General features: G+C 40.8%; 1 protein-coding gene across 7 annotated transcripts; it reads left to right on the top strand.

Moving 5' to 3' along the window:
- Window positions 1-25689: 25689 nt before the first annotated feature.
- ARNT2 (aryl hydrocarbon receptor nuclear translocator 2) lies at window positions 25690-122643 on the top strand. 7 transcript variants are annotated; one of them, XM_088172581.1, is made up of 20 exons: window positions 25690-25835; window positions 50458-50569; window positions 56274-56321; window positions 59320-59364; window positions 61886-62099; window positions 63981-64194; window positions 81250-81352; window positions 83340-83405; window positions 83802-83887; window positions 90777-90853; window positions 92809-92943; window positions 93729-93803; window positions 97797-97948; window positions 103760-103832; window positions 103990-104113; window positions 108060-108156; window positions 110708-110846; window positions 113259-113424; window positions 115660-115796; window positions 118138-122643. In XM_088172581.1, exons 1-20 carry the CDS (start codon window positions 25805-25807, stop codon window positions 118234-118236), a joined length of 2193 nt encoding a protein of 730 aa, XP_088028707.1. In that variant the 5' UTR covers window positions 25690-25804; the 3' UTR covers window positions 118237-122643. The 7 variants fall into 7 exon arrangements, with proteins under 7 accessions (XP_088028707.1, XP_088028706.1, XP_014741810.1 ...); XM_088172580.1 differs by having other exon boundaries at window positions 108057-108156; XM_088172583.1 differs by lacking the exon at window positions 25690-25835 and adding an exon at window positions 44269-44286 and having other exon boundaries at window positions 108057-108156.
- Window positions 122644-127549: the final 4906 nt, after the last annotated feature.

The following is a 127549-nucleotide window of genomic DNA, read 5'->3' as shown; positions in this document are numbered from 1 at the left end:
CCCAAATTTTTTCACTGTACTGAGATGTTCGACTCAGTGCCTTTGGGAAGCCGTGGAGGAATTGCTCTGGCTCTCCCCATAGCCAGCTGCAGGCAGGTGTACGGATTTGGGAATCTGAACCAGCCCCTGCTCCAACCCTGACCTTCAAAGGGGCTCTCAGGAGAAAAACCCCATTTTGGGGCCGTGCTTACCTGTTACCCAGGCCTCCTGCAAATGCTAATTGTGCCTAACCATGTGTGGCAAGTCCATGAAAACAAATACATTGCAGTCCTGCGGGCAAAAGTGGGGATATTTTTTCCACATAGGCACCCCCAATAGATAACAGAGCAATCATTAATAAACATTTCCTGAGAACAGGTGCTGTGTAAGGTGTTGATTCATTCATCCCCCAGGGCTCTTGGGCAGGGGAGATTTTCTCTGCCACTGAAGGGGGCATTAAGATATCACAAGAAGAGCAGCAGCTTTTTGTTGGTGAGGGAAGGTTTTGACCCTCTTAGCAAAGGCTTTGAGCATCCCCAGGGGCTGATTATCCTTTCAGATAGCACAGGGAAATCCCAGCCACCAAAACAGTGTGGCTAATAAATTTTTCAGGATTATTAATTGGATTCTTTAGAAAAAAGGGCAGTCAAGGACAGGCATCTAGAAAGAGCTCACTTTCCTTTTGAAAAGTGTTTTATTAGCTGGACTTATCTTACTTCTGGAATTTCTATATAAATGCAGCTTTCTATGATACCTGTCAGCATCATTGGTCCTGTACCTATTGTTTTCTGTGCTATAATTTCTGCCTTGAAAATGCCAAAAATACTCACTCTTCCTGGCTGACAGATGTTGCTGGGAAGGTGCTGCTTTGCACTTCCACAAAAATAACACCTCAGAGGAGAGGGGAAACCAGCACATAACAGTGTCAGTGCCAGTGGGTTCCTATGAAATGAGAAGACAGTTCTATAGTAGCAAAACTGACCTTTATTTCTCACTCTTGTGCTCACAACTGTGTTTAGCACCTCAAGGTAACAAATTTGTTGAGTCATAGAAAGCAAAAACCAACAAAGCTGCCTTGAATTTTAAGTTTGCTTTGTATAGTAATTATGTATTATGTGTGCATCTTGACTTTTAAAATGCAGACAAGGCACAGTCCCTGTCCCAGGGAGTATCCAGTCAAGTCAGACAAAATGATGCAGATGAAACAATCAGGATTGCCAGCTGACAGCCTTCTTGCAAGCAAAGCAGGAAAACCTGGGTGGATGTGGGAGCTGCAGTATTGGTAGCAGAAACAATTAACTCACACTGAAGGTTCTCAGCCTTTATAGGACCCTGTAGAAAGGTGCTCTGATTTTCTTCTTTATTTCTGCCTCACCCTCTTGGAGAATATTGATCCTTCGAGTGAGTCCATTTACTTTCCTTGGTTGGGGGATAAGCTCTAATGGATTTCTTTAAAGTATGAGTTGGACAAAAATAATCAAGTCAGCACCGTAATTAGGTGTGGACCTTCTCAACATTCCAGGAAACACCAGCCCTGGCCACGGGCAGATAAGCAGTTATTCTAACAAGCATAATAATCTCGTGTTCTGGAGCTGTGGTGAGGGGAATAGTACAGATTTCAGTGGATCGTTTTCCTTTGGTTTTCTGGGCTCCTTGCCTCAGTTCAATAGCACAGGAACTCTGCTATGCTAACACATCACTTCACTTTCTGTTGGTAACAGTACTTTAAACCCTGAAAACAAAGAACCAGGCACCTGATTTACTGGGGAGAGGCACAAAGGATGACAGCATGGACTCTAGGAGACATTGAAAACCTAAAAGCACCGTTGTGCCCTCACCCAAAAACCCCCTCAAAACAAAAAGAAACACATAACTGTATTTGCAGCCATTTCAATAAAAAGCAAATATGTTATAAAATGACTCTCTCATTTAAGGACAGACCAACAAATAGCCTGGAAGTGTGAGGCTGTCAGATTGTTGATGTGTAGGGAGGTACCAGTGACTAAGAGGCAGTGTTGCACACGATGATTTAACTGAGGAGCTTTTCCAAGCCAGCTGGAGAGTATATTGTATTTGCAAACTGCAATAAAGGAGAATTGAATTTTAACCTTCCTGCTAGAGAAAAATAAAGGGTTTATAATTGACTCTGGACGTTTAATATTGAAGAGAGACATATAGTGCAGAGTGCTTGTCCGTGAGAAAAATAAAGTAGTTCAGGTATGGATTTATGTTTGTTGTAAATTTATTTATTTATTTGTCATAAATATATAAATATTTATATAGTAGCAGTATAGCTGTGCCAAGAACAGGCTCTGAACGCTTAAAAAATTTTTGGGAGCATTCTGAATTAGGGTTACAGGTTAATTGTGGCTGCATGGAATAGCCCTAGGAATATGCTGGAATAACTTGTGGTAGTTACTGTACAGAGGGGTGAAGAGCATGGCCTGCACAGGGGAAGCTGAGCTGCAGACCAATGTCTGCAGGGTGATCACCTTGCCACTCCTCTTTCAGCTGGGCAAGAGAAAAATGGGGAGAAAGACACTGAGCAAAGGCTGCAAAAGCCACCTGAGCCTTCAGAGGACTCAGAGAGCACAACTTCAGTTACAAAGCCAAGGTGTTCTGTGCCTCCTTCCAAAGTTAGGCAAAAGATCATCCTTTTTCCTTAGATATTTAAATAAACTGTGTCATTCAAATTTGAGTTACTCTCTTGCTTTGTGATCTTTCAGCTGGCTCCGTGGTCAGCTGCTCACTGCAACCCAGAGAAATCAAGGACTAGAATCAGGACTTCCTTACTGCACATCTTGTGACAGTAATTGGAGGAAAATATACCTGATATTGTGTCCTAGAAGAAAAGTAGTTATAAAAACCAGACATTTGTACATTAAGGGTTAGGACAATATTAGTTTCTTTTATGTGTGAGACCAGATTTGCATCCACATTGAATTAACCTGTGAGAGTTAAATTGTGTTTAATGTGTGAGAGGGACACCGTTTCCTACCTTTAGTGCTGATGGTCTGTATTTTATTATTCCAGAATAATTTAACCTGAGATGAATGACAAACACCTTAATTTTCAATATAAGCTACAAACTAATAATTTAGGAATCTGCTTATTTCAGATTAATTTTCCTGAATATGTCTACATAGTCAGACCCTGTAAAAGTGAATGCATGGGAATTATGCTTGTCTCCTCTAGCAGGACATTCCCAAATCTTTCTTAAACTGATTTCATTGTATTCCATTTGAGACATTACAGTTCTTGAAAATGAGAAGAAAAAGGAACTGAGTATTCAGCCAGCAAAGCATCTCATTTGAATTAGAGACGTGCTTTCTAATTTAATGGGACATTTAACTGTGGGCATCAATATCTTAATTAGCTTATATTTTTCTCTTAAATTAGCAGATTCCATACTCTTCTATAACCTGTTTTAGCTTTTCTTCTTTAGTTTCTCTGGGTGCTCTTACTGTTACTGTGCAAATAAAACCCATTATTTAATTCACAACTTTTCATCCATAATGTTTTTCTGTTAAACCCATGAGTTCACCTTTATTCTCCTTACACTTTCTATACAGTTGTTCTCTCGCAGGGCAAGAATTAGGAGAAATCCTGTCACACAGTAAAAATCCTGTCCCCAGTAAAACTGAAGGTGGGATAATGGAATTTGAACCCGATCTAATGGAATATTTAAGATTAATTTACATAAAATATAGTCTCTGTGTCCAAAAATGCATAAGATCCTTCACAGTTGATGAGAGGGCAGGCCCAGCCCTAAAAAATCCTTCAGTTTGGTGAAGACATGTACTCTGAGAGGAGTGCTCTGGGAGCCATGGGAAGCTGTGGTTTTGTATTTCAGGACGAGAGGGAAAAGAGCAGAATGTTAGTGGGGACAGCAGATGATGTGACCAGAGAGCTATGCAGACAGCCCTGATGGTCCATGAGATCAGAGAATGTCTTTTCTCCAAACACAGCCTGCATTTGGGTCTTGCCACTGGAATTTTCAGGGAACTGACTCTGCAGGCTCATGTGCTCCTTTTGGAGGTGGTTTTGACTGGAAAAGAGACATTCAGGCTGAAGGGTGGGTTATGTGTGCAGGTTTGATTCTGCCTCCGTGGGGAGGAGAACTTGAGGCAGTTGAGGCAAGAGACTGGAGCTACTGAGAGCCCTGAGCAGCAGCTGAGGAGGGCTGGGGGTGTGCAAGAGGGTGTTTTAGCCCCTGGACAGGCTGAGATAAAAAGGAAAGTCAGACCTGGAGTGTGGGAACAAACCCCAGCGATCCCAGACTATGCCAGGACAGCGGCTGGAAATTCACAACCCTGGTACAGGTCATGGGATGAAGCCAGGACAGTCCACTGGTCTCTTACTGCTCTTCTGTGATAATTATTCATTGCAGTGAGAGAAAATGAAGATTCTTTCCCATTTGAACAGTATTAATTCTACCTATCAAGCTGTTTCTGGTATTGAAAATTCAGAGGAATAGAACAAATTATTTTATGTAGCCAGACTCCAAAAGAATAAAAATTGAATGGGATCTTCTGAGATTTTTTTTCCCTTTCTTCTGTGTCTTTGGGGAAATGCATGATCTGATGAGCTCCTTATCTGTGCATCTTTATTCTTATTCTCCTCAGAGCTGAAGTCAAACATTCAAAAGCCTGGGTCAAAAGAATTGCAATAGCAGAGAAAGCAATCTGTCTGAAAATGAAGGCATTAGCACAGTGGGTTTTTTATGCAGCTACTACAAAGAGAAAGGGGAGTGCAGAGCCTGTGCTGCCCCATTAATGTTCTCCTGACTTAATTTAGTCAGGAGCTGGGATGAGAGGGAAGTTCAGTCTGGGGGTCCATAATGCTCTCTGAAGATGTCTAACATGGCTGATGGTTGCCTTGTGCCATTAATGCTTTGAAGAATCTACTAAGAAATATTTTTATATCTATAATTACAATATTGCATTATATTTATTTTATATATAAATGTAATATGTGAGCTACATTCATGGCCCAGTGCTGTTCCAGGGCAGAACTGGACTGCTCCTGTCTTTACAGTCTGTGTGTGGTGGGGCTGGGAGTGCTGAGTAGAGAGTTAATGAGCTCTCATGAAAGCAGAGAGCTCCTGCTGCTTTGCAAAAAATGTGCTCAGTCTTTCAGTGGAACAGTCAGAATGAGTGTGGTTCCTCCTCTGGGAGGTTGGTGACCTGGGACTTACTTGATGTTACAGTGATGGGAAAGGACTCATCTCTCATCTCAGATGGCATCTGTGGGCAGACACTGACTATTAGAATTTGTTTCAACATGAATTTTAGATTATTAACTAATGTCTGAATAAATCAAGTAGTTAATAGTTGGGTGTGAATCTGTTTTTAATGCTTTGTATTAAGCAACAACTTAAAACTTGTGAATTAAGATGTCTAGGGAGCAAAACTAAATCAAAAAAATATTTACAGCAAGTTAGACCTTCTTAAGAGATGGGAAGAATCTCAAACCAAAAATAGGTTATTAAAGGATGGATCATAAGAGTGTGGGTAATAGGGTCATACATTACACCAGGCTCCCTTCAAGTGTTTGCCATTGTCCAAGGCATGTATGCCTTGGAACAGCATGCAGGTAAAAAATGCATCATATCAGGAATGTGTAAGTCATAGATGAGGAATAACAGCTATGAACGAGCTCATTCAGCTGGGCATAATTTTCAGATTATGTTGTTATTACTCAGCATCACAAGACATTTATGACTGGGAGAACCAAAATGAAAATATGGACTTGGAACACAGAACAGTTCATCATGCCAAATGCAAGTTGTTTGTTTTCTGGATTTTTTTTCTAGAGAGCAAATCATGCATTCCTGCCATGGATGCTTTGGGGTTTCTGTGCAGGAAGCAGGCATCTTGATGCAGTTCAGAGAACTGCAGGGAAAAAATCTTCAAACAGAAACCTTCCAGTATGTCCTATTGTCAAAAGGAATATCTGAAAACCTAGGATCCAAACGGAGAAACCATAAACCCCAAAGTGACTGGTTGGTTTGGAATGCCCTTCAGTGGATGGGATGCTCCTCTGGAAGTGGAATGAAACCAAGAACTGGTCTTGAGTTAGTGAGCTGAGAGGTGATGGGCTTTGGGTGGGACATAGCTCTGTTTTGCTGTTTCTTCTGCAGAGCATTTTTTTGTCCTCTAAAAGGCAGCACTCAATGCTCCCAGCTTTTTTCATTAGACAAAATAATTTTCCAGGCTCATCCTCTGTGATTTCCAAGGAGTGCAGTAAAACAGTATGCCAAGCCCAATTTAGATAAGAACTATTATCTCTGAGGTTTTCTAGCTGATGTGCTTGGTAAGATCCTTAAATTGCACCTGTGGGCTTATTATCCAGCCACACCACAAACCTCACTGTGGGCCTGAGATGAAGCTGCATAAATAGGATTTTTATTTCACTCTTATACCCATTATGTATCAGTCTGTCCTATAAGTCAGTGCTCGATTTGGCACAAATGATCAGCTCTGATTAGAGCTGCAGATGTAGAAGGAGGAGCAAAGTTACCTCTGTATCCTGATTTACCTACTACCTGTATCTCCTTTTAAAACATTGCCTTTAAAACTACCAGGCAGTGTAGGGAAAAGCTGCATTAAGATAACAAGGAGTTATCTCATTTCTGAGAAATGCAACTCATTTTTTAGGACTTCATTCATGGCACTGTCATAGCAAAAGATACAAGAAAACTTTCAGTTATTAGTTCAAGTAAAATCAGCTCAGCTTGGGAACAAAATAAATCAACCTCAGGCCTCGGGCATACAACAAACAACAGTTCCAGTTGAGACCTCCATTTCTTTCCGATGAGACTGTCAAACATTATTAAAAAATCATGAACACAATTTTTTTCTGTAAACAAAGAACACTTCATTATAATATCTGCCAGCTGATCTTCTATGCCAGCATATATCAGCAATGAAAATTAAATGCCTTTCCTTGAAAAATCAAACAGAAAATAAAATTAACTGAATGTAGGTTTTTCTACATACTTAGAAAGTCCTGGTTATATTGCCTGTATATTTATTCTGTTGCAACCATCTTTTTAAATCAAAATAAATCTCCATCTCTGTTTTCTGTTTTAGAAAAAATCTCTACTCCAGTAAGACTGAGCTCAATTACAACAGTTCATTACAGCAAACAAAAAGCTCAGATCCCCAGAGAAAAATAACATTAAGGATGACGAGTTGGTTGCTGTTTTATGACCAAGTGTCTGTGAATGGCTCAGTACTGAACAAATGTCTTTTAATTTTTGCTCATATTGGAATTATCTGTCTTTTACTAAAATAGCTGTTAGATCTCTGCCACAAGTTGAAAGACCAGAAAACAAACCTAGATCTCAGCCTTGTTAATGTAATACAATGTCCTTTAGGCTTTTGAACTTCTAGTTTTTTAGTGACCTGCAGCTTTTTTCCACATTTGAAAATATAATGGTAGTTGTTATCTATTTAGTGCTGCTAAATATTTCAGCATAATGAAAATGCAGAGTCCAGAAAATCTCAGTCCTATCTCAGTTAGTGTGAGCCTGTCTGCACCACAGTAGCCATTCCCATGTGACTGATGGAAATCTTCATGGGAATTCCTTCACAGACTTTCCCATTCACCATTCAGCTAAAAAGGGAATCAGAGCTTGTTCTGACCTCTCTAGAGGAGCCTTTCCCATTGATAATAACAACTTTTCTTTCTGCTACTCATTCCACACTGATGGATTTTTTTCATCTTCTGCCAGGGAAAAGAGAATGAATTTCTCTCAATGAGTCCTATTGTCTAGGATAATCTGAAGGATTAATAGGACAGATTTAAGGGCATCCCAAAATCTGTTTCCACATCCTATCCCAAATGTTTCTCAAGAGAAAGCCTTCAAAGGCTGGAAGAGGACTTTGCCCTGCCATAGCATCAGTGCACAGAAATGCTCCTGAAACTCTGTAAGTCTGCAGTTCTCATCCATCTGCTCTGTACCAAACAGCTGTACCAGTGCCAGGGCTTCAGTGCTGCACCTCCTGAGGGCCAGAGGGTGAGCAAGCCCTGGCTGTGTGCAAGCCAGACTTCATTCCTGCTCCAACAGGAGAGCCAGGCTCCATCCCTCCAAACACTGCTGTGCTCACACCTCCACACCATGCCTCAAACTCACCCACTGCCTCTCCAGTGGATTAACACTGACATTCCTCTTGGAAACAACGTGTTCTCCAGAAGCTCATGACTGGGATGTGTGCCTGTTTACAAATACCAGCATGCTGAATGCTTTTCCTGCATTGCAAAGGGACATTTCCTAACCCTGCAATGGGATATTGCATTTCATCTAGCAGTTGGATGCTTTGTCTGGGTGGATTTTGTAGTGGCTCCCTTGCAAAGTGCCACAAAATTCCTGCTGTTGCAATTCCACCTCAGTACTAAATGTGGAGAAAAATGTTACCCTTGCACCAAGTGTGAAGAGAGCTCCAGACATTAGTGGAAGTTGACTCCAGATGGATCCAGGCTATTTAAGGAAGAATTTCTCTCAGTGTCACCCTGTTAGCAGGGGCTGGGGACACAGGCATAATCAAGGTTTCCAAAGACACAAAATATTTTAACACAGTGTTGTGTGGACCTGGACAGGGTGGAACCAATACCAGTTGGTGCAGCCTTATCTCCTCTTTCATTTTCACTGCACATTTTTGTAGTATCATATCAGAGGTGTTCACCTAGCTGATCAATGACAGCTGATTAATATGATAAACATATTTATTGAAGCTAATTTTTTCCAGAAAAATATAAATAGATTTGTAAGTTGTTTTTCTTCTTGCAGGCATTTATGCTCATTTCCTTAAGTTTTAAATATATGCTGTCTTAATTGTAACTAGCAGAAGTGGGGATGCAGTATTTTCTGTTTTCAGTGCATTGCACAGTGTATTTTTAGGAAGTCTTGAAAAATATTTTCCATTTTCTCCTAGGAGTTCCCACCACTTTTTAAAAGGAATACAAACAAATTAAGAAACCTCAGGCTATATTGCAAAAAAATTCTTTGCATAAAATGGTTCATAAGAAGTGGTATGAAAATATGAGTTGGAGGGGAGGAGAAAAGAAAGATAAGGAAACAGAAGTGTTGGAAAACTAGAAAATATTAAACAAAGGGACAATTTTAGCAAGTGAATGTACAAAGCATGAAAGACCTGGCTGCTAGGAATTTTTGGAAGGGAAATACTTGTTCATACAACACCTGAGGTGGTGATTCACCTACTCCTTCACCTCCCTATCCATGTGAATAGCTGAGAAAACCTACAAAGGAGAGCAAATCCAGCACTCTGCAGCACAGAAGCCTTTTCCACTGCTGACCTAACCTAAAAATCTGGGATTTGTTAGTAAAACGTTCTAGATAGCTAATCCTAACTCCTGTGGTTTGGAGAACCAGGGGAATTAAGTGTACTGCTTTCATGAAGAGTTTATGTGCTTCAGCCTGTGCATGTGAAGATTATTTATAGAGTTAAATCCAAGAAAACTGTTTAGTCTGGGAGAAGATGGAAAGCAATGGGCAGCAAAACAGCGATCGAGACATGATACCTGGGGTAAACAACTTTAGGGGAGTTAAAATGACAATAATTCAATAATCAGTTGGGAAAATGCTGCTTTCCATGCCCCAGGCAGTTACACAGCTGGCTTGCCAAGTCTGAGAGCCTGGAGATCAAAAAGAATATGGATCTTAAAAGGATTGTGTTGGAACAAAAAAAGGGAGGAGTGAGTTGTGAGCAGCTGCCTGGGGATGAGAGGAAGAGTCTGAAAAAGGAAGGGAATGCAGCTGAGCCCAAAGATGCAGATAACTGAACAGAAAGGGAAAATGTGGGCTGAAACCTTGCTCTTGCAGAGAATTTATCTCAGCAGCAGGTGGAAATAAGTCCTAGCACACCTTGGGAGCACAGTAACCAGAAATACCTGATTACCACAGGGATTTGCACTGATAACCAGGGGTTTGATGGAGTTTAGTTTCCAGAGGAAAAGGGAAAACTAAAACTGGACTTTGGAGTGGAAATTCCCTTGTAGTTTGGAATTCACCTTTTTGTGCTAATATTTCACTGAACTAGCAAGACTGTTCTTTCCACATGGTGGAGAAATTTCATTCTACTGAAAAGAATCTCTAGAGAGCTAATATCTTTATTCATCGAGGAGTTTTCATCAACCACCCTGTGTTGGCTGAGGTGCAGTAATAACTGGCGTTTCTATCCATTACTGGAAAAACAAAAGTCTTCAAGATACACTAAAATTAAGTAAAATAATATATTTCATTGAAACTGTCTAGGAAGAGAATGCCTTTAAGTTGAACTTCTCTGGATAACACATTTTGTTTGAACATGATTGTGACACACTTTGCTTTCCCTTCCCTTTTTCCTCTTTTTCCTCTTTTTCCTCTTTTTCCTCTTTTTCCTCTTTTTCCTCTTTTTCCTTTTCTCCTTCTCTTTTTCCTCTTTTTCCTCTTTTTCCTCTTTTTCCTCTTTTTCCTTTTCTCCTTCCTCTAACACTGCCCCTATGCCAAGACAGGCCACACTCAGCCCTTTGGTAAATTGTGACCATCCACAGGCAGCACTTCCCTGCAGTCAGTGTCATGTCTCCAGGCTGATCTCCAGGCAATTATATTCAGAAACAATAAGGTTTTCTACTGAAAACAAAAGCTTGTTGAGACAACAGAATGTAAGTACAAGCACTGTCTGTGTGGGATGAGAGTTTATGTTTGGAATGACTCTTTTATCTTTGAAGACTTGAAAACCTTAATAAATATTTTGGAAGCTGTTTCCCTGACTGGGGTTTGTTTGGGATTTTTTTGAAATCCCATCGTGCCTGCCTCCCACCCCATCCCACAGATTTGTGTTGTCTGTCTGCTATGGCTTGTCAGCCAAGCTTCAGGCTCCATGGATTGTCATTATCTTCATGTTTCAATGAGCTGGCCACTACATGCTACAAAAATATTTGCTATAAAACAGTAATAACAGCTCATCCAAGTGGTATTCAATTAAGTATTGAGTTATTGCTTTTGAATTTGGAATTTCTTGTTTAGATCTTCAGGAAAATATTACGTTTTCTGAGAGGAAATTCCTCTGCAGTAAACAGCCACAGCACAACAGGAGCTACTAGGTAGTGACTTCCACGTTATGCTGCTAAACTGTGTCAAACAATCAGCATTTTATATTGAATATTTGATGAATATTGGAATAAACATTGTATTTTTATGGGTGCTTAAAATTCTGCTAGTGGACCTTTTGTGAGTAGCCCAGTTTGCTGTGTAGCTGAGTCCATTCCCCCTCCTCTCCATGAAATGGGCATTGTGTTAGAGCCAAACACCTGCCCCACTTGTGCCAGCGTGGTTTCCATGTCTAGGTCCACCCATGGATTAATGCTAGCATGGAATATTGAGCAGTGCAGGAGCTTGGGATTTTCCATCTCTGTAGAGAGCTAGCTTAAATGTTTCCACTGGAGATAAAACCATGAAGCTCGTGCAGCAGGGGATTATAAAGTCTACTAGAAATCCTGTGCCACTGAGTTTTCAGAACAATGCATCACCCTTGTTCATCTTCCTCCTCAGAATTAACATCCACCTGAGCAACTCTCTGCATCTTGGCCAAGGGCCAAGCATGTTCTCAGCCCAAGGCAGGGAAAAGGAGGGCTCAAAGTCTGCTCCCAAGAAACTGCCATCACAGTGCAGGCATTGACAGCCTCCTGAAGCCCATGGGAAGGCCAGGACTTAAATCATCACAGATTTACACCTTTGATTTGTTACTCAGCAGGATCCTGGCTGGAAGAAACGTGGACGTGGAAAAAACGAGCCTTGAAGCGTGGCTGACAAAAAGAGATGGAATTAATGGTTGTGGCTCTGCACAGTACCCAGAGAGAGCCTTCTCTGACCCCTGCCAGGGTGTGCAGGGATGGGTGGGGCTGTGGGGTCACCTGTGACTTTGGTACTTCCATACTGATGCCCTGAAGCAGCCGTGGGGCTCAGGGACCTTTGCCCATGGAGACAGATGTTTGTGCAGGGGCTGCAAACGTGGGAATGTCCCTGCAGCACCACTGGGTGCCACTCCAAGAGTGTGGGAACTGGGAGCAGCACATCTGCTTTCAGGGCAGCTCACTGTGCTCTATCAATAGTGATTTTCAGGATTTCTGCTGCAATTTTGCTTTGGCTCCAGCTCTTGACCCTTTCCCACGAATTCTCTTGCTTTTTTCCTGCTCTTATTCTGCACACCAGGACCAAGCATTGTGTTTCATTTTCAAATGCAATGATTGTTCAAACTAACCACCTTCTTCCTTGGGAAAAAAGGAATTGCAAATAAATAATAAGACATTCCTAATCATCAAAAATGCTCAGAATCCTCTGACTGATGTCATTAGGAATCTTCCCATTGATACTGGTATCATTTATAGCTGCATAAAGGACAGGAAGTTATGCATTATGGTTAAATATACATTTTTAAAAATCTGTGCCTTGTTGAAAAGTGACATAGAACATGGGAGACCAAGATAAAGGTTAAATAATTATATGAATAGATAAAATAATGGTAATATGCTTAAATAGGTAGAATGAGTTATCAGGAACTTCAAAACAGCTTGTGGAAGATATTTAAGAGACTCAATCCACTTTAAAATTTAATTTTAGATTTTGGCAAGAAGAACAATATCTTTTCCAGGAGACAGCACGTGATCAGGACAGTCTACTTTTATGTTTCTTCACCTCACTAAACATAGCATCTTGATATTTTTGAAACAAAAATGTCTTCATTTTGATTTCTAATTTTACTGCAGAACAGAGGGAAGACTGTCCTATGGAAACCTGCTCTCATAAAATTCTGAAATATCTTTTCACACAGTTATCTAATAATACACAGTCACTGAATATCAAGGTAAAATTGTATTTTCTCTGCCTCCTGACAGTCATTCTCAAAGAAGGTACTCACAGAAAGAAATTGCTTTCATCCACTTACACTATTTGACAATCTGGCTTTCTGTTTTATCCCCAAATTGTTTTAACATGATCCACAGGATAGAAACACAATGTCTCTGTATCTGTCCCTGCCTTTTCTTCTCCCAGCACATATTTCAGTAATCTTGTGTGGTAAATAAATAAATCCAACTATGTATATTATTACTTCTTGCTATTCTGTGTCTGCTATCCAACATTACTTCATACCCCACTGAGTTTATTAGGGGATTTTTAGAAGGCATTTCTGGAAATGATGGTCAGATGTAATTCCATCAGACTGAAAAAAATATTTTTTGTCTTTGTGCAGTTGTGTGTCAAAGCCAAATTCACGTCTGGGCAGACATTATTTCTTTCTTTTTCCAGATAAGACAGTGATACAACAATACCACTGTCTGTACATTCCTCATATTTAGAGATCACTGGTTCAGCAAGCTCTTACTAACAGGCTGATATTTGTCTCCAAGAAGCATATGAGAGGTGACATAACCAATGCCAGATTTTACTTTTTAACTCTTTTAAATTACAAATATGAATTAGTGATCAGTGAGAAATCTTTGCACTGGGACTATATTTACCTTTGCATCTTAGTTCTTTTATTTGCCTTATATTCATCCTTTGTACAAAGGTTACAAAAATTGATGTAATATTATCTTTGGGTAATTTCGTTTTCTCAGAACTCCTGGAGGTCCAAAGGAACTGATCCTGCAGTATCTTTATTCACATCACTGAGGGACTTGGAGCCTGTGCTCCTATGAACTCCAGTTCCATCCTGCTGCTGCCCACAGGTGAGTGTGAACTTTGGGAGAGCCACACCCCAGCCTGTCATGGTACAGTTGGCATTTCATCCTTACATTTTACTTTTAATGAAAGCATTACATGGCATGGGATCCTGCAAGCACTCTTGCTAACCTGCTTTAAAACTGGTCTAGGAAGTCTTCTTAGTTAGCTCTTTAAAATGACAAATCTATGCAATTTTCTGGGACCTGATTCTTCCACTTAAGCATTTATACCTTGTATTCAGAGTAACACCTCCATTCCAGTGCTCAGCTGATGGACTAATAAACAATCTAACCTGCAGTACCTGGGCATTCATTTACATCTGTATGACACTTATATAATTTAAATAACTTCCTATGACCCTTGTGTGAATGCTAGTGTTCATGTAAATACCAACAAAAATTATCTTGCCCATAAACCGAGTGAACTGTGTATAAATCCTTGATGTCAGGGATAGGATTCTGAAATGTAAGTTATATATAGAAGGAATATAACATGCAAAAGAAATTACTCTTGCCAGAAAAAAAGATTGATTCACTGAGTTCTATTTAGCTTTTAATTTAGAACAAACTTACCTAATCTCAGTTTCTTTAGCTTCTGATAAAATATTAAATAACATTATTATATCAAATACATCCCCTGTGACATTAAAGGAAATGGAAAGCTTAGGCACACATTAATTGCATTCCAAAATGTAGCATAGACCTTAATAAACCTAATTTAAAGAACCTGAGAACAATGACATTTATGCTTTAATTAGAGCAAATAAAAGCTGTGCTGCACACTTTTACATAAACAATTTTTCTTGTGGGACTTGGCCTTTCTGGCAAGGTGCACATTCTTCTGCAGTGTGCCACGTGTCAGTCTTCTTCCAGAGGCAAAACTTGCTTCTATGCTGGAGATGGACACTGCCAACCCAAAACACAGCAATAACGAGCATTATGAGAACCAAGCACAGTATAGGCAGCCTTGAAGCAAAGCTTTCTCAAAACTAGACTGGACTATCCCAGGAAAATAAAATTATTTCCCTTTAATGAGAACACATTAAAATGGCCAGATATGCACCAAACCCAAAAATAACAGTTTAAGATGATGCTTTTTTAATGATCCCTATCACTCTGATATTCTAATCACAGCACATACGTTTAAAATGGAAAACATCCAAATCTGCAAAAAACCAATTTGACATGAGATTTAAAAAACATCCAAAATCACATAGATTAATAGATCTAATTTACTTTAGAGGTACTCACAAACTGTTACAAAAAACAGATTGGTCATAAGACTCCAAGTAGTTACCATATGCATCTCACAGGTTCTGTGTTATGCTCCTTATGCTGGCAAACTGAGTAATGAGTTCAGGACTGTTCCCCAGACAAGAACATGACAATTTGTGTGCTGTGCATTAAAGCACTTTGTGCTCTGCAGCAGAATGAAACATAAATTTTGTGGAAGAATTTAGATGTTCTTTCACAATCTGCTCTGGTAAAAAGGAAATTGTGCAGTAGCTTAATATATATTTAAAACCGAGAATCTCACTGAATGCAGATGAATGATGTAATACATATACTGCACTTGTAGTTACTTTCATTTTACTTTTTAAATCTTTTTACTGCTTTTGCCACAATCTCAGCATCTCGTTGTTCAGGTCTTCATATTGATTAATTTCTGTAGACCCTTTGTCTGTTGTCTCAGGAATGTCTGCTGATTATCTGCAATTAGACAGAGTTTGGAGGCACTTGGGGCCATTGGGCAAGCAGAGCAGCCAGGTAAACCTGTTGAAAATAACAGCAATTTAATTGTTTACTCTAAAACCTAATAGCACTAATTAAAAATGTCCATACTGTCAACAATTCAATAACACTGTCGATTCCAAATACAGGCACTTGGAAAGATAGCCAAAATATTATTTTCAAAAAGCTGATCATAAAATAAAATTGCAGTTCCTTAGGGCGTTGTAGCATCTCTAGGACTTTCCTCAGTATCAGTTTAAAACCCCTAACTTTTAGGTGAGGGACTAGTGGGGCAACAATGCATTCAAGTACAGAGAGCTGTCATGATTTGCTTCATTATATTGATGCTGACTTTTGAAATTAATGATTTTGATAGGACTGAAATAAAATTTGTGAGTAAAAAATGCTTCCACAGTTTTGCAAAAAACCTTTTTTTGGGAGAAAAAAAAAAGGCAGCGTGTTCCAAAGGAATACTTTGATGAAACTGCAGATTCTAGAAAAAGCTGTTGCATTGAAGAAATGTCATCAGCCTCTATCTTGGGGCTCATTCAGGCAATTTAATGAATACAAAAGCTAACACTTGCAATCAGGAAGGACTAGTGATACATTTTTTAAAGGGGAATTAATTTTGGAAAACACTAGAACTCCAACACTGTAGGACGTCTGTGGCATCACGCCAAGTACTTGATATTAGCTGTTAATTGGCACTCAAATTCTCATTCTTTACGTGAGCATGTATGCCTGAGGACTGATGAACCCAAGACAGCTCCGTGCAGGACTGGATGCTAAAGGAGCCCCTTAAAACCATTCCTATAAATGGTCACACCTCACTAGCAAGAGGCACATGTCTAACATCCAAATCCTGGTAGAACAGAAGCTCAGAGTTCATTAATCTTAGACTGTAACAGCCCCAAGCATTAGCAGAAAGCCCAGGTGGGTAGAGAACATGTTCCTGTGCTCCTTGGGATGAAAATGATGATGCTGATGAGCTATGCAATAGATGTCAGGTGATTTGGGAGCAAAGCTCCAACCCCATGTGATCCCATGGTGAGGGAAAGATACGAATTTTCTGAGTATTATTTCTGCTGCCTGGTAGTGAAGACAGGAATAAATGAGCAGTTACTGATGAGTTTTTCTCTATTTAAATCCTGTGACATGACCCACAGCATCACACATCAGAATTTTAAAACACTGAATCACGCCTTTGAATTGTGTGCACCTAAACTTTCATTTGACTGTGGCAGAGTTTTGTTTCTGAAGATACAATACAGAAAACCAGAAAATTTAAAGTTAATCTGCAGATAAAAATGTGAGGTACATACAGTGTGAGTGCCAGAAAAATCACTGGTATTTTAGGAAATTTTTTTTCATCCCTGTTACCTCCATGGTGTTGTAGCACAACTCAGCAGAGTTGGCTTTGCATATGCAACTTTGTGTTCCAAGTGATGCTTAGATGATTAGTAATACAACATGACCTTGAATTCCATCTCCCACAGACTGGTAATCACACAGTTTATTTCTATTTTGCTATTGCTTTGGGCAGGAGAAAATAGAAGGATTTGCCTTCTTACGAATACCTTAACAGCAGGGCTAATCTGATTCCATATGGTAATAATAGAGATTAATTTCTTTTTTTTTAAAGTATTTGAAAAATGTCTGAGAACAGCACTTGATATTAGTCATGATGGTATGAAAACACTGTGTCAATATTTTTTCCATGGGAAATACTGGAGGAAAAGATGCATTTTGCAGATTCTGGTCTTCAGGACACATCCCTCCTATTCAATCACCTGTGCTCAGGGGTAAAGTATTGAGAAGCACAACAAATATCTCAAACACATACTGAAGAATGTGTTCACTGGGAATGAGACACAGAGTATTCAATCCTATTTTTAATGGCTGTCTTTCATTTCAGGAGGAGATTCTCAAGGACCTGACTTGCTCAGGCCTTTTGAAGATTGTAAATTCTGTAAGGTGTCTGAGAGTCAATAGGGGGATGCAGAACTTACCCAATCCGCATTTTGGCATTGGAAAATGTCTAAACTTTCTCATTCCCAGACCTTGACTGTTCCAGAGGTGACTCTAGCCACGTGCCTCTGTAACATTCAGCAGCTTTGGGGCAGTCAGATAATGACTGGGAAGTCTTACTGTTCTCCATGGAAATAATCTGTTTCAGGCAACAGGAGCAGCAGAAGGAAACATTAGACTGATGCTGAGCGTGATTAAAGGCAAATTTAGACAAGGACCAGCACCATTGCAGCTGGAAGCACTGGGGGAAGTGATCCTATTCCTGTGATCCCATATTATTGCTTGTGCCCTAACCACATTTCCCTGCTCAGTGCTCTGCTGTCCCCATCGTGCACAGTCACTGCCATGGACTCCGCCCATGTAATTGTAACGTGGGGGGAAACCTGTGGCTCTGTACAGACAGACAGAGCTGCAGAGCCTTAACATCCTCCCTCCTGGGGTTGGGAATTAGAATAATCTCCATGGTCCTCTGTAGCTCCAATGCACCAAGGGCATTTCTGGACGATCCTGTTCTCTGATTTTGCCTTGCATCACCGTTCAATACTCTAATTGATAGATGGTAACTTTGAGGTGAAGCACAACGTGCTTAGAATGGGAAATCTCTGACAAAACCTATAAACGTCACATTACAAAAGGGTAGCTCAGGCTCTGAGGAATCAGGCCCCAACCAACCATTCTTCTGTTCTTTTTGGCTTTGTCTTTCTGCCTCACACAAATGGGCAGAATAAAATACACCATGAAAGAGGCAGTGTAAAAAAAACAGTGGCCTGCTTACCCCTTACCAACAAAGCTTTAAAGCTATGTCCTTTCCAACTTGGCTGTGAGCATGCAGCCCTGCAGTGAAATCAGTGCACTCAGGGAAAAATGTTGCTTTCAAATGGCAGTAAGTGGCTTTTCCAGAAGTGTGAATTGTCTCATGAGCCAAACAGGAGAAGCCCAACATAAATATCCCAGCCCTCATCACATTCCATTTTGAAATATGGAGACAATTGTAAAACAGCTTATTACTTTGTATTCTTTTTTTCTTAGACCAGGATGAGTGGGAAAAGAAGATGCTGATATTCCGGCTTCCAAACATCCAAAATTCATTTGCCTAATATTGTGTGAGAGCCTTATCCTCAAAACTCTGTGGCTGTGAACACTGACGTTGTGAATTCAGATGAGATGAACACAGTAAAAATCCATTTCAACCTCTGGGTACCCAGGATATCTAGTGACAATTTTTTTCACTATTTTTTCCCAGTTCAAAGCACACACCTCAGGCATTGCTATTCCATAGTCTTTTCTTTATAAGCATTCATCTCAGTTGCCTTGCAGTGCTATTTGCACTGTACTATTACTTCCTACCCCAAAAGATGCAGCTACCAAACAGGAATCTGTGTGCCAACTCTGTCACTCCACTGGTTAACATCCTGACACTCAGTCTCCTGTTTGAAGGGAATCAATACATGATCTGGCCTGGATGGATAGAAATTAATCGATGTGACATTTTACAATAAATTCAGAGCACTGGGCTAATGCTCAAAGTGGATTTATTTTGCAAATGAAACCTCCAACTGCACGAATTCTTGTAGCTGCAGTCTGCTGGAAGCTGCAAGAGTACAGCAGAGGGAAGTATAGCTCAGTATTTGCCTTGTCTCTGCATTCTTCCCTCAATTGTTGCAGAGTTAGTGGACATTGTCAGAAACAAAATGCTCAGCCAGCTGGATCTTTGGTCTGATTAGTTGTTATATGTTGGCAACTGTTTTTAATATAAGTATATACTGATACAATCTTATTTATATATATTAGCAGATATAGTAAAAGAATTTTATTATATTCAAGGTGATCTGGAAGAATAGAGAAGGAAGAAAAATTATCTATGGCTATATATCCAACTATTCAAGATGGTTGTTCCTTCTTGTTAATGCAACTGCAAAAACCATAAAGCATATGGTAAGGGATGCTCCATCACTTTTAAAGAACACTTCAGCTAATGCAGAAATTAATTATGCTGCATTCCATAATTCAGGGATTAGATTTTCAAACGCAATTAAGCATGTACTGCCTGGTCTTTGAGACACAGGTACATGTGTTCAGTTTGTCTGTTTCAGAAATAAAATCAAGTAGTGAGCTACCAAAAATATTTTGTGCAAGCTCTTTAAATAAAAGAGTCTGTTGAAAATTTGCATAATATCTTACTTGTGAAATGTAAAAACTGTCATAAATCTTAATTCAATTTATAAGACAATTAAATGCATGTGTTTCTGTTCTCTTTTATGGTCCTTGGAAATCATTATCTTGTGTAGCTGGAGGAAGAGGGGCTAAAGAAAGCAGAGAAGAATTGAAATAGAATTAGCATTAAAACAGAGGGCAAGTATCAGACAGTCACTTCCTTCACATATTTGTTTTTTCTAGCTGTCCTGAGCTCAACTGAAATAGCACAGCATGCTCCACATTCTTCAGAATTTCTTATTTGCCTTAGGACAGAGGTTGCTTTCTATGTCTCATGGGACTCAGATGGTTTTGCTGCAATTAACTGTGAGAGATTTTCTGCCATTTTCTTCCTGTGAGTGATTTTCTGCCATTGTAGTCTCTTTGCAGCTTATGATACTCATTAAATCTCTCTGATGACATAATGAAAACCCTGCAAAGAGGATAGAATGTTGCTTATAAAACTTACCAAAACACTCTTAATAAATTCTTATTTCAAACAAGGCAAAGGTGTCCCTTAAGTTAGCAGCAGTATTTTTCTAATGTACCATGTTCTTAAAGTATGTTTTTCAAGCTGCACTGCCATAAATGTAAACGTGTCCTGGTCCTCCCAGTGGTTTTATTGTAGTCATAACATATCAATCTTTTGTTGGTTACAAATTGGTCAAGGCTAGAAATATTTAAAAAATAGAAACCACAAGCCAAGAAATGAAATACTTTTTTCAAGATTTGTAGTGTGGATGTTGCATTACTTGAACCTTTAGATTTTACTACATTCACAGACTTTGCAATAGAGCAGATAGGGCAGCAGGAATCTGGGAAAATGGCAGTTTGGTCCCACACTGAGCAGTGAGAGAAAAAGGCACTTTTCCCTGCAAAATCCCAGCTCTGGTTTTACCACTCATTTTTACTAAACTGACTGATCTTTTACTCCAGCTACTATTATAGCACTAGTGAGTAAGGAGATGTCACACAGTGGCAATATTGTTGAAGAAAATGCCTTCACCTTATTGGAGCTACTAGAAATGTGCATGTTTTTGTTTCTGCAGAATTTAATTTCTTATTTCTGAAGTTCAGAAGAGATAAAGATATTCAAGACTCTCTACTGATGTGGAACTCCATTTCTCCAATCCAACAGGTCTCCATGCTTTAAATCATTATATCCCGATTAAAGTATACCAGCAACACCTCCCTTCAGAAGAAAAAGCTTTTAGTTCAACATGAGATATATGGCATTTGGGGAAAAAAAGCTTGACTTGCATAGTTCTGATCTCAGTTGCTGATTCAGTGCTGTTTCTGGGATAGATCTTTTTGCTCATGTCTTGGGTTTATGTAAGTAGACCGGCATTGTCTATAACATTTTGGTTTTTTACCCATTTGCTTTACAGAATGGTTTTAGGGATATAATTAGGTATGCAGAGTGAAAAGTGTATTCCCAGATGCTTTGTGGTCAGTTCTGCCTGAGGTAACCACCAACAGCCTCTCTCAGCTTAATGATGTCTACTGTTGGCAGTGCTTCTGCCAGAGAGTGAGGTTAATGTTAGGAAATAAAATAAAATCTGCTTAGTAAACACTGCAAAGGAAACAGGTTAGGTGTTAATGTGCTTGCACCAGCTATTCCTCTTGGACACTTTATTTTCAAGTTTCATTGCTTAAATTTTGGTTGTTCATATATGGTTACATTTTTACAAAATTTGAAGAAGCTCAAAATGGTAGAGATGAAATTGAGAGAAAAAAAATATCAGTCAAGTGTTGGTTCCTAGTTCATACTTCCACTAGCACAGGAACATTTGTCTGATCTCAGCTGAATTTTTTAGGTAAGAGACATTAGCCACACACATTTCACCTTTAGAAGTGTTTCTCTAATACTCAATGTCATTTTCCCTAAAGGAAAACCACTGCAGAATTTAACAGCAATAGCTGTAGAGAACATCATAGAAATTACATTTCTATACCTGCAGGACTGAATAGAGATTAATATAACTTACACATTTCTATTGAGGTGTTTTATTGCTTTTTATAGGAAGAATACAATTTTCTCTTAAATTATATGGGATAGTTTAAAGAACAAAGTTGTAATTTCCTTAACAAATGCTTTTAAGACCTTCCTATGATAGTTCATGTTTTAAATTTCATCATTGTCTCTATAGCTTATTTAGGCAAGTGTGGCCACCCATACGTGACAACACAAATTAAAAAGGGCACATAATGTTCCAGTTTTCAGTACTTGGGTGGATGGGGTTGCTTAATATACATATATCACACTCTTCCAAGCTATCAAAGACCTTTGGATGAATTGGGTGCAATATATTAACTCAATTACAATGGAAACACAGATCAAAGAATGTAGCTGGGAGGTCTTATTAAAGTATGAGACTTCATTAAAATGTCACAGGTTTTGATTATACTGGATTAAAGTGTCTGAAATTTCACTTAACTTCTTCATATCCCCAGAAAAGAAAATTCTGCCAGGTAAGTGTAAGTTCATGGTTTCAGACCTTGTCTCTCAGTGTTGCTATTTAAGTGGAATTTTCATAAATTGGTAAAAAAAAACAAAGATATTTTTTATTCATTTCTGACACTGAACATATAATCTCATTTGCTTCAATTTATTTCCTTTTTTGTTTGTGATTTTTGTTTCTGACTTTTACTCATTCACATCCCTCTTGGAAAGACTTCAGTTTTTCAAGTGAAATAATAATAAAAAACTTCAATTTTCATCTTTTTAAAAGAAATAAAATCACTTAGAAAATACTAGTTTATGTCATGGGATGAACACACAGAAAGGTATGAATTCCATTTTTTTCCCAATGGCAGAGCAGTGCTGAGCTTTCCAAGGAAAGGTGTTAATGGGGAGCAGTTTCTATGTGCTGCAGTGCTCAGCTGATCTATTTCTGCCTCTCCAGCCAAGAAACAGAATACACATGTATGCTGAGCACTGCTATCAGTGGTAATAGCCCTTTAAATTGGAAACAATCATTGTAAAGACACCTAACAGACATTCTCTGGTACCATAATAACAAGATTGAGATAAAAATCACTTTTCTTAATTCGCTTATTTTCCTGTTGATACACAGGATGTCAACACTCGTTTGTAATTTTATTAAAATGGTGACACACCCCCTGTTGTGATGCAGGAACAGCGAGAAGTTTGCATATTGCTATCTTGCATATCCATCATATTTTGTGCTTGATATTGATACAGCTCTGCTTAATTCCTCTGCAAGTGCCAGGACAGAGTCCAGCCCTGTCCCTGCTTTTGCTGTGAGGAGCCCCATTCCATAGGATTTAGACTTTCAAGGTACATAACTCAGCATGAACTTAACAAAACATGAATTCATTCAGTAATGAAATTGATTTCCTGCTTTGCTGTGTACGTTCCTTAAATTACAGTGAAAGTAAAACACAGAGCGTGCATTTCTACCATAACTAGAACACAGTTTTACCAGCAACAAGGGTTTCTCTCTCCAGTCACCAGTGTTATGGATCTCCTCACAGATCTGGAAAGGCTCAGGACAAGATAGCAAGGAAGTAGTGTATTACAGATATACAGAATAATTCCATTCATTTATGGATTGTTTCAGGGATTCTGAAAGACTCTGCTAATAAGATGTTAATATATTAAGATATTAATATAGAAGCTATTACATATTATATAGGTTAATATATAGGCTATTAAGATAGAGAAGATGGGGAGGAGAGAAAATCAATTCATTTCTCAATCTATTTAAGTGAACGAAGAATTGTGTGCAAAACTGAACAGAGCGTGTCAACAAAGCTCACACAACAGAAAAAGAAAAGCAGTTTTATTTTCCATAATTGTGTCTGAATCACAGAAGATTTGACAGAACCTGTTCCATTCTGAGTCCCAAGGTCTTATTTAGGCAGAGCACAACATCCCTGCAATGTGGTTTTTCTGGGCTAATCTAACATCTCATGGGGCATCATGCAAGGGGACAGCACAGGCAGTTGAGTGGTTTCATTGGTTTATATTCAGTCTTTGCAGGACTTATTCCATCTGTCTGTTGAGAGCTATGACAGTGTACTGTCAGATCTTTCCAGGTTTTTTAGGGTGGCTTCCTTATCTCTAAAATAGGAACGAAATAAGAAATATTAGTGCTTTTCTGGTAAGAGAGAGATAAGGTTTAACCTCTGAACACTTGTAAAAGTCTTCAGAGGACACTTTAGAAGTGCCTAATACTATAAATTCTGGCTTTATAAGGTATTTTACTCTCATTAGAGTATTATGAATTTGACCTTTTAACCTTTATGCCCGTATGTAACCTGGCATAACGGAGGCTCATGCAAAAGCTTTCATGACCAGCATTACCTGTGCAATCTGAATACCAGAAACTTAAAGGCATTGAGCTACAGCTCTGCAGCAGGGTAAGTCACTCTAAATTTTGCCTTCCTCATAAAAGGTAAGGGTCTAGAAAAACTGTGACCAAGATTCCCTCAAATCACAGTGTTTTATCTGAACAGAAATAAGTTGCATTTACAAAATTGCTGATATTAAAAGTCTAGTATTAGCAGGGTAAATGCCTTGAGATAAGAATTAAGGTTGCCTGCTGAGCATCCAAAACTCTACAGCATCAGCAGGCACTAAAGCAGTAAGAGGCTTGGAAAAACAGCTCCACATCTGATAAAGAAAAGCACAATAAATCAAAGATAAAGTAAACTTTCTAGATAACCAGGAGCATTTAGTGCCGTTCTGATTAAACTCCTCTACAGGAAATGAGTCAACACAGCCTCCATGCTTTCCCCATCTTTCTGCCAATTTACATCTTAATGGATAAACTGGTTCAGGTTACTCATTTGGCAAAGCAGGGGATTGATTTGCAGCTTTTCATTCTGACTTCTCCCATCAACTTCTGCAGGGCTGTTCAGGGCAACTGAGCACAGCCATGGGCAGGCATTTAAAGATTAACAGGCCTTTGCAGCATTCCAGGGGGATGACAAAGCCATCAAAATTCTTTTTTCTTTTTCCAGTATTTCACACGCATTACACGTGACTGCTGCCATTATTACACCAGTGGCTTTTCAGAAATCTTGCCGTTTAATTCTGGGATACTGGGGGTTTTTCCCTTGAAAATCCGAGTTATGAGATTATAAAAAGAATCTCCAATTTCATTGAAAGTTTATTTTTTGTCCTTGTGTTTGTAATGCAAAGCCTTGAAATGTGCGCTGACTTACAAAGGATCAGTTGATCAGTTGCACTGCTTAGCGTGAAAGCAAGTGCAGCATGAGCCAAACCAAGGCTTTTTGGGAAATATGATACCACTGATATAGTGCACCTGGAGGGGCACAGAATGTCTGAATTCCTGGATACTTTTGGACACTTGATGAGCGTGAACTCATGGGGCTCTGTCCCCCTTCCACCTTCCAGAGGACCTTGTCACTTTAGGGGAAAAGGGATGTCATTGTCTGGGGACAACAGGGATGGTGGTAACATCGTTCTGCAGCTCCCCTTGGGCATTCTCTCATGGGTGGTCATGGCCTGCACCTCAATCTTCCCCTTAAGCTTAGGAGGACATGAAGGGCATGGACAGCACCCCAGCCTTCCAGCTCAGTACTGGAGGTCACGGACAGCACCCCAACCTCTCTCCTTCATTTAAGGGTGATACGGAGCACCCCGACCCTCCCGCTCAGTGCCGGAGGTCACGGACAGCCCCCGCTCCCCCGCTGGTTTTGGGGCGCTGGGCCGCACCCACCCAGGGCCCCGCGGCCCCCCCCGCCCGCGGGCTCCGCCAGCTGCCCCTGGCTCAGGGAAGCTCGCGCCCTGGGGCCGCGGGTTCGAGCCCCGAGGGGGGCGGCCGCTCCGGGGCCGTGCCGGGGGCCGCTCTCGCCGGTTCTAGCGGGGGGTCCCGGCCGGGCAGCGGCGACCGCGGGCCCAGCGCACATGTGCGGCCGCCCGGCACATGCTCACTGAGCGCGGCGCATGAGCAGAGGCGGCGCGGGGCCATCGGACATCTTGGGCCGCCCCGCACGGAGCGGGCAGCGCCGCCGGTCCCGGGGCGGGAGCAGCCGCCGCCCCCGCGCCGCCCGGCCCGCCCGCCGGCTGCCTGCCCCTCCCGCGCCTCCCCCGGGCTGCTCTGAGCATCCCTCCGCCCCTCTTGCATTTGTCTTAATTCTTCTCAGAGACAAGATGGCAACGCCGGCGGCGGTAAACCCTCCCGGTGAGTAGCTGCCGTCTCGCCCCAAGTGGCCCCGCCGCACAACACGCCCCCGCCGCCGGCTCTCCCGGCCCGGCCCGGCCCGGCTCGGCCCGGCTCGGCTCGGCTCGGCTCGGGCCCCGCAGCCCCGGGGCGGTCCCGCCGCTCCTCCCGCCGCCCCTGCGGGGCCCCGGGCCGGGCAGAGCCGGGCCGGCGGAGCCGGGAGCCCGTGCGGGTTCCTGGGGACACGCCGCCGCTCTCGGGGCTCGGTGCAGCCCTGCAGGAATGAACAGTTGTGCATAAGCATTGGCGGGCGCAGGGCAGCCGAGCAGCGCGGACGGGCAGTGCGGCACCGTGCAGACCCGAGCCTGCCCTGCGCATCAGTGCAACATTGGCTTTCCCTGCCTCTGCCCTTGTCAGCTTCATTGTCGGCTCGTGGAGCCAAAACAGGGTGCTGAAACTGACCAGCGGCACCTCGGCATGTGCCCTGTGCTTGTTTTCTTTCCAAAGAATGCAGTAAATATTTGCTGTTAGCGCTAGAGTTATTGACAAAAGAAACTTACAAACATTTTTCCCGTTTAATTTTGTCGTGACGGTACATTCCCCGACGTTTTGTTATGTGTCTGTGAAATGTAACATCTGTTTTGTTCAGTGCGTGATGGAATAAAGTGAGTTTGGATGAAAGGACAGAGTAGTTTTTTGGGTCAATTTGGTGTGGACCAACAAGTATCTGACACTAAAAATAAGTGGGACAACGGATCTTGCACTGGGCTCAATACTAAGGAAGAACATCGCTATTAAAGGTCAATTCCAGTTTTATTTGTTTTAACATGTGCTTGCATTGTGTCATTTTTTGTAGAGTCAGGTTGAGTTCTGACAATTAAAGGCTTGCTTGAGTAAATGCCAACTAATGTTTAAAGCTTGTTCATTAGATTAAATCCTGCCGTAGTTGGTAGTGTAGTTGTCATGCTGAAAGTAAATATTATGATATAAACAATGAATTTGGATCAGTAAGCGCCAATACAGTAAGCAGAAACTGATATTTGTCAGTCAGATTAGGTTTTAATATCAGAATTCTCCATGTTAAATGAAAATCAATATTTAAAGGAAGGTTATTCAATTAATATAATTTCGTTTCCAGAGTAACATTTTGTGCATCATAACAGAGAGTTTCACTGTGTTCACTGACAGCTACAATCAGTTTTGCACAGAGGAGGATACTTCTTGGCTTGAGTTTGGTTTTCCATTCTCCAGGCTGCACCCTGAAGTAACAGCCCTGTATGCTTAGAGGTCAGTCTGAAACTGATGAGTTCTGGCAGAGCCCAGTTCCCCTTCCACACCAACCTTTCCTTTTCACACCAACCTTTTCCACTTTCTGTACCCACCTGCCTGTGGCTGAACCCACAAAAAGATGTGGTTGCAGGAGGTATGGCATGCATGGACTGCTCCTAACTCTGAGCAGGGCTTCACCTTTGTTCTGCTCTGACGAGAGTGTAATGTGATTGTGGAGGAAACATTAATAAAAAGGAAAGAAGAGCCAAGGATGTTGTCTGTGTGCATCTCTGTGCACATGGCACGGTAAAAGTTGACTTGCAGTGTTGTCCTCAAACTCTCTGAACGCAGATTGCCATTCTGTGGGAAGGATATGGAAATGTGTTGGTTTCCTGAAGTCAACCAAGATCACCTTGCACAAGGCTGAGGTTACAGAGCATCATTCCTCTCCTGTCTGGGCAGCTGGAGCAGATCTGAGCTCAGAGATAAACTCACTGCCTGTTAATGATCCTCACACGTTTTCTGTGTCTGAGCGTTACTGTCAGACACTGGGGCCAAGTTGAAGTGGGGAGCTGTGAGGAAAAGGAGACCCTTGATCTGTAGCATAGTGCTGCCTTTTCTCTACCATGGACAGCAGAAGATAGAGCTGTGTGAAATACCTGGACTTGTCCTGTGGCTTTTTAAAATCATAATTTGTCACTGTTCAATTTTTAATTTTTTTTTATGTGTAACTGCAAAACAATGCAGAGGAACAGTAAAAATCTATAACAAAATTATTTTAATCTCATTGTTTTCTCTTGGAGACAGATCCTCAGCTGGAGTAACATGAAAATAGCCCTATTAGTATTGCTGAAGCTGTGCCACCTTGCACCAGTTGACTTTCTGATCTGCAATGTTAGAAGAGCACAATAGAGGATTAACTTGTTAAGCATCTTTAATGATGATTAGAAATTACAATATGATTAAATTTTTATTAAGCAATTGTCTGGGGTTCTAATAACAGTTGGTAATTTAGGCAGGACATTAGCTTGCAGCTACCACAATACAAATACATGTGGTTTTACTCATATTCTAGATAGTGGAATGGGGATTAGGGAGAGAGAAAAGCTGGGTGTTCTCTAACTGTGGGAAGGTCTTTCAGTGTGGGATCTCCTGCTACAGAACCATGCACTGTTCTGTGGCAGCATCTTCTCTCTTGTGTTAGATGCAGATTTATCCTTTTTCCCACTGATCTTTTTTTTCATGGAGAGTGTCAGCTGGGGAAGTTCATAGGAGTGGGAGCAGTTTGCATCCTTTCCTGTCTGAGGCTCACAGGAACTGCAGCGTCAGGGACCACATTTGTGGTGGGTGTAAGGCTGGCTCTGTGGGCTTCCTGGGCTGTGTCAGATGTACCCTGGTAGTTCTTTCTGGTGAAGGTGTGTGTGCATAGCTGCAGCTGGACATCCCCTGGCACAGCTGAGGGGCTGTGTGGGATGAGCTGCACGGGTCTGGTTGGGAGAACTTTGTTGGTTTCTCGTACTCTGGATGACGAACTGAAGTGCGAAACAATACAGGTGTGTGGGAAGCTCATCTGCATTGGCACAAAGCATCATAGTTAATTTATTTCCTCCTGAAACAAGATTGGCATATGAAATGGGATTTAAGAACAAAAAAACTGTGGGGGTGTAACAAGCATTTCGTAAATTACTGCTTGCAGCAAAGTAGCTTAGTGCCATGTCTGTTTTAAATGTATTATTTTTGGCATGCAAACTTTGTCCATAACTGTTGCTACTTTGGGTTCAGATTTTACTTAGGTTGAGTGCAATACATGAAGTGGTGATTCTTGTATTAGCCAGATGGGTGGGATGAAAACATAAAACTCTTCATGAGTTTAGGAATTTTTTTTTCCCCAAAACATCATCTGGTTTTGGGTGGTGAGTTCCAGTCTGGCTCAGTCTGATGGGTGAGCAGCAACTTTCTGCAGTGGTCAGGTGATGGGAAATGAACTGAAAGGCATCCTTTCAGTTCTTCCCAGTGAGGTACCCCGAATGGAAGGTAGTACAAACAGCTGTATTGCCAAAATGCCACAAAATCATAAGTCAAGTCAAGAGAAATAATGAGATTTTGGAGTTTATCTAGAGTTACTTTAGAGGGAAGATCCCACAGGATACATTTTTGGCTATGTTTTATGATTTTATGAATCCTTAGGGTTGTATTTTTATATTAAATTAAAAAAAAAACCCAGAAGTAATGGAGTTGTTCATGTAATCCCTAAAGCTCCTTTTAGTGATTTCTTTTTGAGCTGAAAGCCCCACATATAAAGGTATGGAGAACACGTCCTCTAAAGGACATCTACTAGAAATGTGTAGAGAGAGGTGTTGTGACATGAGAGAAGTTGCTGGGGCTTAGGACATTACTGCTGCAACCACAGCAGCTCATGAGGGGTAATTTCAACCCATGGCTAATCCAATATATATAAAATGGTGTTAAATTAAAGATTTTTAAATAAGCTCTCTTTACTTTCAGTTTGTAATGAGTTAACAGCAGATTTCTTGTCATATTCATGAAGACTTGTAAGCCCTGCATCTGGGCTCTTGGTTTAGGGCATTGGGTTCTGGAAGGTGGTTTTGGTTTTTATGTGTTTGTTTGACTTGGGAGTTAAGTGGAGATAAATCATTCTTCTATTTGAACTAGATATTCTGAGAACCAAATAATTTGTTACCCAGTCCTACATTTGGGCTGAAGTTCCAAGATATTAAGTGCTGTGGAAGAATTTTGATGCTGCCCAGTTCATATTCCCGAAAGGAACTGGCTGTCTGACAATCTGGCCATTACTTTCTTTAGATTTAAAACAGCTTTGAAATTGATGATTAAAAAAAAGAATCTACTTCAGTGTTTGAAAATCGTTCAACTCAAAGCACAAAAGTTGTGTTTTATTGCTGCTGCTCTGCCCTTCGTTACGATACAGAGTATCCAGTAAACTAAAAAATCAATTTAACAGCATCCTGGGGAGTAAATGGAGTGTTGTAGTGATGGAGGTTATAATGAGCTCTGATGTTTCTGGTATGCAAAAAAGTAGTCCTCATTCTAAGATAAAGATTAAAAAAAGGGTTTCAAAATTAGAACACTCATTAGCTAATGGGAGGTTTACATTGCAGATCCTTTTCTTCTTGTGCTTTTATAGCTCTTGTACTGCAGAATTGGTCCTTAATTCAGTCAAACTGGTATGAGATGCCAGTGCCTCTTGAATTGTTCTGTGATAATGTTTTGTCCTTCAGGACTGTATACTGAACAGTAACTGGCATTGAAGAAATGCCATTATTTTAATATTTCTAATATATAGGTATAGGCCATACAAAAGATTTCATCTCTTTTATCACAAAACAGTTATTTAAAATTTGCACATGTAGCTTGTGGTTAGTTCCAAGTATTTTTTTTCAATAGAATAATGTTTCCCCATTTCTCTAATAAAAATGCAAAACAAAAGAGATATTTCTGATTTCTGTAATATCATATGGTGTTGCATATTTCTTAGCAGCAAGGAAAATTGCAATAGAGATTAGGTAAAAAAGAAAAAAAATAGCCTTTTCAAAATAGTCAAGGCAAAATAACCCTGTTGATGTAGTGATTATTGTTATTAAGAGGACAGAAATGGGGCTGTCATTATGAAGATGTATTCAGAGATTATGCTTAAATGGTTGTGAAGATCAGATATGTGTGTCGTTCAGAGTAATTTTGGGGGGCATACTGCTTCATAACTGACAAGCAAGAATGGAAAATGTGTTAATTCAGTGCTACCTGCAGAAATTACAATGTTATTAAAATTTGCAGTAGAAAAGAGAAAGAGGGGTCTTGAGTTTAAGAGATGGGAATTTTGATCATGGCTCGTGTTGTAATCCCTGGCAGATTTTCCAGTCTGTCTATAGCAAAGTGTCTTTGGCTGGCCGGGAGTGTTTAGACATGGATGAATCAGCTCAGGATGAGCTGTTCTGTCTCGCCAGCTCTGAGGGGAGCAGAGATGCTCCCCTGGGTGCAGAAGTGTGCAGGTACCAACCCCGGCTGCTTCTCTGACTGTAGAGGTGTGCTCAATAAAGATTATTTGGGAAAGAAATCTGCGAAGTCAGAGGTGCTCCTTCGCCATTCTGCAGCATATTTCATGCAAAACATTGCACTTGCTGGACGACACAGGCAAAAATGTGACATTCCAGAGATCGTGGGTGGGTGCTTGCTCTAGAAACCATCGGTACAGTTTACTTCTTGCTAACAGTGTTTTCTTTGTTCAGCTCTAAAGCATTTCCTGTCACCCCATCTGTATCAATCATCCTGTCAAGTGAGGAAAAGAAACATTTTATCAGGCTGCATTTGTACATTTTATTTTTACCCAAGTAAGATAGATGCAAAGGAAAAAACTTCAGAAAAATAATCCTTCATCATCTTCCATTGTTTCAAATAAAAATCCACATGAAAATTAATAGATGGAATAAACCCCCATGGACCGTGCGCTTTCTGTCTGCTCCGGGAAGAATTACTTTGTCACAAAATGTTACAGGATTTTGGCAAGATCTGGCCTTTAATGTGCAGAAATTACATGGTTTGAAAATGCAGGATGAAATGGAGAGCGACAATTTTTTAGCGAGAGCTGATTCAGAGTTTATTTTGGATAGTCAAAATTTCAAATGGATCTCAGTTTTATTGTTGGCATGGATTAGTGGCCGTAGTCATGCGATGTGTAAGGAATTAGAAGCTGTTTTCAAGATAGATGTAATTTCCTTTTTTTTGTACCCAAAGCACGCTGGTCTTCCTTGAGCAAAGCCATCTGCACAGGGAGAAAGAGAAATCCTTTCTATTGGATACTCTACATATTGATGAATGTTTTTAAACTTTCTGCTTCCTCTCTCTTTTTTGTCAGCGTTTGTTTCCATTTTGCTTATCTTTGGTATTTCTGTCCTGGTTTAAACCCACTTTTCACACTTAGTCTCTACCTTTCTCACAACTCCTGTAACCACTGTACTTTATTTTCTCTGTGCTGAGATTTGTATTGACTTCTCAGTGTTGTTGAAATGTAAATGAATCCTGGCATTGTGCTGGTGCTACTCCCAAGTCTTTCAACAGCTTGTAAATTCAGATTCTGTTCTGTAGGGAGCATCTGAAGTCCCCCTTAGAGGAAAGTGGTACTTTTTCTATTCCGAGTAGCAACTGTGCTGCCTTCCCTGCAGCCCAGCAGGTACTGAGGTGTAATCAGCTGGGTCAAATTAGGAGCCTCTGTTAGCTTGCATCTGCCCTGGATGTGTGTTGTTGTTTTGTTCAAGGACAGCTCATGGTATTAATTTCAAATTCTTAGATCTGGGCTGCTGCAGGTTTTTCTCATCTAAATGTCAACTGCATGTGACAAGTAGAATAATATAAAATAATTGTAATTTTTTCTCCAATCAAGCAAAAGGAGTGTTGAATTGTTTAATTACTGGCTTTGCCAGCATGCAGATGGAAAGGCTTTTCAGGTAAGTTGCTCATATAAAATGCCTAAAATGGATAGTAATTAACAACTGGCTCTTCATTGGTATGTTAATTATGCTGCCATTTGTCCTGGTGTTCTTTAAATGTTCACTTACACTGAACTGAAGCGTTCATTTCCTGGCAAACACAGAATGTATCAGAACAGTTCGACTCTCAGATATATGCAAATATTTTATGGGAAGAGGCATGCCAGTAAATCACTGAGCTGCAAAGAACAAAAACACTGCATATTTGTATTCCTCAGATGTAAAAGGAAAACCTATTTCTGAGGAACCTGCAGGCCTGATTTTGAAAAATGGTCTCTAATACTTTCCCAGTACTAACCCAGAACACAATTCCATGCAAGTAGGTAATTTTAGGAACTTGTTACTGCTGGCTGTTTCTATTAGTGAAGGTAGGTGGACACCTGGGTGCTGTTAAATGCCCTTGAAATGCATATATTTTAAAACTCTATTGCTTGTAATATATGGATTGAAAATTCAAACTGAACTGGAAGTGCTTTTAGAACTTGGGATAGAGCTGATTATTTTGAGTGCAAGAAGAGTTAAAGTAACTTATGAATAGATCACAGTGGTACTCTCAGATTTTATTCAATTTACTGTTAAATTCTTTCAAGAACAGAGATTGTCTCCTGTTTTCCGGACTGTGCTTTGCAGAGTGCATCCCAAATCTCTGCATATATTGCAGTAAATAAAACCAGGCTGTGTCTGGTATGTCTGCAAGTCATCCAGTAGTGTCCTGAAGAGGGCCAGGCTGCTAAAGTTATGTGGCAAGTTTGCTGTGACCAGCATATGGGTATGAGGCTGGTATTTTAATTTGCTGAGCTTCTGCCACATGGAAAGTGGTTAATTAGCCCAACACACAGTGACCCTCAGCCTGGCAGAAATCAGCCCCTGAAATGAGGTGCTGATTGTAACAGGAGCTGTGGGAAGTGCATTATAGCCATAAAATTAGCTGTCAAGAGGCACTAGCTATTTATTGTGTGTCACTGCCCTCTGCATCATGTTTCATCCTATCATGGACAAAAAATTGTATTGCTGTTAATACTGCCAGGCCATGGCAGAGCTGGATTTCCACTGTGTTGTGTTCAGTGAAGTTGCTAGCAAAGTTCCTAGCTCAATACTGGGCCCAGCTTTGAACACTAAAAGTAGTGATAGCTAGAAAAGCTTAGTTTGAAGTGATAAAGTCATGTGTTCCCACTCACTGGAGGTGGCTCATTTACCATCAGTCCATGGAGGTTGCACTGTGAGAGAGTTTGGGAAAGGAGTGGTCGGTCTGTTGTCTACTCCTGTGAGTTATATTCATAGTATATGGGACAGCAGTGTTTTCCTTGGATTTAATTTATTCTTTTTTTAAGTGTCTCTAAAGAGATGGCCCTCTGCATATAGATGTCTCACCCTGAAAATGTTTTGCACTTTCTGTCATAAGTAGTGGTTTGACCAGTAGAAAACAAGGCTGTATAATTAAAACTTCCTTTTACTTTAATGAGATTTTCAGTGTAGGAATATAATGGCAAATGGAGCTGTGTCAGGATTTCAGTGTTTCAGAGATAAGAGTTCCTCTGCTAAGTTTTTTATGTTTTCATCTGAAATAGGCAATATTTCTGGTTTAAGGGAAAAAAACGAAAAAGCAGATTTATTTGGTACAGTAAGGTTTGTGGGAACAGCAGTTGCAATGTATTTTTGCTTACCAGTGAAGGTTTGAAATATGCATTTTCATTGTTGAAATTAAAAGTAAATGAACCATCACAAAGTATAGGAGCATTTTCAAACTCTCTTATGAGGACTGGCAAATAAGAATATTTCCTAGCTGCATCTCCAGCAAAGGGGACAGTGGACTGCTGGAATTAAGAATGTCTTAAATGAACATAACAATCTTCCCCAAATGCCAGGTGTTGAGGCCTACAGAATCCAAATTTCCCAGTTTTCTGAAATAAGTTCTTAAAAATGTGTAGTGTCTCTGTGGATTTTCTGCCATCTGTGAGTTAGGGTTGGCCCAAGTGAAACTATTTCTCTGGAACTGAATTCTCACTAAGAACAAAATGTTCTAGATCAGACTACACGGAACTCCTACCAAAAATAGCCCATTACAGTCAATTTAAAATTAAGTATCAAATTTCCATTATGGATACTTACAGAATAAGACACAGTGGGTAATATTCTTGCTTCTTTGTTGTTGATGATCTCAGTTGAATACATGAGTGTATATGAGTGTTTGGGCTCCGTGTAGTTTATTCATACTTGAGACTTGGTTCTTGAATGATCAGAGATGTTGGGTTGTTTTTCTTCTAAATAAAACCTGAGTGTTCTTAGACTTTCTGTACTCTCTGGTCTGTTTCTGATGCACTCAATGAACATGTGCCTTTCTGAGATCTATTTGTCTTTTCCTTAAATATATCTTGCTACTCTTTCACTTTTCAGACATTTCCAAACTGATTCCTGACTGAAGACTTAATCATATTTTGCTTTACTGGTGTCCTCCTGTTTCAGAACTCTTTGGTTCTGAATTGTAAATGGGACTGAGGCTTATAATGGTCTTTGATGTTTTAGGGGAAGCTGCCAGTCTCAATATCTTTGCTCTCCATAGTGTTCCCTTTTGTCACCTGTGTTTCTCCCTCCAGTTGCCATGCATATTTTAAAAAAAGGAGGCACGTAAATATGTAAATAATGTTTGAAGTTAGGCAGCTGTAGGATGGCACTGTGAAATGAAATCTTCGTGCTGGTGTACAATAGCTGAATTAAAAGGTGTGTGGTTTTACTTCTCGGCATTTTGGTTGAGTACTATCAGCTGGAGATGTGTGAGTGGGTGGAAAGAACAGTAACGTGGAGTTCATGCTGAATTATGTTTTGCTGGAGGAAAGCTATTCATTAGTCTCATAGCTGGCACATGCCTCTTTATTCCTTCTCTAAAGCAGTATCTGACGACTTTGATGAAAAGGTTGATATGACATTAAGGAATTGGTTCTGCCTCATCTACTGATGTGCAAAAGCCTTTCTGCCCTTGGCAGAGCTGAGTGAGACACAGGCAGCATGCCAATCCTCACTTTGCTCTAGGAAGGGCAGGCATGTGGTGAATGGTTCAGGGTTTGAGGAGCCTTGGCTCCATCTCTGAGTGTTCCATGTTAATGATGGTGTATCCAAGCTCGGCTCCAGGGTTCATTGTGTGTCCACCTACGCCCCTCTCTTGGTTTTTCAGGATGGTCCTAAGGACAAAAATGCTCTTTCATCATTGCTAAATTTAAAATGAATGTGGTAATTGCAAATAAGAATTTCAGAGACCAGTAAATTGTCTCTGTGCAGGGAAATTCCTGGCTGTTGCATTCCTCCTGTATCACTGGCTGACTGCCTCCTGTCTGAGAATGGACCCGGGCAAGAAGGCAGGCTCGTGGTACAGCCTCTGGACAGGGTTCAATTTTACTACAGGCTTTCTACTGAATCACTGACAAATAACATTCACATGCCACAATTAAGTCGTCTGACTTTTGTTTTCATTTATCTTACCACCAGTTTTCAAGTCTTGTTTATAAGACTGTGTAATTTGAGATGCTTTTTTCATATGTGTCAGTTGTAAAAATGATATATTTGTAAGATGCCTGTGCAGGGACAAGCAGAGAATGTGTTTCGTTGTGATGTATTAATTGATAATGTTGTATTAATAGACTTTTATTGCAACCACGTTTATGTTGGATTAGCAAAAAAATGTTCCTCCCTTTGGGAAGAAACAGAGAGAGAAAAGGAAAATATACAGTTTCTTTTTCTCTGGAAACAGCCATTATTATTTATTCCAGGCACATGAATAACCATTAATTTTTATTTTCTTTACAGAGTAGGTAGGATATTTGGATAATGTGCTTTTTAAGTGTCTTGGCAGAATATACACATGATAGTTATTTCAGTGCTGAACTAGCAACAATCCACCTGCCTTTAAAGTATTAATATAGATTTTACAACTTATATCTTGTTGTCTTATGGTTGCTTTTGACACTTAAATTTGCCTTTGAAAATGCATTAGTTTATTCTCATCCAGTTACAGTTTGTATTAAGATTGAGAGCAAAATGTACATTGCTTCATACACTAAGGAGATGATCAAACTATATGAAAAACACAGCTGCACTGAGTGAAAATTATGAGATAGTTTTCAAGTGTTCATTGCATTTGCAAGTTAAATTTATAAAATAGGAACATTTATTATGTGGGGGTATTTGGTTAGTGGGTTAACTCAAACTCGTCTTTAAATCAAATCAGTGAGCTGTCCCTGGAAGTAAATACATTTTCAGAAATGAAATCATGATTCTTTCTAATGTTGAAATGTGAGGATAAAGTGTTTGTAGTGATTTCTTGGTAAATGCATGTGGCTGCCCCTGGTTGTTTGCCTTGTTGTGCAGAGTCCCTGTAGTATCTGGAACCTGATTGCCAGGTTTGGAATTCAGACTAATCTTGTGTGTCCTGTGTGCTTGCCTGTGCTGCTCTTCAGTCAGCAAATAGCACAGCTAAAACCTCACTTTGGTCAATATTTACAGACAAACAATCAGCTTGTTTTTTGACAAACATCCAGTTTGTTTACAGTGAGGGTTTTTTCAGTATCATTCTTCACTTCTGCATTTTATATATGCACAGAATTGTCTGTATGCTTTTGGGAACAAGTGGCTTGTAATGGATGTCAGATCATGTTTAATGTGAATGTGGGGACATAGAAAAAGAATGCTTTGTTGTTGTATGCCTTTTTTTGTTTGGTTGTGGTTTTTTTTGTGTTTAGTGCTTCACTGGTAGAACATCCAGCAAATCTTGTATTCTGTAATTCTGAAAAAGCAAGTAAGAGCATGGCTATTACTGCTGATCACTTCAGAAAGTCTAGCACAGCCTACCTGGAAACAGCATTTTTTCTTTTACATTAAAATCGTTGCTTTTAAAAGGCAAACTTGAAGATTCAGTTTTATGAAATATATTCAGGAAGTAGCTCTAGGGAGAAGTTAAACAGAAAAAAAGTGTTCAAAAAATTCATGACAAATTGTTGGGAGTGTGATAAACCTAAAGTAACACTAAGGAGTAGAGCTTTTATAGTATTTTGTATTTTCTATATGCCTATGAATGTTTCCCTTATGCCATAACATTGGGGTGTGCTATTTGGAACATCTGTGGGAACGAAAAATTCTGGAAAGTAACAAGAGCAAATGCAGTTTTGAGCACCCAAAAACTTGTGAACTTCTATTTTTTTTTTTTTTTTTGTTATTTGCAGACGTGAAAGATACAATATGTGAAATTACCTAAAAGGAAGAATGTTCTATAAAACATTCAGTGAAGTGAAGGGCCAGTGAAAAGTAGAAAATTCATTAAGACCTTTGTTTGAAATGTTGGTGATATTTTGCTTGCAGAAAAATTCAGGATTTGGGAAACTGATCTGCAAAGAGGAGGGTAACCACTAATGTGGGTTGGTGTGTCAGGTTAGTTAAGACATCAGAAGATGTTCTGAAGGTTGTCCTTGATGGGAGGTTAAACTGAGCACATCCACATTGGTGACAGGTGCCAGATGAACATTGTGGGAACACTGGTGCACTCTTTTCAAGATTCAGTTCAATTTGTATCTGGAATTTTCATATCCATAGTCCTCTTCCATGGTGTGAAGGCTGGACTACAGTATTTCATAAACTGGGCAAGGAGTTTGAGAAGTAATGGCTGGAGTGCATGAGCTTGTTCATTTTACTTCTCATTTGAGTCATATTTTTTTGATCCTTCTTGCCACTATGGGAAAGTGAGGTTGGCTGTTTTCTTCAATCTTTAGAGGAAAAAAAAAAAAAAGAAATTTTAATCAGAAAATCTCCTTTGACTTAAAGAAATTCTAGACAAGCATAAAATGAACTGAGTATTTACAATGCTTAGGCTCAGGCTGGGTGTTTGAAAGGGAGTTAAATGTGGGGGTTTTCCCCTGCAGTTTTTAGGCAGAGAATGATGTATTAGAAATCGTGAGAAAAGGAAGAAGTACTAAACCACACCCTATTTTTAGAATGGGTTTTTGACGAATACTGATATTTTTTTACGTTATTTCACATAAAAATTCTTATTCTTAGTAATGAATTGGGGTGTGAAAACACCTGAAAGGCCAATTAATTATCATAACATCAAATAAGCATCATTTGCTTGTTGATCAAGCAGAACTGAAGTCATTAGTGCTATCAATAGAATGCTGTTTAATGAAAACAATAGCATTCTGATTACCCAACAGTGCCCAAGGACACTGTAAATTTACTGATAATTAAGTATTTGGTAACACAAGTTGCTGTTCTGAATGAAATTTAAAATTAACATACCCTTCTGAGGCACACTTAATCTTTGCAATAAATAATAAAGGCATTTGAAGGACACAAGTCAGTAATTTTCAATGAATAATTTGAGTCAGAGGGGTCCACATTTTACATCTTTGTCGTTGGACTGTGTTGATCCAGAGCTTTCTGCAGGTGATGGGAGCAAACGTCTTGGTCTGGTGTGGTGGGGACACCACAGAGACCTCAGGCTGTGACCCCGGGGTGGTCTGTGGCTTGCAGGGCAGCTCATGGGCCACCACCAGAGCAGTGGGGCTGGGTTTGGTGGGATGGATTTTGGCCACAAAGAGGATGTACTGAGCCTTGGTGGGGTTCCTCACCAGCCCCTTGGTGCCCCAGCTCAGCAGTGGCTGCAGAGATTGCTCCTGGTGATTGCCCCATTCTGGGCAGGATAACACTTCTGTCTTGGCCTGGCTTCATGCATTTTCAAATTGTTAGGTTTAGGATAAATTATATAACTACTCGCACGTGTGAACTTAGAATAATGCTTTCTCCATGAAGAAGAATATTTTTATGAAACAATTATAAAAGACTAAGAGTTTATTTAGTCACTTGAACGTTTCTGCTCGTTGTTAAAGAAATATGTTGTCAAATTTCTTCGAATGTGAACCAAAAGCTATAAATACTGCCTCTCATGCTCATGAAATCTGATAGCTGATTTCTTCTGTAATTAACAGAAAATATGGACAAGTGATGTTGGCAATGGCTTTCATGTAAATTCTGTGCATTTCTAGGTAGAGTGAAATAGTTGAGAGAAGACATTGGATTTCTGGGAAAGCTAGGCTGCCCTGACCTGCATTTAGTTAAAATCCATTTTGGTGAACGTTCTGGGCAGATTTATTACCAATTAGCTTTATTTCTTTGCATTTATACAGCTATTGACTGTGTTTTATGTAGTTGATAGGAGTTTAGAGAGCTGTCATCTTGTTATGATGTAAACTCTGGAGAGCCACAGTATTGATCTCCATGAGTTTTTTTCTTATGTATACCATTGCAAGTATTTTAATAGCAGCTTCAAAATAATTTCCACAAATTGGCAGTTTAACTTGTACATGAACAAAATAGATTTGTGATCAAGCACTGAAAATGCTTGAAATCTGAACCAGCTGCTATTGCTAGAAAATAATTGCTAGATAGATAGTAAGAAGCCAGACTACTTGATAGAGGATTGTGGAAATATTATTTTAAAAGAAATGGTTTGAAGCTGAATGAACAAAAATGAAGCCTCAAATGATGACATGGTGCAGATAAACTATTGAGCAGTTACTGCTGCTATTATTTCTTTATCATAAAACAGTTACATAAGATTTTATTAAAGGAAATTTGCTTGCAAATATATTTTTGACGATTGTAGAAGAGGAAAGGAAACAAGATGAATTTAAGAAAGAACAAATAGCAGTGATGGTATAAAACTAATAATCAGTGATCCAGAGCAAGGGCATACAATGGAAAATGCTTGATTTCATTGTTAATTAAATAAAGTAATAGCGATAATTGGCTAATTTCCTATCTTTCTTACCTTTGTAGAAGAAACACACTGAAGAAATGCTACATCTGCTGCTCCAGATGTAAAAACATGCTATCTTGTCCTGAAAGTAAAATTTTTCAGGCCCAGAATATATTTTCTAGCACTGACCAAAAGCAGGTGCTTGAAGGAGTGTAAAACCAGAATAAATATGTGTGATGCTTCCCCTGTCCCACCCTCCAGCCATGTGTGACTCAGAGGTTTCTTGAGCCACGTGTGAGGTTTGATTCCTAGAGCTCAGTGAATTTCTTTTCCACAGCTTTGGATAGGCTCTACCTAAAACTTAAATAGTTGTTTTTTGTTTTTTTTTGCATCCACTGATTCCCATTGTAGGGATTTTGGGGCATCCAGAGATAGTTGTGATTGGTCAGGAAAGCTTGGCAAAAATACTAAGGGTGTGGGAAGGTAAGAAAGATGAACAGGGGGAAGTTATGGGATAGTGTGACAGTGGCTGGAACACTTAGACATTGCCTTGGAGTGGACTGGCTTGGGGGGACTCCCAATGGGGGACAAGCAATGGCAGTGGGAGAAGGAATCCAGGCTTAACTCTTCTGGTTTTTATATATATGTGTGTGTGTGTGTGTGTGTGTACATACATCTGTATCTGTGTGTGTATATATATATATATGTATATGTATATATGTAGTCATGAGAGCAGCCAGCAAAAATGAGATGCTGTGCAAGGCAGGAGATGAGGAGTGGTTGGATGAGAGGGCTTTTCTTTTTTCTGTGTAGATTGAAGTCTAATCTCAATAAATCTTAAGAATGTAGAGGCAGATATGACAAAACACATTCATTGCTGAAATCACAGTAAAGCTGATAGTATGGCCATGTGGATTATTTTTTATTTTACCTTGCACTTGCCATCTAGGTTACTCTCAATTTGTTCTCTTTGCTTATTTACTGAGCAATAAATTTTACCAGGCCTTTTTAACAATTAGTTGCAATTCTGTGGACAGGGCTGTATACAGATGTTTTGTCTAATTCAGGATTATTGTGCCTGGATTTACTGTAGCTTTAGCTGGTCTTGCACCTTCCACTTTACCTCCTGATGTTCTACTGGATGAAATACAGCAAGTGTTCTGTTTTAAAAAAGGGAAAAAAATTGTCCTGTACACGAATTTCTAATTGAATGACAGCCAAAACAAGCTAAATGAAACAGGCTCGTTAAATGAAGAATTAATGGACTGAGCGTGATCTGTCTCTGAGAAACTTGAAGGGGAGTCCTTAGGATTTATTATTTTTTCCTCGTGTTTGTTTGCCCAGGCTGGGTGTGTGCTTGCACAGTTTTTGTGAGTTCGTTAATGGGTCAGCTGTGGGCAGTTGTATAACAGAACAGACATATATGCTATTTGTTAGTCCTGATGCTCAGTAAAAAAGTATGGAAAATAACATTGAATGTTACCTTCTGTTTCTTGCACATAACTTATAATTATGCAGTTACTTTTGGCAAATACAAAATGTCAGAGAAGGAGGGAGAATCACCATTCATTTCATATGGAAATGTTGCATAGTTTGGGGAGCCTTATTTTTTGGTGATTTGCTTGGTACTTTTGCCACATGTCAGTAATATTAGCCAAAATAATGTCCATAAAACCAGGGCAAAGTAATGCACAGACATTTAGCATGGAATTTTGTTGTGTAATAGCACCATCATGTTTCTAGTGGCTGAAGACCAGGTAGGGTCACATTCAAACACCTTAAATGGTCCTGCTGCTGTTGTCTGCTGTTTTACTGTGACCCTTCATGTAAGTGAATCACCTGCCTCTCTTTTAATAATGTTTGCATCAATCCTGAAGCAGCCTTTCCAAGTCATATTTTCATCTTCTCTGTAAACTGGCCTTTTACAGTAGCTGCCCTACTTCCCTGCCCGATTTGCATGTGCACTTTCCCACTTGTAACTATTTATACCTGAGACATTTGCCAAGTGTTGGAGGCTCAGGTTGTGTTTTCAGTGTGAGTCTATCCCAGGTCCTTGGATTGGCTTCTGGCTCACTCTTTCATGCATTTCCAGACTTTGAATGTGAGAAGTATTTTTCCTCTAATGTATCAGCCCATCACAATCCTGGTGGGGACCTGGGTGCTCTTCTGCTTGAGTTAAAGTCCCCACTTCTGCCAGGGGAAAATGATCAAATTTTAGAGGGAGACAAGGTGTTTAGGTTCAGGTCAGTTTTCACATTCATTCTGCAGTGCAGATACAAGCCTGGTTTTAATTCTGAGAGGGTTTATTGTTTTCCAAGACTAGAGACATCCTTTCAGAGCAGGAGCCATTAAGGCTTCTTTTCTAACCTTTGCTCCCTGTTTTGAATTCCAGCCACCTCTTTTGAGGGAAATGGTCATAGTTTGGCAGGACTTGTCAGCAGTTGGATGCATTGGCCTATTAAAGAGAGTACAAGAAATAGTTCACCTCAGGCAGAGGCTGAATAGGTCAAGGAGAAATAATAAGGAATTATGAATAAGAAGTGGAAAAATAGCCAGGGAAAAATGCAGGGGCATAAGGTGCCATGCCATTTGTCAGGAAGAGAGGAAGAATGAAGAATCAGCTACCCTTTCCCTTCTTCCCAGCCTAACTTTAAGTAGCCAAGTGCATCTTCTGTCTGTGCTTCAAGTTTAATTTTTATCTATAACATTCTCTGTGTTAGGTGCAGAGGTGTGACTTCGGTCTTCTGGATTGTGCTAAAGAATATTCTGAGTTTATTCAGTTGTATATGGGTTGTGCTGGTCATTTAGGCAGTGAATATGAATGTGGTCCACTTCCTTTCCTTACTCCATGATGTCTCTGGAAATTGTTATGTCTTGTCTACAGGGTAGATATGGATGAATAGAATTACCAACATGGCTGGAATGAATAAGGTGATTAACATGAAAATTGGAAATTAAATAAGAAGTACTGTCAAAATCACTTTCAAAATCACATAGTAATGTATGAAATAATTTTTAGATTTTACAGATTATAAGATTGATGTTTCCACAGTGAGGTTTTTGGGTACTATGGTTTCTGCATGGCATGTCTAATTTTGGATGCTTCAGAGTATCCTGGTTTTTAGTGTTGGCTGCTCATCCTGCAGTGACTGGTCTCATACTGTCCCTCAAGCTGAGCACTTGCAGCAAGAATTCCCCTAAAGTAGACCAAAACTCTCTTTTGCCACAGTTTACTTCCAATTCTTTGTCTGCATCCCACCTTTTGCACATCCAGGTGGTGTTGTTGAACTGTGGGTGTGGATTGCAGTGAGATCCCAGGGCGTCCCACATGGATGGCTTGTGTGAACACAACAGCCAAGTGTGGAGGCACCGTAGAGGGTTTCACCTCTGACTTCAAAACTTGCTCTTCCAGTCTGCTGGTGGGGCATATGGCAGATGCCTCTTAGGTGTGGCACTGACTCTGGCATCTCCAGAGTCACAGCAGAGAAGGCAGGGAGCAAAGTGCCTGGATTTGGCCTCTGGAACACCAGTTAGGCCATTCTCTTAAATGCTCAGTCCCAGTTTCTTCAGTGCCCCTTCCACTGAGCAGCTCAATCTCATCATCTCCCCCCCCTCGAGTGTGCTTAACATTCACCTGTGATGCAGGCAGAGGATAAAGCTCTGATCTTCATTTTGAAAAAGAGAACGTTTCTCTAGTAACTGCTCACCATATGCCCTAATTTATCTTCAAGATTAGGGGTGGGCCCCCCGCGCACACCCCAAAGCACAGGGAATTGTGGTGGAGGGGAAAGTTTTTAGTTAATTAGGATTTTTATATTATTCCTGTCTTAGTAGCTCTTTCCAGAACCTAAATGGTTAAAGTAGAAAATGTTAGTAATTTTGCTGCAAATAAATTGATCAGTATGCAAGACGGTTGTCACCGGCTGAATCATGGTCCACAGTTAAGGTAAACAGATCTGTGATGACATTTTCTGAGCAGAATACCAATGCTGCTACATTTCTTCCCAGAGGTTTCTGACTCTTCTTATATGCGGATAAAATTCCTCTCCAAGAAGGTTTTGTTCACAGGAAAGAAATAGCTTCTCTGTAAGAGTCTTCCTTAAAGGTGGGATTTCTTATATTTTGTGATTTATTTCTAATCGTAATTCTGTCGAGAGCATGGCAAGGAATGTTTTTGCTTTTCTGCATATTCTCTCTGTACAGTAGATGTTTTTGATGTGGAGTCTATTTAAAAGTGTCTGGCATTGGAATGCAAGTAAAACAGTATTAACAGAGTTATCAGGAACAATGAAAAACGGTTTTTTTATTTTCTTTGAGAGTGAGCTCTGTTTTATAATCTCTGTAGTTAACACGTAAAAGCAATGACTAAATATACAGCTAGATTTTTAGCGTTAGTGTTTCTGTGAAATATTTTTGACTACATGATGGCTTCGTATTTTTGTTAGCATTTCCTAAAGTAAGAGCTATAATATAGTTTATTCTTAAATGTCTCTGTGCTAGGCAGAAAATCCCCCTTGCAATTGACTGCAATCAAAACCATTTAGCTGAGATGCGTCTAACTCCCGTATGACTTCGGGGTAGTGAAAAAATGCAGTTTCTAGAGAAGTTTTTGAAATGTGCTTTCTTAGAATATGTAAAGGAACATTTTGAAATCACTGTGTACGATGCTGTTGGGATTCAGGCTCGTTGGTAATTCTGTGTTTAGCCTTAGATCCACATTTACTTGGAGGTGATTGACATCTCAGCCGTTCTGTGGATTAGTGGCTGGAAATCTGTCACATTTGTATTGATAAAAGTAGAATTTCCTCTGGTTTAGTCAGATGTTGGTATCTGACTTTAGTCATGTTTATTACAGTAGATGCTGAAGGATAAAGGAGCCCTGTGGAGAGCATGCTCAGTGGTACCTGACATGGAATAGCAAACCTGGACCTGGTCCTCACAGCTAATGTCAGGGATTCAGAGTCTCTGGGAGTCAGCAATACCATTTCTCCAGTAGACTTTGGGTTTAAACCTGGCCCTGTCAGTGTCTGCTCTATTTAGGTGAGGAGAGTAGAGCTTGAGTGGCTGAAAATAGTGTAGTTATTTGTAAGATGGACTTAGAAAGTCTTGTCATGCACACAGCATTTCACAGTTTCCCAGCAGGATGCATGGCTGTGGTTTGTGGAGGGGAGCAGAGCAGGGGCCACCATCTCCAGAGCTGTGTGATGCTCCCTGTGAGGATCCCTGGCCACAGAGCTGCCCTGCTCTGGGGAATACCTCAGCAAGTCACAAATTTGTGTCAGAGACAAGACAGCTGCATTTCAGGCAGTGGATCTGGGGTGGGGCTCAAGATTTAAAGTTTGGGCTTGAGAGCTGTGTTTTAATAATTCCCTAGCAAAAAAAAGGAGTCCAGGTTCATCCTGGCATGCTGCACTTTTCAGTAATTCTTGCTCTGGTTGGGGTTCTCGTGCACTTCATGGTATCCTTGTGCAGCATTTAGCTTGCTCTTTGTGCTTTGATTTGTGAAGTGCACAGCCGCTATTTCTTTTGCAGATCTATGTAACAGCTTGACATGGAAGTGGATTTTTAGGGGAATAAATCCCTGTATTTTGTACCACCATTTTAATGTGCATTTGCAGATTATCTTTTATTTCAGAAACATCCGTGAATATTTTGGGATTGACCTAAATGTGGCACTGAAGTAAAGTATAATGTCCAAACTTTGAATGTTCAGCTGTGATATTAAGTCTGGACAGAAATGGAGGGACTAATTCTGATTTTACCTTGTACCTGGATTAATGTGGCTCCTCAGGGATCCCCAAGATGAACATAAATATCGGTGGCAGGATCTGGCCTGCTCCCAGACATGACAGTGATAAGACAAGAGCTGTTAAGTGTTGTCCAACTGGAGGAATGTTCACTAAAGATTGTATGTTGTACTGGGTTTTGTTCTAATAACATTTCTGTGTTCTTTGGCAGATCTCTTAGGAACTCTCTAACCTCCAAATGAAATACTGCACGCAATTTTTCAGCAAAAAAATTATTTCTATTTGGCACACCTTTTAAAAATTTTAAAGAAATTTGTTCAGAATGCTGCCTTGATAATTACAGATGATTTTCATGAATGTTCAGCTTGACCTTGTTTCACTTCCTGAGAATTGTACCCTTATGTTCGTGTTTTAATTTTGGGTAGAGTTAGCAACACTTGTTTTATTTCCTTTGGCAGAAGGGAAGTCCACTCTTTGAACATTCAGTCTCAGAAGAACACATTGTTTCCCAGCACTTCTTGCTGCTGGAACACTTCTGTGAACATCAGTGTTAATATGTACCCAGATGTGGGTTTAGATAAGCCTGAAAACATGATCTTTATGATTGTTGACCCAGCATGTATTTTCTCTCTTTTTCTTTTCTTCTTCTCTTTGTTTGTGGATTTTGGTTTGGTTTGGTTTTTAAATATATCTATAATCAACTTGATACTGCAGGTGTTGGCTTCATACTAATTTATGCTCCAATAGAGTAACTGGGACTGCCCTAAGCTAATGTAACTATACAGAATTGTGAGCTACTCTTAAGACTTCCTTATGTATTTTTTCCTTTGGTCTGTGTCAGATGCATGCTCCTTTTTTTTTTTTCTGTTTTGTTTATGCTAATAGACTGCTTGGAATGCTTCTCTACCACAGTATTTCCATCTGAAATTCCACTTCATGAGTGTCATTTTTCTTCTCTTTCTTGTTTTCTTTTCAGAGCATACATAGGTAACTTTACAGATGTTTAGTCAGAGAAGCAGCTGATTTTTTTCATCAAATTTTGCTTTTGACTCTGCCTTCCCAGGTTGGCCCTTGTTTTTGAGATAACATGTCAACGTTTTTACTTTTCTCACCAGGCATATTTTATAAATGCAAAAATATCATCAAGATCTGCTTTTTTTTATATTCTCATGAATGAGTAGAGATGGAAGTAATTTGGGAAGCAGTTCAGATCCATTCCTTCTTCTATCCAGCTGTTCTTGCAGCCTTCAGCTCTTGTGAGTTAAGTTTTTATAGCCATGATTTGTGGCCATCCAAGTAGGGTAGAGCTCCTGACACCCGGCTGGCTGCAGCTGAGCACTGAGGTCACTTTGTCACCTCTGTCCCTGCAGCCCTCCCGTAGTGCTCTGGTGTCACTGCTGGTACCCCAGGATGGAGTGAGGAGCTCCACTGCTGCCCTGGCTGGGTCGTGTTCAGGCTGTTCTGTGCTCCATGGTGCTCTTGCCTTTGGAGTTGCTTTCTTTGCTGTGTGGCTTGAAAGATTCCAAAGCCACTAAATTCTGTTGTGTCAGGAGAGGGATCCTGGAAAGGTGTTTGCTTTTCTCAGCAGTGTGTGTGCACCTCGAGCACCTCCCGAGAGCTGCAATGGCTCACACAATGGCTGATGTCTCTGATGTGGGAAGCTCTAAAATTGAAGGGTAAATTGGGTGTTTTACACACTGATACATGTGCAGGTCTGTCACAGCTTCTCCACACTGCTGCAGAATGGAAAGTCTTGTGATTTGAAGGGCTTGAGCCTTTCCTCCCTCTTAGCTGAGCTTTCATGTGGCTGAGTGTCAGTGTGCGCCCTGAAGAATTTTTTTTTTTCTTCTTGTGCTCCTATCTTGGAAATGGAAATTTTTGAAGACCTCCTTTTAGAGCAGTCAGCACAATGAGCTTGGTTTCACGCTCCCAAAACTGTGAAGACGTATCTGAAGGTTGATTTGTCTAAGAAATTACTTTCTGTATTGCACTGTCTTTGATGTGCAATTCTGTAAAATCAAGATATCTACACGGTAATTCTTTAGCTTATACTGTGATAGACACATGATCTATTTGTTGTAAAATGTTCATTTTCACATGTTTTTTGGACACTGACATAACTGAACCTTAAGTTTCGCCATTCCTTTTACCATTCACCCCCCTTATAAAAAACACGCAGTTCTGTTTGTCCTTCCTACTTGAATCTTGATAGTTGCCCTTGCCTCTTGTATTTTCATACACATAAGGCTAAATGTAAGTGCAGAAAGACAACTCATTCTGCATATCCACAACCACCTAAATTGGCCAATGATCAAAATTATCTGTCTAGATCACCCTGCCTTGTCAGTGGTGAGAGCAAAGGCTCTACAGAAAGAGGTTTGCTCAACCTGTTCTGGATGCACCTCTTAGCATGGAATACATAAAGGAGAGCAAGGGGGCTTTGTCTCCTTTTTTTTTTTGGTGAGCTCTAAAGTTACCTTGAACAATTAGTTTTGGCTTTTGGACTTTTCAAAGTAGATGAATCCAACCCTTGGTGTGTTTTTTCATCGTCGTTGCTTTAGATTGAGGAAAATGAGGTTACAAGAGTTTCTCATCACTATACAGTATTGTTCTTACTCTTCAAATACTGCTCAGAGATAATCTGAAATTGTATCACAGTTACTACTTTAAAAAAATCCGATCTCCTTGATGATCTGTACTGAAATGTGTTTCTGAGTGACGGGGACACTTTGCAGGTAGATTTATTATGGTTTTTACCATCTGCTTTAATAAATGAATGAGCAGAGCATTTCAAAATGACCTTCGGTTCTATCCATGAGAGAGTGTTTGAATATTCTGAGTGAATTATGGGCATTAGACAGTTAAGGGTACTTGTTTTGGAAATAGTGATTTACCAGTTGTTTGCATGCTGATGCTTTTATTTGTCTGGAGATATGCTAATGGGCATTAATATTGTGCTTCCACACAGCTGCAGCTTTAGCCACTGTGGAACTTTCTGTGGTGTGGGAACATAGGCAGAGGTCTCATTGTTTGGCCTTGCAGACTTTGTTAAAAAATATTGGATTGCTCTGTTGCTTTTTAGTTGAAAAGGAGTTAATAAAACTAAATGTACTAGAAGAAATTCATGAAATCAGTGAACAGATAAAATGTTATTATTTGAAATGCATAATGTTGCATAATGGATGTGTATAAAGTGTGGCAGAGATGGAAGTGCTCTCCAGACATAATGAAAGAACATGGATTCCTGTTTCCATAATTGAAGTTATTTCATACTTATCTGTTGGGGAAAAAATAGCAGGATTTTTTAAACAGATTTGCTTTCCATTAGTAATTATATTTAGCTGTAGCTCCAGATACCTTGCCAAGTTGTTTTTTTTTTAAAGTTGGAAGGAAGATGCATTTTCTTTCAAGATAATTAAATGTTTTGACTGTAGATTTTGCCTCCAGAGTGAATAAAGTGTATGTGCATTAGAAAAAAAGTTTTAATTGCTCATATAGTTTATAAAAGTTATACAGAGAAAAACATTCTTAATCCCATGCTTAATAATGGATAGGAAAAAAGAGTATAAATATATTATATTCCACTTTTCTTTTTTGAAGTGTAACAAGCTGTTATTAATAGACTTTAGAAGTACTTGCCATTAGCAGTCTGCAAACCATTGCATAAGGTGAGTTTTGCAGTTTTTCACATCAAAGTTTTGAGGTTTGAGGATCTCATTAACCTGTGGCTATATCTCAAGCCCTGGCAGAGGGATGAATATCAGGCTGGATTTTGGCCTCACTTGTGCTCTGCAAGACACCACACAGAAATGCAGGAAGCCTTTGAGCTCTTCCAAGTTCAGTCTGGCCCTCTGAATGCCTCCAGAATATAAATAATAAAAACCAGTATCACCTGATAATTCATCTCTCCTTTCAACTCTTGGCCTCTGGCAAACTGAGTTTTTGAACTTTTATTTTTCTTGGTGCCCTGGTACCATGATCTGCAGCTCCATTTGACTTGGGAATTCAGCTCTGCATTTCTGTACAGGGCACTTTAACTGTTGTAGAAGGTTGTTGGCCTTCATCTGACAGCCCCTTTGAGACTTAAAATGAGAGCCGTTAGGTCAGTGGAATTACAGAGATACCTACCTGCAATTCTCTCTGTCTCCCAGGCACTGTAATGTCTATTGACCTAGCTGGGCTTTTTCTAAAGGATCCGTGAATCTGCTGGGTTTAGTAGGGGAGCTTTACTTTTCCTCAGAAATTAAAAGGAAAGCTTTCTCTGTTTGTTTTGGGAAGGGCCTGTCTCTAATGTTATCAGCAGAGGTTTCTCCTTGAAAGTAAAGGATTAAGGGATTTCCCCCTTCTCTTCCCCTACCTCTGCCTTACAGAAATGGCATCAGATATTCCTGGCTCGGTGGCCTTGCCAGTGGCTCCGATGGCGAGTGGACAAGTGAGGATGGCAGGATCCATGCCTTCCAGAGGAGGAAAGCGTCGCTCTGGGTAAGACATCTTTTTTTTTTCAAGTCTGAAACTGGAAATTGCTTGTATTGTAAAACTCAAAATGCACCTGTATATATGTGTGTGTTTATTATGTAATGCAATATTTATGTAAACTGCACTGTGAGCTGATATTTCATTTTTCTCTTTGATGCATCTGTTCTTCCTGCAAGATCAAAATTGCTGATAAGCATATGGCTTGTTGTTTTGCTTGTTTTAAAGGATTTTCAGGTTTGGCAAACTCCTTTCCTGCAGAAAGAAGTTTGGATCTTGTGGCTGTTGTAGATATAATGAATGCATATTGCCTACATCTGTTTAATCTCACCATGATTTATCAAGTAAATAAAGGTAGCAAGGTTGCACATGCAGACTTACTCAACTTCATGTGAAGCTTGCACTTGGAATCTCTTAAAGACAGGCGTGTTAAAGATGTTCTCTTTGTAGTTCCAGGTACAGAAATAGCATGAGGGCTCACTCTTCAGAGAGAGTGGACCACAATATTCTAGGTGTCACTGGAAGTACAGCACAGTCTTCTGGGAGAAGGGCCTGAATCAAATTCAACCCTTACACAAGCTTGAGGGTTCTGCTAAAGAAAAAGATTTGTTTTATCTAGCATCAGAGACTGATGTGGTATAGGGGTGGTCGCCCACATCAGATTGCTCTGTGGCAGCTCATAATAATTCTCTGTGTTGGAGGAAAAGTGTAGCAAGAGCTTGAGAAGAACAGAAAAGTACTCTCTAGTGTTGACAGCTCTCTCCTGTTTTTATCAAAGGTTGGTCACAAATAGTAATGGTCTTTGGGTGATGCTTTCTCAGAGATGACTGATCTGAGAGTCTCTTCTAAAGAGATTGAGAAGTCTTTTATTTAGTCCTGAATAAGGCAGTGGTGGGGCTGAACAGGATCGACAGTGTGAGTATAATGTTCACTGGTCTTCATGAACACCTACAGAAGACATTATTCCTTGCCAGAGCTGCTCTAGGGATTGTTCACCAAGGTACGTGGCCAGTTTTGTGTGTCTGCTGCAGTAACAGTGCTGGAGTCTCAATCTTGGAGTGAATTAACAAGGGAGAAGGCTGACCTTACCTCGAATTGGAGTGAGGTTGGTGTGATGTGAACACTCTGGATGGTTGTTCTGAGGGGTGTTCCTTTGAACAGAACAGTTTGAATATCTCCCACCACTGAGTGCCCTTCTTATGCTGAGCTAACTGTATGAAATTGGTTAGAGAAACTCCTAAAATCTGTCTTTGACAGGCATCACATTTTTATTTTCAAGCTGCTCAATGAGAAAACCTTTTCAAACTTGCACTCAAAAAAAGAGACAAAGCATTATCTTTTCATTGCTACCTAACATAGATAAGGTTTTGTACTTGAGTTGCAGGTTATTTGATCTCTTTTTTGATTATAAACCATGTCAGCTCTGAATATCAGTTTGCAGTTTACTGTTGCCAAGGTTTGATACTGCTGATTGTGAAGTATTCTGATATCAAATACTGACTTGATATTAATTGAAGTGCTTCAACTGTTGCATTTTAAGTATTGTCATCTATTTGTGAGAATTGAGGGGAGGGTGGGAGAAACATAAAATCAAATTATTTTAAATGTCTTTAACATGTTAATTCAGTGAGTAAATTAGTATAGATTCACTTTTATACTTGAATCATGGTATTTCATCTGTGCACCATAGCTCTGAACTAGCAGCCTTTCTCCAAGCCTGAGCTGAGAGTGCTTTTTTTTTTTTTTTTTTTTTTTTTTTTTCCTTAATGTTTGCTGTGTGTGTATTCAGACCTTGAGGGGAAGAAGAATGCCTGCTGTGTCTAATTCCTCCGAGCTTCTCTTTGAACAAAGTTGTAACTAACACTTGGTCCTTTCACTGCTGTTCTGGTGATACATCTTTGTACACCTCAATCCTTGGGCATTTTAGAAGTGAAGGTTTTGTGTCAAACATAAAGGAGTGGAGCTAGCATACACAGCCAGATTTCCCAGTTTTGGTTATCTCTGAAAATTGTTTCTTTTTTCATAATTGCTGAGGCAAGCTGGCAGAATAATTGCTGTGTGGACTTGAATGCAGATCAGTTTAAAGTCATTGGCTGTCCAGAATGTGTTTCTGCTGTGTTGGCATTTGGCTTCATTGACAGCTTGGAAAAATATTTTTCCTTTCTATAAATGATACCAACTTCATAGAAAAAAGTGACAGCATAAGATAATGCATGCAGTGGTCAATGACTACCTTAGATTAATGCACCCTCAGTGCTTTATTTAATGTGATTTTAACTTGGGCTTTGCTGTGTGAGAGGATAAAGGGGCTCTTTCACCTTCCTGGGCTGTCTTTACTTGGGCAGGGAGGGTTGGGGTTTCAGTTGTACTGGTTTTGTTTCGGTTCACTATGTAGTCTTACCTTTTCTCTGAACCAGAACTATAAAAATCTGGGGAAAAGAGACCTCGTCCCACCATTCTGCCTCCCAAATTATGCTGAATAAAAGGGATCTGTAATACAGATCCCCGTCTGCTTCTCAGCTGCGTTTGCTCCTGATCATTCATTCCTGCCTGCCCTCTTCCTACACTCTGTAATCATAGCAAGCATCTTTTGACATTTCTTGGGAATTTTGCATAGTAATTTTGTTGCAGTGTTGAAATCCTCTCACGTCAGTTTTTCTGTGCACGTCCATCTTGTTGGAGGCATTTTGGTTTTGCTTTGTTGGTTTTTTGTATGAAAATGTTTCTAATAGAGAATAATTAAATTCTAAAAAGTGTTTTTATCACTATATTTATGGTAGCCTCACATCTTCTAAGGAAAATACATTTTAATAAGTACCTCATGCATCAGGCCTTTTCACGATTGATGTGAACAGTATGAAAGAGGAAAACAGGATTTATGCTGTCTCTTCAAAACAAAAGAGCATAGTGCAGCTCTTTTTTAAAGCCTCTTTTTAATGGGAATTTTAAATGAAGATAAAAGATAGTCTTTCTGAATCTTCTGAAATGATGTCATTTGTCTTCTGGGAGGCTGCTTCTACTGTTTTGCTAATGTGCAGTATATTCTATCTAAACAGAAGATCTTATCTGTCAGGGTATGAGGAGGTTGATGGAATATTATTTTTATGTGTTCTGCTGTGTTCTACTAAAGGTTACAACTGATTCACTGCCATTCCCTCTGCCTTGCTGTAAAGCAGACACAGTGGATCAGGCAGGACACCAGAATCAATGACTTTATACCTGAGGAGTTTTTTTGAATGTTTCAAAGCGTTTTTTCATTTTGCACAGAGAAATTAGGAAATGTGTTATTAACAAAGATGGAACAGAGATACATTTGCTGTTGCATTTTTAAGGGTATTGATACTTTAAATGAAATTTATGTTCAATTTCCGTATGAAATAAAGGGGGTTGGGTAGTTTAACAAAGCAAAGACATTATTTTATATTATTTTATTATTATTTTATTTATTATTATAAAAAATACTTAGTCTAGTGCAGATTGATGTTATACCCTGTGCATTCAGATTCTGCTGTGATGAGCCCACTGTAAATGTGAGAGGTGTTACCTTTGCATATTAACCCATCAAGAACCTCCTAAAGTAAGAAGCTGAGATCCAACCATTTAAATAAATAGTTGTGTTAGTCCCCCTTACTCCCTCAGAGGTGGTGATACAGTGCAGGCAGCAGGATCAAGTCTTAAATTATTATCATCATCTCTAATCTTTGCATTGTATTCCAGTAATAATAAACTAGATTAAATTCAGTAATTTGCTAATATTTGATTTTTGGGAAAACTCGTCCCTTAGCACTCAGCTGGAGTATTTGGCTGGAAGCTAAATAAATCATAGAATCATATCCACCAAGGCATGTGATCTCAGTGTACCAGAGAGGAAGGAAATGAGTTACAAAATTAATGTGTCCCAGATCATAGCAGTGTCTCATAAAATCCCTGAAGAAAAAGAAAATTTCCCCTACAAGTGTATAATTTTTTTCCTGCAGCCCTTTTCCCCCAGTTTGAAACTGGCTGCTTCTCTCAGATGTGTTTCAGCTGCCAGTGAAACCAAGTAAGGGTGTGCCTGATGTGATGCTTCTGTGAGTGGCTTCAGGTAGAGCCATCCCAGTGCTGCCCTACACTTGTAAACAAACATTTCTCCTGTAACTTTCACTTTGGCATTTTCAGTGGAGGCAGGAACATTCCAGTTCAAATAACTGGGAAGGTTTTTCTGCAATGTCACCTGCAGGCACATTGTTACATGTGGGGAGGAAGCAGGTAGGTGAGAGGAGACCCTGGGCTGTACCAAGATGTGTAAATGTTAAATTTCTGGGAGTGCTGCAGGTCAAGGGGGATTCAGGCTGCTGGTGCCAGTCCTGAAGGCCACATTTGGGGTGCCAGCAGCAGCTGGGTCCTGCCTTGTGGCAGAGGTCAGGGCACTGGCCACTGGGGTCAGTGGTGTTCTGCATGAGGCAGCTGAGGGGTCACGGCCCTTGGAACCAGATTTGGTGGCAATTAGGTGAGCAAAGATGTAATTTATTGTGAAAATGACAATTGCATCAAAGTTAAGCAGGTTAAATACGCAGCTTTTCTTAAAGCTCTTTGGGGAAAATGGTTTTCTCTTTGCTTCCTCCACAAATGAATAATCACTGTTGCCATCTGGAAAATATTATTGTAACTTTTCTAATGCCATGTCCAATTCCTGTGCTGACTTGCTGCCCTCATTCCAGTTGTACAGGGGTTGCTGTGACTCGGACACACGGGCCAGTCTGTCTTGGTTGTCAGAATTTAAGAAGGAAGGCAGTGCCTGACTGACACTTCTACTTCTCTATGCTGATGTAGTTTCAGAGACTGTTTTTGCATCCTTTTTCCCACACTCTGGACATACAAATCTCAATTTGTCATTTGAAGGAATCCTCTTAATACTGAGATAAATATAATTGTCACTTTGAAGGGTTTTATTCCTTTAGTAGGACTTATACCTATTAATATTAACAGTGTTAGTAGAATCTGTAGTTGTATGAACTTTTACTCCACTGAAAGGTTAAGTATGCTAAGCATTCTAAGTAAGCTTAGAATGTTGAAGAAATCTGAGAAAATGTTTGCAAAACAAAACTATAATTCCCTATCTACACAAATTAAAAGTGATTGATCAAGGTCTGTATATCATATTAATGTATTTTTTCATTAAAATAAATACACTAATACAACAATTGTATATTATAGTTTTATATCAGCTTGATTGTGTACTTTAATGGCAGTTATAATTGAGGATATAAATATTTATCCACCTCTTTTTAGAGGTATAAAAATGTCTAAAATGCTTTGTAAATTATATTATTGTATAACTTTGTAGTGGTAATATCTATGATAAAATCACATTGCCTAATCTAGGAATCTAATTTAGATGTCTAGATTAGGAAGATAATCTTCCTAGCCTGTCTGTGTAAGAAGTGAAGAAAGAGGTTCCTGCTTATTTTGGTTCCCTGGAGAAGCCAAAGTGGCAGACTGGGACTTGGCCTAAGGAAGAGCTGGACTCTTCCACAGGATTAAGAAGGTGTGGGACATAAATGAGCTGATTATCTGCTCCTGGCTCTGGAGAGGATGAGCAAGACTGGAATCCTCAGTCCTTAACACCTGGAGGCAAAACACAAATCTAACAGCACTGAGAACAGCTGCCTTGAATGTTCATGCCACCATTGCCCATGCCTTGATTGCTGATTTGGAAATCTTGCTTTTACAGAATGGACTTTGATGATGAAGATGGGGAGGGGCCCAGCAAATTTTCAAGGTGAGCATTTACTGAAGAGTTGGCCACATCACTGATTTTTTCAGTGGGGAAAGACGGCTGTCTCATTACTGATGTTTAAAAATCAATATAAATATGGGTGAAGAACTTGCCAACAACTTGACCCAAGTACTACTTACAATTTTTATCAGCTTCCTCTGAAAATCAGGCATTCTGGCTGAAATCTGCCTAATGTAGTTATTGGCTTATAAAGCTGACAGTGTATGTTCACAATTTCACTCTGCAGCTATATTAAATGAAAAAGCTTGTGATTTTTAGCTTATTATTTCAACTGTTGTAGATGAATATTTGACATTGCTGAAGTTGTCTTTCAGCCACTGAAAACGAAATTTCATTTCTGATTTATTTCAGATGTTAATTGCCTGTTAAGACAATTTGACAGATCCTAGAGGTGGATTGTTTTTTTTAAAGTTAATGAGGTTTACATTATGTACCATTAGGTGTAACTGAATAGTAAAAATTGACAGAAAAAATGTTAATTAACATGGAACATTCAAAGCTAGAAATAAACAGTAAATCTTCATTGCCATTTTTTCACTTTTCCTTTTTTTTTTTCTGGTCACACTGTTTGCATTTTTTCATTAGAAACCAAGCAGCTGCAGTGAGGGGTGTAGATACTTTGAGGCCTGTGGGTAACTGCTGATTATCCAAACTGTAATTGCAGCTCTGTAGAAGCAGCCACGTTGAAACACAGCTGTCACTGTAGGGTTTAACAGGGTTATTGCAGTCAGTGTGAAAGAGAAGTGTGCTGAAGATGCACTGTGACTCCGTATCATCATTTACTGGACAAGACCAGCAGCACTCCTGTTCGGTTGATGTCATTTACAGAACCAGCCCCTGGTGTTAAAACTGGTGATTTGAGGGCTTAGTCCTAATATTTGCTGGAAGATACACGTTAAGGGAACAAGATTTGTGAGGAATGGGATGTGATTTGTGCCTGCACAAGCATCAGGGTTTCTGGGCACACTGATATGTGTGTTTGGTCCTTCTCCATTCTGGTTTTGGCCTTTCAAAGTTTCGTGGTGGGTTGGGCTAATAATTCCATTGCTTTTAATGGAGAAGTGTGCTGTGCTTACACTTAGTTGATTTTCGGTGTCAGATCAAAGTCTGATATTTAAGTCTTAAATGCTGTATAGACTCCAGATTGTTCTGTTTTTAGAGAATACACAAAAACCATGCACAGACACCAGGGGCTACATTCAGAAATCCTCTTCTAGTTGTTCCCTTCTCCAGATTGCTCACATGATTTATTCCTAGCTTGTTTCCTTCAAAATTATGTATTTACCAAAGAGCTGCTGTTTAAATGTTGAAGCTAACCCAGCTGGCTTTGACAGAAGTGCCTGAAGGAGCATGTGTGCAGAGGTGCTGGGAGGCTGGAAGGGAAGCAGTAGTTGGAGGCAATAGCATCTTCAGCCCAGTGAAGCAGAGAAGGATGAGTAGACAAGCCCCAGGCTCGTGGGAGTAGTGGTGTTAGCTCAGTGCTCCATGGGAGGTAACACACTCTGCTCCTCAGGGCTTCCAGCTCAGCTCAGGTATCCCTGCATGGCACCTCATCCTCACACACAGCCTGTGCATGTGCTTCCCTGTCATGTGCCCATTCCTCATTGAATTGGTCTTTTTGCTGAAAATTACTCAAACTCAGTCTGTTCTCCGGGCAGAGTCAAGGGGGATAAAGTGGCGTTGTCACTTGAATGTTTTGAGGGTGCTGGTGTTGAACACAACATAAAGAAATACAGCTCGAGACTTGCTTAAGCTTTGTCTTCACTGTTTGAATGAGGAACTTGTATAGGTGGATTACTTAAAATTAGTTTTAATTAATTTCAGACAGAAAAAAAAGAAAAAGTTCATTATTGATTTATTAGAAGAGGAAAACATGCTTATTTAGGCTGTATTACTTTTTTAGCTAATACATGGGACCTTCATAGGCTGTCTGTTGTAATAAATGACATCATTTTGGAAAGGTGTAATATACCAAATCTCATTTAACTGTTCTTGGGCAGTTATGATCTTTACTTCTAGAAAAGCCATTACCTTATTTTTGTGTTTTCCAAAACATGTTGTGTTTTGGAGCTAGCAGTTTGGTTTCAAGCAAATGAGTCTTAACTTGTGCTAGCAAAATCCAATTTCAAATGATTGGTGCATTTCTTAGGAAAGAGAAGGAGGAGCAGCATGTAATTTTTTACTGAAATGTCACATTGCTGCCTGTCTTTGGGATAATGCTTCAGAAACAGTGAAGCTTTAGTCCCACAGGACAAAATTCCCACTAGTCTGGATTTCCTCCATAAAGATGCTGCTCAAACACCACACATACCTGGCTGGGCCCCCATCTTCTGTTGATTTGAGTAGGAATGAGGTACCTGTTTACTTCTAGGGAATCAAGCCAGTTTAAATTTCACTTCTATTTACCCAGCAGTTTCACCTGCCTGCCTGCCTGCCTTTTGCCAGCCTCCACGACAGTCAGTACAGTGTCTGTACCTGCAGAACTTTTTCCTGGAGGTTCCCTTACATAAGGCATCGCCCTTCAGCCGTGTCTCTGCCCTCCCGTGTTATCTATAGACCATCAGTGCCCTCTGCTGAATGGAGGGAGCTGTGTTTGCAAGCTGGAACAGACACAGCCTGTTCACTTCCAGCACAGCAATGAATATTTCATGGGCTGCTGTGGATAAAAGCTCACTGGTGTTTTCTGTACCTGGTGCTGCTTGTTAAGTTTCCCAAGAAATCGGTGTATGTCAGTGTTTGCTTAAATCCACTGAAATGTGTCTTCTGTTTTTTTAAATATACAAATGAAGTTTCTGAATCGGCATGGCTTGGAAGTATCAGCAGACTCTGTGTTTTCTTTGCTGTATCATTCTCATTCCCTTGTTTTTCTTGCTGGTATTTGTAATGGTTTGCAGTCGTGAATTTTTTTGCTTTCTGCTGTGTGTTGGCTATCATGCAATGCATAACCCCTGTTGATTGATGTACTGTCTTTTGTTTCTAGGTATGATGGTGATCAAATCACGGGTGATAAGGAAAAGTATGCAAGGTAGGCGTGTCCTGTAGAGCTCTTCTGCTGAGAGAAAAGAGGGGGATGTTCGTGTCCAAAAAGCCTCAGTACGTGTGCCCTAGCTTAGGGTGATGGTTACTTTGCTTTAAGTGATCAAAGTACTGCTGACACAGAAGGGAAAGGTAGGAAAAAGGGAAGTCAAATATGGTTTGCCCCCATTTTTCTTTTATATAATGCAGTTCATACTGATCTTTTGGCTATTCCAAAACTGCTTGAAGTCAGAAATACAAACCCTTCGTGGTTTTGGATCAGCTCCCCCATATCCCAAAATTTAATGGCATTTGTAATTTCTGTATAAAAACAAAGTTAGAAATGACAGAATTAGGACATCATTCTGTATAAGTTTGTGAAGGCCAGAGTTCCTAGGACACACACTTTGGGAGAGGAGCATAGCCCCTCTTTTTCTTTTAAGGATTTAAACTTGAACTCATTTCGGGAAACTTTTGGGCTATTGTCTGCTTGAACATTTCCACAGCCAGTAGATTAACATGCTGTTACTTTCTAGCTTTTAAGATCATAAATGAAATGGACTGTTGGGATACTCTTTTTCTCTCAGGGAGTTTTACAGTCTCTTTGTTTAGTCTCTATAAATGGTTGTTTTCAATGTCCAGAAGTACTAAAATATTTGAGTGGTAGACAATGTATTATGTACTTGTAAGTGTGAAATGTATCTTGAATATGTCTGTTCTTTGTCTCTCTCTCTTTTTTTCCTTAACCACCGCTTCTGTGAAAATGCTGAACTTAGAGCAAGCTTTCATCATGTAAAAATGCTTTTATCTTCCCCGTGTCCATATTTCTCTGCATGTACCAGCTGGCATGTACACACGTGTGCTCTGTGTACATGTGCACTGTCACACCAGCTGTTCTGCTTGGTGTGTGTATGATCAACTCCCCCTGTTCCCTCCTACATCTGTGCAGACCCTGTGTTCCTCTGGCTGAGGAGCAGCTGAAATCAAAGGTGCACTATTATTACTGGACAATGACCTCAGGCAAGGCTTGGCTGTAATTTACTGAGCAGCCATGGGCTGTCATAGCTGGATTTTCTGCATATCACACAGTAAGCATAGGAATAATAATTCTGCATGTAGCCCTAACAAGTGGTGTTTCTGCAGACTGCCTCAAGCATGTAACACCTATATGTGCAGGGGCAGGATACCCAAAGCAGGACAAGCCCTTGCATTCCTCTATTTCAGGAAGCAGCATACAATTCTTTCCTCCATTTTAAGAAAAGGTCTAATTTCTAAAAGTATCCAGAAAGTGTACCAAGCCTAGCTTCTGCTTTCATGCTCAATCTTCATAGCACTCAGCTCCAAAGAATGTTGCAGTTTCTTTTAATGTTGTGTTATCACATCAGTCAATGCTGGTGGAGTCTCCAAGTGATCACCTCTCACATCTTGTTGGATCAACCAGCGATCCCACAAGACAATGCCATGCACAGCTCATTGAAATCAGTGGAAGATGCTGCTTTGACAACTGAAGCATCATCTCCCTGTCGTGTACTTGTATTTAGCTGCCACCTGACAGGTACAGTATGAGAAGAATAAGTGCTGGGCACTGAAGCATTCTAGGTCTATTTGGACCATTTCAGATGTATATATTGGTGTGATTCCTTAAAGCTGATGAAGCAATGGTGATTTCCAGAATGGAAAAACTGAATTCTGAGATGTTTGTTTCTGAAAGATTCTGGTGGGTGTCCATTTTGGGATTTCTCAAATTTGACTCACCACCTCAGCCATATGATTCCTCTGAAGGATGAGAACATTGCAGCCTAGCCCAACTTGGGGCAGCATCAAGTACTGTCATTGTTGCTTCCCTGCTGTGCTAAATTGTCCCTGAACATAAATTCCAGTCTATGTCTGACAAGCCAGATGTTTACTTGCTGTCTTTCATACTCATTTTATTTCTTTATTGGGATTTTTTTTTTTATATGTACTGTTATCCCATATATGGTCCTGGTGCTGCAGTCTGATCCTGCAGGCATGTAGTGATTCCCTGCAGGGATGTGGGAGGTTCCAAACAGCTTTGTTTGGGATCTTTGTTGTCACTGACTGGGTTTTTTCATAAGTTAGTGCTGACATTTCCTGCTAACCTGATCCAGTTGCTAGTGAGAGGTTTCCTCCAAAGGGCACCTTTTATAAGCAGCTCAGAGATGCATCACAGCAAATCTGGGAGTTTGACTGGAGTTGGCAGACGTCAGCTCCTCACATATTTCTACTTCATTTTTGTCCTTAAACCAAAGGAGATTAAACTGGTTAAGAGATTAAGGCCAAAAACCAATGGGTAGAAATGCAGGTTCTTTCCACAGCTATGGGCAAATCATATTTATCTGTCTGTGGCTTGGATTTTCCCTCTGTAAACTGAGGGATAACAGTGGTTGGCTTTGTAAAGCACATTGCTCTTCTGGGGTGCAAACAGCAAAACAAGTGCGAAGTATATTACCTCAGATTCTGACACTGCTCACGTGTCTTTGTGTTGCTTTGGTGTTTCTCTGAATGCTCAGGGAGAATCACAGTGAGATCGAGAGGCGCAGGAGGAATAAGATGACGCAGTACATCACCGAGCTCTCCGACATGGTGCCCACGTGCAGCGCCCTGGCTCGCAAGCCTGACAAGCTCACCATTCTCCGCATGGCTGTTTCCCACATGAAATCCATGAGGGGCACTGGGAACAAATCTACTGATGGAGCTTACAAGCCTTCCTTTCTTACAGAACAGGTAGAATTTACAAAATTTGTTGGTTTTCCATGTTTTTTTTGGTCTTAAAAGGTGTGAGGAAGTGCTGAGAGGAATAGAGCCTCAGCTTGATCTTTCACTGTAGTGTAGCAGCTGGTACCAGTTACATATCCAAGGTGTGAATACAAACAGTTTTTTTGTGACTGGATTTGATCTTAACACTGTAATAGATCTTTCTTTTTGGAGAAGCAAATTGGCATTCTTACCATTGAGATCTGTCCACCTGAAAAACAAGTTGCTCAGTGCCTTGCAGAAAGGAATTTTCACCTCCAGACCGGAGTTCTTCCCATCCTAACAAAGATTCTCTAAAAGAAGTAAAAATGAGTCTGGAAAGACCTGCCTCTCTCTCTGGAGATTAGAGGAAGGTTAAAAACATCATTTAGTCTTAATGCTGGAGTTGCCAGCAGCTGAACTGGGCAGAGATGAATCCCATCTGTACTGGCTCAGGTGCTTCCTTGGTTACATTTTTGATGGAAGAAGAAAGATGCACCCAGTGCTTGAAGGAAAACTGTGTTTACTGAGCACACTGAAAATTCCTACCACCTCCATTGTTTTTGAAGTCCTATGGGTGTAATGTTCATTTTTGTGGTCTGAAGTGATTTAAGCACTTACACATGGAAGTTATGGCTGGAGGCAATACTTCTTTCTCTTAGATAAACAGCAGCTGCTGCTGACCCCTCACTGCTCACGACTGCCTATTCCAGCTCTCCTGGAGTGTGTTTCTGGAGGGACTGTGCCATTCTGCTTGTGGCACACCCTAGTCACTTCTCATTGCAATTTTTTTTTTAAATCCTGCAGAATTACAGAGTTTGTTTTCATCTTTTTTTAATAATGTGCAAAACTGGTTATATTATCCTCAGTATAGTGTGGCAGCTGTGCTATGAGTTTTTTGTTTAGTCAGTAGTTCAGAATCAATGTGCTTTCTCTATAAGAAAGCAGCAGAAGTTGACAGTCTGAATGTTTCTTCAGGTGAGTTATCCATTTCTTAGTAGTTCACCAGATTTTTATCCTTACCTTATCAGCTGATATCTACCACTTGCACACTAACCCTGCTGAGCTGTCTCACCTGGAATGGGACTCAGGTTTTCCAGAGCCCTGTGTTTGAGTTCCAGATGCAGTATCTTAACAAGCTCTGGTGGTCACTGGAGCCACCAAAGGCTGTTCAGGCTTCTTTTCCAGGAATTGGGATGGTAGTTGTCATCATTTGCCATGAGAGGTTTTCAAGCTCTGTTAAGGAAAGGAATTATTTCTGGATGATGCTGAGCCTTCATACTCACAGGCTGAAAAGCAAAAAGCAATAGAACCTTCTTGTGTAGGGGCTCAGGGCCCCTAATGGAAGAAGAGGCTGGGGATTCTTTCCTCCTTCCCATTACACTTTCTGCCTTCTATTCAGTGACTGTTTAATTCACAAACAGAGCTCATCCTGAGCAGGGCCAGGGGGAACCAAACTATAAAGTCTTATTGGTTTCTTTCCAATTAAATTATTCAGAGCGTTTAATTAAGAGATGGGTTTGCCATGATTTAGAGCTGTTCATTTCCTCTGTTTGTACTTGGAAATATATTTTTATTTTTTAATGTTAGATGCCTATCACAGAATATGCAGTGAGTATTAGTTGTTTATTTTCCTAAAGTGCATGGAGATCACCAGATGAAAGGCAACAACGGAAAATAAAATGTTGGTATTGAGATGGGCAATTTATGCCTTGCTGCAAGTTTGGTTGTATTGTTAGATCAGTGAAAATTTCTGTCTAGGTTTTGATCAGTTACTAAGATCACAAGAAAACAATATTCTCTGACAGATACAGACATTATATTTAATTCCCTTTCCTTGCTGGCATTCTAATAAAATCTTTTCTTTGGAAGGAACTGAAACACCTTATCCTGGAGGCTGCAGATGGGTTCCTGTTTGTAGTTGCAGCTGAGACGGGAAGAGTGATCTATGTATCAGACTCGGTGACTCCTGTGCTAAACCAGCCTCAGTCGGAATGGTTTGGCAGCACTTTGTATGAACAGGTTCATCCAGACGACGTGGAAAAGCTGCGAGAGCAACTGTGTACATCTGAAAACTCTATGACAGGTCAGATATGCCTGATGTATGGCTCTGTGTGTTTAGGATCCCTGGAGAGCTTTTCCTGGCATTCAGAATGCCTAGTGTAAAAATCTGGTTAAAGTGAAACTCAGCAAGATTAAACTGTTTTCTTGCAGGCAGTACAGTAATATAAATCTCGTTTTGAATGACTGAATTTTGCTTCCTATTCATTTGACTTCAGTCAAACCACCTTCATGTAGCTCTGCAATCAAACTCTGGTTTGGAATCTGGATTGTTCTCAGGCTTGGTCTGGAAATCTAGATTGTTTTCATTTCATCCTCAATGAACTTGTGACTTCTTTACAAGTATGTGTTTCTTTAGGACGGTGTTAAATTTGAAGTAAAAAATTTTTTAGACTTTGTTTTCATACAAGTTCTTGTGGTTTGCTAATTGGAATCTTGAAGGGAAAAAATCCAGTATTTGGCAACTGAAAATATACTGGATTTTAATTATGAGGCTCCTGTGCAGTAGTGTAAGTTACCTTTAAGTTGATTACCTCTCATGTTACACGTAAAATTAAACATATTAATATCTCCTCTACAACTCTGTCTTTTACAATTATTCATGCTCAAAGCTGCCAATAGGAAACTACCTTGTCTTTAATAGGATATGTGTGTGTTAGAGCTGTGTGAATTAGCTAAATCCAGTTGTAACTCAAACTTGGAAAGGAGGAAACTTCTCTTTTTATTCTTCACATAGTATGTTTATACCTGAAGGAAAAAATTTGGAGGAAAATATTCAAAAAAACCCTGATCCTTGCAAAAGTGACATATTTTTTCTTTGCTTTAGTAGTTAAGATTTCTGACCTGCTTTGCTGGAAGTTTTGTTGTGTTTCATAACTCAGAGGACAGTGATCCCGTTTTAAGTGAACCTGCACACTGTTTACAGCTTCCATGTCAAAACAGTGCCAAATTCATGATTTCCTGTGGTTTGAATGTGATGTGGTTTTGGCAGAGCTTTCACGTATTCAAATTGGAAACTCAAAGCAAAATGCTGTGTGAAAATCCAGATGGATAGAAACCAAGTGAACAGTTAGGGGAGCCTGTGCAGGGCAAAACAGCTGAGTTTTATACCACGAGACTTGCAAAGGAGCACAACCTCTGTTTTTATTATGTCACCTGTAATACATTTTAACATACATACCATCTTGTCCAAGAAGCAATTACTCCAGAGCCTCAGTGGACAGTCATGTTTTGACTTCCAAAAGTGTTCAGTTATGGGATTTAACCTGCTCAAACTAGAGCTGGACTAGACGAAAGCAGAGCATTTCTGAAAACCCAACTCTGTGTTTTTTCCAGCCTTAGCTATGGGCTTTTCTTCTGCACTGAATTGATCTGGAGCCAATGGAAAGAGAAGTTCAATAGTATTTATAGAGCTAAATCTTTTCCCTGCCTGAATCTTTTGGAGTTGTCAGATTGACACAGAAGGCCTGTAAATCTGGTGTACATGGTCAGCTGAACATTTTCCAGCATGAGGAAAGCTGAAGCACACTGCAACAGAAAGCAGGGTTGCCTGGTCAGCTTTTTGATTAATTTTGTTTTAAAGGTGTGGCTGGTGAAGTAGTTTTGTCAGTTTGTGGAACATATAGATAACCAGAACGTTCTAGATTTATTATTTTAAACTTGTATTTCCTTGACTCCACAAGGTACCATTAAACAAGAGAAGCAGCCTTCTATAAGGACTGTCAATCTAGCCTCAATTTGTTTATAAGCAGCAGGCAGCAGGACTTCAGCACCATCACTCTTGTTCCTTTGAGATACCTTTGTAGGAGAAAGGTGATTCTAGAGTCCATTCAGCCAGTTACACTTGCCTTGCTATAACACAGACCATATTGAGAGCTGCAGCTTTGTAACAAGTACTGAATGAAATCTTGCAGGATCTGAAATTATGTGTCTTAGTGACATTTTAAAAGATGTCAAGAAGGCAAATGCATTTCCTCTAATTTGGTGTTTATTAAACCAAGTTTTCCTTGGCTTTCCAAAGGCATGTTTCCTGCAGAACAAAGGGCAGTGTAGAGCTTGAAAGTGATGGAAACCATAAGCCAGGCAGCTGCATCTGAATCATTTTTTGCTCCTGAAGTGAAGTTCACTTCAGGCAGTAGGAGCATCCTCATCTTTTAGTGACGTCTGGTTGTTGGGCACAGAATCTACTTAGGGGAGATTTTTAAGTGAAAATGTAACAGTATGTTATGATTTTTAATTTTGCTCTCTTCCTCATTTTCTCAGGGTCTACTTTCTCAATGCTATAACCTCCCACTTCAGCCCTTGAGCTGGGAAAGCAGTGACAGCATTTTGACTAAGGAGAAATTTCACTTGCCCTGCAGCAGATCCGAGCAGTGTCCTTTGGTTGTAGTTACCTTGTTACAAACGCTGATCATTAGTGCAGTATTGCTGGGATTTTCCCAGCACCTCTTTGCAGTCCTGCTACCCAGAGATGCTGCTCTCAGACCCTGAGAACTTGGGAGGCTGCCACTGCAATGGGGAGGGACAGAGAACAGGCTCACGCTCACATTTCTGCCCCCAGGAATAAGGCTGAGACTGGGGCTGTGCTCACATGAGCATTTCTTTGGCAGTCACACAGCTTATGCAATCTTCACCTCATTTCACCCTCTCCTCCTCTGGCATTTCTGTGGTACTACATGAGTCACATCAAGGGGTTGACCTGCTGAAAGCTAAACTAAACTAAAACCCCTTAGTTTTGGTAGAGGCAACTCTTTGGCCCATCTTATCATGGGGTTTCTCAGACTCTTCTGAGTGCTAACACTAAGGAGAAGCAGGAAGTGAATGGTTAGGAGGAGACAGGACTTCAGGAGCTGTAAAGTGTATGTCAAATTGAAGTGCTTGTTAACCATGGCCTCAGCCACGTGGTGTGTTTGGGGAGTTAATTGCTTGCTCTTCCTTGAAATCTTAGGATATGGGGAAGGATGGATAGTTTCTATTTAATTTTGGGTCCTTGGAGATTTTATTCCCTGGAAATGGAACAATTGTCTGCTTGTTTGTTGTGCATTAATTGCTAACACATTGTAGCAATAGGAAAGCTGAACTGTGAAATGTATGAACAGTTAGAAATGATCTAGAAAAGAGCAGCTGAGCCGTGATGATGGCAAGAAATTGAGCTCCCAAGAAGTCTCCATGTGCGTCATCATTAATCAGAATGGGGCAGATATTCAGAGTGATAATTCATTTTCCCTCTTTGTTCTTGAAAATCTGCAGATGTCAAAATAAATCACTTTAAATATGGATGAAGATCAGATCCCAGGGGAGGATGCATTTGCACAGACCTCTTGTGCTTAGGGTGCATTGGTGGAACTTGCCAGATGTTGGGTTCAGGTACAGGCTCAGTTCCAGTGCAAGTGACAGACTCACTTGCAGACAGCAAATCTCTAATGGCACAGGGAGCAGACAGAACTTAGATTTAAGTGCAGAGAAAAACCACTTTTGAAGAATTCCTCAGCTACATTAGCTTTCAAAAAAATGACTGAGCTAGTATTGTAGTAGACTGTCCTGTTAAAATAAAAAACTGCTCCTATTCCAGAACACTTTGCAAGACTGATTTCACAAATCTAATTCTCCATAAGTAGTTCATGAAAGAATAGAGTGATGAATACAGACATCTCTGTATGGTTGCCTGGAAATACTCCCAGTGGTTCCATGATGTGTCCGAGATGTGCTTGTCAGAGCTGTAAGATCCCTTTTCCTGCACCCAGTATCTGCAGTGGTGCAAATGGGAAACACTCAGGTTTGTTCTCTTCAATCCTGGGCTGCAGGCAGCACAGCACATAGAAATTAGCTATAACATCTCCCTTCAGCCTCCCCCTCTCTGCTTGGGCGAGGCAGGGAGCAGGGTATGTCATGCCACCCATGGCACAAAGGCCCCTCAGGACAGTTGGGCTCCCCAGGAATCCGTGCAGACTGTTCCAGCTGAACAGTTAAGGGGTGCTGAAAGTGCAGAGCAGTGACTGCAAGAAAATTATGAGAACCAGAGCCTCTACAGCTTTCATTTTCAAGTGATTTAAAAATGATTAAGTCACTTCACTTGCTAGCTGACAAAGATTAGTTGAGGTTACTTCTGGACAAAACTTGTATGCCAAGTTTAGTCTTGGCATGATCTTTTATTGCCATATTTTCTAAATGCAACAAAGTGGAACTTTATGATGGAAATGGTGACTGACCACAGCAAAAGTTGAGCTGATAGGCGTCCCTTGAGAAGAAAAGAGCATTGTGTGACAATTTTCTGTGGCTCATGTATATTATGGAAGCATTGCTCCAGGTTATACAAGCATAGATTTGGGCTGGGGAGCCCGTCTCACAGAACCTTCTTATAGTAGGCTGTCTTGCAGAGATGATTTCAGCTTAGGCAGTTTTCTGTCCAGCTGCAAACCCTTGTTGCCAAGCAGTTTGTAGACACAGCCACAAAATCCAGATGTTGTAGATAGAGTCAAATTGTAAAAATGAGAAAACTAGTGTTCAGCTCGAGAGAGGGAAGTGCCAGAGAGCAGGGGCTCACGAGTGGAGAAGCAGAGTAAGGCATTCCACAGCACTGAACAGATGATAAATAACCATGTGAAAGAGAAGATTGGGGATAACTTTTTCTCCTCAACACATAACCTTCCTGAAAATCAGCACAGGATTTTTTGTGCTGTGAGCTGCATTATAGTGCCATGTCTGTTTTCCAGCTCTGATTTCTGCATGATCTTTCTTAGAAGGAAGGTGGTGATTCTCATACAGACAACCAGCCAAGTGAATGCAGATGTGTTTTGAACTCTGACTTTCCATGAATTATTTAGACCTCAAGCTGATACAGAGAAGATCTGGATAAGACTCCTAGCTGGCTTCACATATAAAATTCTCCAAAGAAATTCAAAGACTGAGTTGAGGCATGACAAGAAACACAGTCCTGGCAAATACAATCTTGTTCTGCCTTAACGTCATCATCAATAATAGTAAAACAAAAGTCTAATGGAAAAGTAATGTATTATCACAACAATGTATGGGTTGAATTCTGCATTCTATTGGCAAACCGCTGTTTTAGATTCTCCACATTCAGTTAAAAATTTGATCAGTCTATTTATTAAAAAAAAAAGGGGTAAAAAAAGTCTATTGCAGGTATTTGTGCCAGAAGTTCTATACCAAAAATATATTGTCAGAAGGTCTGTTTTTCTTCTGTCTTTTGTGAACATTAAGATAGTTGTCAAAGATTGATATTTTGCTACTCAGAGCTCTTAAAATCCCTGGAAAAAAATGAAAAGGAATAAAAAATCCCTTTTTTCAGGGAAGCATATTTTTGCTGAGATGGTTGACTAAACAAGAAGCTGTCATAGAGCTCCTTTGGGACTTTGTTCTGTAGCCTTTGGTTCTGAAGAGCACATTTGTCAGAGGTTTATGCATCAGAAAGATACTCTGCATGTGAAGGGCTGTTTCAACTGACAGGACTTGATTTCTTTATTATTATTATTTTTTTTACTTCTATCTGTGAGCTCTTTTAAGTACATGAACCCTAAAGAACCATCTGTCTCTGAAACGTGCCCAGCCCAGCAGATTAGGAAGTCAGAGAACAGAGAATTAAAACCAGATCCCAGTATTTTTGATTTTAACATCTTAGTACAGGATGACTGACCTAGTAAGACTCTTGCCTCTGGGCAGGTAGGGAATGAGTTGTATAATATTTTGTTTATGGAGAGTTAATAGCTACTTGTGCTTTTTATCCCAGGATAAAACAGAGCTTTTCACTGAATATCCACGAAGCATCACAACCTGTAGAGTGAAGACAAGCAGGCACCCAGTAAACAACACACAGCAAAGCTGGTGGGATGGGGAGGAGAGAAAGTTTCCATGTCCTGCATTCTTTTATGTCTCTGCAGAACTGTCCAAGACTTGACTCAATTTTTTATGGGATTTTCCACCCACCCACACATACCCACACAGCCCCCACTTTATTCCTTGGTGGGTTGGAGGCTGGAGACAGCTGTGTCAGGATTATTGTACCTGCAAAGGAAGGTAACAGAGAGATTTCTGAAAATAGATGCTTCAACACTCTTGTTGCCCTGAAAAAGAAGGAATAATTCTTGAAACACACTGCCATGTATAGAATGTATATGAGTGATTGATGTGAACGGCATATTTCAGGCTCCAATCTGGTTTTTTTTGTAGAAAAAGCCCATTTTGGCAAGGCATCTTTTTGTCTTTTAAGTGTGAAATCTGGAAAGAGATTTGCCTTGTTGTTGACAACTACCAAATCATCATGTGATACCTGTTTTTCAGTAGAGTTACGTGGTCCCACTGGCATTGTGGAGAGTGAAGAGGATGTTTCAGATGTGAGACTTTCCATCCACACCAGCCCATTGCTGGGCCGTTGTTCCAGAGTAAAAGACCTGCCCACATTTTTGTGGACTGCTTGTTGTCATAGCAGGAAGGTCACAGTGCCAGCCAGAGACAGCCTTAGAACTTGGGCAGTGCCAAGCATAGGAATTTGTGGATTTTCAGCTTTAGTTTGTTTAGCCCGCAGGATTTTTACATGCAGGATGGAGGAAATGAATGTCCTGCTTCTTCCATCTCCATTCTGTTTGCAAGTAAATGAATTAATGCAAGAAACAAGGAACCTGTGACTGTAGGGCATCCTAGAGTGCCATTCCTGCCCTTTGACACACCAGACAGTAGCAGAGAAATAAGAAAAAACAGTCTGCTCTCGAAAAGTTGGTATTTTCAAATTATCATATTTTAAATGTATGGTACATTTAATCTCTCAAGCATTCCAAGAGAATTTTGTTTTCTTTTGGTCTCTAGAACTGTTTCGGGGGGGGGGGGAAGAAAAATCCCAAATGTTGGGAGAAGCCAACTATGTATAAAGGAGTTCAAAAGCAACTCCTACACAAGCACAGTGACCCAGTGGTCTCCCTGCTGCTGACACATTCCATTTGGGTGGATAGTACTGGAAGGAAAACCAGTGATAATAAATTACATTTTTTTAAAATTACTTTAGTAATTATAATGGTGGTTTAAAGAGGTCAGTACATGCTTTTGCTAAAACAAGGAAACAACTTTAGCCTAGTACTCCTGAAATAAACTTACTACACCTGATTAGCATTAGGGAATGCTTTTAGGGTGAATTTTCAGGTGTTTGGACATGCACATGCAAGTGGGTTTTGTGGTTCCTGTTTCTATTCAGTCTTCACCTTGAGTTTCCCACTTGGAAACTGCTTCATTCTTGGGTCTGTTATTACAGATGTTGGACTGGATCACTTTCACTTGCTGGGTTTCAAGGGTGGTGGGTACTTCTTTAATGTTTGATATTTGCTCAACCTCCTCTGTTTTGTTAAACACCATGAGATATATGGAGTTAGTGAAGTTTTCTCCCCTTTCAAAAATACTGGTGTTTTACAAATACCTGAACAACTTCTTTGGTTACCACGTTGGCAATTAAACAGTCCAAGTGTGCCTGGAGGGTTTTGGCACTGGCAAACTTGGAACCTTCTCAGGTGCTTCAGTGCTTTGATGGCAACAGATGCTGGGAGAATGCAGCCTTAACTTCTGCCTTGTGGAACAGGAGCTTTGAATGTTGTGTTGTCTCAATGAAGTCAATACAAGGCTCTAAAATATTTTATTATTGGTGGTGAGTTGTAGTAGCAGCCTAGGGAGGCGTGGGGAGGAGGGCTGCCTTGTGTGTAGTAGTGTTCCATCCATAACTGATTTATCCCTGCTGCTGTCATCTCTCCATCCTTAGCTGAGGCTCAAAGACAGCATTTCTTGGTCTTTGATCCTTCCCTGGCCTTCCACCAGCTTGTTGAGACCATGGCTCCTTCTGCTCCTCTCTGATACCCTGCAGGGAGCTGCAGCTCACACCCAGAGTGGGAGCATGGCCCATGGACAGTGTTCTTTAGTTTGATCTGATTTATTGCAGTCCCTAGGATGTGAGATTTTGCCATCAAACGGTCTTCTTTCTATTTTCATAGTGTGGAGACTTTTGCATGTGATTTTTAAGTGTCTTGAGTCCTCAAAAAGAGAATTAAAACCTACAATGGATGTTTTGCCCCACACACCTTATTTTAATTGAACTAAAGAAGTAGCCTTTAAAAACAACCAGACAGCATCCTTAAGCCTTTTTCTCCTCCCTCTCTTTCCCTTCTCATGTGTTTAAATTTAATTCTGTCCACAGAAAAGTATCTTACAAGGTAATCTTGTGGTCATTATTTCCTCTAATGAGCTATTCCATGGTGTGTCACCACAGCCAAATTTCAGAACCAGACAATACTAATATTTACTAACAAAGCATAAATCCCAGTTACTTGAGTTTGATAATGAAGAACAAATAATATAGAATGCCAGGAGCTGAAGCTTTTTTGGCAAAAGGCCTTTTTCAGTAAAGCTTCTTGCTGAGCATCCAAGTGAAACAAATAGGTTAGTTTAGAAGCTACTTACAACCTTTATGTATTGATGTATTATGCAGCTGTGAATGGTAAAAGAGTAAAATACATATTCCAGTCTTATTTTGGATAGCTGTTTTGTCCTGGGAGTATCTGCTGATGATGCTTTGCAGTGTCTGGGGTTTCCATCCCTTTTTCTAGAAAGTCCAACTGTCTTTTGAGGAGCTGTTTGTACCTTGGATCACTGGCAGGTGTCACTGGGATAGTTTTCTCCTGCTCAGTCTTTCCTTCAGATACATCTGATATTTGTGACAGAAGGGCTACTCCAGCTGCCCAAATCATGGAGCCATGAACTTTGCCATAGGTACTTGTTTGGGAATGAAAACATCTGCAGAGATCACAGATAGATGCTGTGTATTCGTGTGTACAGAGAGCTTACACATCTGTATGGGTTTCAATAAGATATTTTACTTCATATTCTGAATGTGCCCCATACTTTCAGTAACCATTCTCGAGAGTTCAAAATACATTTAATTAAAGTGTTTAATGGATTGATTTTTTTGAGTTTTTTTGTGTTATAACTTAAATTTCAACATATGCTTTGAATTATTTGCTCCAGTTTCAAGTCCAGTTTTTCCAGGTCCATCAGCAGAGAGACTTGCATGTGATCTGTAACACTATCCCTTCAGATAGTCCCTTAAAATTAACTGAATTGCAAGACTGAAAAGCCCACATAGTTTTCTTTTAAATTTAATTAAAATGATGCATATTTGCCCAACACTGTGTAGAATGACATGATGCAGACTGGTTAGTCAAACATGAAGGCAGGAACAGCAGGGGCCTTTTGGCCTCATGAGCTTTTATAATAACAAGTTGTATTAAGCAAACAACTGTGTAACATGAGGGGTTTCTTATTGAAAAATAAGAGGGGGTGAGAAAGCTTTTCAGTTTCCCCCTTGTGGGTCAGTGTCTCCAGTTGGTAAGTAGGGAACAGACAGATATTTAAAAATAGGTGCATTTCAATTGCATTACTCCTTTTTTTCATTTTTTAACTTTGCTGTTGATTGGATCAACTCTTCATTCTATTGTAGGAATGTCATAACTTGACTCTAATGCTTATACAACGCCTTTTGCAATTAGATGATGTAAACCTCAGCATATTTTGAGAGGTTCAAGTAATCCCCCTGAGAAGCTAGGCTAGTGAGGAGAGTGAGCTTTGATGGTTTATATTTATAATCATGGAATAGTTTTGCTTGGAAAGGACCTTAAAGATCATCTCTGTCCGTGCTTCCCCCCTGCCAGGGGCAGGGACACCTTCCACCAGACCAAGAGCTCCATCTAACCTGGCCTTGGGCAGTTCCAGGGCAGGGGCATCCACAGCTTCTCTGTGCCAGGGCCTCACCACCCTCAGAGTGCAGAATTTCTTCCTCATGTCTAATCTAGACCTGCCCTTCTTCAGCTTGAGGCCATTTGTCCTTGTCCTTTTGCTCCACACTCTTGTAAAAAATCTCTCTCCATCTGTCTTGCAGGCTCCATTTAGGTACTGGAAGGGGCACTAAGGTCACCCCAGAGCCTTTTCTTCTGCAGGCTGAACAATCCAGCTCTCCCAGACTGTCTCTATAGCAAAGGTGCTCCTGCCCTCTGAGCATCTTCATGGCCTTTGGGCTAATTTGTTTCAGGTTTTATACTGATATATCCAGAGGCTACCACTGCATGTAAATAGGACATTCAGCCTGTAGTCTTTTCTTGGAAGCATAAATTTAAGCTGATTGTGCCCTGTTAAGCATATAGATGTCATGAGATTTTTATGGACCTGCTGAGAATCACTGTGCATTATATTACTGAGTATTTTATCTACAGCTGCAGCATATTGAGAACTTGTTAGTCATGTGAGCTTATTCCTAGCTGCACCTCTGGTGTTGACTGACTGCAGGCAGAAGAAATCATTCCTTTGGCTTCAGCGTCCTCACCTTTGAAATAACAGTAAAGGTGTAGAAATCCTCTGGAAGTTGCCATGATGTCTGCTAACAGCAAATACCTGCTCCAAGCCAGTTGTTTATTTTGTATGTGGATACATTTATTTATCAGTGTATTGCAATGCAGTGGTGTGTGCAGTGGGGTAGGGCTATGGGGCTGCTTCCTGTAGGATAAAACAAGCATGTGAGGCCAGGGAAGCCCCAGCCTGTGAGATCTAAAGCAGTCTCATAACTTCTGGGTGAAAGGCAGTGCCAGCTTTGGAGCAAGAGCAACTTAATTTTATCCCTGCCATCCCACGAGTTTCTTGGTTGGTTTGTGTGCAGTGTGATCACAGCTGGGAAGTCCTGTGTGGTCTCTGGTGTTGTTCCAGGCTGTGTGAGCTGACCGATTTTACAGTTCTGCTGTATTCTCAGGGGATGTTTGTATACCAATGTCCCCTTGGCTTCGTTCCCATGGAGAATTCGCCAGGCACAAAATCCTGCATGGCAGAGGAGAGGTTTAAGTGCTGTGCTGCTGAACAGCAGGCTGGTAGGTGCTATGCCATCCTCTGTAGAATCAGGCCAGCCGGGAAGCTGGAGTGAGACCTATATGTGAAGAAACCTTATTTGCACCTGCAGTGTTTCTTGGTCCCTGAAACTTCTGAAAGGATCATGATTTTAATATCATGGAAGATTTAGATTGCATCAGCCATCTCCATATGATAGGAACGTGTCCATTTTTGTCACCCCTGCCATGTCCTCTGTTTCCTGTAAGCCAGGGATGCACGTAGTGGTTCTGGTCCATAAAGGCTATGGTGCCAGTGAGGGGTGACCTGTGCTACCAGACATCTTCAGGCAGAATCAGGGGCTCCTGCACCACAGGGGAGACAGTCTGGAGAACAGACCATTCACTCTTTGACAGATGTGAAGGAGGAATGTTACAGTAAACAGGAGTATTAGTGGGTATTTTCTTGGGAACTCACTTGATGTGAGCGAGAGAGGCAGGCTGTAAAAATCAGCTCTGGCTTTGGGTGCACTGGGTAACTGGTGCCAGTCTTGTGGTTCTGCCCTTAGTTTGTGATTTGAACTTAGGATGGTCTTAAGTTCTCCCTGTGTTCTGAGCATTGATGCTGTTCCTATTGCTCGTGTGTTTGCTTTCAGTGAGGGGGCAGAGGGATGCACTTTTTGTCAGTACAGTTTTATTCGGATTGTATTGTTTGGTATGCACTCTGATGTGGGTCTGTGCATGGTAGGTAAAGTCTTTGCTTTTATGAGCCTTGCCTTTATGTAAATAGTAAACCCCCTAATGCTAAAAAAAGGCTGTCCATGTTTTGGGTTTTTTTAAATTTGTATATTTTGCTATTTGTATATTGTGTACTTCTTCTGGTTTATGTAAATGTGAGTTCCTGGAAGGAGAGTCTTCAAATACTGTGTTTGCAAGGCAGTTGTGATTCTTAATGTGTTCTTAATTTTTTTTATATTGGAATCCACAGGGTGTATGTATATTTATTACACTTAATAGAGCTTAAAGCACTTGCTGAGCTGCACTAAACATGAGATAAAATTGTATCCCTTACAGTTGTGAGGCGTACATTGTAAAGTTCTTTTATTTTGGTTTAATTGTTGAATTAATGCAGAACAATTGCTCTGGCATAAGCTTATCAAGAGTAATTTAATATAAATTGATCAAATTTAGGCTATTTAGTCTTATTGGAGGCATTTTGTTTATTCATTTATAGTACATCTGTTGTTTTGAAGAGTAGCTCTGTCAGCTGAGCACCTCAGTTGGTGTAAAGCTGAATGCTCAGCTGTAATCGGTGCCTATGTGTAAACTGATACATGGCAGTTTCAAGAAGAGTTACACTTTGTTTACTTAACTTGACTGTTTGTCCCAAGCATTGACCTGGATCTTGATTCTCCACAAACTGTAGAACACTCAAAGATTTTTAAGCTGATCTTTTCTGCTAATTTCTAAAGACTTAATGTACTAATACAGAGCATCACCACAGAAATCCTTTGTTCTCTGACCCTTCAGTTTGAGGGTGAGCTTACATTTGGAGCTGTGTTCAGCAGCAGCAGTACCTTGACCATCACTTTGTTTTTATTTTTAATTATTTCCTCTTGTTTTCCTCCATCATGGTCTTGCTTTTTCCGGTTTTATAGTAAGATAAAGATGGTTTTAGTTTTCATAAGGATTTTTGGGTGCAGTATTCCTCTGTTCTGTTTGTCTTCCTTGAGCAGCCTGTGGAGTATTTTTGATGAGCACAAAGTCATCTTTTGTTGTCTTGTCCAAACCAAACTTAGTTTATCCTTTATTTTATTTTGCCTGGAAGGAAGTACGTGGACAATCAGTGGCTGAGAGTAATTATGAAATATCTAACTTTGTAAGACAAGACATTATCATCTGAAAGGTGAAACTTACTGGGTTGCTGAAGGTATAGAAGTCAAGGTGAGAGTCCATATATTAATTCAGACTGTTTCCCTACCAGGTCCATGATTCTGTGCAAAGCAGGAGTCCATGTGCTGATGAGTTAGAGGGAAATGGAAAACTGTATTATGGACTTTGCCAATAATAATTTTGTGCACATGAGGCCAAACTAAACTTCTTCTGAGATCTATGAGCTGGGTTTTTCCATGCTGCAGACTGGATGTGGGCACTGTATGGTTACTTTAGACCAAACCATTTCAACTTGCACTGAAATTTTTGCAGAAGAATGCCCTTATGTAACAACCTTTCTTTCTAGTTACAGACTGCAGCATTCTTAGGAACTGGGAATCCAGCAGAGAAAGCATTTGTGGTAGAATTAGATGTTGAAGTATATGGAATTTTGAATAAAGAAAAAAAAAAAGAAACCACCAAGAAACCCCAAAAACCTGAACAAAGTAAAAAGAACAGACTGTGTTTGATTACCAGGCCATAAACCTTAGCATGCAGTGTGTAAACATGGAGGAAAATTTTCTAACAGGCTGGTGCTATTGTATGAAAGTGGATTTGAGCCAAATTCCCAGATTTGAAACCCCATGAACTCCAGTAGGCCCAGGCCAGTGCTTGGCTTAGGTTCATCTCAGAACATTGCAAGCACAGAATACAAGTTTGAACATTCTCAGTAGCAACTGGAGATCCAGAAGGGGAAGGTTTGTTCATAATCCAGTCGCTGTTTGCACACACAAGGGGCACATCAGGACCAGCATGAACATTTGCCTCCTAGATCATCATGAGAATGTTTTTAGAGCATCTTTGAAAATACCCTGCAGGAAATGTTTCTGGCATGTGTCCCCAGTACTTGAATCTGTTATCTCTTTACTGGTGAAAGCTTTATGTGGCTTCTCTTAATTCTACCCAAATAATGAACTTGCCTGTTGTCCTCACCTCCGTGTGCCTGTGTTCCAGCCCTTTCCTGTCACAGCAGCTGACATCAGGCTCCTGGATCACACAGTGCTTTCCTGCTCAGAGAACAGCTGGTCTATTACAGGTTGAAGCAATACTGCCTTCTGGATAGGGACTGTAGTGGGGAGATTTCAACAAATTATCAATTACACCCAGACCAGCCAGAGAGATTTATGTGCCCATTTTAATCAGCATTGTGCTCTTTGGTTTGCTTTCTCCTTCTCAGCAGAGCAAACCCTGATTTCCTCTGAGTTGTGCAGCTGCTGTAAGGGGCAATAAGACAGCAGTGTCAGTCACAGCAGTGCTTCTGTGCTTGCTGCATCCCAGGGTTGTGTCTGGAGCTGGAGAGGGGAAAAGTTGAACACAGAAATGAGTACATGCAATTAACAGTTTATGGGGAAGCTCGTAAGAGATCCAGCTGGTGGTGGCACTGGGCTGTTAAATGGCTCTTCTGAAGAAACTAGAAGGAGAATTTAAAATAAAAATGCACACATACACTGTTCAGTTAACAGAAGTTGTCAGAGCATCCTGGAATATTTCTTATTAATAAGAATATAATTTCCAAGTTTAACATCAGATGTGCTTTGTGCTTGTCCCATGGAGAAACCTAAATGAGCATTTATCACTGAGGATGCTGGAACAGATAGGAATACTTTATAATTCTGTGACAGAGCTATCATCAGGACATGCCACTTGAACTGAGCTGCCAGTGTGACTAACGTGCAGTTTATGCCAGTTAGCTTGATTTAGTCTATTAATCTATAATTAATTATAATTCTATATATCAGTATTTAACTATGATTAATCTATAATTCTTCCTCTTTTTAATTTAATTTCATCATAAGATTCTAGTAACAGATGAGACACAACTCCTTGTTCTATTTCAAAATCTGTAATGTATTGTTAGAGCTCTACAAGGTTGATGTATGAATGCTGGACTATTGAAACAAGCTGCTGAGAGAGCTTTGTCAAAGTATCAGTACAGCAAACATTTCTCTGACTCACATACCCCCTGCAGTGATTTTGTAAGTCAGGGCAAAATTTAGAACTCTATTTGTTATCTGGTACATATTTTAAAGACATTGCCAAACAAAAAGCTAAATTTAAAAATCCTGACTTTTGTTATTGGGGGGTTCCAGACATGCCAGAGGAACATGTGTCAGCAATTTTAGACCTAGTGGCCACATAATTGTGAAATATCCTTTATTTTTAGTTATAGATGCTCTTGGATGATAAACACAGAGAAATTTCTATTAGCCATTTGAGGTACATTCACTGTCAGTGCTTTTTGATTAATATTGGCGTCTCTTCAAGAATTTGTATTGGAATGAAAAAAGAAAGTGCACAGAAAACAATTTTCTTTTTTGTGTGTATGACACCCATTCTCCTTTGCCCTAGGAGAAGATTACTTTTAGTGGTTTGATTTGACTGGCCTGTTGATGCAGACAGCCATTGGATCCTGCACATATATTCTGTCTTTATGTGCTTTATTGTATAATGCCTTCATTTTTGAATGAGCTTGCCTCCTGCCTGATGGTATTTTATTTCTCTAAATTGTCTGATTAGTTTGGGGGGATGGGGAAATGGACTGTGACTTTGGCTATAGAAAATGAGACAGACTGTTCAATGTAGGGAAGGGAAGAGTGTTAGAACTTCAGATCCATCCTGCATCATGGGGTCAGCACAGCTGAGCTGGGAAATGGGGTGTGATTTCTTCCCAGCTCATACCTGAATCGTAGACCAGGATTAACATATAGCCCAGTGCTTTAAATTGAAGCACCTTTAGGAGTTCTTCCCCAGGCTTGCTGACCTCTTAACCATCTGAAATATACCTTGGAGATAACACCAAATGAGGTCTGACCTTCTGTTGCCTGGGGTGGCTTTCCTCCAGATGGAGTTATCTGGAGTATGCCTTAAAACTAAAATGCTGCTGCCTCGTTCCTTATCTTAAAACTATTATGTAAAGATTTCGTTTCCATTCATGGGTGGAAGTAAATATTTAGAGGTAGAGTAATTCTGAACTTAGTGTTTGGCAGTAGGTTTATTTCAGAACTTGATTTTTGGACAGAGACTTTTAGGTCAGTCTGGTGAGGGAGACTGGGAATGTATTCTGCATGTTTCCTTCAATTCAATTCATTACAGACAGAATAGGTGTCTTATATTGCTGTAAACCTGTCTATTTATACCACACTGAAGACTTAGGTTTGTATAATTTCAGTTACTGAAAATACCCACCTTAAATATGTGGGTCTGCTCATGGCCATGTGTTGTCAGCACTGGTGGCTGTCATTTAATTGCCTGGCAGCTGTTCCACTGCATTTCTCTGGCCCACTGTCACTTTTGTGGCTGCATCCAGCCCTTGAGCATTGTGGATGTGGTCCAGTGATTCATTTCTAGTCTGTGCTAGGTTTTAGTCATCTCTTAGCATTTGAGCTGTAGATGTGAAAATCTTTTCTGTTAGTTCTTTGGTGATGAGCAGAAGGATTCTGGGTGATACCCAGTGTCCTGATCTGAACCTGTCTGCAGTAATCAGTCTTCTGTTTTAAATGAAAAAATTAATCTGTTACCCCCTTCCTACTTTTGCATGCATCCTTCTGTCCTGTCCTCTCTTGAGCTGACTTGGTGGCTGTCATCCCTGTTCCAAGCTGTGCCTGTGGTGTGTGATTCTGAGGGTTGTAGGGAGCAGGGTCAGGCCCTGGACCTTGCACAGGCTTGATTTGCTGTGTGTGGTGAATCAGATCATCTCACTGATCTGTCTGAAAATAAACTTTAGAAATGCTCTTGACGTGACAATTTTTTAGCAACTTTAAAAGGGCCCCAGCACAAGGGCTGTTGTGACAAATCCTGAATCTCATCATCAAGGAGAAAAGTTTGGTCTTTTGTTCATCTCACCATCCTGACAGTTCTGACTGAGGTGAGAGTATTCTGGATAGGTGTAAGCACAGGGAAAGAGGAGCAGCTGTCAAGGGACTGATAAATGTTGCTTTATCCACAGTTCTAGTAAAGAGTGGAGCAAGCAGATCAAGTCAAAAGCTATGCCTGCTGTCATTGCCTTGTTTGCCTCCAGGCATTTGACTCTGCCTGGAAGTTGGTCTTGGCCCAGCCAAGAAAAGAGCCATCACTCTTGTGACTCAGAGTCAGTTCTGCTGAAATTGTTAGTTAAACCAGCACATAACTGATCCTCCCCTGTGAGACCAGGATCAAGATTTTTTTCATTGGTATTTTTTCCCCTAACTGGGCTAATGGCATTCAGCTCATTAATTTCTTGTTATCTTGTTGTTTCTAGTAAATAGTATTAAATTTATGTACTGAACACCAGTTGCTCTCCTTGGCATTTGTAGGACGAATCCTGGACTTGAAGACGGGGACAGTAAAGAAAGAAGGTCAGCAGTCCTCAATGAGAATGTGCATGGGATCCAGGCGTTCTTTCATTTGCAGGATGAGGTATGTATTTACCCTGTGTTCCCATAACGGTTCCAGACCTGTCTCAGCTTCCACTTCAAACATCTTGTTGCGCTAATTTGGCCTTGATTACAAAGTGAAGCTGTAATGGCACACTCCCATGAAGTATTTCTAGAATCCTTGCTTCAGGAACTGGAGTGAAACTGAAACTAGTCTTCCTTGGACAGTTAATGACAAAAGAGCACCTGATTTCTGTTGTCGTTGTTATTATCAGCGTGGGGTATGGGTTCCTTTTTCCAGAGAGCTTCATGACAGCTTCACCCCTGGAATTTTAGCTGTTGTCTTTTCTAGTAAAGTGACTCAAATCCATACTTTGAGAACAAAGCTTCCACAAGTGTAATGAACACTCAGCTCTGTGTATTTTTTCAGCAAACCAAGAATATTAAAAGAATCTTGAAGATAAACAAGAATTTAGTTGCAAACCTGCCAGCTATGAAGGAATTAACCTAAGCCTGCTTTGAATTAACCAGATGTCAGCTGGCTGATGCTAGATAAATGAGTAATTGTTAGAGGGTTTTTGATTTGCAATTTTCCAACTTCTCCTGCACTGGTTGTGCTTCTTTAAAGAGATTTGTCTGCCCAGTGCTTTTTTGGGGGGCTTGTGAGTACTTCTCGTTTCAGTGCTAACAGGCTAAAATGCCTGTTGCTATTGCAATAAATTTTTGTCTGTGGTTAGGAGGGGAAAGTACATAATTGCATCTGTAGGCTATATCCAGTATAAATGCTGATAACAGCACTGCAAAATTCATTGCAGAGTGAAACACACAAAACACAGTATTTGATATATTAAAGTACAGATATCTGTACTTTGGTGATGTGGTAGATTTTTTGCAGTCCTGTGAGGGTGCTGAATGTAAGGCTCTTGGGTGCCTTTGTAAGGTGTTTATAGATTCCATACCTGTATGATCAGACTTCAGAGCTGTAAAACCTTTTCTCCCCTTAACTAGGAGGGAAGAAATAGAGCCCAGCAGAGCAGCACTGAGAGCACTGCTTTTTCTTCCTCTCAAGGTGCACATCCTGTTAGAGGGACTTGTTTGTGCAAAGAAAACCAGGCCTAGTGTCCTGTTTGCAGTTGTTCCCCGGCTTTCAAAACAGTTCAGATTGCAGTTATTTCCTAGCACTCTTATTCTGTAAATTCCAATCCATGAGAGTGATTTTACACATGCCAGTAACCCCACTGTTTTTGTATTTCTTAATCTTATTTTAGTTGTTCGCTTCTTCTCTTTGGCAGTGGCTGATAAGAAAAAAAAATTAAAGGAATAAAAAGAAAACCTTCTGGGAAAAATGGGCCTCAGATAATGTGAATTTTCCTTGTGGTTGCTTCTTTCATTGTTGTTATTATTTTTCCATTAAAAATGAACTGCTTTTACCCTTCAAACTATTTACTCAGCTTCAGATGGACTGTTGAAATTACACAGTTAGGCATACTTAAAAATATCGCAAAATACGCATGAACAGGTGTTAAACAAGGTTAGTTGACACTGTAAATAGTTTGATCTTGCAAACATTATCTTAATGTCTACAGACATTGTAGCTGGTGTATGGCAGTGGAATTTTTCTGTCCAGGGAATCTATAGGAACACTGAGATTGGTTTGTGTGAATATTTGGGGGCCTGACATATTCTTCTCTAGTTTTCACCCCTGTTTTATTACATTTTGAAGTGTGTCTGTTCTTTAGCCACCCTTGGGTTATCAATTTCAAATAGTTTTTATACTGGGGGAATGTGAAAGGAAATCTTTTTCTAGTCTCTTTTATTTTTCGAAAATAAAGAAGATTTTTATAGCGCATCTAAAAAACTTAGCCTGTGGAAGCAGCACTTTCTAAGTAAACATGAATATGCAACTTTTTGCTAGGAATAAGCATCCATTATTGTCTTCTTATATATGGTAGTAAAGATCTCAAAATGCATTTTCATCATGTGTATTTATATTAATTTTGGAGTCTTTTAAAATATTAATTTACTTTTAGGTGTGGAAATGCTCCTCTGGATCATTTACCTCTGAACAGAATAACCACCATGAGAAAAAGATACAGGTACTATTACTTAATTTACCACAAAGCAGCTGTAGCTGCCCTAAGCTTTGTCATTTACCACTGGGTTAATGTCCACTCCAGGTGTGTTTCCTGCTCCTACACACACTGGATCCTTTGCAAACAAAATCTCTTTGCATGTGTCACTGAGATTCTTTGTCTTACACCAGCTCCGTCTCTGAATCAATCTTCAATATTTTTCTCAGAGAAATATTACAGAAAACAGGTACAGCTTGAATAACAGCATAGCAGAACATTCTGTAGTGTACAGAATCCTAGGTTGATTCCTGGGTGTTTCCAGCATAACTTACAGATACTGGCAAATCATTAGTAGTCATAGTTTGAAAGCATGAAGCTATTCTGATCAATGTGATGTTTTTGTGTTTCTTGTTCATTCAGGAATGGCCTGGGCCCAGTGAAAGAAGGTGAAGCCCAGTATGCTGTTGTCCATTGCACTGGCTATATCAAGGCTTGGCCACCAGCAGGTTTGTATCCCTTGTGGAAGGTGGTGTGCACAAACCTTAGGACAGCTGAAAACCTGGCTCAGGCTTCCTTGCTGCTAGAAAAACAGGGAGAGTTTTAGTGGGGTAACCAATTAAAGCTCGCCTTGAGAAGCTTTTGAGAAGAAATCAGCTGTTGTTACTCACTCAGGGCATCCCCATTTTTCCATGTGACACCCTTCTCAATTTCATTGTCACAGAGGACCTGTAGGAATTGTCAGTAATGCAGGATTCCGGAAACAGGGGCCAAAAATTTTCAACTTATGTTGATAAACCAGCATAAAAATGGTCTCATTTTAAGAAGGTGGACACAAAAGATTGTGTACCTCTAGAAAACACCAATTAATGCTTTTATACTTAAGCATGAATTGCAAGCATCTATGTATGAAAATGTGTAATTTCACTTTAGACATGGGGTTGTTCTCAGTAATGGTGTTACTTGAGAATGTTCAGTATTTGTGATAGATTCTGTTTTGAGGCTGTTTTTCTGGGAACCACTTCGATCTACGGAGAAAAACATTTACCTGCTGGAACTCAGTGTTACATATGGGAATATTTACCTTTGAAAAATTCTAAGAGGAGACAGTGGAGCTCATCCAGACTTCATTATGAGCGGGGTTACTTGACCTTGGCATTTGCAGGAGTTGAAGAGGTTGTTTGCAATGTGACAGCTCCTGCTGGCATGAATCAAACCAGGAGCTGTCCTGCCCTTTTGTGGTTGTACACCACGGCCATAAATCAGATTGATCTGGGGATTATGAGTCCTGAGAGGTGGTTTGTACCAAATGTGTGCAGACACCAGCATGCAGATGTGAACTTACTGGTTTTCTGCTGAAATGCAGTTTTGGAAGCAGAAGAAAACTGCCCCTCTTGTTGCTAATAGGATTTAATAGGAGTCAAGATGATTCAATTTTGCTTCTGTATCAGAAGTGTGAGAGCACAGTGTCTGAAAAGTGCTCTGAAAATTGATGGATTTTTCAGTTGTTTTTTTTCTTTACAAGAAATTTACTTTTCTGTTCGTAATTCTAAATGTAATTGAATTTGACCTTGATATACAGCATGTGTCCTCAAGAAGGTGTAGGTCAAATAAGATTTTGTTTAGCTCGAATGAGAATCTTGCTGTATGTTATGGGATGTTTAAAGAGATCTGACTCTTCAGGGGTCTGTGTTGCTGATGCAGAGCTACAGATGCATGAACTCTTGTAAGCACTAGGTCCTGATGTTGGCAGTGTGTGCCCTTCAGCCACCAGTTCTGCAGGACAGGGGTTACAGGGATCTCCTGGGTCTTTGAGTGCCCAGTGGCCAGGCATCAACCACATTGCAAATCCCAGCTGGCATTAGTGAGGTCTTTTCCCCATACCAACTCTTCCAAAACCTTGCTGCTTTCCCATGTCTAACAACCTCTTTAATTTTCGGTCCTCATTACTTTATGGGATGTTTTTATTTCACTGAATGGCAAATTAGAGTTTTCCTGCCTTGTATCTGTCTTTCCAGTGTTCTCTGTTTCCAGGAGGTTATATCCTGACAGCCTGAACCTTGCAAAGACAATCCAGCTCACTTCTGCTTTCCATTCTCAGAATGCATTCTCTTAACCCTTGTGACTTTTCTCTGCAATTGTTTGTATTTTCGCTTCACTTTTCAAGATGTAGGTCACTGGCACTCTGCATTCTTATTTCAGATGAGGTTGTAGTGATAGATAACACAAACAATATTTCCTGTCTTGCCTGACAGTGTAGGATGCAGCATCCTTCTCTTTTGTGTGGTGCATCCTGCAGGCACCCTAAGACATCTGATATAAATTTATATGTCTTCCAGGTTGCCTTTTTCTCACTTGTCAACTGCGAATCTTGCTTTGAATTGTGTGATGATTCAATTAGTAATATCAAATTCCATCCTATTTCTGTTGCTTTAGCTTATGACTGTTACTGTTCCCCAAGTGCATGCTTATGCATTTAGTAATGTTGGATTTCATCCCATTTCTATTACTCCACTCCTCAAAATCACATGGTGCTCCCTTATGATATCCCAGTGCTCCTCCACAATGTTAATGCCTCCAAACTATAGCACACAATCCTAAGGGATGTTTTTGGTTTTGACAGCCTTATGTGGAATTTCGTAGGTCTTTTATGTTACCATCCAAATTTTTACTCCTATTAGTCATGTCTGAGTGCCTTTTTCAGGGCACACAAAACTGAACCAGGGCCTTTTCCATGAGTGTTTATTTGCCCTCCCAGTCTTCCCCACTTTGTGTTGGTGATTGTCCTGTGTCCATTGGTTTTCAAAGTTGAATGGGAATATCCATGGGCTGAATTGTTCTCCCCTATATATTTGAGTACATAAGTGACAACATCACTGCATTTGTTCTCATTTCCAGTGCTAATCCAACCATAATCTGCAAAGCAAATGAGATAACTACAGCAGTAATGGAATTTGCCACGGCATCTCTACCCTGTAATAAAATTACTTTGTTCAAATCAGCAAGACCTGCATGCTTTCTGGATTCTTGGAGAAAATGGGCTTGTGCTAAATCACACCTGTTTAAGAATTCAGTGATCAAAAAGATAATTTTCATTTATTTTTCAGTTGCCAAGTGGACACTGGTATAAACTCCAGATCCTTTTCTTTCAAAGCATGCAGTGTGGCATGTGCATTATATAGCTAATATACAATACAAAGGGTGTTTTCATAACCAAAAGAACCAATATTATCAAATGCCCTTAATCCGTCCTTCATCTCATTTGTTTAGCACTTGGTATTTTCTCTTTCTGGGTTGAATTGCATTGTCTGTGGCCAGTGTTCAGTTTTTTTATTCCCACGCTGAATAAAACAACCAGTGTTGATACAGAAGCATCAAGAGACAAACTGTTTAGTGATGATTATTGGTGTGATAGACTATTTGACAGTGCTGCTGCAGGGAGGAGTCTGTGCAAATCTGAAGTGGTCTGAGTGCCTCAAACAGGTGAAAATGAAGAAGCTACAGACAACTGGTGGCATCTTTTAAGGACTGGGTTTGTTGTGTTAGGGTTCAGGTCTGTGTTCAGCATGAAAACACGTTGGCACATCCAGCCTACCTTTGTGGTTTTTCTCACTGGTGTGGAGCAGCAAGGCTCATGTGCTGGCAGACTGTCCTCAGCCCCTTTTTCACTGAGAAAGGGGAGAGAACACAGAGCATCATGCCTCTCCCTCCGTTCAAGTGCAAAACCAGGCATATGACAGCTGAACACTTCTGTCCCCATGGGTTAAATGCTGGCCTCAAGTAGTCAGGGTGCAAACTTGGTGTGGAAATCAAAGGAAAAAAGAAGTCAGGTATTTCAGATGGATGTTCCAGCCAGTCATGTTGTATGTTTGGTTATATAATGAGAGCGTGGTGTTGGGTTATTTTGAATGAGGTAAAAGGACCCCTTGTTTGAAGCTGGCTGAGCAGCAATCCCAGCCTTTGTCCCTCTGTTCCCAGCGAAGCAGCACAGATGGAACCTGTGATCTTCAGCCTAGACAGTGCTTCAAGTTCATAGCCAGTCATAAAACTGAGAAGTGCTGACCTTCTCCTGGGATTTTTTCCCATTTTCAACTTAAGAAAGATTTGCTTTTCTTCTGTTTTTTTCCCCCTCTGAGTATCTCTTTCCTGGAGGGAAGTGAGTCTTCTGTGGTCCGTATGATATTTTCTTAATAGGTTTGTTTTGCTTTTTTTTCATGCCATAAGGTTTGATGAAGAGAGAAGATAGTCTGTCAGGATGTTGGTAGTTTTCAATAAATCAAAGCCAGGATCTGCAGAAAAGCACTGAGTGAAGAAAAGAGATAGATACATGTTTCGAAAACTTCAAATAAAAAGTCACAGAATAATGTTAAATTCAGATAATGTTGAAATATTTTTTTCCTCTTTAGTTAAAAAAGAAACATTTTAGTCTTCCAAGTAGACTTACGGTAACATCTTAACCACAGCATGCCAAAGCTGTTAGGTTATTTTAAAGTTTTGGCCAGAATCTGGATGTTTGTGCAAAGTACTCCCTCTTCCAATACAAAACAAAATAGTTGCTTGAATATTCCTTACAGTACTGTCATTTTTAAGGCTTTATTTATTTTTTTTTTAAGAATGGGTAATTTAGTTTTTATTGGGATTTTTCACAAGATTTTTATCCCTAGTATGCTGTCCAGAGCCTTTTTTGTGAAAGCCTTTTTCCATTGTTTTGTATGAGAGATAAAGTCACACAGTGTAGTTCCTTCTCTGGCAAGTAACTATCAGAAATGGTTCTAATGGGGACAGGCATTATCAAGGGATTGCTAGTGACCACTGGACACTTAAATTGTACCTTTCTAAAGAATTATAAATAATTTCTTTTTTTAGTGTAGTGAAATAAAACCATAAATCCGCTAATTCTGTTCTATGTCTTGCAGAAAATATGGGGCAGAAGGGTAGACAAAGAAAGCAGAAAATAAAGCTTTTCTGTTGTTGGAGCCAACTGGAAGCTCATTGGGAAAACTAAAGAGTTCCTTATGTCCACACCAACACATGCTGCTGCCCTGTGGGAAACTGTTTGCTGGTATAAAGGACACGTGGAAATTAAATATAACCTCTGACGGCACAGCATTCTATTTGTGATGCTCAGTTGCAGCTTAGCTGTGCCAATTGTTGATATGAACTCAGGCAAGCACAGCACTGTATTTATTATTTGAGAGGGGTGTATATTTGGTGTTGAGAAATAAACCCTCTCCCAGGGTTATACATAAAAAACGTGAACAACTGGAGTATGTTTATTTTGTTGATGTCCCCTAAAGATCAGTTTCATGGCTGCTTTCCTCCAAGCTCTTACAACTTTTTTTAGAGATAATGATGGTACTTGGTGATGTTAAGGAGCAGTATTACATTGTGTTAAGAGCTGGGCAAACTGGTAGAAAATACAGTGCATGTCTTTATTTATCTGCCCATACTGGAATGTGTTCAAGAGGAAATGTGCTAAAGCAAAAGTAAATATCATCTACAGATGCACATTCCCATATAAAGACACCCAGAGTTGAATCTTTGGAAATATCAGCTGAAGAATAAAGAGAATAATTTCTCTGCATGGAATGCTGCCAGTAATAGCTCCTACATTGCAGAGAAGCAGACAATGTTTTTGTCATGTTTTTTCTCTAGGCACTTGGGAAGGGGTTAACAATCCACTGGGTCATGTATTGATTAATTTGCCTCCCTTTGTCAACAGAGTGACATCAGAAATAATGTGTCTTAGCTAGGTTTAATTTTGGAGGTTGTTTATGTTACTTTGATTTTATTTGAGCAGTAGCAAGCATGGATCAAGTTCCTAAAAAGGAAAGCATTGTTGAAAGCTGCAGAGAAAAAAAGATTATGCAAAGTGGAAACTGTCCAGTTGTATCTTTGCTGTCCTTTGCAATACTCTGTTCCTCTAAGGAAATGATTGGAAAAGCTTTTGAAGTCAAGGGAATATACTTTAAATGTGTCCTTCTCAAATGGAAAACTCCATTTGAAAGGGATCTTTTGGTTAAGGTTATCCAGCTAGAATGCTTAGAGTTATGTCCTTAAAACAGCACTTGTTAGATGAGATAATAATGCTCCTCCTCTGTAAAGCTCTTGAGACCTTTTTATAAAATTCTAGTTATCATAGGGGGCTGCAAATAATATTGTGTACCCCAGATTGTGAAATTATTGCAGAACAAGTTTCAATGTATTATACAAAAACATGGTGGGGGAGTTCCTTTCATACTTGGTGTATATTATTTTATTGTATAGTTCAGTGAGGACCAAAAAATACCTGTAAAGTGCTATTTGGAAACTGACTGATTGTCAGATAAGATTCAACTGTTTTGATACAAAATAGCATCTTTAGAGATGACTCCAGTTCATTCAGCAGCATTTTTAGTCATTTTTCAGAGGTGTCAATTAAGAAAGTGGTGTGCTGTCATCCTCTGGACTGTCCAAAGAGTGACTTACACTGGGGATTATAAATTTAAAAAATAAAGTGGCTGTTGTTTCAGAAATGGTAGCTGCTTTGCGATTAATTTCAGTAATGCTTTTAAGTGCCTCTTAAATGATTCACTGCCTGTTATGACTGAATTCCTTAAAATCCTTGTGAAAGAGTTTACAGATCACTTAAAATAGGTCAGTGGTGTCAGTCCTGGAAGACGTTTTTTCAAGTGTTTTATACGAACTTGGTATCTCAGTATGGAGTTGGGAAATAGCCTTAACTCAAGGCTTAGCCAACAAGCAAGTAAACAGTGCTAATCTGAATGTTCCTATTTGTGAAACACTGAGATGGAAAATAGTACACATGTATGTTTTGAAACTATTCCTGTGTTTATAGCAGTTACTCCTGTTACACAACCGGAACGAGCAGTGTTAGCAAAGCATCCACATTTTTTTCTGTCTTTCAACGTAACGACGCAGGTTTAGTCCATTATAGAAAAAAGTAAAACCAGCTGGTAGATATGAGTACGGAATTAGTGATTAATTTAGTCTGTGCCTTGTTTTTAAGGCTCGTTGCAAAATGTTATTCACAAAGAAAACAACATAGTATGCCTTCACTGACCTTACTAAGTGACCCCATGGTTCCATAACATGCTGGTGGAGCAGCACTCATGGAAATGTTATCTCAGTGTATAATGGAATTTTAGTATCTGCTTTGTCTTCAGTAGCCAAAATTGCTGCTATGGGTACTGTGTGTACACGTGAGGTACATAGGATTGAGCACAACTAAGAGGGATCATCTGATCTGAACCCAGAAATAATGACTGAATCTTAGAGAAGAAAATGAGGATATTTTGTAAGACTTAGAATATCTAGAAAAGTACAGAGCCAGGACAGCAGCATCCCTGTTTATCCCAATTGCCTAGTTATAACAGTATTTGTTATCATTTACTCCAGGAATGACTATACCAGAAGAAGATGCTGATGTGGGACAAGGTAGTAAATACTGCCTCGTGGCAATAGGAAGGCTTCAGGTAACGCCAGTCTTTTCCATATACAAACTATTTCTGAAAGCATGATCATTGTTGTGTGTAGTTGTAAAAGATTTGCACACTGTTTTGCTACTAGACTGTAACTTTTAACATGCCTCCAGTTTATAAAGTGCCTTAATGTCTGTGCAGTCAGTGACTTGTCTAGAACTTGTCAGCAGAGCAGAATGAAACTGTGATTTTGGTATATATGTGTACTTAATCCAGTAACAACAGCAGAGATGCTCCTGAAGATGAGTTTGCACAGACCTGCCATTCTTTAGGGTGTGCAGGGCTGGGGTGCTGGAGGCAGTGAGGAACATGGCAGTGCAGGTGCTGCAGGTGGTGGCTTAAAGTGACCCCCAAAGCCAGTGATACACTCCCTGCCATTTTTCCAGTCATTCACTTTCTGACTAATCAGCTGCTTGAAAAACTGTGATTGCAGGAGTTATTCTGAAAATGGTAAAGATAAAGCAGTCAAGAGGCACTTCAGAAATCATAGCTTTATTCTGTGTGTATTGTGTTATGCATTCAGATGAGATGTGAGCTGAAGGAACTGGGAGAATAAAATTTTCTTTCCTTTTTATGCAGACGATTGCAATTATTGTAGTGCATTTCCTCCTTTGTGCATTGCTGAGAAGAGTTCAGAGCTCTGTGCTAAAGCAGTCATGGTGAATCTCCTTCACCACAGCAGGGAGGACAGTTTTCATCTTCCTGGTCTGGGAATTCTGCCATGGGTGAACATGTTTGAGCCTCTTGCATGATCCCCTGGACTCACTGCCATCTGCCAGGAGGGGCTCACTCCTTCTTACAGGGTGCAATGACCCTGACAAGGTGGAATGACCCTTTCACAGGTACCAAACCCATCTTAGCCAGGTGAACAGCCTGCAGTGTTAGCATGTCTGCAGAATGGCTCTCCATGGCCATGGCAGAGCTACACAAGCAGGATGGGTTTTAGGTTAATCATGCTTTCATAAGCAAGAGTAATATATTCCACTAATGGAAAGAAGGAAGTTATGGGGGTTCATGTGTTACAGCTTCCAAAGAAAGATGATTTCCAAGTAATGTCAAAACATCTGTTACGTTGGAGGAGCCATGTGGTATGTGAGGGAGGACAGGAGGAAGCTCTGTGGTGGGTTAAATCAGAAAGGAGTCAGGGTGCACAAATTAAAAACTCTTGTTCTGTAACAGCAAGTTGAAATCTTGCATACAGTCAACTGGCCAATCATCTCCAAATTAACAAAAAAATGAGATTTGGTTCATTTTACATTGTCAGCAGAGATGGCTCTGGAAGTTGTAAGAAAATCAGCGCTGCCCTCTTTACCTCCAGTGGGAAAGAATGGATATGAAGTGGCCTGATAGCACAGATTTCAGGCAGGGAGCTGAAAACACATAGTTCTCTCTGGTGAGATTTGAGAAGTATTTAGAGAACTGTTTTTCATTATGAGCAGCTGCTTGCTGGTCTCATATCCCCTACCTCAGCCTCTGGAGGACTTGGTTCAGGTTCTGTAGATGTTTCAGGTGAGGTTCATGACACCTGAAACATCAGTGTTTAGTCTGAGCAGTCCTGTTGGTAAGGTCTACAAATAATGGGTTGGTTTCCTATCCTAAAACGAATGGACTGCATTGTCCTCTGCAAGTCACTCATTCTGGGTTGAGTTAGGAACTGTGATGCCTGATGTGCTGCAAAGTGAGATGAATCCAGCTGGACTTACAGCCTCACTATATCCCCCTTTCTTGGGAACTTCTGGTGTGTTTGTTTCTCTGCTGTGCTGTTAAACCTCGATAGATGCCGTGGGGAGATATTTGCCCTGCAAACTGGACTAAAAGCTGTTCTGTCATTTACCTGTGCTGTTGTTTTATTTGATTCCCTTCAGTTGTTAGCAGTCTGCAGATGTGTTCTGTAGTTAAGGGGCAGATTTGGCCCTGGGTGACTGTGGTGTGCTCTTGCTTGGCCCCAGGTGACCAGCTCTCCCGTGTGCATGGACATGAACGGCATGTCAGTCCCCACGGAGTTCCTGTCCCGCCACAACTCTGATGGAGTCATCACCTTTGTGGACCCAAGGTGCATCAGCGTCATTGGCTACCAGCCCCAGGTCTGTGGCCACTGGGAATGTGGAGAATGGGTGGAGCTAATGCAGAAAATCCCATTTGCAAACATGAAGTATTTGTAGCTGACAATTTATATATCGTGCACTAAATGCTGTTTGTTTTTCTTTGCTGTCCATGCCTCTGTGTGGGGTATCTTCTTAGACCTTTAGATCTGATTAAAATTCTAACAGCAGAGTGCTCTGAACCTTGCACAGCTTTCCAGTGAAGACATTTCTGTGATAGAAAGTTAACAGTGCTTGGACAGAGTTTTAGTCCTGTAGACCTTGATTCCACCAATCTCTTGAACAGTAAGCAAACATAATTTACAGCATCTATTTTCCTTTAGGCTTACATCTGCTCCTCTGAACAGGAGGCTAGTACAGAACTGAGTAGAATAGTAAATGAACCACAGCTCTCCCTCAGATAACTCCCAATAGTTGCAATTTAGAGGCAAAAGTTGTTCCATGTTTATTTGCTTATTAATTTTTTAAATTTTAAATTGCATGATAATAAGTGTTTTTACAAAAAGTTAGTGCCATAAAATGAGCTGTAGTAGCAGATGTCAGTCTTTTCAAGACGCTATTTCACAGGTATTAGAAAATTACTTAAAATTTTTTGTAAAAACATGGGGCACGATGCCTACAAACCTTGTTTGTGTGGTTCATTCCTGATTAACTGAGTAGTCCCATTAAGTGTGATAGATCTTGTGTTTGCAGGAATTACTTGCAGATCTGCACATGGTTTTGTGTTGTGGTTTGGGTTTTTTACATAGCTTTATGTTTTATTCTAGGATCTTCTGGGGAAAGATATTTTAGAATTCTGCCATCCTGAAGATCAAAGCCATTTGCGAGAGAGTTTCCAACAGGTGCTGTGTCCTGCTCCTTTCATTCCACACTCTATTATTTTGTTATTATTTTGACCACAGAAGTAGTTTTTATTTTATAGTTCAAGGTATTTTTTTCTGTTATGCAGGAGAAGGAGTGGCAAGATACAAAACAATTTGTTGGTCAGTAATCAATTGGTTAAGCTGCATAATAAATGGCAGCTTAAACGGCAGCACAGGTTGACAGTATTTTCAGAAATAAATCTTCTAGTTATGTATTTGGTTTTTTGCTGCACAGGGTGAATTGTTTTGGAGATGCCTGTATTGATCCCACTATGTTAAGTGGTAACCAAAATTACTTACCTTCCAAGATGGGCTGCTGATTTGGAAGTGGTTACATCCCTCTGTGACACTGGATTGTTTGTAACTGAGTTCTCTGCTAGCATAGATGAAATGTATTTTTATGTACTTTAATGGAGTTACACCACTTTACATCAACATGTAATTTGGCCCTTTTTCTCTGTTAGAAATTGAAATGTACAGGGAAGTAACAAAAGAAATACAACATACATGAAGAGTTACTGATTTGGATTCATTTTTACCATGGGCCACATTTACATCAACTGAATCAATGATTGCAATGATTGCAGAGCTTGCTGTTTCAGTTTGGTCTGGGACATGCATTAGCAGGGCTTTCCTCAAGCTGCCTCCTATTGCTGGGCTTTTCAGTGCCTTTCCTGCTGCACCAGAACACCCAGCACAGGGTGTTTAACCTATTCCTGAGGCTCACTTGATCTAAGTGCTTCCAAATTTTCTAACAACAGCCAATAGCTCAACCAAGTTGTGTTGATCCATCTTGTGTTGGATGCAGAGATGCATTTTCAGCTGTGAAATGTGGATAAGAAGTATCTTCTAAATAATTCCTATAGCCAGCTGTTTGTTCAGGCATGGAGTGCACAGACAGAGCCTCTAGGGGAAAACCAACTGAATGCTGTGTCCCTGGAACAGATTGTGAAACTGAGCTTATGGTCGCTGCAAAAGTATTGGAGATAGTGTAAAATATTGGTCACTCTGAGCTGTTTCTCACCATCCTCCCCTTCAGCAGGGACTACCAGCCCCATGGCCAACTGTGCCTCCAGTTCCCTTGCAGAGTCTGAGTGCAAACAGCAGCCTTTTTAAATGCAAGGTGTTGATTCACGGGCTGAGAGAGTTCAATGCTTTAAGCAGGTCACCACAGCCAGAGCAGCTCCTCTGCCCCACCGAGGCTGGGGATGTGATGCTGCAGCTGAATCCTGACAGGGGTCTGTCACCAGGAGTCAGCTCCTGCTTCCCCTCTTCTCCCCTGCCTGCCCTGCTCCCCGCCTTCCTGCTGCCTTGGTGCTGGCAGGGATGGGCTTGCTGGGAAGGCTGAGGCACTAATTGCTTTTGCAGGGAACTTCCAGCTTTGGGCTGGTTCAGCTCCCTAAACTGGCTCCTGATGGCATCAGTGATGCAGGAGCAGTGAGAACACAGATGCTGTTTTTCAGTGGTGCCCAAATGATTGATTCCACTCATCTGTCCAAGAGACAGTGACAGAGAGCTGCTGGATAATGGCCTATCACACATCCAGTGTTGCCTGGGTCTCAGCAGGGCTGACTAATGAACATTGCAGTTAATTACCTGGTCCTCTCTGTGTTTCCTGGGAGGGAGATCAGGCTGTGGGAGGCTGCCAGTGTGTCCCTGGACTCGGCTGCTGGGGACTCCACTGTCACCACTCACTGCTAGGCATGTGCATAAGTGATTTGCTGGATCAGGGACCTACGGAATGTGCTTAAGGTCATAGAGAAAGACAGCAGGAAAAAATGCAATTAGAAGTGAAAGTTCTTGCTCACTCAATCTATGTCCAATCTATGAAAATACTGTGTAGTTTGCTTAGCAGCCAATGCCTTCTTGGGTGTATTTTTGTTCAGAACAGTAGCAATGTGATTGGGGCTGTTATTCCCACATGCAATAAAAGACTGAAGTAAACAGTTAAGCTTTGCACCAGGTGGTTTTTATTTCCAAAGAATATAAGAAAGTAACGTTTAATCATTAGCTTTGAAATTTTTTGTGCTGGTTTGTTTGTGTGCTCTGTCTTAAGACAGTTCAGGATTTTCCCACCAATAATCTCTATATATTATTACAGAATTACTGTTTGCTTAATCAGGGTTTCAGGGTAATAGATCACTGCTATTTGTTTTATTATTGTTAGTTCGGACTTGGAATTCTCTTAATTAAAAAGGTAACTGTGATTTCAAATAAACTCCTTTTTTTTCCCTCTAAAACCTGAAAACTTGACACTTCTGATTTGCTGACAGTATCAGAAACGGGCTGGTGCATAACAGAGGAGGGAAGGAGGGAGGGTGGGTTTTGCAATTTTTGGTCAATTGCCAGTATCTATCTCAGAGCTTTATTTCCTTGGGAAGATAAATTAATTCATCAGGGTGGGAAAAATCAGGCCAGAATAAGATAGTCTCAAGGCTGAGACCAACAAACACAGGTTAGTATCAAAGGGTCTAGTATGCAGCTATTGGATAGCTATCCAGTAGGATACTATTCAGATTGCACACTCTACACCAGCTCTGTGGTTTCTATCCTGGGTGTGGTAGTAGAAAATTGCTGATAAAAGAATGTTGCTCAGTGAGCTCAGAAAAACCCTGTGAAAGTATTAAAAACCCCCCAACAAAACCAACCAAAAGTCATTTACTTCAGTAAGATTTTGAACTTTCCTGGTCTTTCCTAAAGCTTGTTGTGTCTTCTATTTGCATTCTTTCCATTTAGTTCTATATCTGGTTGATTATTTGAAGTGCAAACCTCTGAAAAAAACAGGATTGAAACATTTTTCTTAATCTAATTGCTTGTCAATAAAGACAGAGGGTAAATAGTGGGACTTCTACTTTTAGAGAATACAGGCTGCAGATAGCTAATAAAAAGTAAATTCCAGATGTTAATGATTAAGAATCCACAAGATGTGGCATTTATTTGCAGTAGACCTTCCCTTTCCTTCCTTGAGGCAAGCCTGAGATAGCCTGGTGGAAAAGCTGTAAAATATAAACAGAGATAGGCCAGGTAAGTGCCAGCTGAATGACTTAAAACTGTGGAAATTTCCTTCTGGTTTAACCCCAGATTGTTGGATAACACATGAAATGCAGTTGCAGTGTGACAAAATTGCTTTGAATGTACTTTAGTTGGCTGCTTCTTAATCCTTGCTTGGTGCCCAACTGTTGACTTGAACAAAACCTCAGCTACTAAACCCAGACATCTGAATTCTTACTTACAAACAAATAGCCTGTGCAAGAAAGGAATTTATACTACTAAAATGGACACTGGCTTATCGGTGCTCTCTCCATTCAAGCACTGGCTCACTCTTTTTTCTTCTGAAAGTCAGAAGCAAGTGTTTTCTTGATAGCAATTTGCCATTTTAGAGAGTCTTTTGATATGTTTGGGATGGGGGGGAACCAACCCCTGGTGTTTTCTAAAATAACAAAAAATAAACACCATTGTGTTTAAGCATTGTCCTAAATTTGAATGCTGATTTATCACTTGTATTAACTGTATAGCTGGGTATCCAAGCAGAAAAGCAGTAAACCTCAAAATGGCTTTTCCTCTAGGATTTTGTTTAGCTGCAGTGATTGGTTTATGATTTACATATAAACATTTAAAAGATTCTCAGATTGGTTTCTGTCAGTCTTTCGATCAGTGTTTTACATTAAAACATTCCTCAAGTTTCTTTGTTGGGATAACAGCACAACCTGACGATTGTCCTGAGTCTGTATTCTTTTTATAAAAAGGTTGGAAATTGGCATTTTATATGACAAAGCATGAGGATTTAATTCTGACGGAGATAGCTGTAAGCATGGATGGGTTTTGTGTATTCTCTCCAAATTAAAAATTCTTCTGCTGTGCCCGTAGCTTTCTGGAATTCAAGTTTAAAATGCACCAGTTGCTGCTGTTGACTATTCATTTGCACAGCAGAGAGCAGTCTCCTGTTATTAACCTTTCCAAATGGCTTTGCAGGTGGTAAAACTGAAAGGTCAAGTCCTGTCTGTGATGTATCGCTTTCGCACCAAAAACCGGGAGTGGATGCTGATCAGAACCAGCAGCTTCACATTTCAGAATCCTTATTCTGATGAGATCGAGTACATCATCTGCACCAACACTAACGTAAAGTATGTGCCTTTCTGGGTGTTCAGCTCCATGGTTTTGAAGGAATTGTAACCATTTTTTTTTTGCTGTAAAGCACATCCCAGTTTTTAACAGATTCCTTTTGTTTCTGTCCGGCAGTGCAGGCTGTAATAGGGTTTTGCTGCATCAGGAGATCTCCCAGTGTAGCTGTTTCTCTGTGTCATTATCCTGTGATGCTTCCAGGGCCTGGCTGCACTGGGGGGAAACGTCACTTATCTGTTATGTCATTAGACAAGGCCATTGATCTCAGTCCAGGCTGCCTTGAACTAATGCAGAGCTTCCAGCAGCTCAGCAGCTGTCCTGATACTGGAGGAAGGTTAGCCTGACTCCTGAGCCAAAAGAAAATTCCCTGTCCATGTTCATTGTGATCATACCATTCTGTAGTTCTGGGCTCTTCTGCTTGAGCTGTGTCTACTCCTATGACCTAATGAAGCTGGCAGAATTATTTCCTAGTAGGTTTGATTGGGAAGGGTTCCTGAAAGTTTAGATTTGATAGAATATCCCCAAGTATGGGAGTGATCCAACTCCTTATCTTAAGAGGGAAATGAAATCATTGTGTCTTGGAATTAATATTTTAAAAAATCTTTCACTTGGCCTCTTAGGAGGAGGTCACGCTCAGAGTATGGTGGAGGTTGATGTCTGTGGACTGAGCAGAGATGCTTTTGGAGCCTGCTGAGTTCTCAGCAGTAAATGCATAACCTAATCTGGCCTTGATTGCTTTATATTGTGAGGTTTTTTAATAAATGTTTCTTCTTTCCAATATAAACTTAATCTATTAGTAAAACTAAATCTTCTTCGGCTCTGACCAGAGATTTTTTGCCAAGTCTTTAGCTGGGAGGAAATTACTGTGTTTGAGATTTGAGCCTGTCAGACCATATATCAGAAATGCTGAATGAGCAGTCTGCTGCTGGAGGTGCCTGCTGAGAGCTCCACTGCAAAACCAAACCCCTGGGCCTTTGGCATTGGAGTTTGGAAGTGCCTCTGGGCATTCCTTGTCTTGCTTCTTTGGACATGGCACATACCTGGACTGGAAGGGCTGTGCATTCACTTACATGAAACCCAGCACCACAGTTGTTTACCTCCTTTTTTTTTTTTTTTTTTTTCTGCATACCCATAAAGTTGGGCTTAAACTGAATAGTTAAGCTCATTGAAAACAGGCAAATATGTCTTGAAATCAGACTGCTTGTCTGCATTGTGCATCAAAATAGCTATTTCTACATTTCTGCTGTCCCATAATACTTTTCCAAATTATCTGTATATGCAGAAATAGGCCTGCAAAGTAAAAAAACATCTTCTGAGGTTTGTCCCAGGCTGGCTTAATTGTGCTTTGTTCCCAAGAGGCCACGGATGAAAAAGTGGAGCTGGAGGCTTATGCTGTGTTGATTCTGGGAATGTTATTTTCTGAGCCTGCACTGTACAGTTCAGCTTGGCACCACAGCACTCTCTGTGATGAATAGGACTGTGCCAGCTCCTGGCTCTGCTTCCATCTCTTGCTAGGTTTGAATAACAACCCAGAAATGCTGACCTAATATGGAAGTTGCCTGCTGCTACTTTGACAGAGGATGTTCCCTCTTTCCTGTCATGTTGAAAATGTTCTGAAATGGGCAAGATACAGCCCATTATACTCCTGCTTTTGAATAGTAGAAAGAACGCATTATTCAGACTGGTTTTGTTTTTCCCCTTGTTCTCTCCCAGTTCTCAGATTTCCAAAGAGGACTTACTGTAAAGTACTGCAGTTCCTGCCTGCTTCTGGATTTTTTTTTTCCCCCCTCATATTTGGGGTCATGTTTTGATTTCTAATTTCCTAGCTGCCCTGAAGAGTTGTACGTCATGGTGCAGCTGGTGATTTCCAACTTTTCATTAAGCTGCTGCTGGGACTGGTGGTTTGGCACCAGCCCTGATGTGTGACCATCCTTACATGTTCCTGGAAGGTGCTCTGGGTCCAGCAAGGTTCTTCCCATGGAGAGCAGGCAGGGATGCTTTGCTCTGCCCAGCTGAAGGCACAGAGACAGATTTGATCTGCCTGTCACTAGGCAGCCCCATAAAAAAACAGGCTTGAAGTAGTTAAAAATGCAGCGTGAAATTGTAAAGACACTGTAGCCAAAAAATCTGGGTTTAAATCCGTTTTTAACTGAGGATAGTTTAAAGCCACAGTACATACATCTGTGTATGTCTGTTAATGGAGTAACTCAAGTTGGTCAGTGAACAGCTTTTTCCCGAAAGACTGTAGAGGGCAGTGATGACTCCAGTTGTGGAGAGAGTAATTGGTTTTTACTGTTACTTGTTGGCTTGGTTCGGTTGTTCTGTTTCTTTTTTTAATTTCTTTTTTCTTTCTTTCTTTTTGTTTTTTCTTTTTTAAAATAAAGATGCTCCTTTGGAGCTTCAAACAGTCAAATGTCCAAACTTGCTTTTGGTACAGAAGGATAAGGAAACATTAGGTTCAAATGTTCACTTAGTTCTTTGCAAGAAAAAAAGAAAAAAAAGAAAAGAAAATAAAACTTCTCTCAGATTTACTTGGGTGTAGTCATCCAAGAGAAACTTCCTGGAGAAATGAAGCATTTAACATTTCACATTTGTGCTGTGTTGGGCTGAAAAGAAGAGTCCCCTGTTTGACCACGTCTTCCTGTGTAGTTGGGACTGTTTGATTTCCAAAGAGAAAAAATAATTGTTATCAGTGTTTATTTATTATGCAGATAGAACAGTGTTTGAATAAAAATGTTGTGGTGACAGGTTATATAAAGGTCTTATATGTATATATATTTATATGTATATACATCAAAATAAAGAGGAGATGTATTTTTCTGACCTGTGTGGAATATCTGATGTTTCATTTTTGGAAGCCACAAATCCTGTGCTGCACTGTGTGAATTTATGAGTCCTGTGGTTGTCCTGAGTCTCGAGACTTCTTGTGTTGGAGTGAACTGGCACAGGTCGCTGTGGAAGCAGCCAGCTGGATGAATCAGCCTGTGGGAGAAGTGCTTTGTGCTCTGGGTGCTCGTGGGCCAAAATAATAAAGAGATCAACTGTCCTGATAAAATCCCAGTTGGTGGTGGTGGTGGTAAAGACTCTCGTGCTCTTGTGTCATCTGTGGTCTGTCTGATACTGGAGTTAGACCCTTTTGCAGGGGTGAGTTGAAGCTCTAGGCTGAAGGAGGGGGATCCTGAGAATTTCTGAAGGAGGATTTTACAACCACAGCCCCAAGGCTTTTACTACTCTGCTTTTGTCCAAACCAGACACAGGAAACATGTGTGCCTGAATTACATAAAAATAGCTTGGTATGGATGTAGTACTGTTGTTTCTCTCTCACCAAAGAGCCTGTTAATTTTAAAGTTCAAATCATTTTTTGTTTGATGCGTGGAAAGGGAACCAGTGACTTCAGTTTTCATAGAACTTAATATCCTCTCAAATGTCAGAAGAACTTCCACTCTATCTTCCTTTTTCTTCCATGTGTATTTACTAAAGTAACTTTGAATTAACTATCAAAGCCTTCAGATTTGCTGAACCATTCCTTGTCCAAGCCAAGGGCTTTCCCAGCTTCATACTGAACCTGTGGGTCAATACAGACAGAATCCACTGTTGACACAGACAGTGCCTTGCTCACTTGCAGGCAGTGCCTCACAGGATACTTGGGTATCCTGTAGAGCCAAGAAATTTGTCATTACTCCTTGAACCCCTGAAACTGAAATTTAAACCAAGGACAATTTTTGGGTTCAGATTTAGAAAGCAACTTTGAGTTTTGCTTAAACTGATGATAATCTCTTGTTCTGTTTCATTTTTACTGTCCAGCAGTTGGGTGACTGAAGGGACCTGCTTGTGTTGGCTGTCAGAAGGGCTGGTGAGATGGCAGGGTCTGAAGCAGCCACAGCAGCAGCACTGAGCTCTCCCTGGTCGGCTGCTCCATGAATTGCTGCACAATTTCTTTCAGGTTTCAAGCACCATTTAAACTATTTGTGCAGTAGCAGCCAACAACAACAGAAGATGCTACCCTGGCTTTGCATTTCAGTCTTAATTAAGTGCAGCATAGCTTGCCCAGAGTTCAGTAAAGATACACGCAACTTCTTGGTTTTTATAGGAAATGGATTTTGGGAGGTTGTTCCCAAAGTTCAATGCTGTTAACACAACGTGGTGTTTATATTATACTGCAGCTTAATGAGTATTAGGGATGAAAGATAGAGGGGGGCGAAGGAGCACTACGTTAGAGAAATGCCTACAAAACAAATAACGAGTGAGTGTGCTGTTTGGTTTGGCTCATTTGTATGTATATGGCTGAATCAAGAAAACATTCTTTATAAGGAACAGAGGAGAACCTAATGTGCTGTTTATTGACACACGCACCAAGTCGGTGGTAATAAAAACAAATGAAACAGTGTAATTGACTTTCACGTTAACAACGGGATTTAATGGGTGTTTATTGTCCACGGGGTGGTATTTAGAAACTTCCCCATAGATTCCCCACAATGAAATTGCCTCCCGTAGTTCTGTTGGAAAAGTTTGCGTTTTATGCTTGTGAGCAAAGAATGTCTTTGCATTCCAGAGATAATTTTTAGGAATTTTCTGCTCGCTAAAATAATAGGGAAAATCCATGGCTCTCTAATGGTTTGGAGGACTGCCTTTTGTGTCATGTTACTGCTAGGGCAAAAGTTATCCCCTGTATTATGTGTTCTCACACTGTAAGGCTTGCAGAAGGCTTTTGGCCACTTACTCTGACCTGCTGTTTGTTGCAGGACAGAGATTTTTGCCATGGAGCATAAAAACTGACCAAAGTGTCTTCTGGAAAATCTTCAAGGGGTAGCAAAATCTGTTACTTACTTCAGTAGCTTGTTTGAGTGATTCCTCACGTTTCCACTAGTTTATGCCTAATTTGGCATTTGACTTTGTCTGCAAGTTTGTCTCTCGGTCCCTTGGCATTTGAGTCTATTTCAAAATCTAAAATATTTGGATGAAAATCTAAAATTTAAGCCTGTGGCTAAAAATACATTGTAATTTTCAGAGTTCCAAATCCATGATCTTGCTGTTTTACAAAATTTCATCTATTCCTGCCTGTCCAAGTATCATCTCTCTGAGGAAAGACACACATGGTGTGTAATTCCCTTTTTTTTGGGTGATTTTTCCTTCACAAAGAAGCCAGAAACACACAAACTGAGGTAATTGTCAAGGATCATTTACAAGTATCAAATCCAAGTATTTTGTCAGTTCACCTCCAATCCCGTGCTAATCCCTGAGCTCTAGCATAATTGTGGGGGTTTATATCTTTGCTAACTGAGCCAAGAGCCCCACAAAGATGAGAGTTCTACCCGTGCATCTCCAGGCCAGAAGTTTTCTTGCTTCTTGTGACCAAGCAACAGAAAGCAATTGTTAATCAGAGGTGCAGAACATCTGGATGCTTTCCAGCTGCTGAGGTGCTCTGTCATTAGGTATCTTCCTGGAGAGCAAGCTTACTGTTTCCTTCAGCAGAGTCAGAGAGGGGGTCTGGTGTGTTCCTCATTAGTATGAGGATGACAATGAATTAATAGTGAATTTTTAAATCCTTTATAAAGAGATTGTGTTCCATCTTCCATTACTTATCCACCTACACTTCTGTGCTATGACAGCAAAATTCTTCCTGTGCCCTGTTGAATTCCTGTGGTGCAGGTTTTCTCAATGAGAGAGCTGTGAAAACAGATGGATCTCACAGGGAAGGATTTAACAAATCATCTGAGACACGTTTCACTGGGAGTGTAAAATAGGAGACCATGACTATTCCTTTTTGTATCTTAATTGGTTTTTGTAAGAAAGTGATTTTATCTCTCTTGCAGACAACTTCAGCAACAGCAAGCAGAACTCGAAGTACATCAAAGAGATGGGCTGTCATCCTATGACTTATCTCAGGTGAAATTTCTCAGATTTTTCTTTTTGTGCCTGTGATCATTTAAGATGTAAAACAACAGCGGATTTCAGCAAAACTAAAAGTACGTTGTGACTGTCCCTGAATTCCTTTTTGCCAAGTCCAGTAGAGGGAATTACTTTCCTCTGTGTATCTCAACAGGTGCCTGTTCCAAGTATACCAGCTAATGTTCACGAGGGTGGAAAGTCTGTGGAAAAGCCTGATGCTATCTTCTCCCAAGAGAGAGATCCTAGATTTGCTGAGATGTTTGCTGGAATAACTGCTTGTAAGTGAATGTCCCTAATGTTTAATTTATAATACTGTATTAAGCTTGGTTACATGATGTAGAGCACAGCTTTAAGAGAATGAAGAGAAACTGCTGCGTGGCCGAGAATTTTCTAAGCAGCATCAGTCTTTGGGACATTTCCTAGCATTTGTCATTAGTTGGTGTTTCCCCTAAAGATAATAGGAGTAAATTCAAAGAGGAAAGGATGGCTTTTGTGTCACCAGAGCTGCCTGGTTTTGGTTTTCTTTTCATTTCACAGGACATCTTAGGCAGTGCTCCTAGTTATTAAATATACTGAGCAGAACATTCCATCTCTAAGTGTATATTTTCTTTCTTTTAATTTCTCTAAATAGGGACGTATATTTCTTTAAAAAGGGACAAGGCAGTTACCATATAGTCTTAAGATAGGCTGCAGATTTTTATCAAATCACCAGCTTTTCTGTTGATGCTTTCAGAGTCATATGCTGCCAACAATATACTTGTTCTCTGGTCAATTCTCAGTCATAGTACCTGTGAGGAGTCCTTGCTCTTTTTCCCACAGCTTTTAAACTTGTTAGCAAGTTCTTCTAAGAGTGACAGGAATCTCAGGACCAATATCTTGTTCTGTGTTCATTGGAGATTACTGACAGAGTCCTTACTGATGCCCTCACCAAAGGATTTCCCATGCCTGTTCTAAGAGGTAGCAGCCAGCTTGTCAGTCAGACAGATGGAGCTGTCTCAAAGTAGCCCCAGCCTGTGCTGCCTGTTGCCCTAACAGACAGAAACCACTAAAACTGGCAGCTTATGAGATATATCTGTAGGAAAGCAGCTCATTAATGCCATGGCTTGTGGAAGAGCTCATTGATTGTTTATTTTTCTTAACTGTCTTCACTGAAAAAGAGGAATTTTTACATTTGTTTTAAATAAATCAATGTGCAAGTGTCATGCAGTGCAGGGAGGAAACAACTCACAGGGTTTGACTCCAGGGGTGTTGGAAGGTGACCTCACTGTTGGTTTCTTATGTCTGGATTGGCTTTTTCAATTAGAGAAGACATTGTAAATGCAATATATACTTGATATTCCGTCTTCCTGTTGCTAGGACTTCTCTGCTATTCCTGTTCATCCTTGTCTGTTTACTGGAACAGTGGAGTCAACAGCTGAGGCCACAAAAGGGGTCCATTAGAAGGTAGCAAGACTCCAACCCTAAACACCAGAATATGTTTTTTCAAGCAAGAACATCTTGCTTTTTGGCTGCCTTACTGGCTCTTTTTCAGGCAGCTCTCAGCTGTTTGTGGGGAGGGGTTAGAGTTAAGGGTGTCACAAGCTGTGAGGTAGCTGGGAGGTTATGTTCTTGGAAATGCCATTTCTCTTTTCCTTCTTATCAATTTACAGGCTGTGCTTTTTTTGGGACATTCTCCTTCTCTGAATTTCTCATGGGAGCTGTGATCAAGGTCTCCTCTGAATGATAAAGGATGGTTCCCAGTTAGGGATGAAATACCCTGTCCAAAACCAATATTGACAAGCCTGTGTGCTGCCTGCCAGACATTTGCATTATGTTGATACCTGATCTCATTCTGTAAGAACATGGGCTGACACAGGGAGATTGCTGCTAAAATTGCATGAAGTGGCCACACTTAATTAAAAGTATAAAACCGTGGGAGAGGAAGCCTGGCTTTACTGAATTGTGCAAGTGATTTGAAGCATGAGATGATGCAGTTCTTAGAGAGAGATTCAGTCAAGAGGCAGAAACGTTGGAAATACTGGTCCTGCTGGGGGAAGGCACATCATTGACCAGTACAGTGGTAGAGTTTAGAGAGAAACAGGTGAAATTCACCAAAAAAAAACAAAGGGGAAAAAAAAAGAAAAAAAATTGGTGCTGTACCAAAGGTGAGAGCAGAGAATTGTATGAAAAAGCCTGAGTAGAAATACAGCTGGGAGAGATGTGGGCCAGATTCAGAGGCTAAAGAGCATTCAGGGTAACTCAGGAAGGAGAATTAGCTGCTTGCTATTAGTTTAGCTGTTCCCTTTGTCTTGGCCTCATCCTGTGGCACAGACCCTGGCAGCTGCCATGGCAACTCTGCTGCACTTGAGGAATTCCAGTTCATTTGGGGCACTCTCCGTTTTTCTGGTAAATTGTTCTCAAATATCTAAAGCACCCACAGGATTTTGGCTCAGTTTCTTCCAGCCCTGAGAGTTTGGTGTCCCTGCAAAGGCTGGCCTTAGAAAATGGGACATCTCATGTAAGAATGACATTACTGCAGAAAAAGACAAATTAATCTGTCCTTCTTCTCAGAGATATGCCAACCCATTCTCAGTTCTTCCTGCTATATACACAGCCTTCTCTACACCTTGTGTCCATTTCTCCCTGTTGTTTTTTGTTTGTTTTTTTTTAATGTGAGAGAGTAGTTTTGCAGCCCAGCCTTGGTTTCTGTGCTGGGCAGTAGGTAGCCAGGGGGGAATTTCTACAAATTTCTGCATTACAAAGGACAAGCAATGCCAGCTTGCATCAGTGGCATCCACACTCCCTCTCCAAGGCTCCTGTGAGGGAATTTGAGGTGACTTTTTTCTTTTGAGAGGCAAGCTTAGGTTCTTGTTAGGAACCTAATGTAACAACTTAGAGAAGAGCTGGTATGTGTTGGAGGCCTTTGGTGAGTCACACTCAGGAGGTCTCTAAAAGCTAGGGAAAGCTAAAAAAAATTTAAACACCTAAAAATTACTTCTGTTACTTGTGAGTTGAGAGGGCCTTTTGTCCGAGAGAGCATCCTGTGAAATGAGTGGGAATCTGAAAAGAGCAAAGGGGGAAAAGAGGAGGCAGACTTGATTTCTAGGCCTGTCAGTAACAAATGGTTGCAAAACCATCAGTGAGTTACAGAGTGTTTTGCACTTGGAGGGGAGATGGAGAAAGTGAATAAAGGATGGCGTAGCAGACCTGTAAATTATCTTAAGAAAAGTGGTAGTGAGATTTCCCTGGGCTTTGGAATAATCCAGTACCAGAAAATTGAATTAAGGGACCAAATGGTGCTGCTCACCCAATCTCGTTTCATTCAATTAGAGATTGATCTCCAGTTGCCACATTAAGGGCAGACTATAAAAGTTAATGGCATCACTTTGTGCAAGTTATTCACTGTGCTCATTTGTCTTCCACCCCTCTGGGGTGCTTCCATCCTATTTCATGGCTCCCCCAAGCCACATGAGGACAGCAAATTCCAAAGCAGAGCTGTGTTTTGCCTTGCCACAGATCAGGTGTGCAGCTCTTGTGACACTCAGGGGCAAAATGCCTGCAGGGTGTCACCCTGAGATGAGCAGGCAGTGCCACCAGGCTGCTGGGGAGGTGGGTGCTCCTTGGGCTGTCCCAGGAAGCAAATTGTCAGCTGGTTAGGAGAGAGCTCTTGGACCTTCCTTGGGTTCTCTGGCCCAGCAGGGTGGGAGTCTTCAGCTGCCACATCAGTGCAGGCAGTCTGTGGTAGCAGCCCTGGGGCTGGAGGACTTTTCCTGGTGCCAGAACTGTACCCTCACCTGAGCATCACGCCCTCTTCAGAGCAGGCTTGTTTCCATCCCTCTGGGCAGACCTCACACCTTTCTTCCAGAAAAGTTTTGTTTCCCTCTCCACTCTGTGCCTGGGGGCACCTCTCACTCCCCACCTGGAGCTGTGCTCTGTCCAGTCAGGAGCAGCTTCCAGCAGGTCTGGGCTGTGTGGTCAGAGGCAAAGCTAGCACAGTGTTCCATGCAAACAATGGCATTAACGAGGCACAGCCTATGGGGAGAGCATAGAGGAGACACAAACCAGCTGTGCCTTTGGTTTCACGCTGAATTGTCATTTTGCCATTCCTAATGTATTCCACAGGGCTTCTTCATGAAGATTGAAGAAGGGAAGAAAACATACATTGCAATTGTCTTTAAATAATTTTTCCTTCATTATCTCGTCCGCTAAATTAATTTTCTGTGATTTGTTTTTCTCTTGTAGCAGATAAAAAAATGATGGCCTCTGCATCCACAGCAGGAAACCAGCAGCTTTACTCACAGGGAAGCCCATTTCAGCCAGGACACTCGGGAAAGACTTTCAGGTATTCAGTGCAGATCCTGAATGGATCAGTTTCTGTCTGAGAGGAGGGAATGTCCCCCTTCAGTATGGTGGAAACAAAACCAACCCAAGGTGCAAGAGCTCTCTTTACATGAATGAATTTTACTTAATGTACATTTCACTGCTGAGGATGTTTCACCACTTAAGCTGGGCTTACAAGCTGAGATGATTTGGGTATCTCTCTTAAAAATACTGGCTGGTAAGTAGGTGCTTTTTGCTGTGATAGTGTAATTGGGAAGAAAGCTAAGAAGCAGCAACAAATTCTGAAGGGAGATAACTCTGAGAGGTGACAGGGCAGGGTCAGAGATCTGAGGAACATCCAACCAAGCTAGGAAAGTGCAAAGATTTGTTTTGCACTTACAGCTGTCACTACTGCTGCAGGCTGCCTTGAAGGGCACTGATGTGGGTATCAAAGGGAGCAGAGGGATGCTGCATCCCTAGTCCCAGGTGAGGACTGGGACAGGGGCATGAATACTCTTCTAAGGCAGCTTCCAGATACACGTTTGGTGGTGGTCTGGCACGTTCCAAGGCATTTTTGAGTTATTCTAAGTGTGTGTCATTGCCTACCAGCTGGCAATACAGGTTCCAGTTGCTTTTGAAGAGTGTGATAGCAGCAGTTGTGTTTACCTTAGTGCTTTGTGATATCCCCAACTCTTTCTGGAGTTTCATTCTCCTATTCGAACCAGCCAAGGCTGTGAAGGAGCAGCCACTCAGAACCTGTCAGTTCCTCGAACTGGAAAATATTGGCAAACACTGATTTTATTTAAACCAGTGTGCTCTTAAAGTTGTAATTGCTAATAATCCGAGTGAAGAGAAATAAGATCCATGCGAATGTGTTTTGTCAAATTAAAATCGAGTATAACTTTGGGAGATAGGACAGTAAATTTAAATGTCTTTTAATTGGATATTGTGTATTACTGGGTGACTGACTCGCCATCTGGGGGTTTGGCTTGTGTTCTGTTCATTTCCTTTGCTAATTCCTGATGTTTAACTGTAGCTTTTTTCCTACTGTTATTCTGTTACATCGAGTAATGGCTTGCATTTTTGCCAGCACTTCCACTCTGAGTGAGCTGTCCTCTGTATAATCTCCAGCCTGGCCCATTCAGTCACTGAGCCTGGGCAGCTTCTAGGCACTGTTCTGTAGAATCCTTCTTTCAAAATGCAGTTCCAGATACAGCTCAGGCTCCTTAGATGATGGGACTTGCCAGTCCAGCTGAGAAGGTGTTGGCAGCAGGGCCAGCCCTCCCCAGCAGCTGCTGTGTGCTCCAGCCAGATTTGGATGGACTTTCTGGTCTACGTTTCCCTCTTTAGGGACTCTGTGATAGTATAAAATAAAAATAAAACAAGTTTTTAAAAAGTTAGAAAACTCTACAAAGAATTTCTAAACATACACCTTGCTTTAAGGCAGAAGGGAATCGAGAATAACAACTCCCATATTCAAATGCCTGCCACGTTTTGCTTGCACTCTGGGAGGGATCCTGTCAGCCTTTTCTAAGGATTCAGATTCCTGCTTTCTCTCTGCTCAGCCTTGTTTACTTCTTTTCCCAATCTGCTCTCTTCTCTCTCTGTAAGATTGTGAACTTAAACAATAGGAAAGGGATTGGAGAAAAGAACAGGCTGTTTCAGTGGATCCACGAAAGTAGTTTTGTGTGCTGTCTTCATTTGTATTCATCTATATATGACCTGTAAAAAGTATGGGTTTATATGTAAAAGTACAGTCACAATATGTGGTTGTGTAGATGCTATTGCTCAAGACTTCCATAAGAATAAAATGGTGAAGTGGAGCAGCTCCTTCATAAAGTTTTTCTTCTAATTAGAGATTTCTGGGTATTTCTCTGTAGTGAAATTCAGTAACTGGGAAACAGCTAACATATAAAAATGTTCCTTAAAAATATTGCTTTTATTATTAGTAGTGTTCCAAAGCTACTACATGAGTTTAACTTCCTGTCTTGATTATTCTTTTGCCTGAGTATTTAACTGCCTGTTCTTCTTTAGCATCAGTTGCTGAAAAAATGAATTAAAAGCCCTTATTTTTAATATGTAGCACATAATTCTTCATTTCCCAGGCAGGAAACAAATAAGGAAGTGCTTATAAGTATCATCTTTTGTGCCCATCTTCATTTAGAATGGCATTTAAGCAAATGCTCAAATACTGTTGACTTTAAGCACAAATTTGTGTTGAAGTACCTTCTTGAATACTCTCTGCAAGCCGGATTTTTAATGCATTAAATGTTAAACTGGTGTGGGGCTAAGTGTGTATGCACCATGTGTGAGACTGTTTTTATTCTTAGAAGCCCTTTCCAAGAGACTGCTGAAGTCTAATGCAAAATAATTTTGCCTGCTGTGTCTACTAGAACTGACATTTAGAATGCCAGTATGTTTCATAGTTTTCTAAAGGTTTTCAGTCATTATTCATATCAAGACAGATTGAATAATTAGTTTGAATATATTGTCAGTATTTCTTTATCTGGGATACAACTTGTGCATTGAGAATACACCCTACAAACGAGGCTCTGTCTGTTCTGAACCCTTAGTTCATCTGTGGTGCATGTGCCTGGTGTGAACGACATCCAGTCTTCCTCCTCGACAGGCCAGAACCTGACACAGATATCCCGGCAGCTCAACCAGAGCCAGGTGGCCTGGACAGGAACTCGCCCCCCATTTCCAGGACAGGTATTGACTCCAAGTGCTTCATTTTCATGGTCATTAAAGATTTGCACCCTCTGTGCTTTTTACAGAAGTGTTGGTAAACCCATTTATAATTTCAGTGTAATTGATTTGTGTTTGGGGTGGAGCTGTGACAGGGTGAGCAGCTGCCCCGTGTGTAACTGCACTTGCTTTGGGATGGTGATCGTTGAGGTGGCAGTGGCTGCACTGACCCAAATGCCACTGCAAGGTCTTGTCCTGCATTTGTTTTACGTGTGCACTGGATGAAGGAAAAAAGGACAGATCTTCTGCTTTAGTATTAAGCCTGTAAATGAAATCTTTCTTAGACCAGGACCTTGCACCCAGCAGTGTTGCCCACGTTACCAGAAGGGGAACGTGCAAATCCAGGCATGGATTGGGAGCTCAGCCTGCTGCCCCTCCATTAGCAGTGCCCAGTGTGCTGGAGGAAACAGCATATACCTTCATCAGATGCATCTGCTTGTCAGTGTTAGCCCAGAAATCACCTCTTGTTCTGTGTAATAGTTAAAAAATGGTTCAAAACTCTATTAAAAGGTAAATAATATGAAATAATCAAGCTTGATCTTAATAATGCTGCTGTTAATCCCTCCTGAGTTCCCACTGTTTGGCAGGCTGGAATGGCATGTTGGGGTGATCACTAAATAAATTTTCAATAAGTGAATTATTTCCACATTAATTACTGATTATTCACAGCCCTCAGAGTGTCATGGTTATCTGCCATACCTGGTTAATGAAATCCAGTCACAACATTAACTCATTTCTTCAAATGATATGGAAGGTGCTGAAAATGACTAAAACAAATTACTCATTCCTCTTACTGCACAAGTTCTGTCCAAGTCAACCAAGTTGGTATGTGAGTGTAAGGAAATTGGAATTAATTCTTCCATCTTAAATAAAGTAAAATGGAGCTAAGCCTTGCAGAAGTGACATGCTGAGCTCCCACTGCCACTGTGGAAACCAAACTGTACAATTTTTAGCTTGGAACTGAACTGAAGACTTAATAGCATCTTCCACATGTTATATGCCTGATGGGATCTGTTTTACTCCCCCTGCTCCCCTGCATTTACCCAAAAATCATATAATCATTAAGTTTGGAAAAGACCTTTATGGTCACAAAGTCCAACCATTAACCGACTGCTGCCAATTTCACCACTAACTCACATCCCCAGGTGCCACATCTACACATCTTTTAAACACTTCAGGAATGGTGACTCAGTCTCTTCCTTGGGAAGCCTCTTTCCTGTTCTTGACAACCCATTTGGTGAGGGAAGTTTTCCTGCTGAGAAATTATGGGAAGTGGTTCAGTGAGCACTTCTGCCAGCTACCTCAGTGCCCTTGGGTGGATCCTGCCCAGCCCATGGACCTGTGTGTGTGAGTGATGTAGCAGGTCTTTGACCTTTTCCCCTTGGATTGAAGGGGCTTCATTTTGCTCCCTGTCTCCCAGGGAAGAACCACTTCCTTTGCATGCATTGATTGCCAGTAACAGTGCACATCATTGCAGGTATCCAGAGATGTAATGCCTTCAATTTCTGTTTGTGGGGTTGGTTAGGCAGTGACTTTTTCTTGGGACTGCTGGACTTACTCATTATGTGGGAAACGGTTTATAATCAGATTCTGTCTGTGCACCATACATTAGCATGTGGCTTTGGATGGAACACTTCACTCCCTTCAGTCTCAGTGTACCAGCTGTACCTGTCTCAAAGCAGCCTCTGCAGTGTTCAGTCATTTGTGTAACATTCTGGGAGAACCTGTGACAGGGCCATTCTGTAGGTGAAATAACAGCAAACTGGATTTTAGTGCTTTTGAATTCACTCAGCTGCCCAATTAAAGCATTGTTAGACTGTTTCTTCCCTTCTGCCCAGAACTTGGTGATTCACCCTTCCAAGCCTTTTAAAAGGCAAAGTAACTGCTGCCTGTATTTCATAGGCAGGGAGAGAAAGCAACTCATAAGCTTTGAAACTTTTTTGGCCATTAAGTCCCAAGTACTTGGAGGCTCTGATCATCTGAGACCTGTACGTGTCCTGCAAGACATTCAGATAACTGATTTTACTGTGGCACTGCAAAATCAATACACCTGGAAAATAAAGATTAATTCTTCATGTTGAGTTTGAGATTAATCCTCATAATATTGGTGAAAGAAATCCTGGTTTTCCAAATAGCTCTTACACAGAGTACACGTGAGCTAATCAGCAGGAGAGCTGTAAGTGTTGGTTTATAGTCAGTTGTATTCCTTCTGCAGCACTAAGCTGGCTTGGACAGAAATGAAATACAGCTGAGACAGGAGAAACGTGCCTGTTGGCATCCACAGAGTTTATTTAGTCTTTGCTTCATGTTGGAAAAAGTGATTCTGCTGTGCTGTTCCCCAACAATAAAACCTTTTCCTTCTGCTTTATTCCTCAGCAAATTCCATCTCAGTCTGGGAAGGCTCAGTCATCTCCCTTTGGCATTGGAACAAGTCACACCTACCCAGCTGATCCCTCATCCTACAGCCCCCTGTCCAGCCCAGCCACCTCTTCTCCAAGTGGGAATGCCTACTCCAGCCTAGCAAACCGAAGTGCAGGCTTTGGTGAGTTTTAAATGGTGCAATACAGAAAGGCACATAGAAATGAAACTCTTCAGCACTAGGTATACTTAAAAGGCACAAGTTTGCAGGTTTTTTCATTTTTTATCTTCTTCTTCATGGTGTTCTGCACTGAGATTGCATGTTGGTGTTTGTCTGAAAGCAAGATTTATTTTGTACCTCCAGTGCTATTAACCTGATCAGAGCAAGTGCCATGTTTTGAAATGGTTTTATTTTCCAATTACATGCTAATTTGTTGGTTTTCAGACTATGACCCAGTAAGTAACCCCTTGCTAAGTTTTCTGCACTCCACCAGAAGAATAATATTCAAGAGTGAAAAATATGATGGATTCCATGAGAAATGTCACTGTGTGATAATAAAGTGCAATCCCAAAAGGCACAGGTAGCAGCGTGGCAGTGTGTGTTGTTTGCTCCTGTCCCTGGGGAGCAGATCTGGCACAGACCTGTTGCAGACGGGGCCCCACGGGCACAGACCTAGAAGAAGGGCATTGGGATGGAGCTCTGCCCACACAGCTTATTCCTCCCTCCATTTCCATTTCCACCAGGCATTGTACATTTGTTTATGAGACAGCCTTGTATTTCAGGCTTAAGCTACTTGGCAAGAACCCTTTCAGTTAATGAGAAACATCTCCTGACCTACATCAGTTTGGGTGCTATTAATAACCCAGCCTTCACGGAGAGCAGCGGCTTCGACCGCCGGCTGGCAGGAGCTGTTCTGCTGAAAAGAAGCATCATTTGCTTCACTCACTTAATTTCAATGTGTTGTTCTGAAGGGGGAAAAAAAACCAAAACAAACTTGTAGCTTGCTTTTAAAGGGTAACGTAGATGAATTTTATTTTGGCTCGTAAAATGTCTGCAGGGTTTTTGAGTCAGCTGAATTACTGGTTGTGGTAATGTCAGTAAGGGAAGGACTGTAATCTTCTACTTCAGATGTGATAGAAATGCATCACTGCAGCCTGTTTACTTCCCTGTAAAACCTTCCCTTTATCTGTTTTGCATGGCTTAGCTGGTAGCCAAAGGGATTGGGTTAAATATGTGTGTCTGTATTTTCTGAAGTCATGGCTGTGAGTAGTGGCTGATTTGACATGATTGAGTCTGGCTATCAAAGACTTGGCATAGCACAGGTGTGGAAGTTTGGCACAGGAAATTTGGCACCCTTGGCAGAGGGTGCTGGTGATCATGAAGAACCAGATATGTACAGCTTGATCCTCTGCTGTGAGAGGGAAACAGGCAAAAATAACTGGAGCAGTTACAGAGAAAAACGTTAACAAGAAAAAAGAGGTAGAAATGTTTGGAGGAAAAGCATATGCCTGGTGGCAAGCTTTCTAAAATGCTAATTTTTAGAAAGACATACTATAACTAATGAATGGGAAATTATCCAAAAATATTTTAATTCAGTGGCAGTCTGTAGAAATACAGGGTAAGATGAGTCCAGCTTAAGTGTAATCTGTTACTGTACTCATGAAAAATGTATGTGTAATAGGTAACCAAATTAATGTGTGGCAACATGTTTTTTTCCTGGTAAACCATTTGGAAGAAATTAATTTCCTTGAAATCATCATTTGAAGTGTATTTACAATAAAGCCCTGCTATTCATGTTACTCTGTCAAATGTAAATGGCCTGAGACTTTTAGGAAAGTATCACCATATTGACAGGATAATAATTTGCTATGAACTGCATATTAAATTAATCACTTTGCAGATGTATCACTGGAGGACACGACAGTCCAGCAATGTCTGTATTTAATTAGCAAGGCTGTTGTCTGTTGATCATACTGTTTCTGCATCTTAAAAAAGTCCTGGACCTCCTTACATGCTTCTTAGATGAGTACCAAACTGCATCCACTGCTCTGCAAGAATTCAGTGTTTTGAGGAGAAGCAGCATTCAGATGGTGAAGTTTGGTTTTTAAGTGAAATGCAAAATGATCCTTATTATTGATTAAAAAATGATGGGGGGATGCTTGAAGATGGTTTTGCAGTGCCTGGCTGACTGTGTTCCTGTGCATTTTGCTCTGGGCAGTTCATGGCTGTGCAGCCGTGGCCCTGAGCTTTGCTCTGGGGCTGAAACTCCCTCCAGCTTTCTCCTCCCAGGGCTGGTGTCACTCAGGGCCTTTCTCCAAGGCTCCTTTGCAAATCCAGACACTGATGGATGCTGCCCAAAGCAGGCAGATGTTTTGGAGGAACTTCTCTCTGACTTGTGCCTTTTCTTCCCCCATGCAGCTGAAGGTGGCCAGAGCAGTGGGCAGTTCCAGGGGAGACCTTCCGAAGTGTGGTCACAGTGGCAGAGCCAACACCACAACCAGCAGAGTGGTGACCAGCACTCACACCCACAGCCCAACCAGACCGAGGTGTTCCAGGTGAGGAGAGCTCAGAGAGCCCAGAGTCCCTCTGATGACCCCTCAGTTCTGAGTGAGAGCCATGGCCATTGAGGATCAGGGTGCAGCAGGGTCTGGAGCAGTTCTCTGCTGCAGCATGCTGCCATAGACCTGCACTGCTCTTAGCTGCCCTTAGCTACTGGGGTGGTTTGGGTTTCTGCCACACAACAGTATCTTTGCTGATGTAGAATGCTGTTTTCCCATCTCTTTGCACCTTATAGTTCGGGCTTTCATCTTTTGCAGAGAACCCATGAAGTATTCCCAAGCAGAGTGTCTTTCTTGTCCTGGTGCTGGCCTCTGACATCTCAAGTTCCATTAGATATCAGTGTCATTCTCTTTGACAGTTCAAGCAGGAAAGGAGTCTGGTACTGCATAGAAGATAGTGGACAATAATTTTTTTAAGGTTAAACCCAGTCAGGTACCAGATAAGGTGGTAAACAATCATCTTCAACTACGTAATTAACTCTGAGTCTTGACAACAGATAGCAAAGTCCTACTGTAGAGTGGGACTTCATAAGTTGACTAATAACATATCTGTCCTTGTATAACTGGTTTTTAAATTAGAGGAAGACAGTTTAGAAGGAAGCAATGCAGATAAACACAGGACAGACAGTTCAAGCCCCAAGCAAGGTTTAGAAGTGGGGCGTCTGCTTGTCTTTTGGAAAGTAAATTCACCTGCAAGACTGGGCTGGTGTGCAGCTGCTCACAAGAACACTGCAGAAGAGCTGTGAGCATGGGAATATTGCTGTGTGGATGAACCATTGCTTTCACACAAGCTCAAACAGCAGCACTTCATCTGGAATAACTACTGCCTGTCTGCGTGCTCTTAGCCCACAGCCCAGCCAAGCTTGGTCTGTTGCATCTCTTCGTGTTAGCAAAGGTTAATTGCTATCCAAGAGGATATTCAGGGCAATTCCAGTGGAGCTGATGACAGCATGGTTTGGTGGCCAGCAGAGACATGGAGCTCCAAGCAGTGTCTTGCTTGTTTCTTAACAAAATTCTCATGAAGTTAGTGGAGAGGAGGACCATGGGTTAAAAGGAGGGCTGGGCTCATCTGCAGAGCTCTTGGAGGCATGCATTTGGAGGGAATTAGGATAATAGCTGGATGGGATGAAAAACTTGGATGAATTTAAAGGCCTCCAAGAAGTTGCTTGGATTGTGCCCAAAGTCAGCCGTGGGTTAGCTGGGCTTAAGGAGAGAGCATACTCAAGAGGAGACCTTGCTGGATCTGTGCCTGAGGAGACTTTGCCACAAAGGCCCCAGCAGCAGAAATGCATTCAGGGATGGAAATGTAGACAGGAGAGGGCAGCTACAGCTTCCCTTTGGCTGGGAGAGAATGTGGGAAAGCAGCAGATAAGTCCAAGTTTAGGTCAGAAAATGAAGGCGGACCCTGGCAGCTCAGACACTGCCAGTTGTGTTCTCACCACACTGACAAGGATGCTGTGAAGATTTCAGATGGATTTTAGTCAGTCTTTATTTTGGAGGAACTGCCCAGTATGCAGCAGCTCTCAGTTCTTTCACAGAGCTGATCCTGTGAGCTTTCTTATTTGTTTTTTTGGTTTTGTTTTATTGTGAGGATAATGAGCCATCCCTGGCAAGACTTGGGTTTGTGGTAAGAGCTTATTATTGTAAGAACTAACAGGAAAAGCAAGCGTAAACTCTGGTTTTCCCAGCAAGGGATATCTTTTCCCTGTGGCTTCAGTCTCCAGCTGAGAGGAAAGGTTGAGTGTTTTTTGAAGCCTCCTGCAGAGACCTCACTTGGCTCAAGACACGTGAGAGCAATTACCACAAAATCCCATTCTCCTGAGAAATTCTTGCTATTTCCTCTGTACAATCATGAAGGCTGCTTTGGCACCTTGGTAGCTGGGGTGGATGTCCAGTCTTGAGTGTTCCACAGAGCAGTGCTGGGTGAGGAAGTGAGACCTTGCCCCAACCCATCCTGACACAGCTGGAGCTCCAGTGTGTCAGATGTTGTATACTCCCCATGCAGTGAAACCAGAGTTTGCTTCTCTCCATATGTAGCTCCCATTCCAAGGAGAGCTGTTTCAGTCTGGGAGGAGTAGGAGGCAGCTCAAGTGTGTTTTATTTCAGAGGAGCAAGCCAAAACTTCTGCTCTGTCCCACCTCTTGTTCAGAAACACTCTAGCAAAATATAGGTAGCACATAAACCTTAGTCCAGCCCTCTGCACAGGTCTGGTTTTCACCTTATTTATCTAAACTTGGCCTTTCCTGGTTTTACACTGAGAAGATGAGCAGAAAGCAGTTTGAGTCTGGATAATGTGTTGGCAAGTGAGACTTCACTTTGATTTTTCCTTATTGTGCAGGACATGCTGCCGATGCCGGGGGATCCAACGCAGGGCACTGGAAATTACAACATTGAAGATTTTGCTGACCTGGGCATGTTTCCACCTTTTTCTGAGTAGCTTGCGAAGCAGAAATGGAAGTTCTTCTTCTCCAAGGCCATTTCAGTGTAATTTTGGCGCTGCTTTTTCTGTGTTGCATTTCTGTAGAAGCTACTAAACCAGAAGACACATTTCTCACATTTCAGATAGTGGTGTGGGGCTTGCTCTCTCCTCCTTGGGGTGTGTCAGTGCCAACAGAGGAGCTCCAGCACTTGTTAGTGTTCATTGACAGCTCCATTGTTATTTTTTTTTTATTTTATTGTCATCTACCTCAGAGATAAAAATTTTGCTTGTTTTTAAAGAAAAATCTCTGAGTCTCAAATATTTGAATGTGAATGATGCATAATATTTCCTTTGAATGGTAATTTTTCAATAGATAACAAAGTAACAAAGACTAACAGAGAAAAGGTAAGGTCATGTCTAGTGCCTACCGCTCAATTTTGATGCCTTGCTTTAAGCTTAAGTTTCTGAAAGCAGACACAATATTCTGTTTTCTTTGATTCTTGTAGGTTTTAGGTCACTTTAAATGTTGAGATTAAGGAACATAATGTAGGCCTCTCTCACCAGAAGATTCAGCTCTGCCTTTTCTAACTTAAACTTGAATGTGTGTACATTTTGGTACTTTATGTATATCTTGTGCTGTATGAAGTGATTTCCTGTACTGGTTTCTTTTGCCTTTACAAAGGGTCCATTCTGGAGTGTACTGAAAAGGTTGATGATGTATGTGAAGGATTTGAATATCGTGAGAGTCTCCATCACTTCACATAGGTGTTCTTATTTTTAATTCAGGTGGTTCTCTATTCAGAACAAACATTTACTTACATAAGCTATTAGTCTGGTTTTGCACTGAATTGAGGCCTATAACTTTGTACATTTCTCACTGGCTGCTTTAATTATTATTGTTCTTGCTTTCCCAAAAATATTGCCTCTTAAAAAATGACTGTAAACACATCGAGATTGCATTTTCTATATTAGCTGCATTTCCTTTCTGTGAAGTACTTTTTTATACTGTGAAACCTCACATTTTAACAGTGCAAGGTGGTGGCCTGTTACTAGGAAATCATTCAAGCTCATTTGCTGCAAGCAGTGAGATGGTTTTGTAGTGTATGATTTTTTAGAGTGGGTTGGTAATAGATATTGATTGGGCTATTGTCCACTGCATACACAGTGATAACTTGAATTTTTGCTTGGATTCCCAAGCAAATGCTTCTGTTAAACCCTGTTAACCCTGTTCCGTTCAATATGGGATTTTCAGCTTACCAAGTTTGTTGAGGACTCTTGACTGCTCTGAATGCCGTGTGCTTTTCCAGAGAGGTAAGTTAATCACCTTCCTCTTGGGCAAGTCACCACCCATGTGTCTTCATCAGAGATGTGGTAGGAATCTTTTTGTTCAGTATTTCATGTGCATGATGAGTTACAGAGGTTGCATTGTAAGGATTTTATCCTGGTCATTTCTTCTGGGATGGGAGGAGAAAGAGTCACTCACAAAGCCCCAAGTTCCTGTGTGCAGGTTGTTCATAACCTTGGAGGTTGGGTGGATAGGCAGCCTCTGCAGAGGAGGAAGGGGCAGCTTCCCTCAGCTTTTGGACATTCAGGGACCTTGAAAGTGCAGCCCCAGGGCACAGCCCCCATCCAGAAGATCTCAGTATGTGCAGCAATTCTTGAACTTCACAGGATTAACTCTGCCCTCTCATAGCCCCTGTCAGATTCTAGGGTGTCTCTGAGTGGGGACACAGAGCACATCAGCACAGTCCATATTTTTGGGATAACATCCTGGAGAGCAGGCAGGCCCTGCCCCACAGCCCCCCTGGCCATGCAGGTTTCAGGTGAGCATGGCCCAGCTGGGACATGGCTGGCACAGATGGGGCTGTGCCCATGGACACTGTCCCAGCCTTCTCCCAGAGCAGCATGTCATGTTCAGTAGGCAGGAAGAGTCCTTCTTACCATTCCTTTCATTAAACCTGGGACCAATCTCTTACCCTATGTGCAAGTGGGGCTAGGGAGTCTTTTTTTAGGACAGTTTTGTATATCTCTAGATGAGGTACTGGAGAGGCCTCAGATCTCCTGGTCTGCACTTGCCTCACCAAATCACACTTGAGAACAAACAAAAATCTTCCAATCTCTCCTTCCCCAGAGATGAGGAAAATGCCATCTTAGGTGAGCAAGCCATGTGCTTACGCACTGTTCTTTTAAATACATGGATGTTTATTCTCTTGGAGCCATCTCCCTTTCCCCTCATGCTGCTCAAATAAATGACTGCTCATGGAATTGGAGAGGCAAAGCTTTGCTGCCTCAGAGTAAAGTTCACTGGTGTCTCTAAGAGGTGCCTGGATGCTGCACCAGTGAGTGAGGTGCTCAGTGGCTGTGCAGCGTTCTGAAACTGCTGCTTACGAGGGAGGGAGCAGTAGCTGAGCAGTTTGTGTCTCTGCACAGGAGATGCTTGACGTGATAAATGTCAGTTCTTCTGAAATTTTTATAAATTTTTCCATGAAGTGAATAATGAATTCAGTGAAAAAGTGCTGTTCCTGTGTTTTATTTTACCCAAAAAACTGCTTGAAGTATATTTATAGTTTATTTTACTTCCTGAATTCAATTTTTAAATAAGGTTTTTAAAGTAATTTTCTTTCTCCTGACATCAGCAATGATAACTTCCTCAGTGTGTCATGGGTTTTATACTACTGGAGAAGGCTTCCCGTGTACAGATTTTGGTTGTGCAGTTCAGAGTGCACTGTTAGAAGAAATTTAAGCATCTCTCTTTTTCTTGTTGTTTTTTTGAAGTCAGTACGCCTGAGGGATCAGAGCATGGACAGCTTCTCACCTTGTGGGCTCCTCCTGCCTTTCTGGCTGGGAAAGGTGATGGCTGCACTGTTAGGGGCAGTGTGGATGGTGCCCAGCTTGGTTTGGGTTTTCCCTGGCAATTCTTGGCATTTCCACCCTTGTCCTGCTCCTCTGCCATTCCTGGCCATCCCATCTCCCCACTAGCCCGGGTGGGAAGAGTTGGGCTGCCATTCCCGGGCCAGCAAGGAGGGAGCAATTAATTAAGGAGGGAGTTTGGCAACTTTGTGCTTTGAGCAAGCAGAGCTGCAGGTGAGGCTTTGCCGGTGCTGCCCTGGCCCCACCGTGCCCGTGCCTGATGCTCCCAAAAAACCACCCCAGGTCTTGTGGCTGACAGAGCTGTGTCGCCTTGGCTGTGCTGTATCTTGTGTTTGGTTACTAAAGCAACTTAACTTATCCTATAGCTGCAGTTATAAGGTGCATTGGGAATGCCAGTGTTTTTATTACGTGCTGTCAGTGTAGCTTTGTTGGCACTTCAGCTTGTAATTTCCAGAATTTCATAGGTGGTGGATTTCTAATTTCTTTTGTGGGGTTGTTTTTTTATAAGCTGGAAATAAAGCTGTGATTTCTGATCGAACTGTTGCAAACACAGTGTTTCTTGAAACTGAATCTTTTGGATTTTAAACTAATAGAGCGAGAAACTGCAAATAGTGATGATCTGGGTGAGTTATTTCATGGAGCAGACATGGAGACTGAGACAGTTTTAGCTACTAAAATATTTATATGCATCTATTCAGTCAAACAATACAAGACTCCATCACATTACTTGTACAAATGCTACTGGCAGTACCTACAGTGATGCTTTAACCAGATAGTTCCATTTGTAGCTTTGTTGCCTTTTCTTTTCTTTTGAAGTACAGTATGAAACTGTAAATACTTCTTGCAGAACTGCCTTTTTAACTCTTAATTACTTTTGGCACAGTGTTAAATAGTGTTGGATTTACCCAATTGCTATGACATATATTTTTATACATAGGTGTACTCTTTTTTCGAGAATAATACAGCCATTTTGTCATTAATGCCTTATCGGTGTCATACTGCTGTTGCTCTTTGTTTGCAAGGTATCGAGTGGACTAATTTCTAGTTCAGATATTTTCACTTTTCCTGGCAGTGCTCAAGTTTGGCTTCAGGTGATTTTTGCCAGAGCCCCATTTTTCACAGTTGTTAACTGTGAGAAGAAGAGAATGTGGGCTTGGGCTTGTTGCTGTTAACGGAGCAAAGAAAAGGTGATGGCATCTAATTGTCTTTAAAAGGTCAGTCTTTTCCTACTCTAAACCAGAGTGCATTTCATTAAACTGATGATTGTGGGCACTGATTACTTTGTGTAGATTAATAGTCTTTAAAAAAGAAAGGGAAAGAAAAAAAAAAAAAAGGAAACAACTCCAAAAATGGGTTTCTGTCATTGTTAGGCACTTGGTTATCTGTTTAAACTCTTCATATTGATGTGAAATTGTGCTGTGGATAAAGTGTATTTTGTACTTCTGAATGTTCTATATTTATGACTAACAAGTACAGAATCAGTTGTGTGTATGTATAACTAATAACTGCCTTTTTAAATTTCATTAAAATAAAAATGTCATGAGCTGTTGTTAATTCCTGTCTTTCTGTAAATAAGTAAAATATGCTGTTGGGAATTGTCAAGTAAGAAATAACCCTGAATTATGAGAATTATATCTGTGCCAAAAATCAGAAGATGAGGCATTGATCTTTGTCTTTGAAGTCTCCTCCAGTGCTGTGTGGTTGGGGACAGGATGTTCCCCTTTTTCTGTCTTGTAAAGGCTGTCCAGAGGGAGCAGGAAGGGAATGATAGTTTGAGAGCTCAACTTTTAGAAGTGTTCCAGAAAAACATTAATTAACAGCCTGTTCTACTGATGATGCTGAGGTGTGTGAACTGGTGTCTGTATTGTAGAGGGTTTCATTAGAACACAATGGGTTTAGAGCTAATTCATGGTCTGGGGCAGTGTTTATTCACTCCCTGGGGTGGTATCACAGTGGTTTCCTTGTCTACCTTTTGGTCTCATTGTTCCAAGTTAAAAAATACTTGTATCCTTGCCACAAACATTCTGTGACCTTTTCAGATTGCCTGTGTAAGGCACATTTTCCTTTCACTGTGAGTCTTCATTGCATTTATATTGCTATTTCTTTGACTTGATACTTTGTGAGCAGGATTTACCTTGCTGTAAATGCAAAAAGTTGGTGACTGTGCCATGGCAGGAGCTGAGGACACTGCTCCAGGGCCTGCATTCCTGGCACGGAGTAGGTGGTGTTTCCACAGCTCATACTCCATTTTTAGGGCTCTGCCTGTGGAGAACAGGCGTGGGCTCTGCTGGGACCTGGCCAGGAGCTGGGGCACTGGGATGGGATTAATGAGATGCAGCCACCAGCCCCCTGCTCTGCTGAGCTCACTGTGTGCTCATCCCAGAGACACAGGTTGGTCAGGGGAAATGGGCCATTCCTGCTGTTTTGCAGTGAAAATTGGGGTTTCAATGAAGTTGAATGCTGTTCTTCTGGCATTGTTCAGGTGCTGTGAGCATCTCTGATGAGCAGGCATGTGCCAGACCTTGAGCCCCTTTTGCTTTCATCCTGGCAGATCTTTGCTGCTTTTCCGGTGCACTTTAATAGGCTTGTAGTTGCTTTTGAAGAACATTATCCCAACAGAAAGGCACACACAGAATGGCTGTTGCACCCATGCCAAGCGGGTTACAGCGTGGTTGGGCTGTTTTAAGATCCCTCCTAGCACTCCTTTCACGTGGGTCATCATTAGCTGTGCTCTCACGTGCTAAATCAAGTGTACTTCTGGGCACCGTGTTGACAGCTGGGTGTGGGAGTGCTGGGAGATGCTGCTTGTGGTGTGGAATCTGGGTTTGGAGATGCTGGATATGGAATGGAGCCACGTGTTTGGTCACTGGTGGTCTCAGCAGGACACTGTTGTAGAAATCCATTCAGGCTGGCACACAGGGAGAAAATACAGCTAAGGCTCACTGTGTCACTACACCATCTTTGTCTCTATCAACTGTCACTAATGAATCAAAACAACAGGTTGAGTCTTCATTATGATGATAGAAATATATTTTCTTTATTTTTCCATGGCAGCTATTTCTTAGCCACATCTCTATCAAAATACCATCATGGTTCAGGAAGTATTGCTCATTTAATTTTCCCAGTTTCTCTCCAAGTTGTATATAACAGGAACAGGTACAGGATGAATTCTTCCATTCTCTTTTACCAAGTTTCAGCATATTCCTGGTTGAAAATACTTGGCAGCATCTTTCTTCAAACTTCGTGGTCTGTCCCACATAAAATGAAATGGAATCACTTGAGCTGTATTAATGGATTTGGGATATATCCAGGGGTTGCTAGGGCATCTTTTCATTAGCTCTGGAAAAAATTATCTTCTAATTATAGACTGGCACTAAAATACTAATATACAAAATGTGCCATTTGGGACCCAGTTGAAAAATGTCACTGCTGGGCTCACCCTGGACAATGCAGCAGTGCATTGCTGTGGCTTTTGCAGACAAAAGTGTAAGGGCTGTACACACACCACTGCAATGACAACTGTGCAGACAGAGCCTAGGGACAGAAGACAGCCCCAGCTGCAGCTTTGGAGCTTTCCCCAGCACACACACCCCTTGTTAGAGATCACCCAACACTTTGGTGTCCTGCTGCCTTTTAAAAATAGCAAGTACTTCTTTTCAGTTAGGAAAGTAAGTTTTTAAATACTTGGAGTGTTGTTGAAAACAAGAAGCAGTGCAAGGTTTAACTCCTTTGGTGCACTCTGTCATCCCAAACATGTTTTGGGTGTCTCTCAGGGTCTCCCCCCAGTCTCTGCCCATCCCTGGCTATGCTGTGGCTGATGACCCTTCCCTTGCAGCTCAGTGCAGTTCTGTGTGTGGCCCTGATGGGAAGCGGCTTCACTCTACAAAACAAAATCACAGAATAGTTGTTTTCCATTTAGCACTGAAATTACTGGTCTGATGGACCCATTGCCACTGAGGACCAAAGATTTTGAAGACCTGAGTTGCTGTTTGCTTTAATGTCTGAGGCCTCCAATTTGCTAAATGAACACACAAGATAAGACACTGTCCTGGCACTTGGAAACACAACCCACTGCCTTCACTGCAGTGCATGTAGCAGGGGGCAAAGGTGGATAATGATTCTTCCCACTCAGTGAAGGAGTTTGTCCAGTGGAATTGACTCGGAAGCTGCCCTGCTCTCCCTGCATGTCATTTGACACCTCCTGGATGTGATGGAACAAGGATACCAAAGCCTGACTCACAGAGGGATTGTAAATGATGTGGGATACCTTCCTTCATGGAAATCACTCTCATAAAAATGTTACATTCTTTTTGGTTCACATAATTTGGAGCAAAAGTCATCAGTGTACTGATGTACTGTGCAGTGCTGCTGCTGCTGAATTAAATGGTATTTCATTTTAAAATGGGACTGTTAATGGATGTGTCCCATCCTTCTTCTGTTACCTGCTGCTGCCTTCTCCAGCCACCAAGAGAGCGCAGAGTACTCTGAAAATTTAGAGCAGGTTGAGGTAATTCAGGCTGGTCCCTGGATGTGAGGAACAGCACGAGTCAACTTGCTGCAGCATGCTCTGCTCTGGGAAATGGAGTCACATGGACCTCACCTGCATAAGAGGTACCTGGAAACACCAGCTTAGACCTCCCCAGATTTCCCCTTGGCACAGCTTGCAGAGGTGGGATTGCATTCCTTGATCTTCCCCCAGTGCTCTCCAGGATGTGACTGATCAGCCCAGCAGAGCTCCTGCATGGCTCCTGTTCTAAAATGGAAAAAATTACACTGCAGTGAAAGAAAGTCTGGGTTTGGGCGGTGATTTTGTGCAGTGTCAAGGAGTCATGGCCTCTTCAATAGCAGGCCCATGTGTCATCGTGGTTGTCTTGTGTAGTCAGGAAAAAGTTCCTGCCCAATGATTTATTTGGTGACGTAGGAAGGGATCTTTGTCATTGTACCCACGAAGCTCAAACACTGAATGTTTACATCCATTCTGATACTGCATGGAAAACTACCAAGCCCTCTGACTGACCAGTGTTTGGATTTTCATCTGTGAAACCCTGAAAGTAGATGGTTGCAATTTTGTGAAAAATCTGCAGAATCGATATTTAGGTAAATTGAAGTGCTTATCTTTGCATTTGTCTGTTTAAAAACTGCATTTAGTGGGGTTGAGGAAAAAAAGTATTCATTGAAATTTATGAAATTCCTATGAAAAGTTTTAATTATTGAGAAACTATAAAGCATTGTGCACTTCCTTTTAAGCCATATTGATGCCCCCACTGCACAGAGATGCTTAATCCAATGGAGTTCTGAATTGGAGTTTATTTAGATTCTTCACATATTTTTTTTGACCTCTGTAACTTAAGGTCGGAGACCTCAGCAGGGAGTCAATGGAAGTTGTCACTTTAATCATTTTAGTTCTAAAAGTTCATCAAAGTTATGCGAATTGACCTAAATTTTCAGATCCTGCTGAGGGAGTGGGTTTCTGCACTAACCTGCCAAGGCTGACCTGGATATATCAGCTGGTAATGAAATACTGGAGCAAACCTACTGAAGTGTCAATTATGTAAATAAGGCTACTAAAAGGCAAAAATCTTAATTCAGTGAAAGGTAGCATTTGATATTTATAGATCACTATAGATACACAACACTTCATCGCAGAACTGTCGAGCTCAGGCAACAGATTTCCTTTGACAGGTTTGTAAAATTCCCGTTTTGTCCCTTGCACCACCATGAAGGGTCAGTGAAGGGTGGGTGGATTTCTGTACTAATGTTGATAAGGTGTCAAGGCAATTTTACAAGACTCTTTTTAACACGAGCTAAGACTCCAGCGTTGAAAAAGAGAACTTTATTAGCAGTAGTGGGAATGTCAGATAACAGATTCCTGTTTTCCTCTTGGTTTTGTGCTTGTTCTCCCATAAGGAGCTTGTTTCACAGCCATTTAAAACACTGGAGCTGAGCTTCCAGCAACAAGTCCATTAATAGCTCCGACTTCCAGGAGGTTCTAAAATTGGGTTAAAGATACCCTGAAGGCACAAATTTCTTAGCTGTTTAAGTCTGCCATCCAGAAGAGAAAATGTTTCTCTCAAAAAAGAAAAGCAAAAAAAGCTTCTAGTTAATTCAGTTGTTTCTCTGAGAAACTAAATGCTGTTTGTCAGATTTGTTGATTCCCTGTCACCTATGAAATTGAGGTAAAAATGGTGCTTTTCTCAGCTGTGCCCAGAAATGCTACTGAAATGGTTTGCAGCTTCCTCTGTTTCCTCACCAGACTGGGAGCTGGCAGTGCAGGAGGAGAAGCTCTGATTGCTGAACCCCAGGTCACAGCAGGGCTTTGCAGCCACAGCCGTGGTGTGCAGGAGATGGAGTTTGGACATCTTATGTCAGCTGTGGGAAAAGGCTGCCAGAGGTCCTGCTGTCTCCATGCTTGGCTGAACAGAGCCTTGGCTGGGCAGGTCCCAAGCTGGGGAGAGCTCTG

Source organism: Sturnus vulgaris, chromosome 13 (assembly GCF_052056855.1).
Source record: "Sturnus vulgaris isolate bStuVul1 chromosome 13, bStuVul1.hap1, whole genome shotgun sequence".
NCBI classification, from domain to species: Eukaryota; Metazoa; Chordata; class Aves; order Passeriformes; family Sturnidae; genus Sturnus; species Sturnus vulgaris.
This window is presented reverse-complemented; position numbering and strand designations above follow the sequence as displayed.

Bases quoted from the DNA above. Each gene is read 5' to 3' on its own strand.
- ARNT2 (XM_088172580.1), top strand. From the start codon at position 25,805: ATGGCAACGCCGGCGGCGGTAAACCCTCCCG. The intron at 56,322-59,319 runs GTGAGCATTTAC...TTTTGTTTCTAG, and splicing joins GGGCCCAGCAAATTTTCAAG to GTATGATGGTGATCAAATCA. The intron at 97,949-103,759 runs GTATGTGCCTTT...TCTCTCTTGCAG, and splicing joins TGCACCAACACTAACGTAAA to ACAACTTCAGCAACAGCAAG.